Consider the following 123,249-nt stretch of genomic DNA (forward strand, 5'->3'; position numbering starts at 1 on the left):
CTTTTGTTCATTTTAGTCATTATACTTTTAAATATAGGTCATTTTGGTTCTTTCATTTTAATTTTTATCTCATTTATTTCAATTAAACTTTTAACAAGATATTTTCCTCAATAAGTTTTTTGAAATGTAAATATAAATTTGTATTAAAGGATTTCTATTTTGTATACAATTTGTGTTAACATTTTTCAAATAGAGACCAAAATGATCACTATTTTTAGTACCACAATCGAAAGTACACTGACGAAACCATACAATTTTGAATAAATAAATAAAAATCCCTTAGGTTAAGAAATATAATGCTGTTTTTAGTACCACAAGTGTGGGGTAAAATTTTTATCCCGAGAATAGGAGTAGATGCTTTAACCATCGAACTATGTTCGTGTTGGCAAAAATTTTACTTTAGATTCAAATACTATGTTGTCCCTGTAATTTCAATTTTGATATATTTTGTCCATGTTCATTTTAATCCATTTACTTGTAGCGGTTTTAATTATTATATTTTTTGAAATGTTTAATTTGATACTTGTACCTTTAAAAGTGACTATTTCGATCTTTTCATTTTTCTTTTTATCTCATTTTTTTCATTCACAATTCTAACACAACAATATTCAATAAAATTCTTGCAATATAGCTCATAACTTTGAATTAAAGAATTAATGTTTATATGTAATTTATTTTAAAAATTTTCAAACACATATAAAAATTATCACTTTTTAAAAGTATAAATAACCAGACAAACGTTTTAAAAATACAATATAAATAAACGAGAAAGTGTAAGAATCAAAAAGTACACTTTAAAAAAATCCCGATCAATATGAACAAAAAGCATAAAATAAATCAACCAAAATAGTATTTAAACAAAAAAAAAATATAAAAGTCTCCCATAGATTTATGTCATTTTTTAAAAAATGATCCTTATCTATGAAGGTTTGAACTACTATTATATTTCTCTCTATCTTAGTCCAAAAACTATATAATTTCTATTTCTACTAGAGCCTACATATTTTCCATGTATGTCTAAATTGATCATTGTTCTTCAATTATTGTATTTTCACTCAGAAGGTAACATTGGATTATCTCAAAATGCTAAGATGCTACTTTGTTGATAAAGTTTGTGATAAATGTGTTATGATTGAGAGAGCTATTTTGGAAGACTAGTTTTATGCTTTTAGTTTTAAATAATATGAATAGTTTTTGGATGTGATTTGTAAATTTTAATATCTTCAACTTCGAATATCATATTTAGGATCGGAGTAGTAAAGGATAAAGAAAAGTGTTCCTTTTGAATTTGTCTTAGATTAAAAATTATATAAAAAATTTAAGATATTAAAGGTTTTCTCTCTAATTTTCTTCCCTCCAAAATTTAAAAATCGAACAATAAAATTTTTGCTCGTCCAAATATTCTTGATCTTATTTTAATTTAGTCTCCTATCCTAAATTTTGAATTACAGTACTTCTGTTTAATCCACGTGGTCAAAAGCATATGTATCCAACTATTTGCTACGTCCTCACACTCATTTAGATCAAATTTATCTTCCAAGCCGGGCATAGTTCAGCTAATTAAAACATGTATCATCTATCAAAAAGTCGGAGGTTCAAATTCCTACCTTCACATGTTGTTTGACTAAAAAGAAGGCCAAATTTATCCAATGGGCAAACTTATGAATTATATTTCTTTTGATCAAAATTAAACCAACATAAAAATTGGATAGAAGTTTGATTAAAATATAAGTTTAGTTCCACAATTTCTATGGTTGTATTTATTTAGCGTTTCAATTTGGATAGTTGTATCTACTTCGACTTCAACTAAATTTTAAAAGTTTTAATTAGGTCTATCAACTTTCGATTTTCATTCTACATGCTAAAAACATAATTTGTTTTAATCCAATTAAATTGTCAAAATTTCAACAACGATGACTTATTAGAATTAGCCAATATGAGCGTAGCAGTGAAAACATTGTTTACTTATTTAAATGTTAAGATTCAAATCTCCTGACTCTTGAACTCAAAATATATTTTCGTTAGAATTAAAATGGAAAGTTCCAAAGACATAATAGAAACTTTCTAAAATTTAGAAACTAAAACTCTCAAAGTTGATCAACTAAAATTTATAATTCAACATACAAATTTCAGAGCATCTCTATGTTTCAATTTAACCCGAAATTTGTTTATTGTTTTTAAAATTATAAAAACAACCTTTTTTAATATTTGAAATTTAAAATTCAGAATTACACATAAGAGTAAAAAAATCTGACAAAAATACTATTTTAGGTTATAAACTCATTTCTTATCAAGAATATTTATAACATAAAATATGTTAGTAAATAAATTAACAATATTCAAGATTTAACTAAATATTTAATTGAATTCCAAACCAAAATTACATCGAAGCATATTTCAGTAGAAAAATGGTAGTAACCCTATTTTACCCCTCTCACTTGCGTGTGACCTCCAATCACCCAACATATAAAAATATAAAAATAAAAATAAAATGAGAGAGAGAGAGATTAATTAATATTTAAAGGAGAAAAAAAAAAGGGAAAAAAAAAAGAGAGAGAAATAAAAAGGAGTAATCACTAGGAAGAAGGGAAGGGAGTTGAGAGAATTCTGAAATCGTTCCTCTTTGTTTCTTTCAGAATACTTTGCGGAACTCAGAGACACAGATACACCCAAACAACACCAAGAACGAAACTCAGTGGAAACCACACGAAACCCCCAATTTTTTACACAAATTACACTCAATTTCTACACAATCTACTGCTGCAAACTCTGCTTTTTCCCCAATTTTTTTATTGGATTTGATTCCCATTTCTTCTGCCTTGCCTTATGTTCCTCGCTTAATCTCTGTTTGTGCGAGATACGAGAGAGATCTTGTCCTTCTACATTGCCCACTCTGTAGCGGACAAGGTAATCTCGTTCCCCAATTCCCCTTTCACTTTCTTTTCCATCCACCCAAAATCTGCGTTTTCGCGCTGAATCCCCCTTTTCCATCGATACCCTATAATCTCCATAGGTATTCTTTTTCAGTGTTTTGATTCTTTCCCTTTTCGTTTTCCTCCTTTCTTCGGATTCCCGTCTGTTTTTGTTTTGGGAATGGAATTTTAGGGTTTTTCGTACTGCCTATGTGCTCATGTATTCGTGGATTTTCTAGGGTTTTGACGGATCGTAACTGGGTGGCTCTCCATTTTTTCGGGTTTGCACTCATTAGGGTTTGACGTCGACTATGGATTGAAAGTCTGATTGTGACTGGGACGTCGCGCTTTCTCTAGAATGGGCTGGAGCTCCGATCTTTCGTGGGATTCTGGTTTTACTCCGTACTCTGCCGGCCCTGCGTTTCTGAAACTGTAACGTACCACTAGAATGAAGTGAGCAATGAGCTTTGCTGCTCTGATCATGGAAGAGGATTGCACGTTATAGACTTGTTTTGGCAGTGATCACTCTCAACCAATCGATTTCTTGGATTACAAGGGATTTTCGACACTGTATCAGGTGTTTCGTCTCTAATTAGGGAGTTCTGTTGGTTTAAAGAGGAGCTAATAATTTGCCCAAGAGGAAAATCAAAAGACTATTGCGTCCGACCATTGACATTTTTCACAATCCGACCGATCCGGAGAGCTAATATGTGCTAAATTAGGAGTTCTTTCTATCCGTGTTTCAGTTGATTTTGTAATTCCATATTTTGGTTGTCTCTGACATTCGGGAGCTGGGTTAGAATTCCTTTAGTCCAGTGGCTGAGCTTAGTATTTTTATTTTTATTTTTTTGAGAATTTTAGAAGTTTCTCTTGGCCTGTGCTTATTATTCCTGCACTTGTGTTTATAAGTGGGAAGAGGAGGTTTGGGAATTGCATCTGCGGGATTGACTAAGAAGCACATGGAGGAATATTGAAGCTGGAAAGGAATGCGAGGACATGGTGCATGGACAGCAGCTTAGTTTCTTGTTCGTTCCCTTTTCGGAACAGTGCTTCTGGGAAGTAGTTATATCATTTTCGCCTGTGGAAAGAGCTCTTGTATTTTGTGTAGTTACTCTGTGCAATGTCTCGCTGCTTTCCATTTCCGCCACCAGGATATGAAAAGAAGTCTAGAGCAGAGGATGCGGACCTACTAAAAAAGGTTTATAACTTACTTTGCCTTCTAATACATATAATAATACAGACAAATTTGGTGGAGAAGAACCATTTACTGGGCTCTCTTGCTTCTACTTGGAGCACCATACTACTACTCCATCTTGGGAGGTTCATTAGGCATTATTTCACAATCGTAATCAAGGCTTAAATGACTGGACTTGTTTGGCATTTACATGAGTTAGATGATCCTTCTATTTTCTTTAAGCATAATTGGTTTTTTAAACTGTTCGATTCAGTGACCTTTCCAAAAACTTGAATATCATTCATACTGCATGACCATTGAAAGCATCCTCAAGTAATAAGAACATGTTTTATGCATCTACTCTAGGAACTATAAATATGTTAGATAAAAAGCATGGATGCTAATAGATCTTGAAAGAATTGTGTATGCCTTTGCCTGCTTTTGTAGTTCCTAGCTGATTTGATCTTGAAAGAATTCAACTATCTGCTTACTGCAAAGTACAATAGTTCCATTCATACTATTACCTCATGCATTTGAAACTTATTATTATTGATAATTTTATAAGTTCAATGAGAAGTACCAGAGGAGGTATTTTTCTTTAATGGTCAACATTCTGTCAAATTTACAACATTGTTGGCTTCGTTTGTTATTTCTTGATGTGCTCAGTTGTCCCCCTTACATTTTGTTTTGCTTGTTTGACTTCTTTCTTTATTTCTTTCTCTTTGGGGCGTTTGTGTTTTCTTTAGAGCTCTTGCCTCTTGAGGGTCTGAAAAATACTTCAGCAATATTAACGTGTTTCTTTGGATAAATGGTATCTGTAGATGCCAATATATGCTTCTCACTTTGTCTAGTATTACTATGATAGAAGTATTTGCCGATATTGTTGAAAGGTCGAAAATGTTATCTTGTATTTGGTCCACTGTTTGATGTAGCCTTTTTTTTTGGCTTGGTGGATGTTCCTATGATTTTTCAGAAAAATATTTTCGTTAAAAATGCTTTATACTTTGTCATATATTCGTTTGTGTTACCTATCATTTGACATTTTTAGTATTTCAATATGGGGTGTTATCAGATCTTTCATCTTTGTATCTTCATACTGGATGGCTCATGATTATATCATTTATCCAAAAAAATTCCAAGAGTTTTTCTTGCACTTTTTGTTGGGGGCTATTTATATGAGAGAGTTTTCTTTCATTCTCTTCCAGTGCTTTATATTTGACATTTTTAGTGTATTTTTTTTGTGGGGTGTTATCAGATTTTCATCTTTGTATCTTTATACTGGATAGCTCATATGATTATATCATTCGTCCAAAAAAATTCCAAGAGTTTTTCTTGACGCTTTTTGTTGGGGCTATTTATATGGGAGAGTTTTCTTTCTATTCTCTTCCAGTGCTTTCTAGTTTCTACACAAGAATTATTTCGTGTCTTCTATGGGGAAATTTTCCGATGAAGAGCCTGCTATGCTAACACTTCTAATTTCTTGATTCTTCAGAAGGAATCTGAATGATGGCAAATTTTTTGGTTTGATTTCTCGTCAGCCTATTTTTATCGGGTTTCTATCAATTTTATTTTTGATTTGTTGATTTTTGGAATTCATTTGGGATTTGCACTTGTAAATCTCCCTTTCAGATCTTTAAATTACGTTTCCATCTTTTCTTGAGTGCTCCCCTTAACTATATTGTAAGGATAAAGTCCCAGTGGGCTTTTTTGGTGACCTGGAGAAGATCACTTCCATTTTTCAACATGCTCATTCAAATGAGAACCTTAAGGCCCTCATGTGAAGCCAACATAACATAGGCAAAGAGATGCAGCATACCGAAGCACTAGTTTCATATTGTAATCTACTTTGCAAGTTCTCAGCGTTTTCTATTGGAAGTTACAAATGAAACTTATATATAAAGTACGGTATGGAATATAGAATAAGATGCATAACTCCCTAATTGTGAGTCTGGGTATCTAAATCGAGATATATGGCTTGTTATGTGAAGAGAGAAGGATAAATCATAGTGATATGAATCGAGAACTTGAGAGAGATAAGGGCAGGAAAGGAGAAATAAAAAATGAAAGTGTGGTCGAGCATGGGAGGTGAGTGAGATAAAGTTGGACCTTGCTCTTGGAGAAGCTAACAAGATGATGGGGTGGGGTTTATGGCTGAGGTTTCTATATTTTTATCAACCCTTAAAACTGATTTTTGTTTGGAATGTAGGACGTTGCTGCTATTGGGTTGTAATTTTTCTGGCATCTCAAATGAGACCTATATTTGACTAATTTATAGACCCAAAATTTTAATCTTCACATCCACACTAAAATTGTCTTGGCTGTTTTCTTCTTCTTTTTTTTTTTCCCTTGTGTTTGTGCCTGCTTATGTTCACGTTCATGTGTTGGAGTCTTATTTGTGATTCTAATTTCTAAAAAAATTGGAAACCTCATTTTGAGGTGCCAAAATCATGTTAGGACTGTTGATGTTGAAGAAACGTGTGACACCTACATTCTAGCAGAGTATATATTTTAAAAACTGATGGCAGTATAGGCTACATATTGTTTTGCTTTCTTATCACTCATGTTTTATAGGGATGCATAGACAGACTGGGATTGTCTTTAGAGCTTTGGGAGGTAGGAAGGAACTACTGCTTTGAGATATACATATTAGTTAGCCACAATACAGGAGTGGAAGTTATGTGAAGTTTTACTTTCTGATTCACATTTCATATTTGATTTACTACTTTTAGAATACACACTTTTGAGAATTGCGAAATTTATACTGGATTTTGTGGGTTGGCTTATGAGATCTCCTTCAAACTCTTAGTCGTAGGAAATTATGGAGTGGGCACCTTTGTGGTTGCCAGACTGTAGAAACTTGAGATTTTGGGACTTCACGTTCAAATTCTTTTTTTGTTATTCTGTATCTGGGTTGCTTGCAATCACTACTCCTATTTCTTGTACCATTCATAGGAACAGAATCCTGAAGGGGTTGAAAGTTTTCTTTGATGCTTGTCCTGTGTAGCTCAATGAATTGGACAGGGTCCAAAGAAGTTACCCTTCCATTTTCTTTTCCTCTTACTCGTGCAGCCTTTGTTAGAGTGGTGCTGAAAATCAAGACCTGTCCTTAGTTTTCAAACCTAGCATTTGGTGGTCTTACCTGACAATTTTTGTTCAATGGTGCCCATGTTGCATCCAGATCAAGAACGCAGTGAAAAAAGAGATATAGATATGGCTTTGGCAGCATATGTACCTAACCAGCGCCAATTAGGACAGAGGGCTATGTTTGGTGGCTCACCAATCCACCGTATCTAGACTGCTTAGAGAATCGAAATGAAGAACTTAATTTTGTTTGGATCTATAAATGTCACTGTAGTGTGGGAATTATCAAAAGCATCATCTAAGGTTTAAAGATGCTTAAACAGAAGCTTACAAGTAAAGGAACAATACTCCTTCAGAGACCATTTTCTCATGTCAACCTACTGAGGCAGCCAAATTTTATGAATGGTATTGGAAAGAACAGCCCATTCTTAAATCTCTGAGTTTGAAAGGTAGGTCTTTCTAAAATAAGATTGCACCCCTTCTGCTTTCATTATAATGAAGAGATTTGTAGCCTTTCCTTAGACAAGAATACCATTTCAGTATGCTGAAATACATTTGGACACACCATTCGAACGGCTTCTCTGCTACAATGCTTCCATTTTATTGACAAATGTTCAATCTTGTTTAGAAGTAAGAGGTGTATTCCTTTTTCCCAAGCTGCCCAGCCTGAGACCCCATTTCTCATCAAGCGTCGATACCTCACCATAGTTCCATACTTGGAGCCCTCGAAAGCTTACATAATTTTGTTATGCACATCTTGCATAATAAGCGCATATCTGAAACATTCTATAATCCCACGTAAGCTGAGCTCCACTCTTGGTTTAATGTGAATGCTTGAACTGAAGTTGGTATTGGATAAAATATAGGCCTTTGTGAGATTCGATCGATTTATATGGAAGAAACACAGATGCCTTGACGTTTTGGTCACAAACGTCTGGTTTTCTCGTGCAGTAGTTTGTAACTGCTTCTCTGATGATGTGGTGTGTTGAATTTGAACACTTTCTCTTAAATCTGAATTTTGTCAATTCGTTTTGATCATTTCTTGCAGCACCTTTTAATTTAAATTAGAGATGAACAGTAATTTTATGTATCTTGTTTCAAATTTAAACTTCTAATAATGGCAGCAGGTTTTATCATTTCATAGGTTATTAACTCAGCATTTAGAAATTGAGAAAAGACTTGGTTTTCCCCTTATTTTGAAACGATGTTGCTCTAATATTCATGCTTTTATTTCTGATTGGCAGGAGAAGAGCAAAGAGAAAAAGCATAAAAAGGAGAAGAAAGAGAAAGAGAAGAGAGAGGGTAAAGAAAAAAGAGACAAGGATAGAAGTGATGAGAAGCGCCGGGAAAAGAAAGACAAGAAGAAAGACAGGGACAAAAAGAAGGATAGAGATAAGAAGGACAAGGAGAAGGAGAAGGAGAAAGCACATGCCTCTGAGGAGAGTAGACCATTGGGGGAAACTGGGAGTCAAAATGGAGAGGAAGTTGTTAGAGTCAAACATAACAATGTCCAGGAGGAGAAGAATGGTGGGCAATTTGATTCTTATGTCGGAAATAAGATTAGTCAGAATGCTTTTCTTTCTAAGGAGACAAAGAACACGACATTGTTTCCAGAGGTGGGAAGGAGAATTGAGGACATTGGAACTACAAAGCTTGAGAAATTTGCTGTTGCACGGCCTAAAAGGGATGATGGAATGGCCACAGTGGTGGCTAGGAGTTCTGAGACCTTTACTGAAGGCAAGGAACAGAACAAGAACAGGAAAATTGATGAAAGAACATACAATGGTCAAGGAATTAGACATGAGGAAAGATTTAGTGGAAATTCTGCAGTCCCGAGTTCTACTGCAACTGCAACTGTTGAATCTGGAGTTGCAGGAATGTTTAAATCATTGGATAAAGTTGCCGAGAGAAGGAAAGAAACAAATGATAAGATCAGACCGAAGGAAAGTGAAGGAAAGCAAGGGAGCAAACACAAGGATAAAGATAAAGACAAGAAAGGACGATCAAATCATAAAGAGAAGAAAAAAGAAAAGAAAGCGAAGGAGAAGGAGAAGGAGAAGGAGAAGCAGAAGGAGAAGGAGAAGGAGAAGGTGGAAGAGAAGAATGCCATGGTAGATAAAACAAAAGAGATCAATAAGGATAACCTATTAGGTAGATATTCTACAAATACAAATACATCACAACTTCCTGACAGCAATATAGGTGCTGCAGTTGAGGAAAAACTAATTAAGAAACGGAAGGATTTTGAGCCCAATGGAATCTTGCATGGTGAGTGAGTTCATTTGTATAAATGAACCATGTAATTATTTGGCTATGGTTCTATTAATTGAAATTGGCTGTAGTTAATACTGGTAACTTTTTAAGCTCTCAAAATAGTTTTCTTAATTTTCTTTCAGCAATTGACAACAGATCCAGTAAGTTGTTGAGGCCCACTGCTCATCCATTGAAGGAAAATGGTAGGATACTGAAACCGTGCGTGACCTCCATCCTGCCTCCTTCAGAAAGTCAGGCTGTGGCAAATGACCTTATTCCGGGTAGTAAAGAACGCAAGATTAATGGCATTATTGAAGCTCACCACCACCTGCCTGCCTCTTCGAAACATGTGTCTAGCGGACAAGATGATCAACCTCAACCTACTGTAGTACATAAGAAATCACCCCATCCAGATTCCAAGTACTTGAGCCAGGTATATTCAGTACCCAAAATGGAGGAATTGTCAGATTCTGATAGCCAAGAATGGTTATTTAGCAGCAATACTTCCCAAGCGATGAAGCCCAAGTTGGAAGATACAGAGGGCGAGGAAACGCGGCAGGTATGGGCCGACGCGATGCAGATAGAATCAGCTGACGTTTATGCTCTGCCTTATGTTATTCCATACTGATGATGCTTGGGCATGATTTTTACCAACTTGGCTCCACTGGACTGGAGGTAAATCCCACCTTAGAATCGTGTCGGAGTGGCGATCCACAGACAGCCATCTCTCGATATGGAATCCGATTCCGTTCTTCCACTGCATTCTTGCTTGGTTCTGGCAACTGGGGCTGGACATGTGATTTTGATCATCTTGCTGTCAAATTGTTGACTGGAACTGGCATCTGACATGCACTCTGGAATGCTTCTTGATCCATTGAGGAGTGGAGGGCTAGATATGGAGGTGGTTTTTGGCTTAGGACATTAAATAACTAATTCATTGAAATGAGAAAATTCATAAAGGCAAACTCTGAGAGGATTGCCTGCCAGAGAAGAGAGAGAGAGAGAGAGAGGAGGTGTGAGAGCTTGTGGTATTTTATTTAATTTGCTTGGAGCTGAAAAAAGCACTTTCTAATTGGGAATGTGAAAGGAATTAGATGTGGTCTTTACAACTCCACCACAATTTTGATTTGTATCATAGAACTTTTATTTACAGAAATGTAAGATAGAGGGAAAAGGAAAGTAGTGCAATTCATTTATGGGCCTGTGGATTGATTAGCATTCATAATCTTCATTTTTCCACTCCTAGAAGATGGTTATATTCAGTCTGCTGGTTGCTCCTTAAGATTCAGAAAGCTTATTATTATAGGCACAACAAAATTTCTCTTCTCTTCTCTTCTCTGTGTTTGCTTTGCTAGCTTTGTGTTTTGCAGCCAGATTTTGGTGGCCATGGAAGTCATTTGTTAGAAGCTGAGGTCTCTCTCCATAAATGGAGGGACAGATGGAAATATAAGAGAACCAGAATGGAGGCTGTACAGAGTTTTCTATCAGAATCAATGAAACATGAGGGTACGTTCAAGAACCCCTTCCTTTATAAACCCTGCATTTTGAATACTATTTACTTTCGGCTTTGTTTTATTATGGTCCCGGTACGTTAAAAACATATGTATTGATTTCTATACTTTTAAAAAGTAATGTTTTTGGTTTCTCTTTGTCAAAACTTCATACAAATTTTCATACATCATAGAAACATTTTCATACAAATTTATGGTTATATTTAAATAGGGATAAAATTTTAATCAAAATAAATGAGATCAGAATAGAACTTACAAGATAAAAATGATTACTTTTTAGAAGTACAACAACGAAAAGAAAGGTAATGTTTTGAAAGTACATGAAGTAATATGACTAAAAGTTGATGTTTAGGAATTAAAATGGATGAAGGTAATGTTTTGAAAGTACATAAATTAATATGAACAAAAATTGATGTTTAGGAATTAAAATGAACGTTTTTAAATGAATTAAAACTAAAAATAATATTTTTTAAAAAATGATTTTTTTGTGTGCATATTAGTCAAAAATGAGTTTAAAACACAAATTTGGTACTTAAATGTATATAACTTTACCATCAAAGTTATAAACATTCTATTTTAGACCTAAGTTTCAATAACAATTTTATTTAATTTGGGTAAAAAAGGAAAAAAGTTTCTAGCAAGTTTTTCTTCACAATTATTAGTTAAAAATTCCCAACCTTAATCTCATTGAGATCTTTTTTAATACTTATCTTTGCCCCATTTCTTGATTTAGGGATTCATCATGTGGAGATTGGGGGATTTTGCATGGGAAAATTTTCAATTTCATAGTTTTAAAGTTATTTTTTAATAAAAAAATAAATCCGATATACATATTCTAAGTGTATGTAATTGTATGACAAATTTTGTATTTATATTATTTCTTGTTTAGATTATTAAATCTTTTTAAAATATCCAATGTTTTTATTAATAATTTAAGAGGATAAGTCAAAATATACTTGTTTTAGTTCACGCAGAGGAAAAATCTATAATGAAATTGAGTTTTATATTTTTATATATACACATTTCAACCTTTTCATTTATGACTCCAATTCTATAGTTTCTGATTTTCTATTTTGGATGATAATTTTTTTAACTTAGCAAATAGTATTTCTTCAAAGTTTCATCATATGAAGCTTTCTATATCAACTTGAATACAAACATTTCTTATTTTCTTCCCCCATTCCAAATATTCTTTCACTCTTAGACTGAAAAATATAGATGAATACACCGTTATCAAAGTTTTTACTGACTTTTTGATACGGTATATTTTTATTACCGACCTACCAACATTATTCTTAGTAGATGTTCTCCCCTATAAAAGTTTCATCATTTCTTGCACTCAATAATTGGAAACACCCATTTACACACTGCTATATAGAATCTTTTTCTGACTTTTTGATCCGATATTTTATTACTGGTCTACAGAAAGTAGGAGTTTTTACCTATTAAATATTATTCACTCATCGCCAGTGAAAGTCAACCTTCTCCTCGCCATCCTTAAATGTTACAATAACATTCCATTTGCTATCAACTCAGCTTTCAGCCCCACCTCCTCATTCTCCCGCAGAATCACAGTCACAAACCTCCCTCCGCTGCCACCCAGTCCCGGAACCACCACCACAGCTCCGCTGTCTCCGACGCCGTCCACGGCGTAGTACACAAATTTTGGCCTCTCAAAATCCATTCCCATTTCCTCTCCATAGAAGTCAGCTTCATCCCATTTCACAAATGTCAGATTGGCTCCATACACAATGAAATCACCGACTCCATTGTCTCTCTCCACTGCCTCCTCAACCAGGTCTCCTTCTTCCTCCGCCGCGCCGACGACCAGCAGATCCGCCAGCTCCCTCCGGTCAGTGACGGAGACGGCGGCGCCGGATTTGACTGTGCTGATTTTTTGGGCGTTCCCAATTATCTTCCCCTGTTGCTTAATTGGGTCGAGTTTGCAGAGAGTCACCGTCGTGGGTTCGGAGCCTCGCCGGAGATTAGCCACGGACTGCCAGAGCGCGGCGGCGATGGATTCGAAAGGTGGGGTTTGGCGGGGCATTTGGGTTTGCAATTGGGCCAATTGGGTAGCGTTTAAATTGAAGGAAAATGATTCCATTTTGGAGTTGTTGGTGGGGATCCAGTGGTCGCCGACTGGGTCGATTCGTCGGAGGGAGAGTGGGGGTTTCGCGGCGGCGGAGGATGGGGGCTTCGGCGGCGGAGTGGTGGCGATGTTGCCGATTCCGGGCGGCGGCGGCGGCGGCGACAGAGGAGTGACGGCGGCGCCGCCGAAGAGGAGAGCGGCGAGGGAGTTTATAAAAGCGGCGGCGGAGAAGGCGTCGCCGAGAACGTGGGCCCAGCTTAGCCCTATTGAGATTCCTCTGCATTTGAATCTCGTCACCTGCAAATAAAATTGGCTTTTATTTTTGGAATTTATAATTTTTTTTATTTTTAATTTATAATTTATAATTTTTTAGAGAATCAACGTTTAGGAACGACGCTTGTTTTACTGAATTATGTTCGGTTTGACATTTTTTAGTCCAATTCTTGTCCTAGTAGTTAGTATTTTAATTTTTGTGCTTATTTATATTTGTTTTTGTATTTTGAAGTATTTTATTTTGATATTATATTAAGAAATATGTCATAGAAAAAATTAATGACATAGATCAAAACGAGTATTTACGAAAATTAAGTAAAACAAAAATTAGGTAAGCTTGAACGTAGATTAATTGATTAAGGTATTAATAATTCTTTTGTTTGAATTGTAACATCTCAATTAAGGTATTAATAATTCTTTTTGTTTCAATTGTAACATCTTTTTAAGAAAAAGATACTTATAAAGACTAAAATGAAATAAAGTTTTCGCTAAATATAGATTTTGTTTTTAATGTTGGTGTATTTTTTTTAATTTAGTGTAAGCTTAAAATTGTTCGAATTTAATCTATGATATTTTAATATTATTCTATTATATTATTTTTCAGTGGATATAAAAATTGAGTGATGTTAAGTCTACTTGAGATAATATTATTAAGTTGACAAAAAAAAATAGTAAATGAATTAAGCTAGAGTCAAATTTCTAATCATTAGCCGACAATATTAATATTTACCTAGAAAAAAGTATAATGGAAAAAGTTAAAATTTAAGAAACTAAATACAAACTTTTTAAAGACTATTAAAAAAAAAAGAACCTATATTTAGCGTAAACTTTTAGAGGTAAAAATAAATTTAATTTCAAAAACAAAAATTGTGACCCCATATCACAAATGTGAAAGAAAGTTGATCACTTTATATTTACACCACATAAATTTGAAACTATTTTTTATTGTTAGAATAATCATTTAATAAAATATTCTTAAATAACTATTTCAGTTTTTTTTAATGTCCTAATTGTTACTTGTAGTACTTTAAAATAATAGAATTTATTTTCTTTTTTTGATAAAAAAATAATTGAAATTCTCCGTCTTTAAAAGACCATATGTTATAAATAGTAACCTTATTGAGGCTAATACGATCCTACATATATCAATCAATTCATAGAATCTTAGTGATATTATACCACTCTCATTGAATACTCTCGTACCGCAGTTCAAATTTATGACCTAAAGATTTAAATATTATTTTGATCCCTGTACTTTCAAAACGTCAAATTCTAAAATCTAGTATGTTCATTCATTTTTATCTCATTTCTTTCAGTGGTAATTTTAGCACGACAATTCACTCGCTAATTTTTTTAAAATACAATAAAAATTTGAAAGTATATAGATCAAAATACACTAAAGCAAAAAATATGAGCAACAAAATAGTATTTAATGAAAATCGCAAAGTGTTATTAGAAAGCTACCTACCTCCGACTAGAAAGGACTACCATTAATGAAAACAAACCATATTCTATTTAAAAAAGGGGATCGAGACAAAATTAAGTAGACAACGAAGAAGCAAACTCTGTATACAATAGAAAAAGAAATGTGGAAGAAACTATCACATCGTTCTATATTCTCCACGTCAACTTTCTATTCAAAATATTAATAGATGTTTGTTGGAAGAGTATTTTTAAAATGTTTATTAAACATCAAGTATAGTATTAAAACTTTTAAGAATAAATATAATTTTGCAACAAAAAGCAAGTTCAAGACTACTTTTTGTAATTTAATCTAAATATTGTTGAACTTTATATTTAGTCTCTACTCGGAAGAATCTTATATTCTAAATTGTTGAAAATATGATAACAACAAAAATACTACCTATTTATTATACAACAAAAATTTCACTTCTTAGCATCAATTTAACATATATTTGAAAAAATATCACAATTTTTTCATTTTTTTTAAATATTACATAAGTGTGAACTTTTTTTTAACATAGTATGCACTATATATTTGAGTCGATTTGGATTATGCCATACCTTGGAAAATTCCAAATTTTCTATTATATTTAAAAATACATATATTTATTTTGTACAACGTAAATACCTCTTTAAATTATGACTTTTATGACAAAGAAATAAATACACACTTTAAATATTTTAAAAAGATTACTAAAATTAATATTTTAAAAGTCGAAATATACCAAATTGAATTTAGCTCAACGGTAATTGAGCTATATCTCAAATCAAAAGGTTGTGACTTCGAACCCACTTCGATACGTTGTAGTTAAAAAAAAAAAAGAAATATACCCGAAATGAAAGTGAACACAAATTCTAACAGAGATCGTAAAACTAGTCGCGAACACTCACAAATATAAAAAAAAAAATTCTTAACAATAAAAATCAAAATTTTATTATATCCTTATAACAATAGCACGCAGGAGAAAAGAAAATAGTTTTCTATTTTTTCTTTCTTTATATTACTTTTTTGGTCCATCTGAAAAGTCTACTTTAAATAAATTCCTAATAATGGTACAGAGATATTTGAAAAATATTTCGCACAGCTGGAAGCTTGCTTTAAATATCTGAGAAAATAATGTTTTAATTAATACTAGGTACATGCATTAATTTCTACTAATATTTCCAGAAAATAAAAAAATTAAAATTATTTAATACTTAAATTTCTTTCTTATTATTCTTCTTATTTTCTTTTTGAAGAAAATTTTCCTTCTTTTTCTGAATGTGGTGTTGATGCTATAAAGAATATGCAACTTTAATAGAAAAACAATAATTGGATTCACTATGCAAATGCATCAATAAATTAGAGATCTCTACTAGAATAATAATAATAATTAAATATTATATATAGAACATATATGAGATACATCTGAATTTTGATTTTTAAAATTTTTAAATCGTTCCATTTTATTTCAAAATTTTCCAATGTGTTGTTTTAGTCTTTAATCTCAAATAAAATGTCAGTATATATTTCCAGAATATCTATTTTAATTCGTGTATTTTTAACTTTTATTCATTTTAATCCTACTTTTCTAATATTTGTCTTCATCCTCGTACTTTTAACAGACTATTTTAATTACTTTTGTGTATTAAAGAATTTTATTTGATCGATGTACAAACGTCCACTTTGGTCCCTGTACTATCAATTTTTGTTCTTTGGTCCATATAACTATTTTGTGTTCTGTTCATTTTTCTTTTTATCTTATGCTTACTAAATTTCTTGACCGGTGACGCTTTTAAACCTTTAATTTTTAGAATAAAAAATATGAAGTTAGAATTTCAACTTTCGACTTAATGAACTTTTTAAGTTGATAATTATAACGTGTCTTGTCCGCATGATTTGATTCCAATTAAACGTCATGACCATTGTTTCAAAGTAAATCATTTAAAAGAGATACACGAACCTGCATATAAACCGGAGGGGAGAAGTGCAATTCGGGTCCGATAACCTTGTCGGAAACCAGCAATTTCTGCGGCGACGAATCGTCTCCGATCATCTGCAGCCATTCCTCCACCGTCTTCCGGCACTCCGCCTCAATAAACCGCGCCCCGCAGTCATTGCACTTTATGAACGGCCGGCCGGATTCCTCCCGCCGGAACCGCCCGCAGCTCACATAGTAATCGTTGAACAGAACGAACGTCGCCGCCTTGATCTGCGTCACCGTCACCTCCCGGCTAGCGTCGCCGTCGAAATAGTAGATTCCCTTGATGTAATGGAGCTTCATCGCCAAATCGAGGCCGCTCAGATGATATCCGCCGTCCAATCCGATCGAGTTGCCCGGACCGACGGAGGAGATCCGGACGCCGTAGACGAGGCTCTGTTCTTCTTCGCCGGAAACCATGGGGACGGCGGAAAAGGAAGAAGAAGAAGATGGAGAAGGGCGTGCGGCGTCGATTTGGGGGAAATTGGGGTTTTATAAGCGGTCGTTGGGGTTTTGTCGCAGCCGGTAAGGTATATTTAATGGCATTTAATTACATAACTGATATATATATATTTTTTTACTGGCTGTTATTTTAGTTAGTTACTTTTAATGGGTTTGTATGGCGGTTAAATTAATGAAGTTAGTTATAGTGATCTTGTTGTAGTGAAAAAATATACGTAGGTACTTAATTGCGTGAAATTTTATTGAATTAGATTGTGCTATTTTGAACTCTGGTAAGCCTATAACTTTTGAGATGTTTTGATTGCTTTGTTCTTTTTCTTCAGGTACATTTGGTATGGTGCTATAACTTTGTTCCGAGATTTCCGAGATTTCTTTACTAGGATTGACCTATATTTAGATGTTCGAGTAGAATTTGGATCATTCCAAAAAATATGGAGATCCAACTACAAGAATCTTTGATTTCTTTTTGAAGAAGAAGTCATCACTTTTTTTGATGTGCCACAATGCAATTAAAGAATCTACGTCCTACTTAATGATCACTAGATGTAGATTTACAGTTTTTCAATAATTAAGAGGGGCGGAAGATTGAACCATCAACTAGAGATATATAGAAGTACTTTATCCATTTATGTTATGTTCGAACTGGTGCAAAAAAAAAATAAAATAAATAAAAAATCAAGGTACTTTGTTATAGTTTTTCTCTCATGTATTCAACAATGTAGCCTTGGGACAACTTTTTAATAACTAAATGGGGTCGTTATTTTACTAATTTTGCTAAATATTTTTGTCATACTTACCACTACCCTATGTTATTTATTTATTTTTACTTTCACTTTCACTTTCACTTTCACTTCCATACAATGTGATGTATCCTAGATGAATTAAATATTTATATTCAAAGAATATAAGGTGGGAAAATTTAATGCAAAATTTATTGCTTTTATGGGTTATTTTTTGGTTTAATAGAATATATATAAATCTATTGTTATTATTTTGAGTTTAATAACGATGAGATGAGAGATTAAACATTTAATCTAAACAAGATAATTAACATATCTTATACCTCTAATTATGCTCGAATTGATTATGAAGTTATTGCTAAGTTAATTATTGTAAAAAATATATATGTTGTTAAGTTAAATGAATATTTTTGTCACTCATAAATGATGGTTGTTAGGACATTGGTCCAGACCTTCTGGAATCTGGAGGGAGTATTGTTAGGAGATTAATGGAGCTTTCTTTGGAATAAATTGGATGTATACTTTTCACAAAAATATTTTGAAAACTATAATGATTTTTGTCCACGTCATAAACCAAATCTATTCACTAAAAAGTTGAAAAAAAAAAACAAAATCATGTACTTTTCCAAATACTTTATAAAATATATAACTAATATTTCGACAAGTTGAGTTAGGCGTAGGTTAAGTAAGCAGCCAATATTTCGACAAGTTGAGTTAGGTGTAGGTTAAGTAAGCAGCTAACTTATGGTGGGATGCTGTGATATCAATTATTGATCTCTATTTTTTAAGCTTAAATGATTTATTTGAATTCTATTAAAAAGATATATAAAAGAAGAGATTGAATTTTTTTCATAAACTTAAAATTTTTTGATACGTAAACTATCATTTTGGTTGAGCGCTACAATATCATTGGTATGTCATCACTTTTCTTTCAAAAAAAACACATTTAAATTTTAATCCACATTTCCAAAAAAAAATTGATTTTTTTTCTAGTTTTCAAAATTTGAGTTAGATTTAAAAACGTTTCTAAAAAATAGGTAGAAAACAAAGAACCCTATTTAGGGAGTGTGATAGAGAACTTGAGATCCGATGCGAACAATCAATCGACGGAACGACAAGCCTTTCCAAGAGATTCTCTTAGTAAAGCGCATCGTTGTCATTCCTTTTGAGTCATCATTTTCCGCTTTTCTTTCTTACTACTTCTCTTGGTGAATCAACCAGAACCCAATGAATAATGCGGGTCTTCGTTCAACTATTTCACGGGACTTTTAGGCTACAAAGCAAACTCTCCTGAATAGGACAGATTCGGAAGTGACTAAAGAAGTCGAAAAACATAATTAGTTGCATAATATTTAGATTTCTTCAGAAAATTAGAAACGAAAACTTCATCAAACACGAAATAGACTCTGAAAGAACGAAAACTTTGATTACACTCTTAGCAAGAAGTTGACTCGACCTAGCAGACCAACCAACATGGCGACAATAGAAATAAAAATAAACATTCAAGTAGAACATTATTAGAAAAAAATATGTTGGACATTGATGTAGCATCTACCAAATATCGATAACGCAGCAATAATATCAGAAATGAACTGTTTTTTCGGTATCCGTATGCAACTTTAGTAATGAATAATTATTACGTGTCAGCTGTACATTGGGCTGTTATTTTCAATTAGTTAGCAGTACCAGTCAGAATAACATATCCAGAGAAGAGGAGAGATGGGGATAGGACTTTATTGTAATTTTGCTGATTTTTTTTACTGAGATTTTTTCTTTTTTAAAAGAATGAATTATATCTTGTGCAGAGAATAGAAGGTGGGAATATTTAATGCAAATTTATTGCTCTATTATTATTTTTTATTTTTTGGTTGAAAATTGGCAAGCTAATTCATGGTGGATCTAGAATTTTTATGTGAGAGGGGTTAAATTCAATTAAAGTTTAGTTTTTTACAATTATAGTAATTTCTTGAAACTATTTTTTATTTAAGTATCCATTTCTAATATATATATTTAATGTAAAAAAAGTATACCAAATTTGAAGAAGAAAGGGAACATAAATTAATAGATATTATTTACAAATCAAATAATTGAATACGTCATTTTGTTAATATTTTGATAAATACAAATTTATAAAAGGAAATACGATTTGCAATTAAATTTATAAGAGATAAAAGAGTTTAAATAAAAGATTAGTACATGGGCGTGGCCCAATTTAGTTCCTGGTCTAAATCTATTTGATTTTGATTTTGTTTTGTTTTTTTAGTTGGTTTTGTTATTTATTTATTTATTTATTAAGATTTTGTTATTGAGTAGTTTTTTTATAAGTTCGTGTTTTTATATTTAACTCCAAGTGACGTAGTGAATATGTTAGGTCGGTAATGTGATTGCAAACAAAGTCCCACATTGACTATAGTGAATGATCATGCATAGGACAATTATCTCCACTGGTATGAGACCTTTTGGATGAAACAAAAAACAAAGCCGTGAAGGCTATGCCCAAAACGAACAAAAATTTCATATCAAAGTGGTCGATTTTGCAGAATTTCATAGAATGACAAATTAAATCGCATATTTAACATTGTCATATTTGAATTTCTAATCAATAAATTTAGATTAAAAGTCTAAATTAGTAAAATTTTAATTTTTATTTTTCCTGCAAACATCCAAACAAACAAATTTAATATAATTGATTTCAAATCATTATCGTTCCAAACAAGATAAAGAAATTAAAATCATTTTTTGAATTTCAAATTACGAAATTTAAAATAATTTCTTGAACATCACTCTAATTTATCGTTGTTTTATGTCATTCTTAGTTGGATGGTGCATTGGTCCCGACCTTCTATCTCTATTTTCGGCCAATTATTTCGACTTAGAACACCTACGAACAATAGTCATGCAAAATTGTCATTAAAAAAAAATCCGAATGATAGAAAAATATATCTATTGCCATTATGATTGTGCAACTTTAATGTTCAAGTGCAACAACTTTTGTTATCTCAAAGTAGAAGAATAATACTTCTTTTATGTTGGGAACGGCGAATCAAGATGCATAAGTCTTACCATGACACAACGACTATGTTTTTTTTATCTCCTTTGTTTTCAAATCTATTTTCTATTATTACAACCTTTTAAAGGAGTATAAACCAATAATATTTACGATCAAAAGTTCCATTAAAAATTTGACAATTTTTTTTAATAGAAATTTTAAAAAATCTCATTTTCGGTAATTTTCACTTGATATTGAACTAAAGGTGAAATTCTTAATTTTGTTGATTTTGATTCACAGTCCACATATTATCCAAACAAGTGTACTCTCTTGGCCACATCATGTAAGTTATTATTTGTGGTCCAACCAACATTCAACATCAACCTTTAATTAATGATTTTCTTAATAGAAACTTACTAGATCTAAAATTCAAATTAAAAAAAGGCAAAGTTTAAAAATATACAATATAACCGAAACTCAAATGTTCCTTTTTTACATGTTATTTTATTATTTAACATAAATATGTAGTTTTCTTTTATATAAATATATAAAGGAAATAGTAGTTTAATTAAAAAGAAACATCATATAGACATAAATCACTCGGCCATTTGTAGCACCAAACTCCCCAACTTTTTATTTTGCTCTCCATGTGATCTCATGGGTTACCCCATTTTATATTATTGTCGTGTCTAGAGTTAATGATAAGTGTCAAGTGATGATTTTTGCTACTTCTTCCATGAATAGATAAACTTCCGTAAAATCTTTCTCCTCAATGTTCAGGATTCAAATGACTTCAAGACTATTGGTGGTCAAAATCAGACTTGACACGTGTCATCCCCTACTCAGTTTGGAGTTGTCAGGAGGTAGAAAACAGGTCATCCTCATCCACCGACCTGAACCATGCCGAACTGAGATCATGAAAAGTTGTACACGCTAATCTGAGGAATCCGACCACCGACAGTACCAACAGTCTTGTCTCCCCCACCTGTCTATAAAATGGGCACTACACCCAAGTCTCAGGTACTACAGTTCGAGCTTGTAACTAACTTGGACGTCAGAGTGTTTGTTCCCTGTGCAGTTTCACTTGCGAGCACCTCATGTGCTCGTCCTCGTTAACAACCGACCAGTGAACTCGGTGGAAAACAGCATCAACAAAGACAATCGGATTCCACACATCGCCATGACTTGTAGAACTTTAATTTGGCCATTTCTTCTCGTGAATTTTGTTTTTCTTGTTCTTGCAAAACATTCCATCTCTCCACGTGGTTGGTTTGTACCAAGTTAGGAATAGTGTGTTTAGACTTTAGAGAATACTGTGGGAATTGAATAGAGCCCATAGAAACATCCACCACACGATCTCTCATCTTCATCTCACAGTTGGCGCATAGAGGGAGAGTTTGTTGAGAAATCCGGGCGTTGATGACCAGTTTCTGGCCCATAGAGAAGGCCCGGCGCCGCGGCGCTGCCCGTGGCCCCCACCATATCCCTCTCACTCTCTTCTGTTTCACTTCACTCCAAATCAACCCTAAGGTTGGACAACATCCACTTGAATTCTACCTCCTCTTTTCCTTCTAGAACCTTTTCCACTTTTCTCAACCTTTTTTAATATATTACTTTCATCTGTGTATTTTCAGAAGGTTTATTTTCGCTTCTGAACTTTTAGATATTGTTCATTTTAGTCATTGTACATTCAAAACATCGTTCTTAAAAATGACCGTTTTGATCCATTCATTTTATTTTTTGTCTCTTTCTTTTTCTACTGTGCACAATTTTAACATGACATTATACCTTTTTTTTTTTTAATATACCAAAGATTTCATACAAAAGGGTTTCGATTGTTTCAAATTTTGGAAAATAGAGGGACCTTGCTGTCCTCAGCACCTTTGGCGAGTGTGAGAGAGAAATGCAAAAATAGAAATTTATTTTTTTTAAATAATAATGAGTTGTCAATATTTAATGTTGAGAAGTACAAGATCCCTTTTTATTATCCTGAGAAGTAATTTTCTTAAAATTTTGTAAATAGAGATCAAAACCGTTGCTTTTTAAAAGTAAAAAACACTAAAATGAAAGTACAATAACTAAAATGAACCAAAGTTGAAAGTGTGAAACATTTTAAAAGTATAAAAATTAAAATGAAACGAAAGTAGCATTTCATAGTTACAAAATGTTTCTTTAATCACTAAATTCTTTAGATTTGTTTCTAATAAGTCACAAAAATAAAAAAGTATTGTTCTTTTAATTTTGTATCGAATAAATTACTATTTTCTTTTACCATTTCATGGGTGCGTCTAACCAATGATTGGTTTTCTTCTTTGGTTCTTTTTAACAATTTAATGTTTCATTACTATAAATTTTTAGAAGTAGATGTACAGTAACCTTTATTTCCAAAAATGAATTATTATAAAATAGACCTATAACCATCACCAAATTATTTTATATCATTAATCTCCTGTCCTTGCAATGTTTACTGGCCACAAATAATAAACCAATTATTTTCATTATCATGGTGATCTCTGATATTTTTTCTTCTTTTTTTAACATGTTCGGGAGTGGATTCGAACTCGCAACCTCATAGTTTGAGGTATATGTCAATTACCACTAAGCTATGCTAACTTTGACATATACCTCGACACTTTGATGGTAGGGGCGCACAATACAAAATTGTACAACTTCTCTACCTTAAAACAAGTTAATTAATGGTCTTTCTTAAAATAATAATAATAATTAATGTTTTGGTTGGAAGGTTGGATGCTTTATATATAAAACGACAACAACTGTTGTATACCTTTGAAACCACTGTTTACAGAACTATAATAATAAAATTATATTTTTTTTTCTGGAAGCATAAGAAGAGACTAAAAAATCTGTAAAAGAACCGTTGCTAAAACATATTTGATATTTTCATCCATTTAGAGATGGTCAGTTCTTTTGTGGCGAGCGGGTTTCTTAGCTATTTTATGAAATTTTGTAGATCGAGAGATTTTAGAGGAGTTGAGAAATCTTGGGAAGATGTGTTTGCTCGATTGAATATATCGGATCTCACATTGAAAACATAAGAGATGAATAGCCAATTGTTTTTGAAGTAGAACTTCATGATATTGATATCAGATGTCAAAAGATATATTTTTTAATTATTCGTCACTGTTTAACCTTTGTTAGATTAGAGTTTGTTCTCTGCATTTAGTCCCTAAATTTTTAGAGTTGTGACTTAGTGGTGTATTCAATGTTATGCCAATGGATCCGTGAACTTTAAAAAATATCTCGTGTCAACTTTTATTTCTATATGCTAACTTAGATCATTGTCCTGTTAAACAATTATTTAAAATCAAGGAACTTACTCAACACAAAATCGCGAAATTGAAGACCTATTAGATACAAATTTGAGTATTCATCGACTAAACTTACAATTTAATAGTTATATTTTTACATATATTTCATGGAATATACCATAAACAAAAATATCACTTTCCCCTCTTAGATCATCTAGCTGACTCATGAGTAGATAGCGAGGAGTCTGGGGGACCATAAAAGGAAAATTTTCAAGTTACCACACTAGTGTCGTATAACGTTAAAAAGAAACTTATAAAGATAAAATTATAACGTGAATAAAAAGAGTACGATACTTCTATAGTACGGAAATTTTTCCTCGATAGGAGATAACCATCAAGGTACGAAGGATAAGGTCACAAATCAGCCAAAGTTGGATCATCTATCTGAACAGTGGCTGATGGAGAGTTCACAATCAGCATGTTGAGTGGATGGCCTCGTGAAAATGACCTTCAATAATGGCACACATCAAACTTCTACTGCCACCCACTTGCAATTGGCCCCCCTTTTGCCTAACTTATCTTCCATTGCACCATCACTCACACTCAGTGGTTACCTCATCATTGTCTCACTCACAACTATGTTAATGGAGGTCATTTAAAGAGAAATTGCAACATTCTTAGACCTAAAAAGGAGTTCAAATATGGCTTTGGAGGAGAAACCAAGCAAAGTATTGGTTAACAACCTTGTCTAAATTTAAAAGAAACAAAAAACACTTTTCAAAATTTTCCTTAATACTTTCAAGACCTTTCATAAAGGTTTCAAAAATGCCATTTCTAAGCGAACATCTCAAATGAAAAATTCAAAAATGCCATTTCTAAGCAAACATCTCAAATGAAAAATTGACGTAGCATGGCAAAAATTCAGTAGACAATGGAAGAAGAAGACTTACAAAATTTGGTAGACAATCAAAGCTGATGTTTGGAGGGTAGTATTGGATGAGGATATTTTTGAAACAAGTGGCAAAGTACAAGGGTATTTTTGTAATTTAGCCGATAAACAAATAAATAACCAAAAACTGTTATCCATCAGGGTCTTGAACATTTCCATCTCTGCTTAAAATAACATTCAAGTCACTAAAGTATCTGCCCATGTAATTAAGATCAAGTAATCATGGATAGATTGTTCTAAAGGTCAGTATGGTATGGTAAACTCATATATTCAAGAAACTCTATTTGCCATATCTGCCATATATATACATTCAGTACTAATTTGCTAGTGATTTACATTCCCTGTGGAACAACTTCCAATTTGCAGACTGAGAAATTTGGGTTTCACAGAGGAAGTTGAAAGTTCTATAGAGATCAGTAGGCTAAGTGTATAAAAGAGGGCTAAATTATTGAATCTAGCTAGGTATATATAACTATATCAGTGCTATGTGCAGGATGTTTGGAAGTTTTAGAGCAGGGGAAAAACCAAATCATATGTTCTTTTGCCTGCGCATTCGAGCTCCCCATGACATGTTTTCTCTTGAATCCTTGTACATGCTTCTTCTCTTCAATTCTGACAGCTGATCCTCCCAACGGTTCTTCCACCCACTTTTCTCTTCCATGTCCTGAGAAGTTCGAGGAAAGAAACAAGTACAGGATTACAAATAGGAAATTGTGATGCAGAAACTAGAAGGATTAATATCTGTCAGTGTGCAGCAGTCGTGATTTGGTACTATCTGTTTTCGTGCACTTGAGTCATTTGAACCCGGATTGGGTTTCATTTTTAGTAAGGAATGTGTGAAATAAACAAGGTGAAAACCATGAAATGTCATTGAAAATATGATTTTCTTGTATGATTTTGTCATTTTCAAATTATTGTAGAAGAAGGCTACAATTTTTAACAAGGGAGATAGAAGAAAGGATCAGAAATTGGTATCTGTACATGGACAGTATACCTTTGTAATTTGTAAATTTTGGTTCAACAAAGAGTTAAAAAAAAAACACTCATCATTGTGTTCCAAGAATATGTTCTTCATCTAATTGCCGTACATAAAATTGCGGAATCAAAGAAAAGTAGATTGGGTTTCTATAAATGGATGAAAAAATCAAATCAAAGGATTTTTACAGTTCAATCCCAACGCCAATTCATGTAGAAGCATGAAAATAAAGCTAAAGTTCAAAAAGTGGAAATCGCGATCGAGTGCTAGGAGTAGTCCAAATTGGATGAACGAATTGGTCAAACAAATTAGACATAAAATCCATAATTACTAGCAAGGACACAGAATCAGAAGCCCACAGGTCAATAATCAATTCAATAAAACGAAAAAAATTGCAATAAAATAAGGGCGGGAAGAGATCCTAATTAATTCAGCCCCAATTTTCGACCGAAACAGAACGCCTAAAAAACATACCTCACAGTTGTCGTGGCGTCTTCGAGCAGAGAAAGCGAGGTGAAGACCTCTGGCCATGTCTCTATCATACAGCGCTCTCGTTCCAGGATCGGACAACGTCTCGTACGCCTCCTGAACCTTGATGAACTTCCTGGTATATTCCTCGATCCGGTCCGGCGGCGAGACGTCCGGATGATACTTCCGAGCCATCTGCTTATACGCCTGCTTAATCTCCACCAGCGACCCCGACTCCGGCACTCCCAAGAGCTCGTAGAAGCTCAGCTCGACGGCCTCCGACACCAGCACCTCGTTGACGACGGCCTTAGCTCTGACAGACGCCGAGGGATGCCGGACCGATTTGGGAAACGAAACCTGCGAATTTCCCTCCGGCGGAGAGGCTCTTCTCGGAGAGAAGATCGGAGGCATCGCCGGCAGATAGCAACGTGAATCGGTGCCGGATAAAGCCAATCCGTAGCAACGCATCTCTCTCTCTCTGATTTCTCCTTTCGATTTTGAATCGGCCCTACGCCGCGCCGCTCTGTGTTCTTGGTTTCAACGACGGAGAAATTTTTCTCTCTCTCGCTCTCTTGGCGGTGTTCTTGAGTGCAGAGGAAATTTTTATGATTCCCAAAAATTTTTTACGATTTCTTTTCTTCTCGGAATTGGCTTCGGTTTAAATAAGCTCGAAAAGGGAATCTTCTTCGTTAAGTTAAATAAATTTTTTTTTTCCTTTCTTTTTTATATTTTTGAAAAAATAAATTGTAATCTATTTACTTTGGGAGTTGGGTAATTGAATACGAGTACCTATTTCAGATACCAAAGGATATTTCGAGAGAAATTTCGCTTCAATATATATTTTACAAAATTGTCACATATTTTTATTTTATTATTTTTTCTTTTACATTTGATTTTCATTTGAATTAGGATGCTGTCAAAAGAAATATATATATATATATATATATAGGATTAATTTATTTCATAAAATTTTATTTTATGCTATTTAAAACCAATATTACCTCAAAAAAACAAACATAAAAATATCACATTTTTTATTTATTTTATATTATATTATATTTGAGTTTGATTTGAATTGTGATTTTTAAAAATATACCGAATTAATTATTTTATGAAATTTTATTTTAACAAATATATTTATTTTATGCTATTTACATAACTGAACTCTAGATAAATTCAAACTATAAAGGGTCATTTTTTAATAGTATAATATTCTTAAAAGAAAAAAAAACAAGTTTTAGTTCGAATTCAATTGTGAAAGAGAATTTGAAAAAATTGGATCAAAATATCGCCGGGCTTGGAGCCATACCTTTATTTGAATGATAACATTTAAAAAATCATTCATTTACGATGTTCAATAATAAATTATCAATTTAAAATACAAGTTTTTAGATGTTGTAGAATTAGTTGAAATGTGTATAAACCGACTTAGAGAGCCTGTCTTTTAGTTTCAAAATTTTGGATCTTACTTTATTCTAATTTCTTCCAATCTTAAGTGACTTGTATATAAAATAAATTTGCATGAGTTGACATGGTGTGACTACATAATCGAGTCGATTAACATGTAATCTCGTTAACCGTCCATTAATAATATTAGCAATAGGATGTAAATAAACTATAATCCGTAATTATTTTTTATTTGAGTTGAATAATTTAATCAATGGTTTGAACTAATGTTAACTCTGGTCAAGTTTATTAACAATTTACAAAGGACAAACACACTCCTAATTGAAAAAACCATGGAAGAAAAGACCTAGCCTATAAAACAGACGAACACACCGAGAAAGCGAACTTAGCCAAAGTATCAACCTACACGTTCAAACTCCACTTAATATGAGTAAATCGCACACCCTCAAAATTCCTGCTCAACTTCAAAATATCTCTCAGCCAAATGTTCAGTTCATTTCTAATTTCCACTCCTTCTGCCTCCAAACAATCAAACGACACCACCAGAGTTATGACATTCATCTTTGAAGTCAGAAGGAGAGCCACGTTGATTGCACACAGCTACGCTTGAAGGGGAGATAACCCATTATAAAAATTTAATGATTGTTGATCTAAAGTAATAATTGTTTTCTTATTATTTTATTTTTTTTTAAGAGGAATGGTAATAATGTTTTATTAATGAGCTATGCAAAGATTAAAATATATTTTACGTTATCTTTACAGTTGTATTTCATTTTCCCAGTTGAGTTGTCATTAGGGCCACAAGTATAAATAACATACACTAAATCTATTAAATGTTGGATCGTTAATAGTTATAGATATAAATATAGCAATTAATCAATTATTGAATAATATCAGCAAAAATAGCAAAATGACAACAAAGCCCACATTCCATATTTGAGTGAATGTTTAAAAATGAATATCAATTTAAAGATAGATATCAAATATATAAAATAGAACAAAATCCATTACACAAAATATGAAAATTTATTTATTTATTATTATTATTATCATCATTCTAGAAAACTAGTAAAAGTTAGTATAATATGTGTGATTGACATGTGTTTTTTCTTTAATAAATACAATTAATTTTTAAGGGCTTTTTTGATATAATAATAAATAATGTAAGCCAAAAAATGGAATCCACCCCTAGGCTTCACAAGCCACCAGATTTGGAGAGGGAAAAACAATGGTCTCGTTTCACTAGTCCCATGGGTTTCCAAAATATTTTTAAGGAAAAAAAAATACAAATTCAATTCCTATAATTTGGATTTAATTTCAATTCATCGGTAAATTAAAAATTTTTAATTTAATCTTTATAATTTGAGATTAGTTTCGATTTCGTTTTAAAGGTCTAAAAATTTCACTAATTGAACTATGATATGGATGACTACGACACTAAATTAAAAAAAATATAAACTCGATATCATGAAAATAGAAAACATTTATATGTCACATATTCAGTACACTAACAACATAGATAACTTATAATATTTGAAATTATAGTGACCAAATTGAAATCAAGTTCAGATCATGAAAATTTTAAAATTATAAGGATTAAATTGAAAATTAAAACATAATAAAATTTATTAATTAACCGAGAAAAAATGTGAATAATATCCAGTGTCACAGTCACTCTAATTCGAAAATTAGATAATACTGCTATTAAAATCCATGAGTATTTAGGTTTAATGGTAATAATTTCATAAGTTTGAACTTTTAAGGTATAATGACAAGTATTTTATAGTTAGGTAACTAGCATCAGCGATTTATTATTATTGTGGGAGTTTGCCAAATGTCTATAAGCATGCATATTCATGTCATATAATAATAATAATTATTATTATTATAATCTTTATCATTTGGTATAGTTGAGATAACTAAGACATTTATTTTCAATAAAAAGTCGTGAAGTCGATTCAATAAGTTTCACAAATAATTTTTATTCACATATCAATTTTAAGATCTTAAATGTTTTCAAAATATTTTAAAATAATTATTGTGGTAGCTTTTACGTTAGCTACAATAAATGAAAAGATAAAAGTGACATATTTGTGATCAATATTACATTGTCTTTTTATGCCTATGTGATACTAATTAACCAAACATCATAATCTGATGTGATATATGACGTTTTTTTTTTCTCAATAAGATTGACTGTTATTCGAGGAATTATACGACAAATTTTGCTCTTTAAATATGGACAGGTAAGATTGTTTATGAGGTTAGAAGTTACAATAAAATGAAAGTGAAAGATATGAATGGAGAAGATAAGAAACTTCATTCAACATTGTTCACTCGACTTTATACATAAAACAAAAAAAATTGATAGGAATGTAACAAATAAAAATAGTCACAATCAATCAAACCAATGTCGTGTAGATGGACATGTATATACGAAGCCTTCCGCATATAATAATAATACATATCTTACGAGAGTTTAAACGACAGTATAGCCACAAAATTATTACGTTATAAACAATAATTCAAACTCAGTTGAACTAAAAAAACCCACTGTCAAATAACAATGAGGAGAATAATCACAACTTGTGTTTGGTTATAAGATCACTCATGTTTAACCAAGAATATTTAGAAAATGATGAAAAATGTAACTAACTGAATGTATTAATTTTATCATTCACTCAAGTTTTAAAGTTTAATTAAAATTAAAATTGAAACATTGAGCTTAAAAGCAAGTATGAGACAGTTTTTAGATGGCTGAAAAATACTGATGCCGTCTCCGTCCGCTTAGGTGAGGTGAGGCGGGAAATCTTCGTTTAAATTCTTGGCGAGGTGGGATGTAATTTTCCTCCCGTCGACGCCCAGTGTAATGAAATAAAAAAAGAGAGGGGAAAAAATTTCTATCCCGACGAATTCCCCATTCCCAGGAAAGTATGGAAGCATTGTCATGGAAGAAGAAATTTAGTTTTTCTGCATGTTATTGAAAAAGTAGTTGCAGTTTTTGGTAATGCTTCCAAGATATATAGACGTGACTTCATCTTTCTTGCGAGAGTATTTCTGTTTTATTGTGTGTTATGCGTATACTATCCCCTTCTCTACCGGTTCTGGATTAAGAATAATATTCAAATCAAATGTACTTGGTAAGATGAATGTCTGTGATCGATCAGACTCAGACTAGAGATCTGTGCTCATCGATCAATTATTGGGGTTGGCGATGGCCGATGGGATCGGCGTGGGGTCGTTGTTGGGGGGCCGCCGCCGGGGGGATTGGTTGCCATTGCCATTGCCGCCGCCGCCAGGATTGTTGACCAATGGATTCCCGGCAGCACTTTGCAGCCGCTGCGGAAGGCAAAAATAGATCAAGGATTTGTTCGTGATCACCTTCTTTTCTTTATGTTCAAGGAGGGCAAACTTATAATTTTTTAACCTAAAAAATAAAAAATCAAACCTAAGACTTAATTTGGTTTTTGACAAAATATTAGAAAGGCAGAAATCATTTCTTCTTTTGTAAAATTATATTCAATGTTCCTCGTCTTGATTGTTGTTTTTACGATCTAGACACCTTGTCATTCTCTTTCTTTTATCAAACCGTCCTATTCCAACCGCCACACAGCATCCTTCACTAGTGACTACATCATTCCATAATTTGTTCATCGTGGATCATGCATCACTCATTTGTGGGTGTTACACTACAGATCTTGCTGTGGGGTTTTGCGCCGCCATGGGGTGGAGGTAGCTACAGATTTGGTCGGATTTGAGTGTGTGTTTCACCCCATGAGTGTTGTGCCACCGTGGAGGTAGCCACATATTTCGTGAGTTCGTGGGTGTTGTGTCGATGCTCGCTTTCGAAGGAATGTGGCGGCAAGTTTTGGTGGGAGAGAAATAGAGAAACTAGACTTTCATAGAATAAAGGGGAGAAAGGGAGAAGGAGATGTGATTTTTTAGATAGAGATTTAAAATTTAAAATTTATAAATTAAGCATTTTTTCATATTTAAAATTTTTTTAATTGTTTATTAAATATATATTTAAGTGGGTAAATTTGTAAAATTTTGGAGGGAATTCAGTAGTCAAAAGCACCCTATACTCCTCGTACAGGGAGTTTGCAATCACAAACAATATACTGATTCAAATACTTAGCAATATTTGCGATCATCATCCATTTTTAATGATCACAGATATTTTGTCCCTAAACAATTTCATTTTTTTTTTTTATTTTTCGCTACCCTTGACCTATTTTAGGACAAAGGTTTAAAATATTGAATCTTCTAGTAAAATACTTATTCCTTCTAATATAGGATTTATTGGGCCGAAGTCGGAAGCCCGGCCCAAATCCAAGTCCAAACTCCAACCCAGGAAAAATCCTAGAGAGAGCAAAATTTCAAGAACAAATTCTCACCGCCTCTGCTTCTAAAACCTCTCGACGGCCGAGGGGGCGCTGCCGCGCGAAGAAGAACCAGAAGCCGAAGAAACACGTTCCTCTGTTGCACTACTGAATTCAAGTTTTTTCCGATCTGAAGTTCTTCAAGTTTCGATAAGCTCGAAGATTCTGATCTTCTTCCATGGCGACGCCTTCTCACGCCCAAGCTGTCAAGTCCCTCAACAAGTCCGCCGGTCGCCGGCGTTTTGTCGTAAGCATTCTCTCCGCCGCATATTTCCAAGACTCTGTGTTAATAATTTGTTGGTGGTGCTTAGTCTGGCTGTTGCTGCCACTGCCGCCATGGAACCAGTACAATTGAGCTGACTTTGAGCTGGATTGTGCTTGAACTGTTGAATGTTTTTAATGTCTTACGGATGCCTGGCCGAATGTAGATTGTTGAGTGTTTCCTGGGGGTTAATTATGCTGACTAGGCTTTTGTTTTTCTCTTACATTTTACAAATGGGCATGTTTGGGGTGGAGTGAAGAAGGAAGGAGGGGGTAATTGCACCCCTTAATTCGTCTTAGATTAAGATTTTGAAGTTATATAGAAAATTGAAGATTTCGAAGTTATATCTTTAGTTTGTCCCGGAAGATTAAGATACAAAGTTAGAACGTAATCTTTTGGTCCTCCATATGATAGTTCTTGGCTTGCTCTGTGTATGTTTGGCTAACATATGAAGCAGAAGTTACGTGATTATGTCTTCTTTCTGCTTGTATGAGGATCCTGGTTACTAAATATTGCTTCCGAGGTTTAGTTAAACTGTTTCTCTGAGAAAAAGCTAGTTGTTTGTTGTTATTTAACTTTTCTTTTTCCAGTGATTCTCTGTTCCTCTAAAGAGTAGATGATAATTATTTTTGTTGACTTTTTATATATCATGGTTTTTTTTTTCTGCTCTACAGTTCCAGACATTTTCCCAGAGAGTACAAGATATTGACATTGATGTGTACAGAAGCCTCGATAAAGTAAAGTCTGAGCCATCTGAGGGATCCTGCTTTTTTCGGGACTGCCTCATTGAATGGAGGGTATGCCCATGTTAAATTCTGCTCCCTTTTAGTCACTAATTTTTGTGATATATATGTCCAATCTGGTTTAGTGTACTTAGTTTGCTCGGTTGTCATTTCATTACTGCCTGCCACCGTTGTTTGATAAAGTAGCTATGGCCTATGATCAATTTTTTAGTACTGGAATTGAGGTAGTTTGCAAAAGCATCCCATTTTTCTCTCCCAAATAAAGAAATAACGATATCAACTACTTGCATTTAAATGAGCACAAGGTTACCCAGTAGAGTTATTAATGTGAGCAGCAAAGGTAACCTTAAATTGCTATCTTCTCTTTCCTCTGAGCTAGTTTGTTGAAAAGGAATAGGATAAACCTTAAGAAGGTGAGGAGAGATTAGAAAGCAAAAATATCATATGAATGGCCTATGCAGTGTTGTTCATGGTATCCTTCAACAAAAGCACCTGGAGGCTGGATGAATCTGACTTTTGATGTTAATGCTCCGTAATGTTGGTGTTTCATGTTACATTTTTGTCAGGGACTCAATTTATCCAAGGAATTTGTTTTGCATGATCATTTAGCCTTCTCGTCTGCTAGAATTTTTATCATTAATATGTTATCAATATCTTTACTAATTTATTGCATTAATGCAGGAATTAAATACTGCAGAGGATTTTATTTCTTGTTATGAGGAAATCATTCCAGTAGTACAAACATTACCTCTAGTGATACTGCACAAGGAGTCCATATTCTCAAACCTTATTTCCAGAGTACAGATGAAAGCAAGGCTCTCTCTTGAGCCTATATTGAGGTATGCCAAGCTTATTTGGCAATCATCCTTGTGTTGGATATTGTGCCTTAGTTTTCACTTTTCAGTTTATTCTTATTTCTTATTTTACAGTTTCTGCGTGTGTTCTATACCCATGCAGATGATGACTTACATGTTCAGTGTTATTGTTCAATCTCCATACCATATCATTTGTTAATATAACTGTACACGTGATTGTAACTTTTAGTTGGAATGAAGCACCCATCCTCAACATAGTATTTTAAAACCCTTGGAAATTCAAATAATCTTCTAAAAATATTAAAAACTATAAGCAGACTTTTATGTCTTTAATTATAGGCCTTGCAGGTCAAGTGTTTTATGGGGAAGTGACGTGTGTAGGTTCTTCTCATGGCAACATCAATCACCTCCAACGTACTAAAAAACTTGACAAGATCCTATCCAACTTTACCACCATCCAATTCACTTAAAATAAAAGCCACCCATTGCATCTCGTGGTTTAGTCACTCTAAAAACCAAGATTCACTTTCTTACCCTTATCAACTGTGCTACGTGGTTTGTTGGCTTTCCCGTCCCTTTGTTCTTGCTAAGTCACTTTTGTAATGAGAGACAGATTCTAAGAGGTTTTTCTATAGGCTCAAATGCCATAGAAGTAACCCATCTCCAGTATGCTGACGATGTCTTAATCTTCAGCCCCTTATCACAGAAGAATATGGAAAAATGGTGGGGAGTCATCCAAATTTTCCTTCATCCACCATTTTTCCTTCACATGTCGGGCCTTTCGTTAAATATAGCAAAATCGGCAGTGATTGGGGTGAATTGCAGCAAATCAGAAGTTAACCAATGGGCAAACACCCTTGGTTGCAAAACAGAATCGTTTCCCTTTACTTATTTGGGTTTTCCTCTTGGAGGTAATCATAGGCATTACAGCTTCTGGGAATCAGTGGTGGAAAAAATGCACAAAAGATTGGAAAATGGAACTCTATGATCTTGTCAAAAGGGGGACGCCTTACTCTTACACAAGCAGTCCTGAATAGTATCCCCACATATTTTTTTTCGATTCTGATAGCACCAATATCTGTGATTGAAGCTATGGAAAAACTTATGTGGGACTTTATTTGGAATGGAGGTCATTATAGACCGATTGGGAATCTTGTAAAATGGTCTTGGACAGCGTTACCTTCACAAAGGGGAGGTTTGGGAGTCGGTTCTTTAGCTCACAAGAACAAAGCCCTTTTAATGAAATGGTTATGGCGGTTTGCAAACGAAAAAAATAGTTTTTGGAGAAAGGTTATCGCTGCTATTTACGGGGAAGAGCCTCTTGGATGGTGGTCCAAGTCTTCAAATAACTCTTCAATAGGCCGTCCTTGGATTGATGTACAAAAAGTTTCCCCAGATTTTGGCAGATTCATCTCTTTCAAAGTGAATTCGGGGGCGGCGGTAAGATTTTGGGAAGACACTTGGATTGACTCTTGTCCATTGTCTGTCTTTTTCCCTGACTTATATGCTATTTCAAATAAGAAAGAGTTCACTATAGCAAACTGCTGGAATACAGAATCCTTGACTTGGGATTTAGGGTTGAGAAGGAATCTGTTTGAAAGAGAGCTTGACAGATGGGCGGTTTTCATTGGAAAACTTGAAGGCATGGAGGTAGGCCATAGAAATGATTCTTTATGCTGGACTGCAGACAGAAAAGGGGATTTCACGGTGAAGTCGGCTTTTGAGGTCCTTACCACCCCCTCCCCGAAACTAAAGGCAGCCACAACTTCTTTTATCTGGAATTTCAAGATCCCTAAAAAAGTGAAGGTGTTCCTTTGGACTCTTTATTACAGAGGAACGAACACAGCAGAAAAAGTCCAAAGGAAACTTCCTCATTGGAATCTCTCTCCTTCAGTTTGCAGCATGTGCTTTAGAAGTGTGGAAACAGTGGACCATCTTTTTATACACGGTACTTTTGCAACAGCGGCTTGGAATTTTTTGGCTTCTCACCTAAATTTGGCTCTCTGCTTCCCTAAGAAGATAGATGACTTCATTGAGGAAGGTTTTGGTGGTTTGTTGCTCAAAGGAAAATCTTACATTCTATGGAATTGTGGTGCTAGAGCTCTCTTTTGGCTTCTTTGGAAGGAATGAAATTACAGACTGTTTGAAGAGAAATAGGTTTCTCTAGAGGTTTTTTGTGAGAATATTAAACACACTGCTTCTTGGTGGGCTTCGATCCATAAGAAGGTTTTTTGTAACTACGGTTTTCTTCTAACTCTACAGAGTTGGAATACTTTGTTTGTATAGGTTCTTTAGAGGGGGTCTCCTCGACCCTCTGCCTCTAGGTTGTTTGCCTTTTTTTTGGGCTCCACGGTTTGATGAATGAGCTCTCTTTGTTTATTATCAAAAAAAAAAAAAAATTCTTGCTAAGTCACAAGTATTATTCTTAATAGGATACGATCCCAATTCTCAATATTTGGCCTAGATTTGAGTTTGGGGTATATTAATGTGAAAAGAGCGGAAAAATCTCCTTCTATACATCTTTTTTCTTGTACTAGAACCCTCCCATGGCCTAGAACTAGCTTAGAGATGAGGTTCATATTCCTATAAGCATAAACATCCTTTTAAATTTTTAATGCAATTGATGTCCTCCACAAAGTAAAAGTTCTCCAATTTGTTTGTCAATGCCATTCTATCATTCATAAAAACAATATTCATAAGAGCTCCCCTCGAGGAGTAGCCTAGTTGACAGAGGCTTGGTGTCTCTTGGTCATACTGGCTTAGAGGTCTCAAGTTCGAAGCTTCTGGTGAGCTTAAATTCTTGATGTCTCCCGAGTCTGGGCCTTGGGGCGGGCGCGGGTGTCTAGGGGAGCAAAACTCTGACTCCAGTCATAAAAAAAGGAAAAAAAAAGAAAAAACAATATTCATATGAGCAATAGCTCCCAAGTGATTTATGGTACTTGGACCCATCCCTCGCTACAATCTTAAACACCTATCATATTGGCTACCTTCACTTCCTCCCACTTGCTCTACTCAATAAGCTACTCATACTAACAAATGCCTTGTCTAATTATTAATGTGTTAATGTGTCCCCAAGTACTCATACTAACAAATGCCTTATCTAATTATCGAGGAGGTGCGGTTGTCCCTTTCGTTTCGTGACTGGGGTCGTTTTTTGTGGCAGACTTGTTTTTTGGCTACTTTATGAGGTATTTGGCTGGATAGGAATAAGGGACTGTTTAGGGGGTGGAGAAGTCTGTAGACTATGTTTAGGATCTTATTAGATTTAATACTTCTTTGTGGGCTTGGTCTCTAAGGCTTTTTGTAATTATCAACTAGGTGTTATTCTTTTGGATTGGAGCCCTTTTCTTTAGGGCTGTTTTTTTGTAGGCCCTTCTCGTACTTCTTGTTTCTTGTTTCATTATTTTTTTCATTGAAAGCGTAGTTTCTTATTAAAAATTTTAACAAATTCTAACAACTACCCTAATGGCATTTCTCACCGGTAATCCTTCAAGAATCTCTCATTGTTCCACCCTTTTGTCCCCAAATGCCTCAAACATGATTTCATGGAACATAGCCTTTTTATGAATTTAAATGCCTTCAATCAGCCTTCAGTGCCTGTGGGCCACCAAAGATGGAGTGGAATCTAAAGATCTCGAGTATATGATCATAAATCTAGAAGGATAAGAGGCAAGGTTATTGCTAGTGATTAGAGGTGGGTTATGGTAGCAACAATTAAAAATATTGTTTTTGGCCTTGAAGTCACAAACCCACGAAAATAAAAAAAATCTGAAAAGAAGTCTCCCACCATTCTGACACTGACAGTGAAAAATATATGATGAAGATCCTCCACAGCCTTGAAATGTAAAGAACAGTAGCTCGAAGTTGATGCAATTAAAGTATTTTTACTTTTGTCTTAATTCACTGATACTGGCTAGCTCTATCTACCATTTTTCTGAGTTTTTTTTGAAACAAACAAAAACAGACCATTTGTCTGAGTTTTTCTTAAATTTTTCCTCATAATTTCAAATATTGATTCTTATGCTATTTACCTGTAAGGTATATTTTCAGTTATCTTTTATATGGATTTTGGAATGTAATTTTTGTTTTTCATTTCAGGTTGATTGCAGCTCTATCTAGAGATCTGTTGGAGGATTTTTTGCCGTTAGTTTCTTCCCCCTTAAATTGAATTTTATTGTTTCTACATTTATGCTTTATCATTTGTCTTTTTCTTCGGGGTTCCATAAGTTCGAATGGTATTTTTCTTTGTGTAAGAAACAATTTCATTGATGTATGAAATTACAAATCCCATGAAAGAGTATACAAAAGCCCATAGATGGGTTACATAAGGTACTTCCAATTATACAACAGGAAGTGTAGCTATAGTAATAAAAAGTAGGAGAGGTTTTACACCAAGAGATAGCTTTATACACTATAGCATCAAAAAAACGATTGTGTCTTGTCAATGAAGGTTCTTTGATTTCGTACACCCCAAGTAGTCCAAAGAAATGCTCGAATGAAATTTGTCCATAGCTGTTCCTTTTCATTCTTGAAGGGGTGTTCGTTTAGGGTGGCCTCAAGGAGAAGTTGGGGGTCATTAGGCAAAGCTGTGGACCAACCAAAAGTACTGAGAATATCCTTCCAAAAATCAGAAGCAAAGGTGCAGGCGGTAAAGAGATGTTGTTGGGATTCCAAGCTGTTCTTGCAAATGATGCACCACTGTGGAGAAATAGCCATGTAGGGGAGTCTTCTTTGTAACTTATCATTGGTATTAATGGCACGGTGACTAAGCTCCCAAAGAAAGAAGTTCACGTTTTTGGGCACTTGTCCTTCCAGATAGTGTTGTAGAGGCTGTTATGGGGCACTTTGTTGCTGTGTGTGAGGTCCTTTGTGAGGGAGCTGGTGGAAAAAGAATAGATAATAGAGGCAGAGTTCGAATGGTAATAGGGAGCTGGTGTGAGGGAGTTCGAATGGTATTTTTTTATGTCATTATTTTATTTTTCTTTTATGTTCTTCCTGTGCCAATTTCTTTCTCGTTTTTTTTAAAGATATTATAGAATATTTAACTGGATTGTTAATTCACAACCATATTTATTACCATCTTCAACAGTATTTACAATATATGATATTAAGGGTTGTGAATTTTGTAACAATGCTACTTGTTATTTCTTCTACTTATTATTTTCTTTTTGCTACCAATCATTATGTAACAGATTCTTGCCTCGATTAACTGATGCATTAATGTCCCTCCTAGAAGGTGGTGCAGCTAGGGAGCCCGAAATTATTGAGCAGGTTATCTAATAATATATGTCATCAGTTTTTACATATCAAATTATCGATACCATAATTGAGTTCTAAGATAATTTGATACTTACTCTAAGGTGGGATTATATTTTTTGCAGATTTTTACATCTTGGTCGTATATAATGATGCACTTGCAAAAATACCTTACACGAAATCTTGTCCATTTGCTCAAGTAAGTCTACCTCTTTGGCTTCTTATTATCATGTTGCTATGAAGAAAAGAAATGTATCTGTATGCTGATGCATCAATACCAACCATATATTGAAACTAGACATATATAAGAAATACAAGTTTAAGTAAAAGAATTTTTGAAGTCAATCTCTTTTGTAAGCTTTGATATTAGTTTCAATTAGATAAATATTACAAAAAAGGCCTAATATGTTTGGCCATTGGTCTATAAGGTTTTGAAAGCCTTTCAACTAGAAGAGAGCCCATTTCTCAGAAGGGGAGCCTTAATATGCTTCAATAGAGGCAAATTTTACACGAGGAGTATAGAATAGATAATAGAGGCAGAGTTGATAGAAAATCTTGAGCTTGGTAGTATCATTAGCGAAAGAAAGAGTAAGTATAAGGTGAAAAAACAGCCACTAATACTCTTATGTTTATTCGATTTAGTCATTTTACTCCAATGCTCTTTGAGGATTAACTGAGAGCAAAACTCTTTGATATATTCATGTTATTCTCCATCTCCTGATTATTTGTTGTAACCAGTTCAATGTATGTGGGCGCTCATGCATGTTTATTTGCTATTTTAAGGATTACTGTGTCATTAAGACATTACTGCAAAGATTACATTCAAGATTTCATGGCCGAGGCGACATCATTCTTGCTAAGGAATGCACCAGTTGATCAACTAAAAAATGGTAGGACTTTCTAATATCAATACTTTTTAGATGTTCGTATTTTATGGGACTTTCTATTTATTTAGTATTTTATTGGCTAAATCATACGGTCTCTGTGCCTCCCAGAGGTTGCGGTTTGAATCTTCGGGGTGAGCTTATTAAGGAAAACCCTTGACGTCTTCAAAGTTTGGGCCTTGGGGTGGGCGCAGACTTGATAAATTTAAAAGAATCTCAACTTCATTTGTTTTGTATTTATTTAACGACATAATTATGGAATCTAATATTATGGTATGATTTCTTATAATGTTGTCATCTTCCTCAATGTTTGGTACATCTCTTGACTTTAGAGGGTGTAAATTTATAGGCAATTATTGGAACTTGGAAGAGCCCCAACATCTATTGTCTCTTTTGATTGTAACTTCCTTATCAAAATCGTTTACCTTCACCCAATTGATGCAGGACTTAAACAGATAATATTGGAAGTTGTTAAGAAACCTTTAGCTACAAGAAAATATGGTGCTAGTGCTCTGCTATTTTACACTATGAGAGGGACCTTATCTAGGTTTCATTCAAGAGCAGAGCTGGTGTTTCGCTTCCTGATCAGTGGTCCAACGTTTGACATTGGCCTCGAGTCCAGCCAAGGTGAATTTATTTCTATGAAATATTCTTGTTCCATAAATTGCTAATTTTTTGTGAATTATTTAATCTATCTATGTATGTTTTATTTAAACGTCGTTGCGTGGGGTGGCACTCTGACAGCCTCCTTTAAAGTACTGGCTTAATGGCATCCAAATATCTCCTATTGAAATGTCATTTAATCTATGTCTGGATGTCTTCATTTTTTGTTCCTTGTAAACAAAGAAAAATATTATCTCTATATTTTATATTTTAAATGAGGATCATTTCATCGAAGAGAAAAAAATCAACTCCCATCCCTGTTCCATTTTTAAATACTGTTGGGTAATTTAATGTGTCAATGATAATCTGTACTTTGATTACTGAGCCTATCTTTCTCTCTCCCCTGCACTTACTGTATTCTCTTTTCCTCTTGTTGTTTCTGTCTGTATCGCTATGCTAGGTTCAGACGCCATTTTAGAAGTGATCAAGTGTGTGTGTGAGAGATTATGTGAAGAAATGGATCCCAAGGAATTGGATATGATATGGAAATGCTTGTTTGAGGAAATAACAGATGCCGTTTCTAATGATTACGTGCTTCATTTAACTCACCTGTTAATGCTGCTTGCTTCAGCAGTTCAGAATGTTAATTGGAAAAAAAATTCTGGTTAGACATTCCACAAGTACTCCTCTATTCCTATTTTCAAGTGTTGGCTATGTTCATAAAATTCTATTATACTACTAAAGCTGCTGAGTTGTTATGTTTGACAGACTACAAACCGATGCTTGATCTTGTAGACAGACTTCTGATGAAGTTTATCACAACTCCAAGCCTAACAATGGAGGATGATTTATCCAAAATCATTGATACGATTTTGAAATTAATGCTGGTTATTCTGGATGGTCTCCAAAGTTCTGAGGACTCTTTATCCATTTCTGATTGTTCGTTGCATTGGACTCCTATATTTCAATTGAAGAACAGTAGGTATGGGCAACATGGCCTTCATAAGATGTGACACTTGGTGTATGTTGCCATTTATATTTTATAATTTTTAACAACATATTTGATGTCTTTGTTTTTAGTATATTGACTTTTATACGAGAAGTATTGCAGAAGGACACTGGTGTACTATGTGCATTCAGAACTAACATTTTAAGGTATATTTCATTTTTTGTTGATTTTCTACTGCATATTTTGCTGAGGAATCTAATAGGTCTGCTATTGCATTTCCAGAACAATGAATGAGTTGATAGAATCTTCACCTGAAGAAGTTATTTATCTTTTGCTTTCCCTCTGCGAGAGATTACCAACAGACGTGTTATGTGCATCCGAAGTAGAAGTTGCAAGGATTTATAATCTTTTCCTAAAGATACTCGGTCACTGGATAAAAGAGATCTCCGATTTCATGCAAGGCAGTTCGTCATCCACTGATATTAATGAATCTGAGTTGGCTATTTTTTGGGGTGTTATTCATTGTTATCCATATATTAAAAAATTTCAAGCCAATCCATCCTTACTAGTGGACTTGATTGATGAACTTGATCGTCTTTTTACAGTTGAAGGTAAAGTTTAAGCATCTAATCTCGAATTGGATTATTTCATCTTATTTCCTTTATGACATTGATATAGTTTTGATGGGTGTATAAAGTTACCATAATATGTACCTATTTTTCTTATAAAACAATGGGAGATTTGTTTCGTCTGGGGGTTTGCCATCTTAAGCCTGAGTTTGGTTAATATGGGGTTTAAGTGTGGAGGGTTTAGGATACGTAGTTCTGGATAATCGTGTTTGGGGTGCATGTGGGGGGGCTTGAATAGTGGGCTATTTAAGTATGTTGGTTTCTCCAATAGTGTGCTATTGTTCTAGCTTGTTGGTTTCTTCAATTAAACTTGAGTATGGCAACTCCTCCCTCCAATTCTAGGTTGGGTTCGACATGAGCCCAACCGACACCCGAAACACTGCCTATTGGGTTTGATTTTTAGTTTATATTTTTTGCACACGATTGGGGACATGTTCCCTTGAGCCTCCCTGGTGGAGTCTCAATTTGGGATCAAGAGAGATCATACATAAAATAGATATATAAAATATGGGTATACCTATGTTTATTACATCAGTTGAGGCTGCTTCTATTCTTGTTGTCATGTAAATGTGCTTGCTTTTTTTTTTTTCTCTTTTCTTTTCTTTTTCCTTCTTGTTTAGAGGTTCTTAACTACAGTTGGGGACATGATCTTTCAGGCAACATATTTGGTGTTCCAAAAAGAACGTGGGAAAGCTTAATTGGTGCAACTATAGGTTCTTACCTGAAGTTGCTCTCTAGTGAGAAGGATGGGCATGAAGAATCAAGCAGATTTGTATACCTTGCCAAAAGATATAGCTCATGTTCACAAGTGTTGTTAGCTGTAGCTGATTATTTGGATTTTGTTCATGGGTAGGTCGATCAATTTGTATTCTAGACCTTTTTTTTTTCCTTTCTATTTTCTTATCATCATTTCATCTCTAGTTTTGGTTGTTGAAAGCATGTAGCCTTTCTAACCAACTATGTCAACTGTAGGCCAGCACTGGAATTTGACATTAGCAGAAGAATTTATCCCGAAGAGCTTCAAGCAGATAAGCTTGAGGATGCTGTACTAGTGTTAGCAGATAATTTGCGTCACTCAGATAAGGGGATTCGTATATCTACTCTAAGAATATTGTGTCACCATGAGCCTTTGCGGTCTGCTATCATTACAAAGGACCCTTCAAGTGATAATGAGATGGAAATTGAAAACTCAGAATCACCTTCTGGTGATTTGCTGGGTAGTGAGGTAAGTTTTTCCATGTTCCATTATGTTCCTTGACTTTGTGCTTTACAGTTATGGATTCACTCTCTAAACATGTCAGGTTCTTCGGCTACTCCTCTCGATTGAGTCAACTCCTACCTCGATATCTACCAGCAGAAAGATTATATTATTAATTTCTAGAGTGCAAATGGCCCTGTTGGCTGAAAGAATACCTGGGGCTTACTTATCTGTTGTTATAAATGGGATTATTGGCATTTTTCATAATCGATTTAGCCATATTTGGGATCAAGCATCTGAATGTCTTGCCTCTTTAATCAGAAGACACTCGAGAATTGTGTGGGATAAATTAATCTGTTATTTTCAGCAGTGGATATTTCTACTTGATCAACCAGACGGAGAGATTGCTGAATCGTCTGATGAACAAAATGGTGTGCTTGCATGTCTTGTATGGATATTTTGTTAGCTTCATAATTCCATTTTTATAATGCATGGTTAAGTTCCTGTAGAATTTGTTTTTCATTTTATGGTTAGACGGAAAAAGCTGTTATGTAAAATTCTTTCTTGGCAATACTTTTTTGTCTGTGTAATAAAGTCTGGCCTATTCTTTCTTCTTTTATAGGTGGTTGGAATTATTTTTTGAAGTTTGATTTCACATTTTTTGTCTTTCAGATCTAGTCAGATGTTTCCAATCATTTGTTTCTCCTTCATCGAATAGTACACCGCTCTTTACTTTGCTAACCTTGGTGCTCCAATCGTTACAAAAAATTCCAACTATTGTTGAATCTCAGTCTCGACAGATTTTGCCTCTGTTCTTAACATTTCTGGGCTACAACTCCGATCATATGGAGAGGTTGTTTTTCAATGGATTTATACCTCATTTTTTTATTTTTACAGGTCTGATGTTTATACCACTCTTGTTGTTATCTTATGTACAATATTTTTTGCTTGTCCTGTGAAATTACAGTGTGGATTCATTTAAACAATATACGTGTAAAAGCAAGGAGTGGAAATGTGTGCTCAAGGAGTGGTTAAACTTGCTGATAAGAACCCGTAACCTGAAGTCTTTTTATAAGAATGACTTTCTTAAAGAAGTTTTGGAGAGAAGGTTGGTGTTAGATTTTATTAAGCGCTTATTCATGCTTCTATATATTCGTTCAATAGAGGAGACTGCCGGTTCTTTTCTCCAATGGTTCTGCATATTCACGCTTTGGTTGTATTTTACTAGGCTTTTGGATGATAACGATGCTGAAATTCAAAGCAAGGTCCTCGATTGCCTCTTAATCTGGAAAGATGATTTCTTGATCCCATATGATCAACATCTAAAAAGCTTGATCTCCCCCAAGACTTTAAGAGAAGAACTTACAAGGTGGAGCTTGTCCAGAGAAAAAAATCAAATTGATGAACGACACAGACCTTATCTTGTACCATTAGTTACTCGCTTATTGATGCCGAAAGTCAGGAAATTGAAGGTTCTTGGTTCTCGCAAGGTAACTTCTTTATTGGGCACAGTAGGATGGTTTATATTGAAGATTGCTCTGATAATCAGTATTTGTTATTCTTGAACTTTGTCATTATTTGTTAATGTTAGTGGAACATATTTGCCCGTATGGTTTATTTCAGGTTGACTGATTGATAACCTTTATGCCATACTGTTAGAATCCATATAAATGAATTAAATTTATCCAACCCATTAGCTTAAGTTTTTGGGTTGAGTGGTGATTTGTTCATTCTTAAGATGGTATCAGAGCGGGAGGTTCTATGTTCGAACCCCTGCATTGTCGTTTCCTCCCCAATTATTATGATTTCCACTTGTTAGGTCTTGATGTTGTTTTCCAAGGCCACAAGTGAGGGGGAGTGTTAGAATCCATATAAATGAATTAAATTTATCCAACCCATTAGCTTAAGCTTTTGGGTTGAGCGGTGGTTTGTTCATTCTTAAGACGTACCATATTGTATTATACTTGAACAGTGTCATTGTTTGTTGGTGAAGCATCACTTTAATGCATTGGTTTTTTTGGCTATTATTCAGTGTTTTTAGTTTAAAGTATTTGGCTATTCTTGAACATTATCAATGCTTTTAGTTAAGTGACTTGAGTGTTAGGCTATTATTCAGTATGCATGCAGTTGCCATGGAGGATAGCTTATTTTTTCATTTGATAGTATGGGTGGCTCAATCTTATATACCAAAATAATGAAGTCACAAGAAATACTGAGTTTGATGTTTCTTTTATGCCAGCAAGCCAGTGTGAATCTTCGAAAAGCCATCCTTCTGTTCTTTGCGCAACTTGATGCAAAAGAACTCCCACTTTTCTTTGCTCTGTTATTGAAGCCCTTGAATATTATCCCGAGGGAAGATGATGCAACTGCTAACTGGTTTTGTAACTCACATTCGGCTTCTATGATGTTCTCAGCAACTAACGTAATGAAGTACTTCTCAGAAGAAAGTATAGAAGCATTGTCATGGAAGAAGAAATTTGGTTTTCTGCATGTTATTGAAGAAGTTCTTGCAGTTTTTGGTGAAATTCTTGTTAGTCCATTTCTCAATATAATAATGGGTTGTGTTGTTCGAATATTGGGAAGTTGCGCATCGAGTCTTCATGCAGCAAGGAGAAATGAAAATGATAATATGTGTGACAAGGTTTCTCTTGAGGCTACAGCCTCTAGCCTGGTAATGTTTCCATTCAGATTAGGCGTTTCTTTGTTATCAACTTTTTAGATAACTTCTTGATACCCTGTTTCTTTCTCCCTTCACACGAGTGACTGTCTTTCATACAAGTATTTCTGTTCGTGTGTGTCATACTATCCCCCTTCTTTACCGGTTCTGGATTAAGGATAATATTCAAATCAAATGTACTTGGTAACAACTATCTGATGAATGTGTGATCATATTCTGGTCAAAATATTTTGTACTGCACCTACACGTCTTCATCGACGTTGTTTTTTAACCGGAAGACTCAGAGCCATGTAGAGATCTGTACTGTGGAAGTCTTTTCATTTACCTAGTAATCAAGGTTGTCAAGTTTCAGGGTCTACTTATTACTGTTTAGTTTGCGACACGGAAGCAAAATGCTTTTTTTTTTCCCTCCTTGTATGCTAATTATTTTCTTTCCTCCATGCAGTCTAGCACAGCCGTGAAGCAGTACAAAGATTTAAGGTCTTTATGTCTCAGAGTCATTTCTGTTGTTCTTTACAAATATGAGGATTATGATTTTGAAAGTGAATTCTGGGACCTATTTTTTATGTCTGTTAAATCTTCAATCGAAAGTTTCAAGCATGAGGGCTCAAGTAGTGAAAAGCCCAGTTCACTTTTCTCTTGCTTTCTCGCCATGAGTAGAAGCCACAGACTTGTTCCATTGTTGGCTAGGGAAGGGAATCTTGTTCCTGATATTTTCTCAATCCTCACCATCTCAACAGCAACTCAATCGATTATATCATTTGTTCTAAAGTTTATTGAAAACCTGTTGACTTATGATGCTGAGTCAGATGGGCATGAAGGCGCTGTGAGAAGCGTTCTACTTCCAAATCTTGATTCACTTATCCAAAACTTGCATGTTCTTTTCCAAAGTGGAGATGCGAAAAAGAGGTATATTTTTATCTATGTGATTTGCATTATTGTTTTCTCATTTAACGTTTTATCATTTTAATATTTTTTGTGATTAAATTCATTTTTGGATTATAAGATGGTGCGTTGGCTATGTCAAAATGGTAACTGGGAAGTGGAGTGAAATAATTAGGTTTGATTGGTCATGGTAGATGTATAAGATTAAATTGCATCTTCTTCTATATTTTCCAACTGGTTTGTCTACGGCCTATGACTTTCTTTTTTTTTAATAAGAAACTGCACTTTTCATTAAAACAAATGGAAAAAGAGAACGAAAACACGGGCATACAAAAAACAAAAGCCCAACGGGAGGAGCCCTATCTAAATAAGGGCTTCCAATCCAAAAGAATATAACCTAACTGGTAATTACAAAACAACTTCAAAACATATCCCCAAAAAGAAACATTACGGATAAAAGTATAAAGGACATATAAAAGTTGGTGAAGGTATTGCCAATAATTTTATCCTCCGACTTTTTTTCTAGCTGACAAGTTCACATTGGTTAGGAAAGACGGATATATCAGTGAAATTTGTTATCTCAATACCCAAGTAGAAACACTAGACTTGTCGTGGTCATTGTTTTAACAAGCCCTAGAAAGCCTTTGCTTAGTCTTGGTTAGGTATCTTGCCTTGTTGAAAGTGTACTTCACAAAGTGTGGCCTCTTTAAGAAAACTAAACTATGTTGAATTAAGTAAAGAAAGGAACTTAAGCAAAAAGCTTTTGGTCCTATTTTGTCCGACCTTCTCACCAAAGTGTACTTCTCTCTATCTCCAATAGTGTTTAGGAATATGGAAATAAGACCAACTTAAAGGAAAATATGATGAGCTATAAGTCCAAAATGATGGGAAAAATAGAGATGATGACCTATTTAGGGCTGCCGTATTTTAACTTTACAGGTTATTTTCTCCATCTCATATTTGCGTTCTGTCTTTTAATAATTTATGTATACCTATGAATTGCTTATATATTGTCTGCTTTATCTCATCCAAACTCTCAATTTCTTTTGGCTATGCATTTAATCTCTAAGCGCTACCCACACCCAAGTTCCATAGCTTTGGGTCCGCTATCCCGATCGTGATTTTCCTACCCCAGAGGGAAAAGTCCTTCCCTTTTTGGCCGGTTGTGGGCGAGGAGGGATTCGAACCCCCGACACTGTGGTTCGTAGCCACATGCTCTAATCCTCTGAGCTACAGGCTCCACCCCGTCTCCACTGGATCTGTTCCTGGGGGTACCCTACGAAAAGGAACCTCTCCTCTCCCCTGCCATTTGCCGTTTCGGGTTAAGAAGATGTGAAAGCACCCTAAACCCTAAACCCTTAGGATGCTTTACACTTTTAAAATTCTGGTCATGATGTATTTTTGTATGAGTTGTAGCTATTCTTTATGTTTCAGGTACTCGTTATATTTTTCTATCACACGACAGTAAATTTTACGTGACAAGGGAAATGAAATTTTATACCATAACAGACTTTTAATTATTTCCTGTGTCATCGTGTCAGGAAGCTGGTAGAACACCACAATGGACCAATGATAAGAATTTTCAAATTAGTCTCGAAGCTTATAAGGGATCAATTGCATGCTAAGAAGTTCATAGAAATCATACTGCCATACTTAACTCAGACTAGTCTTAGTTCTGGTGAGAACATTCCCCCTTTTTGTTTTGTGTGGGAAAGCACTACAAGAACTGACTCCTCAAATTAAAATTAGAATTTTGTTCATGACTTTTAGCCCGTACTTGTGTTGCAGAATCTCATGCTGATACTCTGCAAGTGATTCAAAATGTGGTCCCCATTCTAGGGAGTGAGAGTACGACAAAAATCTTGAAAGCAGTTTCTCCATTACTGATTTCTGTTGAACAGGATTTACGTTTGCTTATATGCGATCTTATAAAAGCTCTTGCAGAAGTTGATTCTTCAATCATCTGCGTGGTAAAGTTTATTTTTTCTTTTTTGCATTCAAGTTTTTTCTATCCATAATACTATTTTGATTTGTGACTGAAAGGAATGATAATGTTGTAATTTTTCTATCTACTTTTGTAATCTGTAGGCTCAAATCATTCATGGTTTGAATGCAACCTCTGCTATGGAAATTGGTGGCCTGGATTTTGACACGATTGTTAATAGTTATGAAAAAATTAATGTGGATTTCTTCTGTGCTACTCCAGAGGAACATGCATTAATTGTTCTATCACAGTGCGTGCATGATATGTCATCTGAAGAACTAATCCTAAGGCATAGTGCTTATAGATCTTTGCTCTCCTTTGTTGAATTTTCTTCTTCAATTCTTTGTCAAGGAGGGATAGGTCACCATGAATCGGTTGATAATATGACATTATCAGAAAATAGTTGTTGGTCAAAAGTTAGCATCATGCGCATAACAAAAAAATTTATCTTGAAGCATATGGGAGGAGCAATGAACAGAGAGACCTCTGTTAAAAAGGTACAAAGTTGATTTTTTTTTTTTGGGTACTTATTGCCCTTGAGTAATCTGTTGCATAAAAAAATTGTATTTAAATTAATCTGTGATAAATACTCAGCTGATACATTGTGGAACAAAATCTTTATTAAGCTTTGGTTTATGTTCTACTCTATAAAATAAAACGAAAATCATTTATTGTGGATGTGACGAAAAAAGTTTCCAAGTATAGGTTTGAAGTTCCCTTATTAGATCATTAGATTCATTACCATGTATCTGAGGATTTTGAATGGTTCTTTGAGTTTATAATCTATTGGTGCTGAACAATAGAAATTCTAATTTACAAGGTAAAGAAAATGGAAGAAAAAGAATGGATCGCAAACAAATCCATCCTCTTTTCTTCCATATAGTATTTTATTCCTCTCTATGTTAAGCATGTATATATGGTAAGAGAATCTCTACTTCAGAATCTTTAAAATTTTCATCTTTCAGTTTGTTGATTAAATTTATATTATGCAGATGTCTTTGGAGTACAATTCTGCAATTATTGTATACATTTTTCGTCTCTGATTTTTTATGAACTGGTTACAGGAATGGATAAATCTATTGCGAGAAATGGTGTTGAAATTTCCTGATGTAGCAAATTTAAGTTCACTGAAGGCTTTATACAGCAAAGATGCTGAAGTTGATTTTTTCAGTAACATTACCCACTTACAGGTGAATTTCTGGTTCATATGATGGTAAAATATCACATTATAGGGATAAAAATGCCACCACTGCACTTGGGAGTAGCGTTTCTTTGCTTTTTTATAATCCTGCCACGCTAAAATTAGTCACCAATTAACATTTATATATACATGTACATGTTTAGATGGATGAAGCATTTTTTAAGGGGCTAAACAAAAAAGTAAATAGTCTAATTTTTTCTTCAGCCATTTCTCGTTTTATCCATGGTTCAATCAATGAAGGTACATGAACTTGAGGAAAACAAGGAAATGAAAGGGGGGATTAAAGCTGCTGATATCCCCTGCTATAATTTTCAAAGTTCATATTTCTTTTCAATTATGTATAAGCATTCGACTAGATAATAAGGAGATATTTTATATAGACATTTGAATCTTCACAAAAGTAATTCCATATAGCAACTCAAAAGACCATGGATTCAGTAATCTCATCGTCATTGTTTGAATTTATAAATTTGATTTCCTATAAAAAGAATTGATTTCAACTTCTTGTTGAGTTACTATTTCCATTTCACATTGATTTTTCTGATAGTTCAAAAAAAATTATTTGTATGCTGCAGAAACTTAGAAGAGCAAAGGCACTGATTCGCTTCAAAAATACTATTTCGGCTCTCAACATGCCTGAGGTATTTGCTCTATTTTTAATATTGATTTTAATATTTAATGATTGATTTGGAAGTCTGCTTAAGTTATCCTCGCTTGAATTGCTTGAAGGTTATCATGAAGAATGTGTTTGTGCCGCTTTTTTTCAATATGCTGTTTGATTTACCAGAGGGAAAAGCAGAGAATATCAGAGTTGCTTGTATAGAGGCGCTTGCTTCAATTTCTGGCAGAATGGAATGGAAGTCATATTTTTCTCTATTAAGGAGATGCTTTCGAGACCTTACTAAACACCCAGATAAGAAAAAGGTTTTGTTGCGCTTGATATGTTCTATTTTGGACAACTTCCATTTTCACAAGAATATTTCAGAAGTTGGGTCAACACACCTATGTGACAGCATGGCTGTGACCAGCGACATGCAAGAATGCCTTGGTAAAGACGTGTTTCCAAAGATACAAAAACTTATGAACTCTCAGTCAGAAAAAGTAGATATTTATGTTCATCTTGCTGCTCTAAAGGTGTTAAAATTACTTCCAGAAGATATTATGGATTCACAACTTTTGAGCGTCATCCAGCATATTGTGAACTTTTTGAAGAATCGTTTAGAAAGTGTTCGTGATGAAGCTAGATCTGCTCTGGCTGCTAGTTTGAAGGAGCTTGGATCTGAATACTTGCAGGTTATTGTTAGGGTTTTGAGAGGATCACTAAAACGTGGATATGAGCTGCATGTGTTAGGGTATACACTCAATTTTATATTGTCAAAATTTCTTACTGATCCAGCTTTTGGGAAGATAGATTATCTTTTGGAAGATCTCATTTCTGTTGTTGAGAAAGACATCTTTGGAGAAGTTGCGGAGGAAAAAGAGGTTGAAAAGTTGGCCTCGAAAATGAAAGAGACAAGGAAACAGAAGTCCTTCGATACATTGAAATTGATAGCTCAAAGCGCAACATTTAAAAGCCAAGCACTTAAGCTTCTTAGACCTGTTACAGATCATATGAAAAAGCATCTCACACCAAAAGTTAAAGCCAAATTGGAAAATATGCTAACCAGCATAGCTACTGGTTTCGAATGCAACCCATCTGTCAATGAAACTGATCTTTTAATCTTCATATATGGACTCGTTGAAGATGGCATCAAAGGTGAAAATGGACAGGGTGAAGGCTCATCGTTGGTAGATGCAAACAAACATTCTAAAGATGTTTCCAGAGGAAGGAATTTATCATGTCAAACAATAGTTGCAAAGTCCCCCTGTTCACACCTTATTATGGTGTTCGCACTTAAGCTACTGCAGGGGTACATGAAGAAGATGCAACTTGGGAAAGGAAATGATCAGTTGTTATCAATGCTTGACCCTTTTGTTGCCCTGTTCGGAAACTGCTTGACTTCTAAATATGAGGATGTTTTATCATTAACTCTTAGATGTCTCACTCCATTGCTGAGATTGCCTTTGCCATCTGTCAAATCCCAAGCTGACAAAATTAAGGGAGTAGTGTTACATATTGCCCATAGTTCAATGGATCCCTGCAATCCATTAGTAGAATCATGTTTGAGGTTATTAACTGTGCTTCTGCGGAATGAAAAAGTTACACTTTCCACAGATCAGCTACATTTATTAATTCAATTTCCACTGTTTGTCGATATTGACAAGAATCCATCTTTTATTGCCCTCTCACTTCTAAAGGCAATTGTTAGTCGCAAGCTTGTTGTTCCTGAGATATATGATCTTGCTATTCGAGTAGCTGAATTGATGGTGACGAGTCAAGTTGAACCAATTCGGAAGAAATGCAGCAAAATTTTACTACAATTTCTGCTTGATTATCGTCTTTCAGAAAAGCGTTTGCAGCAACATTTTGATTTTTTGCTCTCAAATTTAAGGTGACCTATGATATTAAGCTGATTTCTTTATATAGTAATTTTGTTTTTTATTCTGTCTTAAGATGATTTTCCTATTATTGAAGGTATGAACATTCAACAGGAAGAGAAGCTGTCCTGGAGATGCTTTACACAATTGTGGTTAAATTTCCAAAAAGTGTTGTGGATAGTATTTCTCAGACATTGTTTGTTCATTTGGTGGCATGCTTGGCTAATGATCAGGATAACAATGTTCGGTCTATGACTGGTGCTGTAATTAAGCGGCTAATAGGCTGCATAAGTTCAGGTCCTCTCCATTCTATACTTGATTACAGTTTATCTTGGTACGTGGGAGGAAAGCAACAACTATTGAGTGCTGCAGCACAGGTGAACGTCATAAATATCTGTTATTTTTTTAAAACAATCTTAAACTTCTATATTTTGGTTTGGTTCATTTTTCAATCAACTTATTTATAAGTAAATATAAGGATATGGTTTTAGCTTTGGTGGGTGACGTGCTTACGAAGATGCTACATTTACATGTCTACTCTTTTAAAGTAAACAGTCCCTGTTCTTCAACGGTGAAAAAAGTTTAATCCCTGATTGAGGTCAAATCTTGAGCTTAGGACTTCTTTCGAAGTAGATAACCATTCACAATAAGTTTGGATATTCTAGTGCTTTTGCTTCCAAGATATTTATGTGAGCTTATGTTGATTGTTTTAATTGCTTCTGCACTTATTATTGAAGCAAATTAATTTGTATTTAGAGGATACTGACACATTAAAATTAATAAAAAATTCTGAATCAGCATTCTGATATGCAGTGACTAATGTTGAACATTTAACACCACTACATTGTTAAATTTTAAGGAATATAAAAAAGTAAATAATGAAAAAGAAGATTACTAACTCACATTGTTAAATTTTAAGGAATATACAAAAGTAAATAATGAAAAAATAAGATTACTAACTCACGCTTGTTGCAAAGAAAACAATAACACAATGAGGGGAAAAAATGCTCTGCTTTTCTATTAAAAATGACAAGTAATTAGACTTTTTGTTTGTAATTGCTTCATGTTTTGTGCCAATTGTTTGTGTTTTTTCCCTTTTTATGGTAACCTATTAGTGCAGTGGTGTGTGCTTTGCAAAGGTGCTTTGGAAGATTTTCACCACATTCTTTGGTCTTGTCAGTTTGCTTGGGAAATTTGGGACCCCTTTTTTGTGTTGCTTTGGGGTGTCTTCAATTTGCAACAGGAATTGTCGGGTGATGGTGGAGTAGGTGTTATTGTCCCCCTTTCGGGGTAGGGGAAGGTTTATGTGGCAAGCCTGTTTTTTTACTATCTTGTGGCAAGCTTATTAGATATGGAGATCGGTCTTTTGTAATTATCAGTTAAGCTTTCATCTTTTGGATTGGAGCCCCTTCCTCCAAGAGTATCTTTTGGTTGAGCTGTTTTTTTAATGCCCTTCTATAGTTTTTTCATTCCTCTCATGGCTTCTCATGGAAGAAAAGGATTTTAGGCTTTGAGTTTCAATCGACCAATTAGATTTTTCCATTAACCATCTCTTTCATTTTGAGGGAAAAAAACAAGTGGAAGATAACGATATTATATTTGTTTTAAAAGATATGATTTGTTTATGATCTGTTATTGCTTTGGTGATTAGTCACTCATTTAAATAGAGTTAAATACAGTGGAAGAAAGTAATGGAGATTATTTTTTGTACACAGGTGTTGGGATTATTAGTTGAAGCTTTAAAGATAGGTTTTGAAAGACATATAAAAACTGTGTTGCCAGTTGCCAGAGGCATTTTGCAATCTGTTGTTGATGTTACCAATAATGAGAAGCTAGACATTTCTGCAGAAACTACCATTACCTTTTGGAAAGAGGCTTATTATTCGTTAGTGATGCTAGATAAGATGATGCACCAATTCCCTGAGTTATTCTTTGAGAGGGGTTTTGAGGTATGCTGCTGCCAGTTACTTTTTTTAACTATCGTTTTATTTTATTAAGTTTTTATTGCATTGAGGAGTTATTTCATTTTTATTCTACCGACTCTGAGCTATTACTGAACACTGAACAGAAGATGTTTTCCACTTTTATCGGGGTACATAGGGAAGTCCAGTTAGTTTTTTAGGGAGCTTATCAAATTTTATGGTTGGTCCACCACATCCTTTTGGTTTCAGTACTACAGAACCTAATGAACACTAATACAGGAGAGCCCTGATTTGTAAGGAAAAAGTGCCTTGGACCACCTATTGATGTTTTTATGAGCATTCATAGTCACAGTGAGGAGCTTCATTTTTTAGAGTAAATACTTCTCTTTCGGGTTTGACAAGTGCGAGATGGTGGTAGGTAGTGTAGTTGGTTGCTGATTAGAGAGAAGAGTCTGTGCACAACCTAACACAAACTAAACATGCATCATCAACCGGCCGCTTCATAATTCTTTTCAATTCAAGCCATCTTGTAAAGAGTCCACATGAGAGCATTATTTACCTGAACACTTCAATGGAAATAATATTCGCACTGCTTTTACTGACAACTATGATGTACCGCACCTTGCATTATCAAATTTACACTTTGTTTTGAAAATGATGATGTGTCCTTAGGGGAGGTTCAGGCAGTGCCATTTGTACAATACATTGTTTTGTATGTCCTGAAAATAAGATATAAATACCTTGCATTATCAAATTTATACTTTGAGCTGAAAATATGACATTAAATACCTTGCATTGTTTTTATGTCCCGTGGACAAATGATAAAATCAGTACATATTGTTTTTATGTATATTATAAGTAAACCATACCATTTTAAGTTAATACTTCTTTGGCCAAACCGAACATAACTCAAATGGTTAAGACACCTATTTCTGACCAAGAGTTCATGAGTTCAAACCCCCACCCCACATGTTGTATAAAAAAAAAAGTTAATACTTCTTTGGTTGTGTTGTCTATGCAAATGCATCCATTACATGGTATTTAAGTCTTTGGATTACTGATATTGTGTTGTTGTACATTAATCCTTTGCATTACTCTCAGGATATCTGGGAAATGATTTGTCACCTGCTTTTGCACCCACATATGTGGATCCGTAGTATCTCAAATCGCCTGATAGCCTCATATTTCACTACTGTGATTGAGAATAGCAGAAGAACTTCAGAAGGATCGCTTGGAGCTTATTCTCTTATGAAACCAAGTAGACTCTTCTTAATTGCTACTTCGCTTTGCTGCCAGTTGAAGTCGGAGCTTACAGATAAAGATGCTGATTTGATTGTCCAAACTCTTGTTTTTGCTATCTGTGGTTTGCATTCTGTAATTGGAAAGTTGGAGAATGCTAATTCCTGTTCGTTCTGGTCTACGCTCGAACAACCTGAACAAAAGCTTTTTCTCAAAGCATTCCAGTTGCTGGATTCAGGAAAAGGAAAAAGCATGCTTTTACCTCGTATGACTGGTGTATTTGACCAGAATGATGCCTCTCCTGAGCAGATCCATCACCTTCTTGTCTCAAATTTGCTCAAGCAGATGGGAAAGGTTGCTCTTCAAACAGATACTATCCAGGTTCTCTCCAAGTGTTTCCACACTAATTAAACAATTTAATTCTACCATCCTTCCTCTATTTTTTTTAATTAATCATCCATTTTACTTCATGCAGATGAAAGTAGCTTTCAATGTTTTCTGCAATATATCATCGCAAATTGGTGTAGAAGATTGCGAACGTTATGCTTTTGAAATTTTGTTGCCTTTATATAGAGTCCGTGAAGGATTTTCTGGAAAATTGATCCCAGGTAAACTCTATTTCCAATACAAATCTTCTTGCAGATTATTAGATTCTTGATTGCATCCCAGCGTAAAATATCTGAGGAGGTTTATGTATTTGCATCTGTGAACTATTCTACTTGTAAATTTTTTTATTTTATAAGAAACTTTAAGCTTCATTCAAAAGAGACATCACAATAAAGAAAATCCAGCCCCCATATTCTTGCTCGAGCTTAATTTTCACAATACTGTTCTTTCATCTTTCATTAGTTATTAGTCTTTTTCTTGTTGGATGAAGTTGGGCTGAAACAACATTATGACTTTCGGAAGTAGTAAACACGTTTATGGAGGTGGAGCATTTCTTACGTACTTTCCAAGTTAGAAATTTCAAGGCGACAAATTAGAGATAATCTTAAAATCGTAATTATTAATCTAAGATGAACTAAGTGGGATGGTTTATTTATCTCACCTAATATTACCTAATGTTAGACTTGTTTATGTGTTTGATCCATTAAGAGCGGTTCATTAATCACCAATGGTTTTCCCCCCCTTGTTTTGTAGATTCAATGGTACAATTGGCACAAGAAGTTTGTGATAAAATACAGAACTGTTTGGGAATTCAGAAATTTGTACAGGTGTATAGCCAGATCAAGAAGAATCTCAAGGCCAAAAGGGATAAGAGGAAGCTAGAAGAGAAGCGCATGGCCGTCATAAATCCCATGCGAAATGCGAAAAGGAAAATACGGATTGCTGAAAAACAACGTGCCAGCAAGAGAAGGAAGATAGCGACTATGAGAATGTCGAGACGGATGTTGTAGACTAGATGTAGCAAAAATATCCATTGTCGTCGCTTTATACTAACAGATACATCGGTTAAGATTTCAGGACGTCGGAAATCAAGCTTTTGGAACTCACAGGAGGACACAAATTGAACTTCCTAGAGTACTGACGACATGTGAACTGTCAGTCATGGACGCAGTCCCGAACTGGGAGGAGGATTTGTCTCAATTAATGATCAGATGATCAAACATTGTTGAAGCTATCTGATCAATGGAGGTTTCAAGTTGCAAGAGGCAGAATTTTCAAGATATCCACAGGGGAGTGTGGCTCTGTCGTTCCAATTTTGGTATATTGATTTGCTGTAAGCAATTTTGGTCGTTCAGTGTATAAATTATTTAATTTTATCTAATTATATTAGGAATATGGAGTGCCATTTACTTTATTGTGGACAAGAAAATTAGGTTTAAACTGAAAGATTTTGAAATTTAGAGGGGGAAGTTATACAAATTTTGAAGAAAATCAAGGGTTAGGTAGCAAAGTGAAATTTAAAAACTGTGAATTGTAGGCTTGTAGCTAAAAGATGAGTATTGTATAATAGATTATTTTTGGAATTATTCAATTTTTAAGGTTTGAAGTGTAGAATTTGGCAATGCGAGGGTTAAATGGACATTGAACTTTTTTTTCTTTTCTTTGTTTTTTTTTCAAATTTGGACAAGAGGTAATTGAAAAAAAATTTGTTGTATCTACAGCGGCCATGTACCAAGAAATGGAAATTCTTTTTTTATTTTTATTTAACGAAAGTCCATTGATCATTAAATCCTTTGCCTTCTTGAACATCGTGATAAATTTTAGATTTAAATATTATTTAAGTTATTTTACTTTTGATTTTGGCATATGTATTTTAAAAATGTGGTATTTTTACTTTTGACTTTGGTCATTGTATTTTTAAAAATGACTATTTTAATTCTTTCAATTTTATTTTGGTCATTTCTTTCTATCACAAATTTAACAAACTACTTCACTTATTAAATTTTTTTGTCATAAATTTATGTTAAAGAATTTATATTATTTATAATTTTTATAAATATGGATTAGTATAGAAATATATTTGATTCTTGTATTTTAATTAAAGTAATGGTTTGGTACTTGAACTTTTAAAAGGGAAATTGACATATATAATCTAGAAAGTTTGTCACTTTTCTTGAATGACTTAAGAGTTTAATTTCTTCTCTTTATCTAGTGTGCATGATTATTTAAATTAACAAATAATCGTTACACAATTTCTAAATAAGTTAAAAATAATTAAAATTAATATTTTGTCTATAATTAGTAAAATTTTGTTGATATTTTTATATTTAGTCGAACATGTAATCGAAATATTTAATATCATGATCAGTAATAAACTATAAAAACAAACAAATGAAAAAATACCCAAAAGGGCAAAAGAGGAATAGAGGAATAAAAGAAAAAAAAATAAAAACAAACAAAAAAAATCCAAAAGGGCAAAAGAGGTATAAAAGAAAAAAAACGATTCACTTGAAAAGCGCGGCAACAGCAAAAGCGCTGCAACTCGAAGTTGTATCTTCCAATTTTTTACCTCAAATGCAAAACGTAACGGAACAACTGATCCAACTCCTCCTTCGCTTTCCCCGTTCCACATATTCTCATCTTCTTCTCTTTCTCTCCCATGATTATCACGCCCATCGTCGCCAATGCCGGATTTCGGATCGAGTCCTTTCTGAGAAATGGCGGTGGCGGCTTCGTAATCTGGTGGTAGCTTCTGCGCGAGCCAAGAGGAAGGGTTTGTCTGCTTTCTTTTTCTTCTTTTACGCGTTATTCTGCAATTTCCTTTTAGGGTTTTTGATTTTTTGGTTTTGGGTGTAGAGAACTGGATTGGATGTCTCTTGGCTCTGCGAGGAAGTTGGAATAATCCTCATATTCGTGTTGAGTTATGGGGATTTCGTCTGATAATGTTCGTGGGTTTGTTCTTGCGGTTTCTTCCAGCGTTTTTATTGGATCTAGCACGATTATCAAGAAGAAAGGCCTCATCAAATCGGCGAGTACCGGAACCAGAGCAGGTTTAGTTTAATTGAGCGAACCAAAGATTAGAAGTAATTGAAATATTTTAGAATTTCAAAGAAATCGTATCATTGTAGATGATGTGTTGTTTGGTTTAATTTATTCAGCATCTGGAGGCTTTTCGTACTTGCGTGAACCTTGGTGGTGGGCTGGGATGATAACAAGTAAGTTTTACTACTTCTTCATGTTGTAAAATCATCGAGGGACTGTTTGGTAATGTTATCGTTTCTTGTTTCTTGTTTCCACTTTTTCGATAAAGGAAAATGTGAGCATTTGATAACTATTTCTTGTTATTTGTAAGTCAAGAATGATAAAACAATATTTTTATTTGTGTTTTTGAAAAAAATTTGAAAGAGAAACAAGAAATTTGATTTTATCATTCATTTCTAAAAAGTGGGAAAGAAGTAATATAAATAGTAGGTGAATATAACTAGGAATAAGAAACAAGAAATGGGAACGAGAACGTTACCAAACGAGTCCCAAAGGGTTCTATCTATTGCTTTTCCTACAATACCTCCTTGTTCTGTTATCATGATTTTCTATTTTAGCCTTTTTTTTTTAATTTTTTGTTTTTATCATTGTTGACATTTAGTTGCATGGAATTTGGACCTCATGATAATATTGATACGATAAACCTTGTTTTTTCCTTTGTAGTTTGTACAGGGTGTATGTATGTTGCTTTTATTTTTCATTTGTTAGGATTAGGACCTCACATAAGATACATGTTCATATACTTGTATTTCCTTCTTTTAGAACATTGAACCTTGCATACATCTCTACATTAACATTAGCATGGTATGTCCAATTAAGGATAAACTTTATATTATTCTCATAAAATGTATAATTTCTTACCTCTAATTAATATGAGACTTCAATTGCACTATGAAGGTTTGAACACCGTCTTAATCTTATCCTCATCTTGTAGGCTTGAATATTGGGCCCATTCTTATTCTTTATATTCATTTTCCTAATGAAGTTTTTTTTTTTTTTTAAAAAAAATGACTTTTATAGTGATTTGCGGGGAGATTGCAAATTTTGTTGCTTATGCATATGCTCCTGCAATTCTTGTCACTCCCTTGGGAGCTTTGAGCATTATTTTCAGGTATGTATCACATATCTGGTCTGCAGTCATTATAGGAAAAGGGGAAAGAATAGTTCGCTCTGTGCTTACCTCACGGCTGCGTGTCTGCAGTCGTTATGTAACTTGAACCTTTTATTGGCTTATCACTTTTAGCCAGACGCCTAAATGCTTAGAGATGGATTTTGAAAATTCATTTGCTAGTGAAATTTTAGTGTGATCGATACTGACTTTAGCTTGTGATGCCCCATAATTGTTGAATAAAACAATTTCATACAGTGCAGTCCTAGCTCACTTTATTTTGAAGGAGAACCTGCATATTTTTGGAGTTCTTGGTTGTGTTCTCTGTGTTGTGGGTTCTACAACCATTGTTTTGCATGCTCCACTGGAGAAAGATATTGAATCTGTTAAGGAAGTGTGGCATCTTGCAACAGAGCCAGGTATTATTTATTGGAGTTTTCTAAGGGTCCATTTGGTTGTGTTCTCGTTTCTTGTTTCTTATTTCCAATTTTCTTAAGAAATGTAAGTATTTTACCACGAACTTTGTTTCTTGTTTCTCCTTTTTTGGAAACATTCTCACAATTGTATAGAAATTTTGGAAATAACTAAAACAAGTTTCTCCTTTCTTGTTCCTATTTCCAATTTGTTCCAAAACATAAATAAAAAAAATTGTTTTATCATACTTGAAATTCTTGGAGGTTGGAATCATGTAATCCATTTTTCTTCATTAAAAATAAAGAATCGGAAACAAAAAACAGGAACGTTACCAAACGAGCCTTAAAGTTCTTAGTTTTGAACTTCTTGAGTTGGATGATAATTTATGATCCACTTTCAGGATTCCTGGTCTATTCATCTATAGCAATAGTTGTAGTTGCAGTACTCATTTTTTGGTATGCCCCAAGATATGGCCATTCCCATATGATGATATACGTTGGAATTTGCTCAGTCATGGGCTCTCTTACGGTTCGTTTACTGTCTTTGGAGCTTGATAGCACTTTTTAATTTCACTACATCTTTCAATGACTATGATATTTTTCGGATTTTTCTTTTCAGGTTATGAGTGTCAAGGGAGTAGCTATTTCTATCAAGCTGACATTTTCGGGAATGAATCAATTCAAGTACTTCGAGACGTGGTTCTTCACTGTGCTTGTGATAGTCTTTTGTGTTTTGCAGGTGATCTACTTGAACAAGGTAAGGTAACGTTTTGAAGTATTTGGTAATATCTTTTTTAACATATTGTTATTGTATGTTTAAAATAAATCCTACCTGCAATCCGATCATAGTTTATTGGATAAGACACCTATTACCATCCTAAAAGTTGGTGATTCTATCTCCCACCCCTTTAATTGCTACCCTCTGTACAGAAGAGTTTTTTGTAATTAAAATGATTTCTTGTGCTTCTAAATCCTAAATCTAGTCTAAATATATTATAAAAAAAATAAAGCATTGATTATATATTCAAGTCTATTTGCAAACCTTGTTGGATTATGGATAATTGGTTGGCCCTTTTTTTATTATTTACTTATTTTTAAATGAATTGTATATTCTCTTGCTGCTAAAGTCTAGATATTATATTTGATTTTGTAATATTATATAGGTTAGATTGTTGATATGGCTCTAGTATTTTAAAATGTTTCTAATCGATTCTTGGACTTTCAAGCATATGACTATTTAGTCATTATACTTTAAAAAGATTTTAGGTTAAAAAACACTTTTAGTCCATATACTTTCATTAATGTAACAATTTAGTCCTTAAACTTTAGTTTGTAATGATTTAGTTTCTATACTTTCAAATTTGTAACAATTTAGTCCTTGAATTTTAATATGTAACAATTCAGTTCTTGTAATTTAAAGTTGGTAACGATTTAGTCCTTGTCGTGTATTTTTTTTGTTAAGTTTCTTGTATGTATAGATTAATAAACTAAAGAGGGACCAAATATGTTTATGAATTAGAAAGATTAAATTGTTATACGATAAAATTTGACACTTAATTTTAATGAAAAATTTTACGATAGAGACTAAATTGTTACAAATTTTAAACTATATGGACTAAATCGTTACAAGTTAAAGTCCAGGGACTAAATTGTTACTTTAGGGAAAGTACATGGACTAAATTTACAGACTGAAGTTCAAGGACTAAATTGTTACTTTATTGAAAGTACAAGGGCCAAATGTGTTATTTAATCAAGATTTTAATAGGTCTTTGAACTTTTAATTTTATGCTTAATAGGTCCTTGCCGCTAATTGTATTAGTTTAAGAGAACTCATTAAAGTAGGTTATTTCTATTTGAAACTTTTTTAAAGTATAAGGACTAAATAGATAAAATAGGTCGGTTATGAAATTTATAGTTAAACCCATTATATATTTAAAATATGTCAAATTATGCACACATATACTAGAAAACTACTGTGTCATCAGCATGTTGGGTCCTAATCTTGTAATTTTCGTGTCGCCATGTTCATTCTGTGTCCTATCCTTCTCGTGTGTCTGTCTGTGCTTTTGTACATCATGAATATACTTTGACAATATTTCTTCAAATTAGATGTCGAGGAAGTTTGATTTTTATAGTTTGTTCACCATCTTCTCCAGGCTCTTGACGCTTTCAACTCCGCCGTCGTATCTCCAGTTTACTATGTGACTTTCACAGCTTTTACCATCTTTGCCAGTATGATTATGTTTAAGGTGAGTAAATTATGCTCCATGAGGTCGAGCAAGAGCATGATTCTGGAACTTTTATCTATTTTCTGCTTAGTCCTGAAAATTTTTGTTCCAAATTATTGAAAAGGAGATGTACCACAATCTGTTGAGAACAAAAATTGAGAACCGAAATTGAGGTTTTGGAGATTAAAAGAACGAAAGTGGAAAGTTGTTAAGAGTTTAGGAACTAAAACAAAAATTCTAATAATCTAAGGAGACCAAAATGAAAATGAGATAAAAAAGCTTAAGGACCAAAACCATACTTAAACCAACAAGGAAAGGAAAAGAAAAAGGCCCATGTTTTCATGTTGAAGATTTACTTCATTTTTTTTGGCAAGCAACATAGAATGGCCTATTTAAACCATATCCCAACTTCCCTCTGTAAGTCAGTTGTGGGGCAAGTTTTCTGCCTTCATAGATCAAGTGTTGGCATCCATAGGAAGTTTTCCTGTAAAGTCTTTCACTGTTGCTTGTGAGTCTGTGACTGATGTTTTGTTAGGATCTTGATTACAGAACGTGAGAATATAACTATATTGTAGTATTAGCAGATAAATTACAATGTTAATAGTCTTTCGAGAGGGTTCTCTCTCCCAAGTCCCACAGTAAACTATTTCTTAAAAATACTCCGCGCTCTCCTCTAGCTTCCCTACTATTTATAGCCAACTCACCTCTAATCAATTATCGTAATACCCCCAATTAATATCCTAATAATAATCCCTATATATTCCCTACTAGTAATCTCACATGTTTCCATTCTCTCTCGCTTAATGATGAGATGTTGGCACTTTCAAGAGTAGCTTTTAGGGGGCGTTTGAGACACAGGTTCAGCATTTTAAGTCTAAGAACTTTAAACTTGGGGTTAAGGTGAAGAGTTTAGAAAGCCTAGATTAAGGAAACCCGTCGGAGTTATCTCTTGAAGCTAGTTGTGGAGCGGGCGAACACACCCCTGGAATAGTAGAAATGGACCATAAGCATAATACAAGAAGTGAGGCTCCCCATTCTCTAATCATAAAAAGTAGAAGTTTCAAATGTTTGAAGTTTTCCAGTAATGTACTGTGCCTATGGGTGATATTTCCATTGTTTCTCTCACTTGAACAAAACTTCTCTCTCTCTCTCCTCTCTGTGCAGAACTGGGACTCACAAAGTGCAGCACAAATTGCAACTGAAGTTTGTGGATTCATCACCATTCTTTCTGGCACCTTCCTCCTCCACAAAACCAAGGACATGGGAAAAAGTCCTGCCACAGAACCCCCCGTGTTTCAAAGCCAACAAGACCAACCCCGTGAAAATCAAAGTCTAGGTAGCAGTAGAAGATCATAGTTTTGAACAGCACTATGCCCATTTGGGGACACATCATCCAGCTGAAAAAAGTTTCTCACAGCAAAAAAGACTTTTTGCCTGAAAGCTAATTCATTATTTTGTTGCATATAAATTAACTGATACTGATATGATATGCTGCAGAAGGTTGATAATTTGCTCCCTCATTTATTGGAAATATTCTGTGGACCACCCATCTCCATGTCCTTGGCCATGTAAATGATTTTTTTCTTTCTTCTACTCATGTTTAAGGTTGAATTCCGATCTGGCTCGGTATGAAATGAACTTCTAATTATGAAAATGATGATTAGATTATTGGTTAGAAATTTGTAATCCTAGCTTATTTGACATGGTGGGAAGGATAGTGAAACTAAGAATTTATCTCTCATGCTGCTCAAATTTCTGGGTATAATTTGTAGATTTGAGCTCCTAACATAAAGGCTGCACATATTAAAACCCTTTTAAACATGCAAACATGACTTGTAAATTTTGCTTAAAAGATTATTTTAATCATTGTCAGGAATTATTTTTATGAATATAAAAATTTGAAATGACGTGTCTTGTTCATTAATAAATGTATTTGAATGATGATGAATTCATATTTCTACGAAATAGTCAATGAAATATTAATAACAAATATCAAACTAGTCTTTTTTGTATAAAACTTATGGACTAAGAGGCTCAAAGTTTAAAAACTAAAATGAAAATATTTGAATTATAGAAAATAAAGTATAAAAGTTCCTGAACTAAAATTGATTCAAATCTATAAAAATATTATAATAGAAAATGTTTTTAAAAGAAAAATAGACAACCAAAAATTGGTCATGACAAGGTTGACAACTATTGTCTTATGAACCAACTACCATTCAAAAAACAGAGTTGACTCAATTATTTATCTATTCGTATTAATTGATAACAAGTTTACAACAAAAATTTTAAAGTAATGAGTCGAAAATTGAAATTATGTTGAAACTATCCGGATTAAATTGTTAATTAATGGCCTAAATTATATTTTGGCAATTTTATTATATTTTGGTTCCTATGCTCTATAAAAACAACTATTTTACGCCTATTTTGACCATAGTTAGAATATTTAAAAAAAATTATTCAATACTCTAGGAAATTTGTTATTAATTTGTTAAAATAAAAAATAAAATTGAGGACCAACTTTTTTCCTTTTTTTCTTTTTCTTTTTTTAAATTAGGGGCTAAAATAAACTTTTTTTAGTACAATACGTGGGGTGAGGTATTCGAATTCACGGTCTTCTAGTCGGACATAGGTACTTTAATCTACTGAAATGTTCATGTTGACGGAAAAAAAAAAACATTTAAGAATTTAGGGATTGATCGATCTGACTGGCGTCTCCTGCATCTCCTGCATTTCCATGGGTCGAGAGTACGAGATTACTGACCGAAGACTCATCAATTGAGACGGCGGAATCGAAGCGAAGAAATTCTACGTTCATGCCACGACGATTTATATAGAATGACATTCTTGTTGTCACATATGAGAATAGTAGGCCCATAAAAAGTGACTCTCATATCTTGTTAGAATTGTCTTGATCGTCGGATATCATTGAGAAATAGGAAGAAGTGTTATCAGAATAGATATTTTAAAGGTTAGATTTAAATCTAATTTAATTTAGATTAAAAAGACAAAAACGTTTTTTTTTTCTTTTCCAATCATTTTCCGACCAAGGATAAAATAAATAAATGCTTGTGGATTATGAGTGTGTTATATGTTATGTCCCTTTATTTCCTGAGGCTTCTAGTTCTTTGTCTTTGGCGCTGCCACTTTTAACGAAAAAAGCCCCGATTACTGCGCTCCAAACCAAAATTCTTTTACTTCCTCTCATAAATTCTCAGACGAGAGAGGACCCTTCTTCTCCAACTCCTCCACTTCCTCGGACCTCACTTCTTTTGTTCAAATTTTCTCTTCAAAGTCGCCTTCTTTCGGTGTTTCAACTTCCCAATTCACCAGGTAAGTTCAAATCCCTGCTTCCGCTGTTCAATTTGGTGGTTTCTCGATGTGGGTTTTGTTTGATTTTGAGTTTTTTGGCTTGGGGTTTTGATGGATCGTTCTGCTGGGTCTGAATTTTGATTGAGATTAGCTTTGCGATTGTTTTTATTTTTGTTCTTGTTCTTGCGTTTGAGAGAGGAATTGGGAGTTTGATTGGGTGTGATGATTCCTCCGAAGCGGAAGAAATGGACTGAAGCTGAGGAGAGAACTTTGATTGATAAGTATGGAGAAATGGTCTCTGATGGAACCCTAGGGAAGATGAAAACTCGCGAGAAGAAGTTTAGGCCAATTGCTAGTTATGTGAATTCTGCGCACCATGTTCAAGATCCTGTGGCGTATCCATGGCAGTGGACTTGGAAAGACGTCTCTACTAAAGTCCAGAACATGAGGCACCAGTATTTGCTTGTGAAGCAGAAGATTAAGAAGCCCGAATCGGAGGTTGAAAACTCGGGTGGGGACTCTAAGGCAGAGTATGACTGGATGGAGGGTGTGACATATTGGTCAAACTTCTTGAGATATAAGGATGTTTTTGGGGATGTGGCTGCGGCTGCGGTGAATAGTAACTATAATGATTTAGCGGTTGTTTCGAGTAGTGACCGAGGGAATGTAGACCAGTTTTTGGAGGTGAGTAGAGAGATGGATATGTTGGACTTTTCTCATATGGGGCATTCTGGGGCGGGGAACTTTGCCTCCGGGATTGATGGTGTAGACAATGGGGTGATGGGTTTGGGGTTCGAGTTCGAGGGGGACGAAGCGGGAGAAAACTTTAATGGTAATGATCAGTTAAAGGAGGATGGGGAGAACGGGTTTTTGTGTGAAGAAGTTGATCCCAAGAAGAACAACTTGAAGAAGAAGAGGAAGGTGATGAAGAGATTGGAGAAGAAAGCATGGGGATTTGTTGTGAACCAGCTAGGGCGGTTGAAGGATATGGAGGCTCATTTTGAGAAACATGAGGTGGAAAGAGAGCAGGAGTGTCGGAGGTGGGAGCGTTCGAGATTCGAAATGGAGAAGAAATGGGAACAAAAATGGGAGGAAAGGGAAATGCAAAGGGCGGAGCGGGAGAAAGCCAGGGAGAAGTCGAGGAAGCAAAGAATTCAAGAATGGGAAGCGATGGAGGAGGAGAGACTCGAGTTGGAAAGAAGAAGAGAGGAAAAATTGAATCACGAGAGAGAATGGGAGGAGAGGATGAGCAAGAGAAGAATAGAATGGAAGAATAGGATTGACGATATGTTGAACCAGCACCGAGTTGAAATGAATCAGATCCAGACTCGGTTTCTTCACGACCAGCAAAACCTTACCGCTCAGTTACTTGGCATCATCTCTCAATGGACGGCTACTGCTCACCCTTCTGCACTCTCTGATCACACTACTGCTAGTAACCATTATCTTTCACAGATGATGCAAAGTTTACATCATGTGAACGGAATCGTTCACGATGGCACGAGAGTTGAGGCAGACAACCAAGACGATCAATTTATCGTCGATGGTTGACATCTCGTCTTATGAACTCCATCCGAAAACCATGTGGAATCTGCAAGAATATTTGCAGCAATGGATTAGTCTGTAAAGGTCTGAGATAGATGTATGCATTCAATTTTTACTATCTGGTGCTAATCTGTTTAGCTTGAATTGAGACAATAAGAAATAAAAGTTTCCTCTTTATCTTTTATTCTTACCTTCTCCTTTTATGCTGCAGATTCTATTTTCTTTTCTCTTAGTCAATAAAATTATACAAAATTCACTAAGCTTTATAATGTCACATTGCATTTCCCGATATATTTGCCCCTCTCCCCTGTTATATATAAGAACAAGCAAGCTAACAAGTCGGGTTTTGGTTTAGTTCATGAATTCTCGCATCATTCGGGAGACTCCGAGAGGGACAGGATCACCTTGACAGAGGTAAAGTAAAAACTCTTATTTTTCAAAATTTCCCCTCTTCTTGTTCTAGGACGAGAATGGTTTGTGGTTGCGCACATGGGAATCGTGTTTACATAAGAATAATGATTTATTGCAGTTGATCATTGAGCATAAGTTCAAATTTATAGGTGTGGGACCTGTGGTATTGTTGGTGAATTAGGGCGTTATCAAGCTACTTGTTGATCTAGATTAAGATTATAACAGGGAACACATTTGAAATTGCTTTGTTCTGCCTCAAGAAAAGAAGTTTCAAGTTCTGAAAAAGCATATAATATTAGCTTGAAGTTGATATTTGCAGGCTCCTATAAAAAAGCGCTGAAATATGACCTTATAAATGAGGGGAGAGTTCGATCCTTTAATCCATACTTGTAAGAGATTAATATCTGATCATTTGAACGATGTTCATTTTCACATGTAATCATGTTGGATAGTGACGAAAATGTTGATATTACTAAAGATCGAAGGTAGTCACGAGATGAGGAAAAATTTGAAGTGAAATTATATGTATATATTGAATGCCTAATATTAGAGTGTTGAAATTGTTTGGGTCCCATTCATATCTAGTCATTTGAACAATGTTTTAACTCGACATGTTATATGAAAACTTAAAACATTATTGAATGTAGTAGGTAGTCACGCGACATAAGAGTAAAGTTTAATTTTTTTTTTTTTAATTTTGAGAATTTAGTAATGCATTCTATTTCTACATATTTGTCAATTGACCTATCTAGTTGCATGAATTTATATAATTAAATAAATAGTAGCTTATTATTATTATGTAATTATTAAAATTTTAATGAAGTCAAAAAAAATTATTAAAATGTTAATAGATATAAGATTATAATTTTAATTAGCTACATTGAAGATTTAAACCTTTTCATTTTCATTATACGTTTATATATATTTAAAATGAACCGTTCAAAGAATGAAATATTTACTAAAAGAGAAAGGTTAAATTATAAAGATAGTCTGATAATTTTAGCACTCTCTCTATTTAGTTTATAAATTAAAAAAAATTATTATTATGTTTTCTAATTTCAAAATTTATCTTTACTTAGTACCATCATTAAAAAAAATGTTTACATGACATACTTGATAAATTTTGATTAAATTGAGGGCTAAAGAAGATTTATTCAACTATCTATTTATTTATCATAAACATTTAATTTCGACTTGATATTCATGATATAATATTCTAAAATTTATATTATTATATCTCCTAGTCAAAGTCAATATAATATTGACATTGGTTAATTTGAAAATAGTTCGATAGATGATGCCTCCATTATCTTTTCATAATAATAAAAATAATAATTAATTAATTAAAATCGTAGGTTAGAAGTCCGATTTTATATTTGTGATCCAATATTACAATTTACAAAAGAATTTATAATTCTAGAAAACAAAAGAAATGGCAATTTGTGTTGGGAGGGTGGAGATGCGACGCACATGATTAAGCAGAAGAGCAGCGCCGCCCTCTACCGTCGTCGGCATCTTCATCGCCGGCCGTCGTCGATCGCCAAAACTCGGTTACTTCTTCCATCGACTTTCCTGTTCTCTTACCTTGTAAACTCTGCAGTATAGGGTGAAATTTGGTTTTTGAGGATGAATCAGATTTGCAAGCGCTTGCTTCGTGTTCGAAACCGTCTTCCTTCATCGTTCAGCAGCAGCAATGGCCATTTCCCGTATGTAAGTTCTTCGATTATACCACCTCTGCATTACCCTCCCAAGTTCGCGCTCTCGATTCCCGCCTTTTCGGGTTCGATTACGTTTTTGGTTCATTTTTATTCAGAATTAGGATCTTACTGTACTCTTAGTGAAGCTAAAGTGGAAGATATTTCGGAAAGCAATGCGGATAAGGTACATAGAGCTATCGTGGATAATTCTTACGCGCATCATGACATGGAGAATGCCCTTGACCAAGTGGGCGTCCATTTGAGTACTGATTTAGTTGCTGAGATCCTCCATAGGCTTCGTTTTGATGAGAAATTAGCGTTTAGATTCTTTACATGGGCTGGGCGTCAAGAGAATTATTCCCATGAGCCTTGTGTTTACAATGAAATGATTGATATACTTTCCAGCACTAGGTACAAGGTCAAGCAGTTTCGAATTGTTTGTGACATGCTTGATCATATGAAGAGGAATGGCAAGAATAATGTTCCTATTGATATTCTATTTGGGATTTTGAAGAACTATACAGAGAAGCATTTGACTCACTTGCAAAAGTTTGCGAAGAAGAAGAAGATAAGAGTGAAGACACAGCCGGAAATCAATGCATTCAATTTGTTACTGGATGCTTTGTGTAAATGTAGTCTGGTTAAGGATGCTGAAGCTCTGTTTAAGAAGGTGAAGAAGAAACTGAAGCCGGATGCAAACACTTATAATATATTGTTCTTTGGTTGGTGTAGAGTTAGGAATCCGGGAAGAGGGATGGGTGTATTGGAAGAGATGATCGAGCTCGGCCACGAACCTGATAATTTTACTTATAACACTGCTATCGCTTCCTTCTGCAAAGTGGGAATGCTGACAGAAGCAGGTAAACTCTTTGAGTTCATGAGAACGAATGGTTCTACCTTGTCTTCTCCCACTGCAAAGACTTATGCAATAATGATTGTAGCTCTTGTTAAGAATGGTAGAATGGAAGAATGCTTTAAGTTTCTAGAACACATGATAAATAGCGGTTGTCTTCCCGACGTTTCTACATACAAGGAACTAATTGAAGGGATGTGTTTGTCTGGAAAGGTTCAGGAAGCTTACATATTTCTGGAAGAGATGGGAAAGAAAGGTTATCCTCCCGATATTGTTACTTATAATTGTTTTCTTAAGGTTCTTTGTGATAATAAAATGAGTGATGATGCAGTTAAGCTTTGTGAAAGAATGATTGAAGTCGGTTGTTTGCCCAGTGTACAGACTTATAACATGTTGATTTCTATGTTTTTCGAGATGGGTGATGATGATGGAGCTTTCCAGATTTGGGTTGAAATGGATAAGAACCGTTGCACACGGGATGTTGATACATATTGTATAATGATTGAAGGGCTTTTTGATTGCAACAAAGTTGGAGAAGCATGTTTCCTTTTAGAGGAAGTGGTTAACAAGGAAATGAAGTTGCCTTATCGTAAGTTTGACTCATTTCTGATGCAGCTCTCTGTTAACGGTAATCTCCAAGCAATCCACCGGCTTTCTGAACACATGAGAAAATTTTACAACCCTGCCATGGCCAGACGTTTTTCTCTGAACCAAAAGCGGATGAGCTTGAGTTTGAGAGGAAAGTAACAAGATTGGTTTGGAAGTAGTATCCAAATTGCTTCTCACATTGGAAGTAGCATGCTAGTTTGAGAAGCTTTCAAGTTCCATTGCCTTTTTAAAGTGCTCCTGTGTCACACAACAGCATTTCTGGACAATGTCCTCTAAAGAAAAGATACATATGAAAGTTCTTGCAGTGAATAGGGTATAGGTTGATGTATCTTAAGGAATTTCCAAATTTAGACTCAGAATCTAACTCTCTTAGTATGGTTAGGTGGCTATAACTTCAAGGGAGCTGCCTCAATTAGTGATCAAAATTGAAGGGCAGAATGGAATTAAACAAGTAAGCAACCGAACCTTCCCCAAAAAGGATTGGATGAACGGTATACTTGTGCTGTTGCAAGGGTTTAAATTCATTTCCCTTCAGAGGCTGAGGTCGTCCTTGAATAATTTCGAGATTTTATATATGACATCCTCTTCATGGTTTATTTATTTTATTGGACATTCTTGGTGCCTTTTAATATGTTAAGAACCATCTATCATGCATTGCCAAACAAGACTTGTACAATAGCCACAACATTTTTTTATTCAGAAAGAAGGTAATACAGATACAGTTTCCAACTTGCACATGGCCTAGCAGATTTATGGAATATGACACTTTCCCATATGTACCTTTATATACATGTTACAACTATGCGCATTGTACATTTCTCTTCAGGATCAAGCTGCAGAAACCATTAAGGGCAGCTAATGGTTGCCTTGTAAGTGGGATTTCTTTTCTTCATTTCTCTTAATACGTTAGCTCAAAGGTCTGATCTTCATCACGGTATCCACAATGATGTGCCCTATTTCGGGGTATTTAAACTCTAAAAATTTCTGGACAGTAGCCTGAGAGAGACAATCCTCGTTCACAGCGACCGTTGAGGGAAGAGCAAAAAGCACTTCATTGCCGTCTTCCTCAAGCTGAAGGCCAAAGATTTGGCCAAAGACCTGAACAAAAAACTGTAATTATTTTGCTGAGAATGTAGAACAAACTTCTGGATATAACCAAATTAAAACCTCTGACATCACAGAAATGTCAACAACAGCAGTCTTTCAGCAACAATCTAATTCTATTACCTCGTAGTCTCTAGTTTATCGGAAAGCTTGCAGCTATGGAGGTAGGTGCTAATTGTGTATCTATAATGTGCTTTTTAGTTGTCGAAAATATGTTACAAGTTATCCTTGCTTACCGCTTGCATCTTCGAAATAACTGTGTCATTAATGGCAGGGGACTGTGTGACCAAGTTAACTACAAAGAGACCTTGCTCAGATAGGACATCTTTTGCAGTCTGAAGAAATGATTCTTCCAGAAAATCGGCTGCAGGACAGATCATTCCAGAGCTATACAAGGAGGAAACTTTTTAAGGTACATGAGATATTTTGAACTATAATAATCCCAAGTTCAAAATTGCGTTAAATGATGTCCAAGAAGTCAAATTTCACCTCGTGTCGAAAGAGTCAACGTCGATGATTAGTATGTCGATCCTCTTGGTTTTTAATCCGTTGATAGCAGATGCTGCCTCAGTTGGTGAGCTTTTGACTTCTTTCAGAAACTGGACTCCATCAGCAATATGCACCTGAAATGCCAAGAAGAATCCAAAAAAGGTAATTAGCTTCTTTCCAAGTTGATATTCGCATAGAATGAATGATAATTTCTCTATAACATTACTTACGCCAAGGGATTGTCAGTAAAGTATGACAGCCTTAAAACCTCAAACAATTTTATGTAAGATTATCGAGAACAAGAATTGATGACAATAGACACCCATATTAAGTAATAACCTTCAAATGTTCGTATCTACAAGAATTTATGCAATGACCTTCAAATGTTCATCTTCGGTAAAATCAAAGTGCTCCTTCGCAAGACCAAGGATAACTGGATCCAACTCCACCACCTAAGAAAATTAGTATCCATCAAAAGAAATTTTTGGTTTTCTTTATTCCTTTCTTTTCTCTTTTTATTTATTTTGTTTAGGGGGTAGCAATTTACGTCAATGTCCAAAAAAGGCATGGAGGCATGTAGGAACATCGGTAATAGACCTGCCCCGAGCCCGACAACTACTGCGTTAACCTGGTTGACATAATATGTTAATTTTCTGAATAGAAACCCTGTGAAAATGAAGTAGAACATTTTTTCTTCTCTTTTCCTTTCAGCCAAACAGCGTTAAAACAGGTAGAAAGCTAACTGTATTTCTTGCTGATGTTGCAGTTTCCAGATGTTCAGAGACTAATGTAAACCCTGAAATAATCCCCATATGATAAAAACTTGCCAAATAGCCATGATCCACCTTCAGCTGCTCGCTAACTTCTATTTCATTTTCCAACAGGATGAAGAAGGGCCAAGAAAACAGAGCATGTCAGCAAACCTGAAAAATTGGAACGCGGAAAGCTAACACTCATCAGAAATAAGGTTTCGATTCCCGATTATCTCACTCACTGGCAACTTTCTCAGGCGACCCTTGTTCCTTGATCAGCAGAGCTTCTGACTGCACTAGACTTTCGGTTCTCTGAAAGATCAGGCGGCGGAAAATCGGAGCTTCAGTTGGTAAGAAGCAACTGGCATCTCCTCTTATTTTTTCATACATCACATCTTCCACCTTTACTTGTCCTGTTATTGAAGAAGTGACCTGCAAAATTGCATCTAAGGTGAAAAATGAAAGTATTTGATGCAGTTCTAACCTTTTTTTTTAATATATATATATATATATATATATATATATATATATATATATATATATAAAGTTTAGTACTACTTAGGACTCGTTATTTAGATTATAAAAAGTGTGTTGAACCTGGTTTAGAATAGTGCGCTGCCTGATCCCATCGCTTGCCATCATGAAGCTGTAGAATGCTAATCAATAAATTGAGGAAAGTTTTTACATTGAAATATCAATCTTTTACGTATGTTTATTAATTATTGATGTAACGGTATATCAAATAAGGGACCGAGATATAGCGAGATTATTAATGTTTTGACTAATAAATTTTAGGGATGCTTCATTTCTCATCTCATAAAGTTCTAACTTCTAAGATATTTCCCTTCTTGTTATGGTTGAAGTTGAAGGGAAAGCCAGCTAGCTTTCTCCTTCTCTCTCTTGTTTTTTACTCTCCTAGAAGAAGATTTGCAACTCTTTAATGCCAAAATAAAAGGTGGAAGAATTACCAGACCTATTATTGATCCTATGAGATCAGGTCATCTGAAGTAGAGGAAGCTAAAGAATCAGTTGTGTCTCATTTTATAATCATCGGAATAATTTTAAGCACGGGCTATTTTGGTCTCTATACTTTCGATTTTTGTTATTTTAGTCCTTGTAATTTTAAAATGTCTATTTTGATCTATGTATTCTCAAATTTTTGCTCATTTAGTTCTTCTATTTTCTTAACATCTATTTTGCTCCGTGTACTTGTAAAAAGTGACAATTTTGGTCCCTTAATTTTCATTCGATCGTAGTTGTAACATGACATTTACTCGTAATTTTTTTGGGAAATGTAGTCATAAAATTGTATTAAATGATTTTCATTATGTATAAAATTTATATTAAAATTTTGTAGATAAGGATCAAGATAGTCACTTTTTAAAATACATTGTTCCTAAACTGACGTTTTGGAAGTATGGAAATTAAAATGAATAAAATCGCTAAAAAAGAAAGGCATTGTATTGTTTGAAGTAGCATACGAAATTTGAATTTGTTCATCGTGGTTTTCAGCCTCGGGTGCCAATTGCTTCACTAAGGGACTCAAATCTTTCTGCAACCCATAAAGCCGATGAAATTAGTAACATTTTCCATTAGGGCAGTATAATAAATAAGTAAAAAAAAATTTAAATAATAGTGTCGCTGTTTAGGCTATGATATCGTTCATATTTATGGTTGTGAGAATAAGTCTCGGGTGCATAATTTAATTGGTTATGTCATCTATCTCAACCTAAAAGATCATGAGGTGAACTGATAAAACTCATAGAGGAGAAATATAGACAACTTTAAATTTATAACCTACATATGTTTCAATTAGAAGACATTTTACTTTATCGATATTAATATCAACCGAATCAAATTTAAGTTATAGTTAGTACAATTATTGAAGATTCAAGATATCAATCATATAATTATATCGAAATTGTTATAAAAGGTTTTGTTTTTGTATTTTTAAAACGTACGTTTTGGTCCATGTATTTTTTTAAAAATGACTATTTTGGTTTTTATTTATAAAATTTTAACACAAAATTTATATACAATGGAAACCTTTTAATACAAGTTTATGACTACTGTCAATAAACTTAATGAGTGAATATCATACTAAAATTTTGATACAAATAATAAGATAAAAATGAAAATAAATAAACCAAAATCGTCACTTTAAAAAAATATAGAGATTGATTAAAACAAATGTTACAAAAGTACATGGACTAAAATAAAAAAAAAAATTGAAAAGTCTAAGGAGATTAAAATGAATATTTTCAAAATACGGAAATTAAAATAAACCGACAAGTATAGGACAAAAGAGTATTTAAACAAAAAATATTTCAATAAATAATCTTCATTTCAGGAAAGAAATTAACTCACAAAAAAATATAATAATTGTTCAATGTATAGCATGGGATCAGTAGTCACCTGAATAGTGTCCATGCTGACGTCAGTGTGGCTCTTGTCTAATAAAATCTAAATTTTACAACAGAAACAATTATTCAGTTATTTTTGTACCATTAACTCACACTTAATATTTCGATAAACAAAAAAAAAACCTTACACTTAATATTGTTAATTTTTGTAATTACAAACTCTATTGGGTACTTTTTAGGTTAAAGAATATTTTAGTTGATGTACTCTCGTTTGAGTAACGATTTAATTCTTGAATTTTAGTTTGTAACCATTTAATTCATGAATTTTAATATGTAACAATTTAGTTATTGTAGTTTAAAATTTGTAACGATTTAATCTCTATCGTGAAAAATGATTTAATAGTGTGTTTTATATATATAAATCGATCAACTAATGAAGAACCAAATCTGCTTATAAATTATAAAAACTAAATTGTTATATATAATAAAAATCGACACTTAATTTTGATGAGATTTTTCACGTTAGGGACTAAACTATTACAACTTTTAAACTATAGTGACTAAGTCGTTACATATTAAAGTTTATAGACTAAATTATTACCAATTTAAAAGTATATGAACTATATTGTTTTTTTTTTTTTTTACTTCTGGACACAGGAAGACTTGAATCTGGATCTTGCGTATAAACACCCAGATCCCTTGGCACTGCAACAACACCTCAAGGTACTTATATGAACTGTATTATTACTTCAATAAAAAATGTTTTTTTTTAACTTATAGTAATTATTTTCATAATTTCTCTGGAAAATAGTATATTATATTTCAATATCCACCTTATTTCTAATTTAATATTTACTTTAAATAATAAATATCAAATAGAGAGAAAACATACCATCACTAGGCGAGCTACTTTTGAGCTTTTAACAATCATCCATTGTCCTTCTTCAGAAGAAAACGCCCATTCATGACTTCGATTCTAATTATAAAAAAAAAAAAAAAAAAAAAAAACCAGACATGCATTTAAATTCATATGTTAAAATTTGTATTAAAGATTTCAATTATGTATAAAATTTATGTTAAAATTTTACTAATATTAATCAAATGGGTCACTTTTTAAAAATTCATAGACTAAAACGAATGTTTTGAAAGTATAATGAAACAAAATGAACAGTTTATGAAAGAATAGAGACTAAAATGAACAAATGTAAGAATCAAAATAGTATATAAAATTAATTTGATCAAAAAACACTTTTGGCCCCTATACTTTTGGTAAAGTAACGATTTAGTCCTTAAACTTTAGTTTGTAGCGATTTTGTCCATGTACTTTCAAATTTATAACATTTTAATCCTTGAACTTTAATATATAATAATTTAGTCATTGTAATTTAAAGTTTGTAACGATTTAGTCATTATCGTAATTTTTTGTTTGTTTGCTAATTTTTATATAAATTGATAAACCAAGGAGGGACTAAACATGTTTACAAATTATAAATATTAAATTGTTATAGGACAAAACTTTACACTTAATTTTAATAAGATTTTTGAACTACATAGACTAAATTGTTCCAAACTAAATTAAGTTTATGGACTAAACCGTCACTTCAATGAATATACAAAGACCAAATGTGTTTTTTAACCCACTAATTTCTAATATAAATATTTAAATTTAACATAGAATACTAATATCAATAGCAGATAAATGATATCGAAAAAGTTCAAACTCAAGCCTTTATGAATCAAATAAATTATCTCTAAACTCAAAATTAAAGAGTTAAAGCCGATAAAATAGGGCATGTCTACTTTCTTTATATATATATAAAATAATTATCAAACAAAAGTTAATAAATAATAATTTTAAAAAGGGAATCAAATTAAAAAGAGTGACCTTGGAAACTATAAAAACTCGAAATTTGTGAATGAATGGCCCAAATTGGTCCTTAGCATCAAGAACCACAGCTTTGTAGCTGAATTTTGAGATCCCTTTTTCACCCAAAATGACACTAATCCGCCGCCCTTCATCAAGTTTCTTCGAATCTCCCATCTCTTTTTTTTCTGCAATTCGCGAAAAAAAATCAAAATAAAAATCAATTGAAAAGGAAAAAAAATAAAGTTTAAATATTATTTTGATATTTGTATTTGTACTTTTTTTTTTTAATTTGGATTCTCATACTTTCAAACCATGTATTTTAATCTGTGTAATTTCAACTTTTGTTTATTTTAATCGATGTATTATCAAAACATCAATTTTGGGTCTTTTTATTTTTTAAAAGTTACCATTTTGGTTCTTTTCAATCTTTTTTTATATGTGAGAGTTAGAGCCAACTTGTGTATATCTCGATTAATTTCACGGAATAACTATTTATCCCTACTACGTTTGGTCTATTTTATTTTTATTTTTTGAATATTTCTTTTGATTATAATCTTAATATGACACTTCACGTACCTATTAGGGTCCTTCAAATATAGCCATAAATTTGTATTAAAGATTTAAGTAGTGATTAAAATGACCCTTATTAAACCAGATGACCAAAACAAACGTCTTGAAAATGCGACCCAAGCAAATATAAGAGGGAGAAAAGTAGTATTAAAAAAAAAAAAAGAATAACAACACTGCGTGAAATTGAAATAACAAAAATTAAGTATAATACAAGGAACGTTACATGATTGAAATATCAACTTCAACAAAGTCGATGTAGGTGGTCGGAGAGTCGGAAACTGCCGCATCCTGGCCGGAGAGAGGTTGAGGGAGGAGGAGCTCCGCCGTCAAGGCCTTCGGCCGGCGAAGAACTTGTCCCTCAGGCCATGAAGGAACTCTCTATTATTCACCATTTCTCTCTCTCTCTCTCTTTTCTTTGTAAAGTTTTGTTCTCTCAAAGTTTCTTTGTTCCTTCTTTGGTATCATTCAATTTGGAAAAAAGCCCTTATTCTTCAATTATTTTCCATGGGATATTTTATTACCACTTTTTAAATCCAATTGATTAAATTATAAATTTAGTCTTCAAAGTTTGAGCGTGTGTCCTTAGATAGATATTAAATTGCTATCGATATGTCAAACACTTCCATCGACATTTCTATACGTTGATGGTTTCAACATTGACATTAATGGATTACCCAAAATGGTAAAATATTTATTATGAATATTTTATTTTTATACTTTTCTAGAAACATCTATCGACATTGACATTTTATTGATATTTTCATCGACATATAAAACCTTGATTTAATCATTAGATTTAAAATATATATATATATAATAACGTTTCTAAATTTTAGATTATGTTTTTATTTAGTCGTCCTTAAATAACGGTAAGATGTAGTTGACTATAGCTAATGATATGATATATTAACATTAGATAAATTTTGGTTTTGTTCTATGTTAGTTAAACTTGACATTAAACATGTAGGCTAAATGCACTAAGACATTAGGACAATAAGACCATTAGAACTCTTTGGTAGATGTGTAAGCAATTTGGTTTAATTAATTTGGATTTCAATTTAATTATAAGAAAAATTGAAAACCAAAATCAGATACTAAAATTGTTTTGAAACGTGAAGTGAACTAAATTAGGTCAACTATACGAAAATTATCCCAACCAAACCGACCGATTATTTTCAATTTCTTTTTTAAATTATCGCCTTCAACTTGAATTTGATCTCTTTTTATCTCTCTCTTCTTCTTCTAAGGAGGGCATTATGGTAGTTTTGCAAAAAAAATTAGGGCTACTATATATATATATATATATATATATAAATTTAGGTGGTCCAAAATGAAACTTGTTAAAAAAAATCTAAAGGCTACTTTATTAATTATTTATAATATGATTTCAGCTTGATGGAGAGAGTGCATCACATAAATTTATATTAAAAATTGAATCACACTGATTTTTTTGTTTTTTTTTTCATTTTTGAGTTACCTCGTAGGTGTTATTTGCACCGTTGAACTATATAATTAATTTTAAATTTATTAATTAAATTTACTATTGGTTGAATTAAATTTTTTAAATAAATATTTAATGAATTTCTATAATATGTGATATGCATTTAAAGAGAGAGAAATTGTCATTGTATTTTTCTTATTTAGGAGAGACCATATCTTTGAAGGCATGAAAGATTTCATTAGATAAAATAAATAAATGAATAAAAGGTTCACGATTTTATGTGATGGTTGCATTTGGAAAAGAGAGGTCCAAAATTCAATTATTTAGAAGATATTTTCTTTTTAGTACAATAATTTAGAAGATTCGATACAATTATTAAAAGACGATAAAACATAACTTATTATATATCTTCAATCTTTTTTAGGGCATTATTATTTATTTGGGTGGGAAAGGGATGGGATGCCAATTTCGACAGTAACATATTTTTTTTTTCTTATTTTTCGTTTTTTTTCTTTTCAAATAAAAATAGAATTGTGTTAGTAATTATTTGTTGTTCTTTTTTTTTTAATAGATTTGGTAATAAAATATTGTTTCTCATCCTCTAACATTTTAAATTAAAAGGATAAATTTTTATATTAAATTTAATTTTTTAAATCAAACATTCAAAATTTATATTTATATTTATATTTTTAATATTTATGATGTATTTTATAAGTTAAGAACGATAAAATAATGCTTTTATTTATATTTAAAAAATATTGGAAATGAAAATTAGAAACAAAAAAATAAGTAAAAAATAATTTATTATTTCTAAAATTTCTGCCCACTTAAAAAAAATTTCCTTAATAATGAAAAAGGAGGAACATGAACAATTACTAAACATTTTTAAGAAATTAGAAATAAAAAATAAAGAAATTAAAAAATGACAACCAAGAGCCCCGTGTCACAATCACACTTTAACGAGACTCAGGAAGCGATTGTGTGGCACTTGCTTTCACCCTCTAGCAAGTCAGCCAATGCAGAAACGAATAGCCGGTGGCACAAAGGCTATATGTCGCAACCTCTACCCCGTTCTCGAGAAAACGATTTTGGAAAACGGGGTTAGAGAAAAAGGTTTTGGAAAACGTTTGTAAGCATTTTGGAAGTTGTTGTAAGCTTGAATGCAAGAGAATAGATTAGCGGCAAGACAAGAATACAACGCAATGTAGGGAGGAGACTAGCCTCCCCCTGGGCCCTGTTGCCTAAGTGAGCTACTCCATGGCACATGCGTGTGTCATGGCGTGGGCGAGCGTTGCAAGACCAAGGTCTTGGGCGTCTTCCTTCGAGAATGGGAATCTCAAGGACAGTGTCGGACGGCACGAGTGTGCCGGCATTGCTCCTCGTCCCATGGGCTGGAGGTTGCACATAGGGGCCGTTATGCAGTACGGTATGCTCGAACGACAAGGCACGGTCGCGGGAGTCGACGTGCCATGTTCATGTCCGGATGGATGGATGTTCGAAAGGTCCCGATCATAAATACAAGTCCATGGGTCGGTTCTCGGTAGGCGTGCCCAAGAGTTCAGCGAAGCCCGATGACATCCCGATGCTCGGGGTGGCATCCTACAGTACCGGTGGGCACCCGGTAAGTGAGAAAAAGCTAGTCTTGGCCCGGTAAGCGGCAAGACTCATCCCGGTAAGGTCCTGGCTCATCGTAGGAGCGGGACAGTCGAGTGATCGAGAGCCAAGATGGTTGGAAAAGCGAAATGAAGCTGAGTCGAGGGAGAAAGAACCTCGTCCAAGGTCCGACGAAGCCACAAAGGGCGTGAAAAGTAGATTGGGGCTAGAGTTCCTCGTAAAGGCTGGCCATGGTCGAGTTTAGATCATGGCGCCGCGCGGTTGAAAAATGTACGACCGTGACACCCCACAACCACAAAATTGTCCAGTTTAGTCAGCCAGCACTTATTCCTATTCAAAATTCCCAAAAAAATAAGAAAAAGAAAAATCAAGCTTATTGATTTGACTATATACTCAAGTTTAATTTAGGGGTTTAAATTTAATGAAATTAAAATTTCAAAGTTAAATCTAACTCATCAATTTAAGTACCAGATTTAATCAATATTAGCCAATCGGAACATAATCCGTAGTTAAAGTATTTCTATCTCTTTTAAGATGTCGTAAGTTCAAATACAATTTTCTACCATTTTAACATAGAAATCATTCATTCCCATGTTTAAATAATAATAATACTTCATAAGATGTCTAATAATTTAATAAATAGCGCAAGCGTGACCGATTGAACTATATGAATTGATAGATTACCTCTTTAATTATTCTCCACCATACTTAAATTTCATTTCAATTTAGTGAAATAAATTGAAATAAGAGAGAAATATATAGACGGTTTTTGCCCTTAAAAAAATGGATAAGAAGTTTTTTGTCATGTTCTATGTTAAGTCACATTAAATTAGTTTGATTTAATTTTTTTTCTTTTTAAAAATTTGGGATTGATCCCACCATGTGAAGAAATTATTGCTCTTAGATATTTCAATTGGAAAATGACATCTATAGCACAAATAGTTTTAAGGTAAGATATACTTTTCGTTTTGAGAGTTGTGATTGATGTGTATTTAATCTCTAAATCTCCGAAAAGAATACGTAATTCTAAAATTTAGAAAATAATTATAAACCATTGACTATATTTTTTTGACCGTTAGTCGCGTAACAATTTTTTATTCCAAACATTCACTTTATAGATCTGGAACGACGTTTTAGATGTAGACGATATCGATTTGGAAAGGCGAGGAATATATATCCTTTATTGATTAGAGACGTGCCTTCCTCGCCTTTCCAAATCTAGATGAGAAATGTTTGTTTCTTGTTGAGGAGAAACGGTCATTTTTTCCCTCATTTATATAAGCAAGTAAATTGCATCCATAATATATATACTCATTCAAATTTTCATTGGTTTAATGGAACAATATCAAAATAAATCATCATCTCTAGGGACTAATTTTTCTTTTTTTTATAAAGAAAAAATATATATATTCATGAATGATGGAGTTTGTATTTATTTGCTTGGAAATTAAAAGCTAATTATGGTTGTGAAGAAAAGTAAGGCAATGACTATTTTTGCCTTTTTTGTTTCCTTTCTGACTACAATATTGAGGGTGGACATCGAATTCTAATAACCTTTCAGTTGGAGATATATGTCTGTCCGCTTTGATAGTAATGACTATTTTTGTTGACCCAAGAAAAAAGTCATAATTTATCTCCTCAATTTCTATAAGCAAATTAATTATGTTTATATTGCAAATGTAACTAGTTAAGATACTTATTTCCAACCACAAGGTAGTGAGTTCGAATTTCTACCGTCCACTTGGTGTAAAAAAAATAATAAATAAAAATTACATCCATATTAAATAAACTCATTCAAATTTTCATGGATATAATGAAACAAGAATTTAGGGATATCCATTTGAATAATTCATAAAATCAAATCTTTAATGTCACTATGTGAAACTCATTAAAATAAATTAATATGGACATTTTTCGGCAGGAAATAGCATTTATTTCGATATTTAATGTTACTATTTGAATCTCATTAAAATAAATTAATAAGAGTATATTTCAGCAATAAATAACAACTATTATTTCTTCTATTGGGGTTGATATTTAAATTTTCATACTCCATATTTATTTTATTAAAAAAATTATCAAAATAAATTATGTCTCAAATTTAAATTATCAAAATAAATTATGTCTCAAATTTTAGGGACTAATAGTTTTTTTATATAAATAAAAAAACATAATCTTTACTTATTAATAATGGAGTTTTTGGCTTTTTGCATTTAGTTGCCGGGAAAAGTTATGGTTGTGGAGAAAAGTAAAACAATGATATTTTTGTTTAATATATATATATATCTCCCTATCTAATCATTTTGGTTCACCCAAATTATTATTATTATTGGTTCGACTATCAAATAATTTGCTCTTTTTTTTTCATATAAAAATATTCATCTGTATAATGAAGGAAATATTGAATACTAACTATAACTTGTCAAAATTACCATACCACCCTCATTTTGTGTTGAATTAGTCTCTAAACTTTAAAAGTACACTATCATCCTAACATGTCCGCACTTTTAATTACGTGTTTATTAAATTCCCGAACTTTAAAAAATGTAAATTAGTACCCATTTTTCAGCAAGTGTGTTTGGGCCCATGATATGTATCAAAATGAAGTAGGATTAATTTTCTCTATAATATGTAGGGTTTTTTTTCTTTCTTTTTTTTTTTGGTAAAATTACAAAAAATTCAGAAATTGCATAGACTTGTACCCATCTTGACAATGTTTCGCGGGTCCACTATTTCTTATCTCTATAGTTTCTAAATGAGATTGTTCGACTCCACTAATAAGTTGAGACCTACAAAATTCAAAATTTAAGTACTTGATTTAAAGATATTTTTCCCTTTATGATATCTATAAGAAGTGTCCGGACCAGTTTATGCGCACATCTCGATTAATTTCGGGAGAGAACTACCTAATCCTACTATATTTTATTACCAATAAAACATATAAGAAATTAATTTCTAAGTAGGCGACACTGTAAATAGTGTTATGTATGAATCGTTCGAAGACATTTTTAAAGTACAATAACATAATATCAGATACAAATCTTAAAAGTTTACGGATCAAACTTATAATTTAACCTAATAAGTTAACATATTTACGTTAATGCCCCCATATGAAGATCAATTCTCTATATAAGGGGATGAAACACAAATCAAAACATGCATGAGCTAAATCAAGATAGTATAAGCTTTGAGAGATAGAAAATTAAAAAGAATATGGGGAAGAGAGACATCTTGGAGAGCCTAGGAGACTTCTCCAACAAAGAAGGTTGGGACAAGTTCTTCGCCGGCCGGCAACTCGACAACCCTTACGAGTGGTATGTCGAGTGGCCGGAGCTCTGCGACCTCCTTCTCTCTCATCTCTCTGCCTCCTCGGCTTCCCAAATTCTGATTCCAGGATGCGGTGTTTCCCGCCTTTCCGAACACCTCTACGATGTTGGCTTTCAAAGCATCACCAACATCGACTTTGCTAAAGTTGCTATTTCTAATATGTCCCGTCGTAACACTCGTCAACGTCCTTATATGCGGTGGCGCGTCATGGACATGACTAGCATGCAGGTGACTAGTTTTGATAACTTTTATTTTATAAATCAAAGATTCTATATTAACTATTGAGCTACGATCGGGTTGGCTAGTAATTTTAATAAAATAATTTTGTGGGAAAATATTTTGCAGTTTTTGGATGAAAGCTTTGATGCAATTATTGACAAAGGAGGATTGGATGCACTTGTCGAAGCTGAGGATGGAGCCATGCTGGCAAATCAATATTTGTCCGAGGTTTTCGGCTTTTAATTTTTTTATTTGATGGTTACAAAAAAAAATTCTAATATCATATTATAGTTTTGTATTTATAAATAATTTTTTAGTGTTAGTAGATCGTAAAAATTTACTAATCATCATTAAAATACTACTTTTTTTTAAGTATCACAAATATTATATTAAATTTAAATACGTACTATTTTCTTCTCTCAATTTGTGTACTAATTTTATTTTGATTTTTTAAATTTTAAAATGATATTTTTAGTCTCTCAATTTTAAATTGGTCTCTTAAATATTGGTATAAAAAAATTATTTTATCTTTATCATTAATATTTATTAATTATCTAACATGAATTTTAATCGTTGCACATATACATTTACACATCAGGTAAATAAATAAAAATATGAGAACGGTAAAGATTAAAACGATTTCTTTTCTTTGAGTTGAACAGTTATAGGGTGGAGTTCGAACCATCAACATTAGGAATAACAACGAACATATTTCTATTTGTCTATACTCGAGTTTTGGATTGATTCTCTTTTTATGACGTGTTCAGATGAAAAGGGTCACCAAATCTGGAGGGAAATTCATTTGCTTTACCTTTGCAGAACCTCATGTTTTAGGTACTCCTCAATCTTTTCTCTTATATTATTTTCCACCTCATTTTTTATATACAAGATTGAAAAAAATAATAACAATAAATAAATAAACACCTGTATGTCTCAGGTTTTTGAGCTGTTTGAAAAATTATACTCAACTTGGATTGTATTTGATATTCTTTAGTTTGAGTATTTTTATTGACTAAATAATACTAAGATCTGTATGCTAGAGAATTCAAATATTATCTCTTGTTTTTCAGATCCACTCAATCAGATGGATTCAATGAATATTTGTTTGGCAGGACGTTGTTTCCAAAAATTATTTTCGGATTCTATAATTGAAAATTCTGATTTTTATGTTTTGCATATTTTAAATCTAAGACTTCAAAATGCATAATTATATTTAAAAAGATAAAAACTTTAATAAATATTGATGTTATAAACTTATTTAATTTTGGTTAAAATTAGAATATTTAAAATATAATATATTATAAATTATATAATATTGTGAAATATTAATTCCATCAAGATTTATAACATTAATATTTTACATTAAACTAAATATTTAGTAGGATAATCAATGACTTTGATTTTTTTTTTCTTCCGTTTAGATTCAATTTTCATATCTGCTACCAAATACATTATCTTAACCAAGCTTACCGTTAATTATTTCATTCATTTTACACTTTAATAAAGTCATTTCTTCGAACCCGCCCTTCGTCGGTTTTCAGGTTTGCTGTTCTCCGAGCTCCGACGAGGATGGAAAACAAGTATTGAGGCAGTAGCTGAAAATTCAGCAAAAAAAGCAATATATCCTTCATTCATGGTGGTTGCTGAAAAGTCTGATGACTCTACTTCTTGCCACCCCTTGATGGCTTCCCTCGCTCTTTCTTCTTTCCATTTCAATGCCACCCAGGTAAATACAATCATTTACATCATTTTATTTTTCATTTTATTGATTCAAATAAAACAATTTATAAATTTCACTCGATAATTTTAATACGTATTTAGAAAGATGTCACAAACAGTGTGATTTTTATTGTCAATCTAAACTTAAGTGGTTAGGATATTATAACCTCAATCTTAAGGTTGGAGAATCGAGTTGACTTTATACCATAAACTAATTCTTCTATTAATTAGTCCGTATAAAGGGGCGAGAATTCAAACTTCTTTTTTTTTAGTAGAACATGTCGGGGAGGGAATTCGAACTCACAACCTATTGGTCAGAAGTATATGTCAATTATCGCTGAGCTACGCTCGTTTTGTCTATATTAAAATGGATTTATTATTCGAAGTTTACTGATCATTGGATGACTAAACATTCACCCATATATAATAAAAGTTTGTTTGAGAATAATTTCAAACCAATTAGTTTTATTTTTGTTCGTTTGGAACAAATTTTTAGTGAAAATATTAATAATTTATTTAAAATTTTATTATTATTATTTTCATTATAACGGTTAGAAACATTATTTTAAATGTCGATGTCGATGAAATATCGAGATCTCAATTTTATATAAATGTTGGTAAAATGTCGATATCAATAGATATTTCTGAAAAATTTATAAAAATATAAGAATTCTAAACAAATATTTAAATTAACAAATAATTAGTTTTTCACCAATTTTTTTAATAAGTTAAAAATTGGTAATATTACGATTAGGTTCATATTAGTGATATTTTGTTGATAATTTTTTATATTTTGTCGATTTTTTTGTGATGCTATATTGAAAATGTTGATTCACCCTTCTTGTCAATGTCAAATCAACATGTGAAAATGTCGATGGAAATATCGATGTACCGATGAAAATTTAATACCTTTGCTTATAAATAACAAAAATTTGAAGATGAAGATTATTCGAAATGATATGTAATAAATAAAATAAAAAATTCCATGTACGTGTGTTTTAGGCTACTGAGTTCCACGAAGCGGTAGAGAAGGAGAACAAAATCCGAGAGGAGTATTCAAAGGGCAATTACGCCATTTCACACTCGCTCGAAGGTGTGCAATTTGGAGACAAGAGAGAACCAAAGAACCTTCACAAACATGCTTGGATCAAACACATTTTGGGTGCAAGAATGCTCGAGGAAGCCATTGCCTAAGAAAAACACAATATTTCTAGTTGGAGAAAAAAAAGAGTGGGTATATGAAATGAAATTATGTGTCATAATCTTATGTAATGGTTTCGAGTGTCGTAGAGATAGTTCAACTAGCAAAAATACGACTCGTCTTGGGTTCAAATCCTTCTACCTTCAATTATCTTTGTCGGGAGAAATAAATGTACGTATTAGTTATGTGTGGGAGAAGTTATATGCAGGTGTGGAATGTTACCGTGTTTATAAATAAATGAATATGGTGTGGTTATTGTGTATACTTATATCGTTTGACTATATAGGGATAATTAATGTTCTTCATCACCATTTCATCTATCTTTATTCAACAAGAATCAGTGAATATACCATATTGGAATGAGAGGGATCCTGAGACTATGTAAACATGGTTAAAAAAAATTTAAAAGAATTGTTAGTTACTATCTATACTAACAAAGTGCACATTCTTTTTCAGTAACTCAATCGTAAGAACTCCAAAGTTAAGCATGCTTGACTTGTAACAATCTTCGACTAGATGACCTCCTAATAATACATGCTCATGAAATAGCAATGATCATCTGCTCGTCTAGTTTATTGGAGATTTGGAGACTTAAGATCTGTTTGGTAATGTTTTTGTTCCTATTTTTTGTTTTTTCGTTTCTGTTCTTATTTCTATTTCTCATTTCTTGTAAACTATTTTTTAAATAAATAAATAAATAACGGTGTTTTCTATTTCTTATTTCTTCTTTTATCGAAAATATACATATATTTGCTAACCATTCGTGAGTGGACATAATTTGGCTATCTTCTTTAATCGCCGCAAATATACTTGTTTCTTAATTTTAATACATCTTATTTCTTAAAATAATAATAATAATAATGAAAGAAGGGAAAAAAAAGAAGTGTTAAGAAGTTTTGTTGGGCTAGGGGCATTATAGACCATATTTTGGGCCTGATAGCCACCAAAATGGTAGCAGAATTTTTGAGAAATTTATTGGGTTGGATCATTTTTCTTGTTTATGGATGTACATTTTTATAGAAATAATTTCAAAGAAAATTTAAATAAAATCGTAATTGCAAATGTAACCTTTCCTAAAAATTCATTAACTTGATTTGAAAAAAATAATCAATTTTTTCGTCAACTATAGCTGTCAAAACGAACGTAATTCAGCGATAATTGATATATATCTCCAACAAAGAGGTTATGAGTTCGATCCTCCACCTCAATATATTGTACTAAAAAAAACTTAGATTTCACGATGAATAGAGATATATCATAATAATTAAAATACATATTAATCGATAATTCAATACATATGTCCTATTTTTGTTGCTATGTTTTCAAGTAAATTGAACAAAATGAGAAGTTACAGGCCATTTTGGTAACATTCTTATTTATTATTTCATATTCTTTGTTTCTAAAATTTGTATAAAATTTTGGAAATATTTCATAAAAATAATTACCTAACACTTATATTTCTATAAAACTGAAAATAAAAAATAGAAATTCAAAAATAGAAACATTTCCCAACAGCCCCTGCATACCCCTACATGTTTTTATCTCTAGCCGATCTATTGCTTATTCATGGTTGAAAATTACTAAATGGACCTGTGTCTTTAATATGACCTAAGAGGCTAAGACCAAAAGAAAGAAAAAAATATTTTTTTTTTTGTTAAGAATTACATTTCAAGGGACATAGTTCAATTTAGAAAAAAAAAAAAAAAAAAAGGTCCGTTGGTAAAAGATGAACATGCAATATATCATAATTAGGGGTGTTAAAAAAATCCAATGACCGGATCAATCCAACTCACCTGTACGATTTAGGTTCAGTTGGATTATAAACTTGCCTAGATTGAGTTGGATTTAAACAAATGAAAACTCTAGAAATTAGATTGGTTAAATGGTTCACCTAAAATAAATTTGGATTTGAACTTAACCAACCCGAACTTATAATTAATTTTTAAACAATTTATTCTTTTACTTATCCTAAAATTATATATAGATATATTTATTTTAATTTTATTTCATTCAATAATTTGATTATTTATTCTCCAACAACTTTATAAAAATAACTTTTTTAGGTTTTGGGTGTAATTTTTCGCTGTATAAGCTCTTGAATCAATATTAGAAAATATATAAATAAATGTTTGAGACTATTTATTTATTTTTATTATACAATATTTTGAATGAGTGACTTGAATAATGCGAACTAACTCAATCCAAATATTTTGTGATTGAGTTGGGTTGGGCTGATTCATTATTTAATAAGAGTTATTTGGGTATAATAAAATTAATTACAACTTGAAGAATAATTGGTTTGGGTCTAAAAAGTTCTTCAACCCAATCCAACATCCAACCCACGAACACCCCTACCCCCAAAACGATACTAATTTTTCGGGGGAGAAAATAAGTACTAAATGACGAAAATACCCTTATATGAGGCCAAAAAGACAAGGAGGGAGGATGTAAACTTGTGTGGGATAGGGAATTTGTTTTGGAGGTTTGAGAGGGCATTCATGTGATGGTGTGGTGCCTTAAAACTACCCCTAGGGATTGGAAAGCAACTTGATGAGAGAGTTGAAAGGATTTCTCCCCACAAACATAAAACCCAATTGGGGAGGGGCTATGGAGATAGAGTTTGGTTGATGTTTCTTAACTCTCTTGTTGGATTGGCTACCATTAACAACATATTCTTAGAGAGAGAGGGAGGAGAGAGAGAGTACACGTTTGATTGAATCGGCTACCATATCAGTGTTCGTATAAAGACATTCTCGAGATCATCTTGGATACATTCTTTCTTTTTTGTTTTTTGTTTCATTATACAAGAAAATGAGATTTGAACCTTCGATCTCAACAAAGACCATTAGTGTCTTATCGACTGAGCTATATATGTTTGGAAGAACACATTTTTGCTTCTTGTAAAATAAAAATGTGTATAAATATAGGCCTGTTAATTTCTTGTTTATTGTTTTCTAAATGTATAAATAAAAATGGAAAAAAAAAATTATTGATCAATCCTATTCTTGTCTCTCTCAACTTTTACCAAAATTTACATTTTTGTCCGTGGACCTTGAAATATTGTATTTTGATTCCTAAACTATGATCAAAATTTAATTCATTTATCACTCATAACATTTTTTATTATTTTTTACATAAATTTTAGATCACCTATTTCAATTAATCTTAGACTCGAGGTATATTGTACTTTCCACTTTAGTTTTATTTTTGTCCTTGTACTTTCAAATTATTCATTTTGATCTTTATATTTTTAAATTTATTTATTTTAGTCAACGTACTTTTAAAATATTTATTTTTATCCTTGTAGTTTTAAAAAATAACTATTTTAATTTTAATTTTTAAAAATTTAATACAAATTTCATATAAAATGAAATCTTTTAATATAAATCTATATTTACATTTTAAGAGATTTTGTGAGGATAGTGTCACATATCAGGCCAATGAACACAAGTTAAAAAATACAGATACAAAATAAATAATTTAAAAATACATGGACCAAATTTAAAAATATAAAAACCAAAATAGTATTTAAACTTAAAAATTAATACAAATTTTATTGATGAGATAAAATATTTAAAAATGAAAAAAACCAAAACATAATAATTATAAAACTTTCACATCCCAAAATTCCATTCTAGTATCTATCAATGTTGGCAAAATGACTAGCTCCAATTCCACCTTGTGGCCAAAAGTGTACAACAAATAAAGAAAATTCATAGTGGGATTGGAATGGTGGGTTAAAAGATCAAACCGACGCAATGTTATGATATTGTCCGTTTTGACATAACTCTCACGACTGCTTTTTAAATGTCTTCCATTGAGATAATTGTCTCTGTCTATATAAAATATAAATCACTTTTGTGAGACTTTGTTTGCACATGATAAACCAATCCTTTCTTCTCCTTTTTAAATTAAACTAATGATAAATATAATTTAAAATTTTGAGGCATAAATAAAAAAAAATTTATTTAGAGACTAAATAATCCAAGTACATTCCATCATTAAATATGTAATTTAACAATAAAATAATTGATAAAGAATCCATTGCACGATTAAGACAGTGAACTGAAAGAATCTTTTCTAATTTAAGATAACTTTTTAGAAAAAAGGAACAATTAATTCCAACCAATTAAAAATATTTTTCAAAACCAACCAAGTGTTTGGTTAGATAATAAAAGGATTTTTGAAAATTTTAAAATGCTTTAAAAAATCACTTAAAGTGTGATGAAACACTTTTATTAAAGGTGAATTTGACCTATATTTTAATCATTTAACCATTTTTTTAATATGTTTTGATTAATCATCTCTTCTTTAAATGGGTTTTTAAAATCATTCAATTTTTTAAAATATTTTTTTTATTTATTATCCAACGCTGTAAATTTCATGAAAAACACTATTTGTTATCTAAAATCACTTAGAAAAGTATATATAAAACACCCTTGAAATTAACAATTTTTTCAAAAAGTAGGGATAGAAAAAATAGTTTTATCTAAAAAGCTTCTTTTTTTTTTTTCAAAACTCATCCCAAACATACTATAAGTTTGTATTTTATCAACGAGTATCAAAAGATATAAACTAAAAATAAACATAATTCCAAGCTTTTACACACTATCTAAAGTTTAGAGGCGAAGACAAAACTCGTAACCTAACGAGGAAAAGATCCAACAGCGGATGGAAAGAGAGATTTTTTTCTTTCTTTCTTTTTCATGAAGAAAGCTTAATTTTACTCTCAAGGAAAGTGTGCAATTTCCTTTTAAACTCAATGCCACCACCTGTGACATCTTGCAATAAAGAAGAATCAAAAAGGGAATAGAAGTAGAAGGCCGTGTGGAAAGGAGAATGAGTTAATTTTTGTCAAGTTTTCTTTTTTTCCATTTTTAATGTATTTTGCAAAAGAAAGCGCTTTTGGCCTAAGCGCTGCTTCTAAATGCAACACGCGTAAAGGCCAAAGGAGAGAAAGAAGAAGACGAGAAAAATGTTGCTTTCTTTGTGAGAAGGTTTCAACTTGGTGGTGTTAGGCTTGTGTGACTCTGGAATTGAAAGTCGAGTCAGTGTTTGATAGGTTGAAATATTATATTTTAATGTCCGTACTTTTTAGTTTTTATTCATATATTTTCAAAAGGTTTGTTTTGGTCCTTATATTTTTTAAAAAATGACTATTTTAGTCATTGTTGGTAAAATATTAACACAAATTTTATGCACAATGAAAATTCTTTGATGGAAAGTACTTGAGGCTACATTCTAATAAATATATTGAGTGTAGTGTCCTTGAAATTGTGATTGGAAAAAATGGGATGAAAAAATTAAATGAATGGACCACAACGATTAGTTTAAATATAAAGATCAAAATGAACGTTTTGAAAGTACATAAACCAAAATTAACTTAAGCTGAAAGTATATGAACAAAAATAGAATATTAGTTCTATTTCATAGGCATAACGAGAGTAGAGATTCGAATTTACCACCTTTTAGTTGAGAGATAGGTGCAATAGATTGACACAAATATATAAGATAATATATTTTTATATATTATCTATATTTGATAATTTAACTAGTTATAGTTGTCTTAACTAATTAAACTATGTCAAACCGAGCATAGCTCAAATGGTTAAAACACCTATATACTTTATGGACTAAGTTATTACTTCAAAGAACTTACCTGGACCGAAAAATAAATTTTAACCTAATTTTTATAAATGGACTATTAGGCCTCCCAACCTAAGCTTAGCTAATAAAGACTTATTAAAACTCTGGGAAAAAAAACTTTCTAAAAAGCTGAGAGTTGAAAGATAGTTTTATCTGTCAAATCGAGTGCAGTTAATTGGTTAAGCACTTATCTCCAACTTATAGGATGTGAGTTTAAATTCTCAGGTCAGTAGCAAGAAAAAAGAAATATAGTTTTATGCTTTCTAGGATAAAAGTTTAATGAAAATATGTTTCAGTTATTATATTTTAAATTTTATTTTTATTCCCTTGTTTTTTTTAAAATGTTTAAATAATTCAGTTTTAGTTTATTTTTATTAATGTGTCTTTAAAATGTCTATTTAATCCTTGTACTTTCAATTTTCGTTTATTTTAAAATTTGTATTTGGAAACATTAGCTTGATCTCTATACTTTAAAAAAGTGATCATTTTGCTCCCTTTATTTTTTATTATCTCATTTATTTTGATAAAAAATTTAACATGACATTTTACTGACTAAATTTCTTGAAACGTAACCATAAATTTGTATTAAATGGTTTCCCCACTATGTATAAAATTTGTATTAAACTTTTACAAATAGAGAGCAAAATGATTGCTTTTTAAAAATATATAGACTAAAATAAATAAAAATTAAAAATACAGGAACAAAATAAATATTTTTAATGTATAAAACCAAAATGAACCAAAATCAAAATACATAGACCAAAGTAGTATTTAACCTTATTTTAAAATTCTTTCAAACTTTCATAATAACAATTAAAATGATTTGCATATAAGACTAAAAATAAAGTGACCTAATAAGGAAACTAGTTATGTATTCATTGTAGACATTTGGATGATATAAGACACTTCAAATTAGTATATCTCAGTTTTAATGGCATAAAAGCTAAAAAAAATATCTCAAAAATTTTTACAAAGATGTTATGTATATACATGTTTTAAGAATAAATTCATTATTCTTTTTTCTTTCCTCACATTACTAATGTTTAAATATTTTGGGAAAATATTTTAGTGGACAAAAATATATATATATATATATTAATATTGTTTACATAGCTAACTTACTTTTAAAATATTATTTTGAATAAAGTGTTTACACAAATTTCAAAAATGGTACTGAGTTATTCACCGTTTCTTAAGAATTGTTCGATTGTTATTTTAAATTAAGCTTCTAAACACTACTTTTATTCATTGAATCATATTTTAAGAAACAAACTGATCTAAGTCAAATTTTGAAATTTTAAAAAGTATATATTCTCAAAAAGATTTTCCTTTTTTTAGTTTGGTTAAATATTTAAATGTATTTTGTAAAAAGTTAAAATATATTAAAGAAATTAATGAAAGGTAAGAATAGTTTCAAACAATTGAAAATTGAAAACGAAAGGATTATTAAATAAGTTTAAATTAGTTAACTGTATATTAAAATAAATAGTTTTAAATTCTATCATGATATTTATAATTTTCGACTGATCTGATTTATTTTGGTTAATATATTTTTAAATATTTATTTTGGTCTATATACTTTCAAATTTTTCTTTATTTTAGTTCATATAATTTTAAAACTTTTATTTTAATTCATATACTTCTAAAAAGTGACTATATTAATCTCTTTATTTTTATTTTTTATCTTATTTCTTTTACTTATAATTTTTGCATGACAATATATTAACTAAAATTTTTTAAATATAAATTTGTATTAAATATACATTAGGCATAAAATTTGTGTAAGAATTTAGTTTTCATAGATGTGGTAATCTTCAAAACACGACTTTTCGGGCATAAATTACATTTACGTTGAGACAAGAAAAGGTGCTCCAACGACAATTTGCTACTACAATTTTATGAATATTTCGAAATTATCATTATATAAATAATGAGCTAAATTATAAAATTTGATGCTTAAAATTTGAAGTGTATTTGATTTTAAAAGTTTCATATTAGTTCGTAGTTTTAAAATTTTCAATAGTTAAACTTCACAATAAAAAGCCTATAAAAATTAAAAATTATAACAAACATTTAAAATAGTAAATAAATATTTATCTTTAAAATTTATTGATATTAATATGGTGTGTATATTAATGATATATTTCTTTTTCTTTTCTTTTCTTTTTTTGTTAAAAATGCATACTTTGGTTGAAGTAATAATTTAGTTCTTTAAATTTTAGTTTACAACTATCACCTTAAAGTCTCAAATTGGTAACCATTTAGTCATTACTATCAATTTCAAAGTATGTGTACTGAACCGTTATAAACCAAAATTCAAGAACTAGATAGTCCTTTTTTAGTACAATATATGGGGTGTGGGATCGAACTCACAACCTCTTAGTCGGAGATATATATCGATTACCGCTGAACTATGTTTTCTTTAATCTACTATTTTTTAATAAGGAGAAGAGTGATGGGGCAAGTTAGATCGTCATTTTAATAAAAGTATAGAAATCAAATATATTTTATAATTTATTGTTACTAAAAATGTCTCACTTCTCGCTGTCGAAATATTGATAGAAATGTATACGTGTCGACGGAAATTTAATACGGACGGTTGCTGCACCCTTTTCTAAAAGTACAATATTTTAAAATTACTTTCCTAGTTTCCAGGCAAGAATATAAACAAAAACTGATTCAGTTAGAGGGGGAGAGGGAGAAGTATAATAAGAGAGCGAAAGCGGCAACTGCGCATAGGGATACGCACAACCTTGGAAATAGTGAAAAACTCTCACAGTCACCCGCGCTCCCATCTCCGCCGTAACCACCGCCGCAACCTCCGCCACAACCTTCCGCCACGTGTACTTTCTCTCTCTCATCTCCACTCCACTCTGTAATTACCGAGAACTTCTATTTCCCTCCGTTTCCTGTTTTCGAGATCGATACACGATCCTCTGAATCGAATCGAGATTTGAAAAAATGGCGGGGAACGAGTGGATAAACGGCTATTTGGAGGCGATTCTGGACACCGGTGCGTCCGCCATTGAAGAGCAGAAGCCGGCGGCGGCGAATCTGGACAGAGGCCATTTTAATCCGACGAAGTACTTCGTGGAGGAAGTGGTGAGCGGCGTCGATGAATCGGACCTTCATCGGACATGGCTCAAGGTCGTCGCGACGAGGAACACGCGCGAGCGGAGCTCCAGGCTCGAGAATATGTGCTGGAGGATTTGGCATCTCACGCGCAAGAAGAAGCAGGTTCTTCTTCTTCTTCTTCTTTCTTGCGCTCTCTTTTTCGTGATGAACAGAAACAGCGATGATTTTCGTGACAAACTTCTCTGTTCTCTGTTTTCTGTTTGGCTTTCTTTCTCGTGATTGGTTTTCATTTTAGGTTAAATTACGAATTTGACCCCTCTCCCGTTTCTTACTTAGTATCTTAATTTGAATTTCTCAATTTGGTTAATTATGATTTTAAATCGGTTTCGCTGAAGCAATGACATTTAGCATCAAAGACTCGGATTATTTGGTTTAAACTTCACAAATGGTCCATAAACCATTCTCGACTTGCCCCTATAATTTGGATTTTGGTTTTAATAGGGTCTCGAGAAATACTTACTCCTTCAAAGTGGAGGGATCTTATCCTTAGATCTGTCACATTTTTTAATGGTAGGAGAAACAATATTTAGCGAGCTCGTTACTGTTGGAATTTTTAAACTAAACTTGAAAATATAATTCAACAAGCAAATAAATAAATGACTAACATGTTTATATTTTACTTGGTAATGTCTCGTAACGGTGATAAATTAAATTCAAATCATAGTGCAATTGTGCTCAAATTATAGGGAATTTAGCTTTTTGTTTTATCTCTGTTGGAAAAATATGTGGCTTTGTTTCTTTTGCTTTTCCGCCGTTGATGTGATTGGAGAGATTTTGGTTCGTTTGATTGGATGATGGCCGTATCGCATCGTTTGTTTCTACTCATTTATTGGTTAGAAATTAGAATCTTTGAAATATGACGGAGAGCTTACCCACAAGCCGTTTGAGGAGTGGCTGAGTTTTTTGTCGTATTCTATATATTTTTAAAATAAATATTCAATTATAATTTTAAGGCCTCCATTTAATTTGGTTATAATAATATTTTGGCTGAGCTTTCATTCATTTTGGTAATGTAATTTCAACTTTGATTCACTCTATACATCCAAAATGCTTTTAAAAAGTGATCGTTTTTGCCTCTATTTGAACAAAATTTTAAAAAAAATTATACATAACAAAAACACTTTTTTTTTTAAGTACAACATTGTGGGGGTGGGATTCGAACTCATAACCTTCTGGTTAGAGATAGGTGCCTTAACCATTTGAGCTATGCTCAGTTTGGCTAACAAAATCACTTTAATACAAAATCATTGTTACATTTCAATAAATATAGTGAGTATAGTGTCATGTTGAAACTAAGGTAGAAAAAAATATATTAAAAACAAAATTAAGGGACCAATATGGTTATTTTTTTAAAATATAGAGACAAACAAATATTTTTAAAGTACTGGGATCAAAATGAACCAAAGCTCAAAATATAGGAACAAAAATGAATATTTTAAAAATACAAGGATCAAAATGAATCAAAACTCAAGATATCTGAACCAAAATAGTATTTTAACCTTTAATTTGATGTTATATAGTCCAATATAATTTCATTTCGATTCTCTCCGAAAAAATAAAAAAAAAAATCATTTAGATGTCTTGATAAAGGTGGGGTAAGGAAGGAAGGTAGTAATTGTCGGATTTGTCTTAAACATTCAAAAGGTTATTTTGAAAAGTTGATTTTAAAGTTTTTTCCTTCAGCTTTGCTCCGTTTTAGAAGTAAAATACTATATACAATGTATATAAAAAAAATTAAATGTCAAAATTGGCCCCTTATGAAAATTTCTAGCTCTGTACTAAAAAAACAAATTCTTTCTAGGTCTACCTTCGTTATTAGTAAGATAACTAATCAATTTGAAACTTTTAAAAGCACGAAATCAAATTTAAATAAATCAATAAATCAATAAGACTATTTTTCTTTTTAGGACACATGTGGGCGGAAATTCAAATCCACGGGATAAAATTCAAATCCACGGGATATAGTTTAGGTGGACATTAAGAGATTTAACCCAAATCATAAAGAAAATTTTGGGACTGGGAGCCAAATTTAAACCAATATAAAAGTTTTGCCACTAGAATGGCGATTTAACTATTTGGTCTTTATTTTGTTGGAAAACAACTTAGGCATGAAATATGGGCAAGTTAAGGAACCTCCTAGGATCCAAAATTAAAAGTGATTCAATTTTCTGCCCCAACCTTATGACTCAATTGCAATGGCTGATTATTACATTTTTCAAAGAAGGCTAAATTGTTACAAAAGCCTAACAACTATATATTATGATATTGCATTATCACAATGAGTTTGCAAAGTTTGCAATGTGCTTCTGTACTTTATGTTCTTTTGCCTGCAATGGCTAAATACTTTTTGCATTTAGAGAAACTATAGGACGTCTATGAAAGCTCTTAAAAATCTGTTCTACATTTTTGTTTTTGATGTCTATGAAAGCTTTAAAAATCTGTTCTACATTTTTGTTTCTGATGTCTATGCAAACTTACAAGAAAGAGAGTGAGTAGTTTCTATGGATGCAAGCTTCATCTTGAACTAGCATTATTATAAACACAACATTTTCTGTTGTTGATTGCTACTTGGTGCAATCAAAATTTGTTGTGTACAGTTGGAATGGGAGGAGCTTCAACGGTTCACAAATCGAAAAATGGAGCGGGAACAAGGACGGATGGATGTAACGGAAGATATGTCGGAGGACTTATCAGAAGGAGAAAAGGGGGATGCTGTGAGTGAACTCGTGCATGGCGAGACCCCGAAAGTAGCGTTCCAGAGGACCATTTCCAACTTTGAAGGTTGGTCGGAAGATAAAAAGGAAAGTAAACTTTATATTATTCTCATCAGGTACTCATTTATCTAATTCAACAAGGCACCTACATGACTTAACTATATGTTTATCCTCCAACATTCTTGTGTGATCTTCGTTGCCAGCTTGCACGGTTTGGTTCGGGGCGATAACATGGAGCTCGGTCGTGATTCCGACACTGGTGGACAGGTGCAGACTGATGTCACTAGGAGAAAAGTTTTAAATGATGCTTAGATTAGATTTGTATGACCTGATATTGTTCAAATGGTGTCTCATTGTTCTAAAAGCAAACATTTTTCAGGTCAAGTATGTTGTAGAGCTTTCTCGTGCTCTAGCACAAATGCCGGGGGTATATAGGGTGGACCTTTTTACTCGGCAGATCTTGTCACTAGAAGTTGATTGGAGCTATGGCGAGCCAACTGAGATGTTAACTATGGGTATTGACAATGGAGATGGCGATGTCGGAGAAAGCAGCGGAGCATATATCATCAGGATTCCGTTTGGTCCACGGGATAAATATCTCCGCAAAGAATTACTTTGGCCCCATATTCAAGAGTTTGTAGATGGAGCTTTAGCTCATGTTCTTAATATGTCAAAAGCTTTAGGTGAACAAATTGGTGGTGGTCAGCCTGTGTGGCCATATGTCATCCATGGACATTATGCTGATGCTGGAGATAGCGTTGCTCTTCTTTCGGGTGCTTTGAATGTCCCGATGGTGCTGACCGGACACTCACTAGGACGAAACAAACTCGAACAGCTTCTTAAGCAGGGACGCCAATCGAAAGAAGATATCAACTCAAACTATAAGATAATGAGGAGGATAGAAGCAGAAGAGCTTTCTCTTGATGCTGCAGAACTTGTGATCACAAGCACCAAACAGGAGATTGAGGAGCAATGGGGACTTTACGATGGATTCGATGTCAAACTCGAGAAAGTGTTGCGTGCACGTGCTCGACGTGGGGTCAATTGTCATGGTCGATACATGCCGAGGATGGTGGTAAGATTTGCAGTTTCTTCATATTTTGTTACCAAGTTTACCGGAAGTAGTAAAACATGTAAAATGGCAGATTCTTGCAATATGTTACTTTTTAGGACATTCTAATGAAGAACTCAAGATTAAAGTTCTTGGCAGGTCATTCCTCCTGGCATGGATTTCAGCAATGTCGTGGTTCCTGAAGATGCGCCCGAGGCTGATGGCGAATTGACACAACTTACAAGTGACGGGTCCTCTCCAAAAGCAATTCCAACGATATGGTCTGAAGTGAGTATCAAATTTTGATCTACTTTCCTTTTCAAACTTACTAAAACTCTCTTACATTAGATTATTACTTCTCCCTTCAAGTTATATATTGTGTATGATAGGTGATGCGTTTTCTTACAAATCCTCACAAACCTATGATATTGGCATTGTCGAGGCCGGACCCGAAGAAGAATATAACCACTCTCTTGAAAGCCTTTGGCGAGTGTCGTCCATTGAGAGAACTTGCTAATCTAGTAAGCAGAATTGTGCAATAACATAGTTTGGTTATCAGTGAACAATATGGTAAGGTGTCTTGTGATAAATCACACGTTTTTATTTCTTCTGTAGACACTGATCATGGGGAATAGGGATGATATCGACGAGATGTCGGCCGGTAACGCTAGCGTTCTCACGACAGTAATAAAATTTATCGACAAATACGATCTCTACGGTCAAGTGGCGTATCCAAAGCATCATAAGCAGTCTGATGTTCCAGACATATATCGCCTTGCAGCAAAAACAAAGGTTTGTTTGAGATCATGAGTCTACATTAGCTTCCTTTTAACCATTACAATCACCGATGAAACATAAACTCGTCATTTGAAATTATGCCAGGGAGTTTTCATAAATCCAGCATTGGTCGAACCGTTCGGGCTTACCTTGATTGAGGTTGATTTTCTTTTTCTTTTTCCTTTTTTTTCCAGTTATCATATGATGTGTTCTGTGATTTACTGATCTCTCTTGAACGAGTGAAAACCTGATTGGATTTATGCCTTTGACTTATTGTAGGCTGCTGCACACGGGCTCCCAATGGTGGCGACTAAAAACGGCGGACCAGTCGACATTCATCGAGTAAGGAAAACCTGATCTCAAATTCTTATCATGAACTTATATTGTTACTTATACACCATGTTTTAATGATCATCACTGAACTGAAAAGCTCAAGGTAAATACTTTAATACTCCTGACTTGAAAATGCTGTTTAGATTGCGATGAATTTAATCTTTTATGATACTTTAATAAATGTGAGTAAGCATATGAACTTTGTTTTTGTGATATTAGGCCCTGAACAATGGTCTGCTTGTTGACCCTCATGATCAGCAAGCAATTGCTGATGCTCTGCTGAAATTGCTATCAGAGAAGAACTTGTGGAATGACTGTAGGAAAAATGGTTTGAGAAACATACACCTCTTCTCGTGGCCCGCACATTGTCGCACGTACTTGACTCGAGTGGCAGCCTGCCGTATGAGGCACCCGCAATGGCAAACCGACACCCCAGGGGACGAAATATCCACAGAGGAATCCTTCAATGATTCGCTTAAGGACGTGCAAGATATGTCGCTTAGACTTTCGATCGATGGAGAAAAGTCGTCGCTGAATGCATCAATCGATATAGCTGCATCCAGTGACAACCCTGATGTGCAGGACCAAGTGAAGCGAGTTTTGAGCAAGATAAAGAGGTCGGGGACTGAACCAACAGAGACTGAAAAAGGGAACAAAATGCTGGAGAATATCCCTGGAAAGTTTCCGATTTTGAGACGGCGGCGGAGGTTGATTGTCGTAGCACTTGACTGCTATGACACCAATGGGGCTCCAGAAAAGAAGATGATCCAGATGTTGCAGGAAATTATTAAAGCTGGTCGACTCGACACTCAAGTTGCACGGTTTACAGGCTTTGCTCTATCAACAGCCATGCCATTGGCAGAGACTGCAGAGTTCTTAAGGTCTGGAAAAATACAACTCAACGAGTTTGATGCTATAATCTGCAGCAGTGGAAGTCAGGTTTACTATCCAGCTTCTTACACAGAAGAAGATGGCAAACTGTACCCGGATCCAGATTATGCATCGCATATCGACTACCGTTGGGGATGCGACGGTTTGAAGAAAACGATTCGGAAGTTGTTGAATGCTTCTGATGAGGATTCTGGAAAGTCTCATAGTCCAATTCAGGAGGATGGAAAATCAAGTAATGCACATTGCATCTCCTACATAATAAAGGATCCTAGCAGGGTAATGTAGCTTTACTTGAGAGTATCTTTAAGCTTTTGGATTCAGTTTAACAAAGAATTTTCTTCTTTTCTTCTTTTTAGGCTATGAAAGTTGACGATTTGAGGCAGAAGCTTCGAATGCGTGGGCTCCGGTGCCATCCCATGTATTGTAGAACCTCGACGCGAATGCAAGTCGTTCCTTTACTCGCATCTAGAGCACAAGCACTCAGGTTTGACAACATACAAATTCAATATAGTCCATAAAAAGGTTTTAAGAGCCGGTTGGTTACGTTTTTATTTCTTGTTTTTGTTTCTTGCTTTTAATAAAGAAAAGTAGAATTGTATATAGTCCCAAGAACAAACAATATTTATATTTATGTTTTGTAGCCGATTAGAAACGAGAAACAAGAAATTTGTTTGGATTGTTTCTAAAAAATAGATACAAGAAACATAAATAGTTGTAAAATGCTTAGGTTTTTTTAATAAAATTTGGGAAAGAGAAAGAAGACATTACCAAACGAGCTCTAACTTCTGATCTTTTTCGTTTTTGCTCTTGTCGCTTGCCCGAAATCTACACTCCACTCTTTCATCAGATCATTTTGGCTAGTTAGCCTAGTACATATAAAATGATATGATGATCTCAACTGCATTCTTTTCATGTCGACCGTAGGTATCTTTTCGTGCGATGGAGACTGAATGTTTCGAACATGTACGTATTCCTCGGGGAGGTCGGGGACACCGACTACGAAGAGATGATATCGGGGACTCACAAGACGATAATCATGAAAGGGATGACGAACAAGGGGTCGGAAGAGCTGCTGAGGACGTCGGGAAGCTATGCAAGGGATGACATTGTTCCTGGTGAGAGCCCTCTGGTGAAATTTGTTAACGGGGATGCAAATTCTGAAGAGATTGCCAGTGCTTTGAAGCAAGTTTCATTGTCTGCTTCCAAAATCTGAGCTCTTCCAGTTGCCATTGAAACTGGTTTCGTCTGTTTTTCTTTTCTTCTCCTTGTTCTGTATAGTTTTTTAGTTGTTCAATCTAAGAACTTGCGATTGTTGGAGATTCTGTGTTTATTAGTTAATCCGTTGAGGACACAGGTGGAAACTCGTGTCCTCTATAGCTTAGGATTGAATTCCTTTTGGATTTTCAAACATCAATTCTCTCTCTCTCTCTCTCTTCACTTGTTAATTTTTTTTAATTATTATTACTATTTGGAAATTCAAATCTCCATTCATATATATTTTATATATATATACGATGGATTGATTGAGTTATATTGTAGTTGCTATTGTTCGTGTAAAAATAAATTTCTGTGAAATAAAAATATTCCATTTCCACCATCCATTTTAAATAAAAATCATAGTCTAATAAATAGTGGTTAAATTAATTTATTTCAAGAAATGTCAGATGGAAATAGAGAGGTTACTCAACAACTTTAAATTAAAACAATTTTTTTTAGAACTATTTAGTGACAAAAGGGAAGAATCAAACATATAATGACATTATAGTGTTAAAATATTAGTTACTAAATTTAGGTAACAAAGGAATTTATATATTTAATCTATTTATTAATTTAAATTTGTTTAGTTTATTTATAATTAATCAACGAACCATTAAGTTAGGTGACAGGTGGATTTCATATATTATTCTTTAAAATGAGGAACAATAATAAAAAAAATACATAAACATTATTATAAATGCTATGAGAATAAGATACTAAAAAAATGTAGATTTAGTTCACTGGATTCTCTTTTTTATATATATATATATATATATATATATATATATATATATATATTTTGACGCTTTTATGTCTCAATGAACTAAGGATGAACACAATCCAAAATATGAACGCTAAAATAAAATACCGATTAAACCTATCACAAGAATAACAATTAGAGTACCTATTGGTTGGATGTAAAAAATATTCACCCGTTGCAAAGGTTCTCTACTTTAATAATGATAGGTGTATGTACTATATTGACCAAAAAAAAACATGAGCCAAACAACTAAGATTAAATCAAATATTCAATCAAAATAGTATTTTCTCAATCTTGTTCATCAAAAATATTGGAATAATTTTTTTTAGTACAAAATATAGAGGTGTAGATTCAAATTCACGATCTTATAGCCGTAAATTGATGTCTTGATCAATTGAATCGTGTTCAGGTTATCGTAACTTAATTTGATTTATTGGATTATTATTTTTTACTTGTTTCTGTTAAAGAAATTAGAATTTATAAGTTATGACATATATAAATTATCTCCTAAATATTTGCAACTAATTAAAGATGCATTATTTGATGTATTGATATATGGAATGTATTCTTAGCATCTCAACATGCAAGAACAAAATGGAGGATATTTTGAGAAAGTGGGTTTATATTTTTAGGAATCCTCTAATGGGGAGGGTATCTCAATATGGTGAAAGAACATTGAGGGTATTTTATTCTCAATCTTTTTTTTTAGATCTAGTTTTCGAAAAAATAAAATTATTATAAAGTCAAAATATATGCTTTTTATATCAATATTTTAGATTTCATATTTAGTAGGAAAGAATTTAATTTTTTTATTCAACAATTGCGAAATGGGGACAAAACTTGTCTATCTTGAAAATGGGTAATATGTGTCTTAACTATTAAATTATGTTCGAATTGTTTATAATGATTTAGCTATTATACTTTAAAAGTATAAAGACGGAACAATATTCTTATGAAATATAGACAAGTGAATAAAGGTGATGATAGTTGATAGGGGAGGATCTAAAATTAGCAATAACATTTAAAAAAAACAATTTAAAGACTTCCACGATAAAAAAAATCTAGTAGAAATTGAAAATTTGACAACTTATAACTGAATAAATACAATTGTCCCCATTTATGACAAAATTTGAAATTTTTTAGAGAGAATTTATAGTTTCATTTAAAATTTTAGGTTTAAATATTATTTTAATTTTGTATTTATAAAAGGTTTATTGTTATTCTTTTGAATTAAATACAGTTACAATCCCTGAGTTTTGAATATAGGTTTCTATTTAGTCACGACTGCCTTATTTATTTATTATTTTTTTACGAAAAACAAAACTTGCAATAAAAATGTTTTTAATCTAAGATTTTCCAGGTGAAGAAAAATCAAACCATTATAGGAAAATAAGATGCATTCTTGCCGAAAAAGTAAGTAAATAACCAATCAGAAAATTCTTTCGAGAAAAAAAAAGCAATAGAAAAAGAAAAAACATGGCAAAAGGAGGGCGCAACTTCTTCTTCTAGCGCCCACTCACCCCTGTTTCCAAGTCGAAGCGCAGCCCTCCGAAATTCTCCATTTCTGCTCTTCATCCTCTCGATTCCGGCCGGCGAAGGTATCTAAACGAGGAGTAACTTCGTTTTTCCGACGGATTGATAGTGATGGGAGACGTCTCAGGCGACGCCGGCGGCGGCCGAACGAAGGTCACAAAGCTTCCGGTTGCCGGAAAGAGGAATATTCTCATCACCAGCGCTCTTCCATACGTCAATAACGTTCCTCACCTCGGCAACATCATTGGCTGTAATGTTCTTTCACTTGTGTATATGTCTTTCCTCCGTGTGTTTCAGTTTGATTAATTACGAATTGTGTTGTTTCTTCGAGTTTATGAATGTTGGAGTTTTAATTGTCTGCTGTTTGGTTCTTGAATGGAGATTTTTGAAGAATTCTGTCGCCTTTTGAGTTGATTGTTGAAGGTTGAATGATATGTTTTGTTTGCATTTGATTCCAATATCCTGTTATACTTACTGGATTGATTTTATATGTAACATGTGTGTGTATAGAATTTTGGTTTGATTCTGTTTTTATTTGTGTAGGTGTGTTGAGTGCTGATGTTTTTGCTCGGTACTGTCGTATTAGAGGTTACAATGCGATTTATATATGTGGAACGGATGAGTATGGAACGGCGACGGAGACGAAAGCCATGGAAGAGAAATGTACTCCTAAAGAAATCTGTGACAAGTAAGATTTTTTCTCAGGTTTCTACTCGTCAAGTATCTCTTCAGTTTTGGCGGTAACTGCCTTCGTCTGTGATTCAGGAAAATAGTTCGCTCGGCTTTCTATAGCTCATTTAGTAGATAGTGTATACTTCCGTAAATATTACAATTTTAAAATTCTCTTCTCTTCTTAAAACAGATAGAAATCTAGATGTCTTCTGGACTCAGATAGTTGGTTCAAATTTGCTTCATGGATTTTTTTCATATTCACATGATGTTGTATGGTTCTGGGTTTTGTATGCATGTAATTTCGAGGAGCATTTTTCAAGTCTATCTCTTCTGTACTCCATAATGGTTTAATTTGGCTGAATCATATGTACTTGTACCCTTAAACGACTTTTCAGAATGAACTTTTATTTTTGGGGCCTTGCAATCTCTCTCTTCCTTTCTTGAATGCCACTACCTGCTTAGACTTGAATTATATTATCTTGGTAAAGATTTGGACCTTGTTTAACTATTTCTGCACTGTTAGGTACTACGCAATTCACAAAGAAGTTTATAATTGGTTTGGTATTAGTTTTGATGAATTTGGGCGGACATCATCTCCACAGCAGACTGAAGTTTGCCAAGAAATATTTGGCAAACTGTTGGAGAACAATTGGCTTTCTGAGAACACAATGCAACAGGTACATAGTTATTTATTACTTGGCTGTTATATTGATCTTCTGGTTACTTATGGTTGCATGTACTTGTGCTGCTGTACTTCTGTTCACTGATTTCATGCTGGGTATTTATTTACCATAATTCAGCTTTACTGCGATACTTGTAAGAGATTTTTAGCGGATCGGCTCGTTGAAGGAATCTGTCCCACTCCAGGTTGTGACTATGACTCTGCACGTGGTGACCAGTGTGAAAAGTGTGGCAAACTTCTAAATCCAACTGAATTGAAAGACCCCAGATGCAAGGTACTTGATGGATTTGCTTGGCTTGTCTATAAAGCCATGTTTATAGCTAAAGAAAACAAAAGTTAAAATGAGTAGTGTAATTCAATAACATCTGTAATAGTTTTTTAGGTATTTGATTTTACCAGTTAGTTCATTATTTCCCCTAAGATTGCGACTTAGTGTTAATATTTGGCAAATAGGTCTGTCAAACAACTCCACGTATCCGTGATACAGACCACATGTTTCTTGAACTTCCTTTGCTAAGAGCTAAACTGGAAGAATATATCAACAAGACGTCTGTAGCTGGCTCTTGGAGCCAAAATGCTATTCAAGCAACAAATGCTTGGCTTAAGGAAGGGTTGAAACCCCGGTGTATTACTAGAGATCTTAAGTGGGGGGTCCCCGTTCCACTTGAAAAGTTCAAGGACAAGGTTAGTTGTCATTTCAATCTTATAATTGTAATAGTTAGACGAGTATCCAAATATTTGTTAATTTCCATTTCAATTTTGTTAGGTTTTCTATGTCTGGTTTGATGCACCTATAGGGTACGTCTCCATTACATCATGCTACACAAATGAATGGGAGAAATGGTGGAAGAATCCAGAAAATGTGGAGCTTTTTCAATTTATGGGCAAGGATAATGTGCCTTTCCACACTGTAGGTGTCTTCCCTGTTAAACTTCCTTATTGACTAAAGAAAAGATCTATACTATTTATTTATTTACTTTTTGAATGATTTAAAAACGGCATTTTCATCTTAACTCGTGGGAATTAAGGACCAATGTGGCATTTTATCTGAAAATATTTCTCTATTCCTTAAAATGAAAATTAAAAAAAAAAGCAAATTTATATGCATTTGGCAGCAGTTAACCTAGAAGTCGTGAATTTTGGGCACACTTCCTAAAATTAAAAGATCTTGGAAAACACTAAAAAGTTATTTACTATTTTTTCAAATTTCATTTTTTTTTCAAAAGATAACTTTTTCATTTTAATGATAAACAAATATTTTATTGACAAAATCTTTGACTTTTCGTATAGCCAACCTCATGAGATTCTAAAGATCTAAGAGGTTTCGAAAAACCTTATTAGGTTATTTTTCTTTAAGCACATTGGGTTGCCATCTACTTTTCCTCTAATCAAATAGTGTTATGAATCGGTCAATCTCTTCAAAGGGTATATTGTTGTTCATTGTAAAATACCTCTTTCCCGATCAGTGGAAATCAGAAATTTGAAGTTCCAGTTTATCTTATGAACTGCTGTTGAATTCCTTCAAACTGAATTACAGTTCTAATAAATCCCTCTCTCTCTATCTCACATAAATTGGAACTTATGTTTGTTAACTTCTTTGGAATATGTTCTGATTCAGGTTATGTTTCCTTCTACTCTTCTTGGAACTGGAGAAAGCTGGACCTTGATGAAAACTATTAGTGTTACTGAATATTTGAACTATGAAGCAGGTAACAGTTAATGATTTAGTTAGTTTTTTAGCCTATAATTCATCTGTAGGGATGCGTAATTTGTATATACTATTTGGAAACTTCTTACTGAAGACATTTATTCTTGGATTGCTTATACAGGAAAGTTTTCTAAAAGTAAGGGCATAGGAGTTTTTGGTAATGATGCAAAAGACACAAATATTCCTGTAGAAGTATGGAGATATTACTTATTAGCCAATAGGCCTGAGGTAAATTTGCAACTATGTTGACTCTGGTATTCTCTGCTCTATTCATAGCTTTAAAAAATTCTGTAATATTAGGTTTCAGATACATTATTTACTTGGGCCGACTTACAAGCAAAACTAAATGGCGAGTTGCTGAACAATTTGGGCAACTTCATTCATCGAGTTTTGAGCTTCATTGCCAAACCTTTAGGTTGGTTTTGTTTCTTTTTTTCTTTATCTTCCTATTTCTTTGTAATTACTTCCGCTTTATAAATGAGATTATCTTTGGGTGTAAATTGTAAACATTTATTTAGCTATATGGCGGAAATGAGTTTTGTAAATCTTTAAAGATGTCTAATAACAATAAGGTTAGATACTGATGGCCGATTGAGTATTTGTGCTTCTTATTCTAAAGAATCGACCATTTTCAAGTGGGAACCATTTTTTACTTCTATGAATGATTTACTTTTATCATGATATATTTCCCATCACTACATTGATTCCTATAAAAAAAGGCGAGAAAAGTTCTCAGAACTTCATTATGTTACTGTATCAAGAGTTGCTGCAGTTTCCTACAGCTAAACATATTTGAGTTCTCTATTACAGGTCAGGGTTATGGTTCCATTATTCCTGACGCTCCTGATGCAGAATCTCATGGACTAACAATGGGTTTGGCTGAAAAAGTTGGTAAATACGTGGACCAATACGTCGAATCAATGGAGAAGGTGATTTTTTTCTCTTAAAAAATTGAATTTTTGTATTTTTGTTATAGTAGCAGGATATCTTGTGACATTAAAAGATTCAGTTACTTTTTTCATTCCGCTCAATTGTTGAAATGAGATTATTCTATGGAGAATACTGACAGGTTAAACTAAAACAAGGACTGAAAGCTGCAATGGCTATTTCAAGTGAGGGAAATACATATTTGCAAGTAAGAATAGTCATTTATCATTTGGATCATGTTTTTTCTCATATTCATTACTGATTCAATGTTCATATTTCTTTGCAATCTTTGGCACTCTCAAAATTTATCATGTTTTCCATGCCAGACAGCACAGTTCTGGAATCTTTACAAGGAGGACAGACCTTCCTGCAATGTTGTTATGAGAACTTCAGCTGGACTAGTACATCTTCTGGCATGTTTATTAGAACCTTTCATGCCTTCCTTCTCACTTGAGGTAATTTTTTGACTACAAATTTTCCACACTTCTATTAGCAGTAGAATGTTAAAATGTGGGCTGTATGTGATTTAGACCGTTTAAACAGTTGATACTTGATAGATTATCATATTCATCATATTGATAGAAATGGCCTTATGGGGTAATTATAATTATTAATAGAATAGGAAAGGTACATTAGTCACTAGATACTAGATAGGAAAATTGTTAAGGAGAGTTGTTATAAATAGATTGAAGGAGAAATGAAGAAGGTAGGCCATTGTTTAGTGTGGTTTAGGCTTGAATGATCCCAAGAGGGGAGGGTGCAAGTAGCTTGAATGCCTTGAGGATTATTGTAACCCATGTATGAATCTTGCAATCTATTTTAGCTATTTGGTTTCTCTAATGTAAACATTCACTATCTATGTGAAGGTGTTTAAGAAACTAAATTTACCTGTGGAACGACATATTTCGCTTTGTGAAGAAAAAGGAGACATCGAGAGAGCAAAACAACCTTGGAAGATCCTGCCTTCTGGTCTTAAGATTGGCATACCAGAGCCATTGTTCAAAGAATTGGTATGCCTTATTCGTACTCTTCGTATTTATAATTTATTTTTGATGATATCAATTGGATCCTGCAATTTTGATTGTGGGTTGATGTTGAAATATGAATTTGCTGAACGTGAAACGACCGTGATGGCAACTGACCCCCTTTTCTCCAGAAAGATGAAGAAGTAGAACTATACAGAGATAAGTTTGCTGGAAGTCAGGCTCAACGCATTGTGAGGGCCGAAGCTGAAGCAGAGAAGCTAGCTGCGCAACTAAAAAAGACTAACGTTGCAGGTTAGTTAATTTCACCATTTCTTGTATACTTCCAGCTGTATATTTGATGAACAAGGTTTTAATTCTTGAAATTCTACGAAAGCATTGATCTATTATATATATATATATATATAAACATTGCGCTGGTTTTACCTATAATATAGTAATCCTTTTAAACCTTATTGTAAGTTTAGCACTTCAATTGCCTGGACATGAATTGTCTCCACGATTCCTTGGTGACGCCGGCCGAGTCCTGATCCGGGGACGAGCCGCATTCCCGGCACACTAGCTATATCCACTAATATATATATATAAACATTGCGCTGGTTTTACCTATAATATAGTAACCCTTTTAAACCTTAGTCAGTTTAGCACTTCAAACTTGAAGTATTCTATTTTGGTCCCTAAATTATGAAAGGGTCTATTTTAGTTATTGAACTTTACAACAATAACCACCATTTTGTATGAGTATACATTGGAGGTGACATAATAATAGGAAGGACCAAAGTAGTAATTTTCTAGAAAGTTTAGGACCGAAAAATGACATAAATTATAAAGTTTAAGGTAGAAATCTGTGATGAATGCTTTTCTGGATGATTTCTCTCGTTGTTTCTATGAAGGTGGTGGAAAAAAGCAACAGACAAAATCCACAGGCAGCAAACCGAAAGCGGCTGTCGAACCAGAAATTACAATTACTAGACTCGATATCCGAGTTGGCCTAATCACTAAGGCTCAGAAGCATCCTGATGCTGATTCCCTATATGTAGAAGAAATCGATGTGGGAGAACAACAACCTCGAACCGTCGTCAGTGGACTGGTCAAGTACATACCTCTTGAAGAGATGCAGGTTCTTGTTAAAAGCCTTCCTTGTTTACATATATTGAGTCTTTAGATATTAGTTCTCAAACTAAATCATGAAATTTATCTTACAGAATCGAAAGGTTTGTGTTCTTTGCAACTTGAAGCCGGCGTCCATGCGGGGCATCAAATCGCAAGCCATGGTCCTTGCTGCTTCCAATAGCGATCACACCAAGGTTAGCAATTTTAACAATTATTTCAATATCCGGGTCCTGTTCTTTGCTATTTGTTTGTGCTTTTAATTAAACAAGTACATGAACCAGTAAAATTAAATCATTTCTATGCAAAAATTAGCTTTCATTCAAAAGTTAGGCAATATGAGTGAAAAAGACCCTACCCAAGATGTAATGGTAAAAGACCCATTCGATAAACATTTTGTTCTTTTTGTTTTTTGTTTTCTGTTTCTACTAGTACACCGGTGTGTTTTTGTTTGTTTTATTATCTGATTTTCTAAAACATTTTTAGAACAAATTTTGAAAACTATTTAGTTCTTTTTTTTAATTTTAATTTGGCTAAAAATTCTGTGTTTTTATGAATGATGGTGTGACACTTGCATAATTTTAAAAAACAAAATGGTAATCAAACAAAACTTACTAAATCATTTTTCCCTAGATGATTAGGAAAGTGAATTTGGGTAAAAGCCTGGTGGAGGATGGCGCTAGAGACTTCCATAAGGAGAAAATTTCTGATATTCTAACCTTTTAGATATATAATCATTTCTTCTTCCTCACTCCCCTGGTTAGGATAAAAAATATATGTAATTTCTTGACATTTCTTGATATTCTCTGTTACTTTCCTTTTTCTTTTGTTTCCTTTCGAGTTAAGATTCCTTATTGAGCAAGGAACACGTTTCCAAATATTATTAGAGCCAGTACAAGTTTTGAGATTTAGAAAAGATATTCCAATTTAAACTCCAACTAAATTCTTCGATCGATTAACACTTGACATATAGGAGGGTGAAAAAGAAAAATTCAAATGATCTCTGTTTATTATGGTGGAATGTTTTTAGGTCGAACTAGTCGAGCCGCCACAGGACGCTATCGTCGGAGAAAGAGTAAAATTCCCAGGATTCGAAGGGGAGCCTGACGACGTATTGAACCCGAAGAAGAAGGTATGGGAGACTCTGCAGGTGGATTTGGGTACCAATGCAGAGCTGGTGGCATGTTTCAAAGATATTCCATTTACCACATCAGCTGGTATTTGCAAAGTTTCTTCCATTTCCAGTGGCTCTATCAGGTAGAGGACTTAATTTCCCAGGTTTTGAATTTACTTAAAACTTTTTACTTTTTTTTTTTGTTTTGTTTTTGGTAGTGTTTTATTTTTACACCTTTTCTATGTTATTTTTATTATATGCCTCTATTTATGGGATGATTGGCGAATCAAATTGTCCCCCATTGATAAATTCAGGTTCTCAAAATTTTATATTATTTTGGTTGGAAAATAAAAATGTTTGAAAAGGAATTATGGATTGCAATTCTTTTCATACATGATTCCTGATTCTGAATTCCTTAACCTAAGGAGTTCTTTGGTGCATTTGGTTAGTGATGGAAAACTGAAATCTAAAAATTCTTTTCAATGAAAAACATAGTTGTTTTCAGTTCAATATATTTTGAAATTGAATTCCAATTTAAAAATTATTCAAAGTGTAGTTGTAATTTTATTTTTAATCTCGTTTTTTCATTAAATGTGTAGAATGTGTTAAAATTTTGGACTAAAATAGTCAGTTTTAAAAAGTAAAGGGACAAAAATTATTTAACTTTTAATTATTTTTGCTGTACTAAAACTAACCGATAACAAGAGGAGGAAGGCACGAAATGTTTGTAATAAATCTGCGAAATTTATTGTCATTTTATGGTGAAGCGCAAAACTTATTTCCGTTTAATTGAGCAGTAATTGATATCTGTTTTTGACTAAATGATATTATATAAAAAAAACCTATATAATATTATATAATAAACAAATAGTCCATCATTAATAAAATTATAGATGGTTGTTGACCTACAGACATGACGACCTATGAATAGTTAGAAAAAAGTTGTCCCTTCCATTGAAATGATCTCTTTTTCTTATTTAAATTGACTTAATATATAATTTCATTTTCTTCTTTAAAACTAAAATTGACGAATTTTTTCTTTTATAAAACTCATGAAAAAAAGGGACTAAAATACATCCATCCTTGATTAATTAAATAAAATATCAATTGGACAAATATAATGTAGGCATCAAAATAATTATTTCAAGTTAAGATAGGTGTTTTGAAAGTTGAAAAACTAAAATATAATATATTATAGAGTTAAAATAGAGATTTCAAAAGTTTAATGATAAAAATAAAATAAACTTAAAAATTTGAGGACTATAATAGAAATTAAAACTTTTTTTTTTTAAGAAATATTAGATTACAAAATGTGGGGTAGAATTTAACTTTCACTCACTATATAGTCATAATGTGGACAATTTGTTAATGTTATATCGATAATTAATTTTAATATTTATATTTTATGTGGCGGTTGTATGTTCATTAAATTCACAGCTCACTTCATTGTCGGAAATTTTTAGTGCGAGAACTTATAAATTTATGGTAGGACTTACACCTAATTACATGAATATCAGCTGTCTATATTTCGTATGTTTTTAGCAAATAAAAAAATTTCTAAATCTTGAATCCTAAACATTAAACCTCTTAAATTTCGGTTACCCGAGAATAGTTCAATGATAATTAACATATATTTCAAACAAAGAGGTTGTGAGTTCGAATCTCCTCCCCAATATGTTGTACTCAATCCTAAATTTTAGTAAATATTTTTAAAAATAAACATTTGATATATATATATATATATATATGCAAAGTTGGTTCACTTCGGGTTGAAATCGAAATTTCTCTCTCAACGGGAGAACAAACTATTGATTCTCAAAAAAACTTAACCCGCCCCAAATCAAATTAAGTATTTACCTAATAACCTAACCTCTTATGGATTTTGGATAAAGTTGCTTTGAGTTCTTCAAGTTATCGAATTCGTTGCTGCAAAATGCTATTCGAACAACACATACTTTACCTAAACTCTAGTGTTATTACGAGAAATATTTTTATTTTAATTTTTTTGAGTAAGATAGGAATTCAAACTCTCGACATTTTAATTGAAAATAGGACAAAGTAAGTTGTCATTTCTTTCGTGTTTTGCTTCCAATTTATCTTATTTCAGGTCAAAATTAAGCAAACATAGTTTTGGTATAGAGATTTTGAGGGTTGGAAATCAAAATGTCTAAACCAGTAACCTTAATCTGCCAACTCAGTAATCTCATTGTTCCAACCATACCAAATCATTCAAGGTAATTTTTTTCTTCTTTTTTGCAAACTTTGCAATAAAAGTAGCTCCTAAGGCTCCTAAGAGATTTTTTATAAAACGCTATAAAAAAGGTCGGACTTTTTATAGCGTGGGCTGTCATACTTGTTGTAAAATACTGTAAAAGGTCTACGATAGCGTTTTTTCGAAGCTATCGTAGAACTCTTTTACCTGTAGTGCATAGCTAGCTAAGATAGTTTTCTCTTTTTTCTTTTACAGCATATCTTACTTGCCATCATCTTAAGTCTATACACAAAGCATGATGTCGTTTGAAATAATCTCAATTTCTTTCTTTTTCTGTTTTTCCCTAGATTTTGAATTGTTGGGTTGTTCCACAATCGAAGAAATTGGGTTTCTTGCTTTCAAATTTTCATTGAGGATAAAGAAAGTAATTAGCAATTGGAATATTTCACAGCTACTCTATTATTCAAAGTTTTGTACAAGTCATTTGTCAATTTCATCTTAGTTCTTCTAGGTTCTTCTTAGTTGGGTGGGCTGGTTTGCTACACTTACACACAAGACTATCCCTCTTCCCGAAAGTTTTGTGGGGACTAGTTTACGACGACGGATGACCTGTCGTACGGGGTTTAAAATCCAAATTGAATCAAAGAAGGGGTTAAAACTTCCCATTTCTCAAGAAAGAATTACAAAAGCTAAAACCTAAAACAATTGGTAGTAATATGGTCAGAATAATTCACCACCCACAGGGCTGCATTTAGGGAAATAAATAGGAGATCAATAAATCATGTGTTACGTTAAAGGATTTGCATATATATAAAATAATATTTATATTATAGAATTTATATATATACACTTGAAATCCTAATTAAAATTTTATTTTCAAAAGAAAGTTAATTTTTTTTCCTAAATATAGAATTAGAAGTTGAGATTTTTTAGGCAATAAAATCAGTTAACAAAATTTAAGTAAATCAAAATCTCTAAAATTTCAAAATTTTACAACCCTAAACCACCCGTTTGCAAAAACCAACTATTCATTGATTCCTCTCTTCTCTTTTGCGTCATTGATTTTTTTTTTTCTTTTTGAAATATTTTGATTCATTGATTCTTGTTTTAATTGAATTGCTGCTATTTGTTTTATCCTACCGGTTATGACTATCAATGCTTAATTAAGAACTAGGAAGGAATATAATCATCACACCAATGCAAATCAGAAGCGAAAAATGCTTCATTCTCCTTTTAAACAATCAAAATTTCACCGATTAGCCAAAAATTCTCAACCACGAAGGACCCGTTTGATAACATTCTTTGTTTCTTGTCTTCATTTTTTTATGAAAATGAATTGCATAGCTCCAACATCCATGAATTCAAGTATGATAAAATAACTTTTCATTTAATTGGAAATGGAAACAAAAAACTTATTTTGGTTGGTTCCAAAATTTCTATACAATATTATGAGACATGCTTCTATCTATCGACAATAGGTTGTGAGTTATCAACCCACTCTTAGTCTCGAAATAGATTCCTTACAAGAAAAAATTACTTCTACCAAGGAAGGGTATGGTCCATAACCTCTATTCAAGCAGTTTATGCACCTCTCAAGATGAAAATAAAATAAAATAAGAGAGCACGGAAAAATGACACCGACCGATTCATCCTTTAAATCGACTGACCGACGTCGGTTTGATCATTTTAGTCGATTGGATCGATTTTTCGACTTTGTTTGATCACCCCTCTACGCAATGAAATCAATGAACAATGCTCTCTGGAGTTTGTAATGCACTTATTTACTAAAAAAATACAAAAGTAAAATAATAAAATAAGAAGAGCAGGAAAAAGAATGAAAAATGAAAAATAAAAAATAAAGGAAAAAAAGTCCGACCTGCCGGATTCGAACCAGCGACCTAAGGATTTAGCTGCAAACGACTACAGTCCTCCGCTCTACCAACTGAGCTAAGGTCGGATCATTGAACGTTAAGTGAATTTAATTTATAAAATAATAAAATTTTAAAATATAATACTGTTTTACTTCTTCTAATTTTCACTTTTATCTATTTTAGTCAATTAAGTTCAATCGTTTTCTATCACCTTCATTCTATCTTTTATCTCATTTTTTGAATCACAATTTTAATTAAACACTCTGAAACGTAGCTGATTTGGTATATATTTTGTTTACAATTTTACATGTGTACGATAATTATAACCGTTGTTCAATCACATAGCATGTTTCCATAAACTCCAACGTTAAATCCGCTAGTACGTTTGTACAACGATTACACGAAACTAAAATGAACCAAAGCGGAAAGTACAATAATAAAAATAATATTTTAACCTAAAATGTAAGGTTTCCTTTCTAAATTTATCTGAAAATTTTAGATTTTATTTTAATAAGAGTTTGTTTTTTACACGTAGATTTAATTATTCAAGTTAATTTCACCCATTTTAATTTTAATAATATGCATTTCAATTCATTTAGTAGCACTTGGTGCATAACCACTTGTGAGGTTTTGTTCAATTCTTAGCAAGAATTTTCCTTTCTACCCATGTATTTTATTAAATGAGACAATATCACTCGTTTGAAATATAATAATATAAATTTTAATTCGTTTTGAAAATATATATCAATTATCGTTCGAAGACTACAAATATCATGATATAAATCTACTAAAAATAAGGTTTCATAATAATTTTTTAAAAAAATTCAACAACTTTCCGATGTCATTTAAAAATCCTCTCTCTAATAAAAAAAAAAACTTAATTTTCAAAAATAAAATCGAGGCGAAAGCTTCTACACAAATTTATTTATTTAAAAAAATAAGGTTATTTATATAACTACAGTTCCAACAATAACTGTGTTTTTGGACCCAAAATTACATGAAAAAAATCAGTCACCCACCGAATAAATTGGGTTTGTTTCCTGCTTCAACACTAAAACCCTTCAGATTCCAACTTCAACACTCATCCCCTCATTTTTTATGTTTGATAAACGTTTGTTGATATCACCGTCCAATCTAAATTACTGCTATATCCTTCCACTAACATACTTATAATTTTTATTTCACCATCTTTTTTTCATTTGAATCTCATATTCTCCCTCATTATCCCTCTCCTCATTCTTCATCTTCCTCTCTCTGTTCTTCTCTCTTTTTAATTTTTTTAGATTTTTACAGATTTCAAACTTTTCCTTTTTTTTCTTCAAAATTTTTAGAATTTTATGGATTTCAAACTTTCTTTTTCTTCAAATTTTTTCAAAACTAAAATGAACAAATTTTTTTCGATCTCTACCTCTCTCCTCTGTTTCGTTTTTTTTTTTTCGGTTTTGCATGAATTAACGAAAAATCTCTCTACTATGTTTCTGTTTTTTCTTTTTTTTTTCAGTTTTTTAATATCAATACATTTATATGGAGCATTTAGGTTGATTTACGTAGATTTTTTTTCCTTTTTTCATAAGATTTGCCTGAATTCTGTTATTGGAATATTTAGATATGGGAGAATTTTTGTTGATTTGGTAATTGAGTTTTCAAAGTTTTCAAAAACTGAAATCTTTTTAATTTGACAATCAAATTACCAATTCAACAAATTAACAAAAATCTTCCTATATATAACTTAATCTTCAATTACCGAAATCTTTTCAAAAAAAGAAAAACAAATCCAAGTAAATCAACTTAAATGTTACCGCATAGATATTTAAAAAAAATGAAACTATTTAGAAATATTTTGTAAAATTAAAAAAAGTTTGGAAATATAATTTTGCAAATACTTTTAAATTAGCAAAAAAAAAAGAAAAAAAAACTGCAATCCCTGAGCCCGGACTACGAGAGAGAGAGGAGAAAACGAGGGAGGAGAGAGAGAGCGAGAGAAGAATACTCATTTTTTCTTTCTCTTCTCTCTCATTTTTTTTCTTTAATCTCGTTTGATTTGGAGATAATCGAGGTATTTTCCAGTTAGAAAAAAATGAAGTTTCTTATATTGTATAGAACCAAAATAGCTTACTTTGTTGGTCAAAGAATACTCAAGTTTTTATGAAAAAAAAAATAAACAAAGGAGAGAGAGATTTTTCGTTGATTCATGCGGAAAAAAAACGAAGAGAAAGTTTGAAATCCATAAATTCTAAAAATTTTGAAGAGAAAAAAATGGAGAAGTTTCGTAAAAATCTAAAAAATTTGAAAAGAGAGAAGAAGAGAGATGAGGGGGAAGGAGAGAGAAAATATGAGATTCAAATTAAAAAAGAAGGGAAAGTAACAAATTTGAAATTTTGACCCCTCTCATAGAATTTATAATCTCATTCGGAAGAAAACTAATCTATGCCTCCATTGTTCATTATTTATTAATAATTTCATAATTTTTAAATGTGAAATTACTAATACCCTCATGATTCAAAATCAACCATCTCTCCCCCACAAATTTCTTTCCAATCTTTATTCCCTCCACAAATCTCTCACAATAATTAATTACAACCCTAAAAAATCTAATTTTGAAAAAATAAAAAACGTACATAATTACATAAGATTTGTACGAATTTAATTACAGAAAAGTCAAGATTACAAAAATCTCGGATCAATATTGCATTAAATGCACGAGATTTAATTGATAACAATAAGGCTAGGAGGAGAGAGAATGCCAAAAAAAACTGAAATTTGGGGATCCCGGTCAATTAAATTTTGGGCATTTAATGCAATTTTCACCCGACATTTATGAAATCTTAATTTTTTTTAATTAAATCCCGACAAATCTTATGCATTTATTCCTGGATCATGCAAATCTTTTTTTCACCCTAATTTAATTATTGGAGGATTTAATCTACATTTTTTTTTTTGTGTGGATTCGTTTGGTTAAGTAATTGATTCCTAAATTAATCCATATTAGATTCAAATTAAAAAAAAATGATGAGGGTTGAGAGAAGAGATTGGTGGATAATTTTACTTAAAATAAACAAGGATATTTTGGTAATTTTACAAAGACAAAAAGTAGAAATGGGTCACAAATTAGAACAAATTAGGGTTAAAAATCCAAATGAGCTATATAATGGGATTAGAAACCTTAATTTTCTCAATTTTAAGTATGTTAATGGATGGGTAGGACAGTAATTTGGAATGGAAGGTGACGTCAGCAAATATTTTAACACAAGAGCTAGATTTCATAATAATGAGAACGCAGCTTAAATTTGCCATACTACCCGAGCTGGGAATTAAGGAGACGATCACACTCAAATTCTTTCCGTAATTACACCCTGTTGGGATTTTCGTGGATAGGATACTAACCTCTTGTAGCATCTTGTAACGTAGATCAATCACGAAGGGAAAGTCTAAAATCTTCAAGGGGTGAAGAATTTTTTGAGACAATCCAACGCCCTCTTCCTTCTAAAAACTACATCTTTTGTTTTCCAAGGAAATACACAAACAAAATGAATTTGAATTTCTGAATTTTAATTAAATCCTACACACCTCATATGTAAGTAATCGTACTTTCCAAACAAACATTCTCTCATTTGTTTTGCCTGAACAAATTAGCAAACATTTTATCCTAAGCAATTTAGAATTAAAAGAGTAAATACCTATCTGAACAACAACCTTGTGGTGGTTCAGTAGGACACCGACCTTGTTACGGAACAACAACCTCAAGAAGAAGAATCTGAAGAACCACAACCATCCGAAGAAGAAGAAGATTAACAACAACCTGAAGAAGAAGAATTTGAAGAACAACAACCTCAAGAAATAGAATCTGAAGAAGAACAACTTCAAGAAGAAGGCACAAGAAGGAACAGAAAGAAGAAACCACAAGAAGGTAGAGGAGAGTAATGTGATCTCGTAGAGGAGAACAGCTTCCTCGTAGAGAACAATCTCCGGAAGAATCTGAAGAACAACAACACCTCGAGAAGAAAAATCTGAAGAACGAAACAACCATCCAAAGAAGAAGAAGAATCTGAAAGAACAACAACCTTAGGAAGAAGAATCTGAAGAAGAACAACTTCAAGAAGAAGACACAAGAAGGAAGAAGGAAGAAACGGAAAGAAGAAGGCACAAGAAGGTAGAGGAGAGCAATGGGACCTCGTAGAGAACAATATCCGGAAGAATCTGAAGAAGAACAACAACCTCAAGAAGAATAATCTGAAGAACAACAACCATCCGAAGAAGAAGAATAATCTGAAGAACTATGTTCCATTTATCTATTATTGTGTATAGTTACGTCATCAATGGAGATTTGCATAGACCAGAAACTTAATTCTTAGATAACTTCATTACGAAAGTCATCGTGAAGGTGCGTCAAGGATCGTGTAATTGACCAATTTAGTTTCTTTACATGTAGATCGAGGAGTTCAATGATGTTAACAGCAACTACATGATTTTTTTTTGGTGAGATGGGAAGATGATATTTGGAAAGGTTGTCTTCTGAATCTGATATTGTAATCCTCATAGCACAGTTTCTATGGCGCTTGGCCACAGAAACTTTGACGATCTTTGAATCTTTTGGGACTTGAATTTGAAATATCGATTCCCTTTTTAGGCCATTTTGTTGCAGTTCAGAGAAAATCAAGAACAATTGTGGGATTTTAATACTTTTCTTTGTTAAGAATTATGGGTTCGTCATTTCTATCTAAAATGAAAAATATTTAGAACAGCTGAAAATTTGAGAACATTTATGTTTAAATCACGTGCAATTATTATTATTAGGTTTAAATATTGTTTTGTTATCATGAGTGGCTCATTTGGTCCACATTGACGGAAATAAATTCAAATCCTATGATGGCCACCTACGTAGAATTACGCTTACTTCTCAAGGTGGTAGAGCCTTTAAAGGAGCTAGAAATTTATGTATGGAGAGGTAAAATTTTATATCTGTACCACCTTTCAATTTTCAATAAAAATGACATACAATGAAAAAAAAAAAACTATTCTCCTGGGACGCTGTAGTTTATCATATAATAACTTTTTTAAACTTCACATGTAAGTGATACTGTAGCTTATTATTTTTTATTTTTTTATTTTATAAAAAACTAAAGTAATATATGAATTTCTATTAAATTACTTTTTGTCAAAGTCCCCTCCATAGAATCGACCATTACATGGACAAAAACAATAACCAAAATAATGGTAATAAATGGTGGTAGAAATAAAGTAGAAATAAAGAATGAAAAAAAATGATGAACGTGCAGAGAGAAGAGAGAGAGCGTTGAGTGAATACATATTTCAAATCAAATCATTAATAAAAAAAAACGAAACCAAACCTAACAGTGACAGTGACAGAAAGAGAACTAAGTTATTTCCCGAACAAGTTTAATTGATTGCAAATATAGTAAAAGAAAAAAGAAACGTCAAACCCCAACCTACTTTGAAAAAAATTAAAATAACTTTGAAATGTCTATCGATCACCGTATGAATGATACATTTTAAGTT

General features: G+C 32.9%; 11 protein-coding genes and 1 non-coding gene across 16 annotated transcripts; 8 read left to right on the forward strand and 4 right to left on the reverse strand.

The window, feature by feature from the left end:
- Positions 1-2,568: 2,568 nt before the first annotated feature.
- Positions 2,569-10,616, forward strand: LOC111009661 (myb-like protein X). Of its 3 annotated transcripts, none has more exons than XM_022282816.2 (4): positions 2,569-3,013; positions 3,152-4,110; positions 8,412-9,435; positions 9,564-10,616. In XM_022282816.2, exons 2-4 carry the CDS (start codon positions 4,033-4,035, stop codon positions 10,046-10,048), a joined length of 1,587 nt encoding a protein of 528 aa, XP_022138508.1. In that variant the 5' UTR covers positions 2,569-3,013; positions 3,152-4,032; the 3' UTR covers positions 10,049-10,616. The 3 variants fall into 3 exon arrangements, with proteins under 3 accessions (XP_022138508.1, XP_022138509.1, XP_087982680.1); XM_022282817.2 differs by having other exon boundaries at positions 2,569-2,907; XM_088126554.1 differs by having other exon boundaries at positions 2,569-4,110.
- A 1,422-nt stretch (positions 10,617-12,038) lies between these two features.
- LOC111009560 (HXXXD-type acyl-transferase family protein) lies at positions 12,039-17,219 on the reverse strand. Its single transcript, XM_022282676.2, has 2 exons — positions 16,701-17,219; positions 12,039-13,317 (listed from the first exon to the last, which is right to left on the reverse strand). The coding sequence occupies exons 1-2, from the start codon at positions 17,136-17,138 to the stop codon at positions 12,436-12,438; spliced, it is 1,320 nt and encodes a 439-aa protein (XP_022138368.1). The 5' UTR covers positions 17,139-17,219; the 3' UTR covers positions 12,039-12,435.
- Positions 17,220-25,379: 8,160 nt separating this feature from the next.
- Positions 25,380-27,215, reverse strand: LOC111009883 (chaperone protein dnaJ 20, chloroplastic). Its single transcript, XM_022283116.2, has 2 exons — positions 26,578-27,215; positions 25,380-25,791 (listed from the first exon to the last, which is right to left on the reverse strand). The coding sequence occupies exons 1-2, from the start codon at positions 27,037-27,039 to the stop codon at positions 25,657-25,659; spliced, it is 597 nt and encodes a 198-aa protein (XP_022138808.2). The 5' UTR covers positions 27,040-27,215; the 3' UTR covers positions 25,380-25,656.
- Positions 27,216-32,359: 5,144 nt separating this feature from the next.
- Positions 32,360-58,058, forward strand: LOC111009838 (ARM repeat superfamily protein). Of its 2 annotated transcripts, XM_022283055.2 has the most exons (31): positions 32,364-32,607; positions 33,297-33,419; positions 34,047-34,204; positions 38,279-38,323; positions 39,373-39,451; positions 39,562-39,635; positions 40,220-40,326; positions 40,765-40,947; positions 41,384-41,587; positions 41,692-41,905; positions 42,004-42,078; positions 42,155-42,483; positions 43,158-43,350; positions 43,474-43,726; positions 43,803-44,130; positions 44,372-44,552; positions 44,667-44,807; positions 44,928-45,189; positions 45,939-46,370; positions 46,822-47,285; positions 48,803-48,939; positions 49,050-49,231; positions 49,350-49,742; positions 50,310-50,435; positions 51,022-51,087; positions 51,176-52,938; positions 53,022-53,301; positions 54,640-54,873; positions 55,948-56,466; positions 56,561-56,693; positions 57,226-58,058. In XM_022283055.2, exons 1-31 carry the CDS (start codon positions 32,539-32,541, stop codon positions 57,480-57,482), a joined length of 8,004 nt encoding a protein of 2,667 aa, XP_022138747.2. In that variant the 5' UTR covers positions 32,364-32,538; the 3' UTR covers positions 57,483-58,058. The 2 variants fall into 2 exon arrangements, with proteins under 2 accessions (XP_022138748.2, XP_022138747.2); XM_022283056.2 differs by lacking the exons at positions 54,640-54,873; positions 55,948-56,466; positions 56,561-56,693; positions 57,226-58,058 and having other exon boundaries at positions 32,360-32,607; positions 53,039-53,221.
- Positions 58,059-59,009: 951 nt separating this feature from the next.
- LOC111009915 (putative magnesium transporter NIPA2) lies at positions 59,010-64,822 on the forward strand. The gene is made up of 9 exons (XM_022283152.2): positions 59,010-59,245; positions 59,329-59,522; positions 59,631-59,687; positions 60,535-60,625; positions 60,881-61,041; positions 61,437-61,564; positions 61,655-61,792; positions 63,192-63,284; positions 64,428-64,822. Exons 2-9 carry the CDS (start codon positions 59,396-59,398, stop codon positions 64,617-64,619), a joined length of 987 nt encoding a protein of 328 aa, XP_022138844.1. The 5' UTR covers positions 59,010-59,245; positions 59,329-59,395; the 3' UTR covers positions 64,620-64,822.
- Positions 64,823-66,353: 1,531 nt separating this feature from the next.
- On the forward strand, positions 66,354-75,223 carry LOC111009885 (Pentatricopeptide repeat (PPR) superfamily protein). Its single transcript, XM_088126410.1, has 5 exons — positions 66,354-66,596; positions 68,476-68,534; positions 69,952-72,958; positions 73,069-73,445; positions 74,168-75,223. Exon 3 carries the CDS (start codon positions 70,158-70,160, stop codon positions 71,826-71,828), a length of 1,671 nt encoding a protein of 556 aa, XP_087982536.1. The 5' UTR covers positions 66,354-66,596; positions 68,476-68,534; positions 69,952-70,157; the 3' UTR covers positions 71,829-72,958; positions 73,069-73,445; positions 74,168-75,223.
- On the forward strand, positions 66,590-68,304 carry LOC148210476 (uncharacterized). Its single transcript, XM_088126413.1, has one exon. It carries the CDS (start codon positions 66,798-66,800, stop codon positions 68,124-68,126), a length of 1,329 nt encoding a protein of 442 aa, XP_087982539.1. The 5' UTR covers positions 66,590-66,797; the 3' UTR covers positions 68,127-68,304.
- On the reverse strand, positions 72,359-79,329 carry LOC111009692 (uncharacterized). 2 transcript variants are annotated; one of them, XM_088126412.1, is made up of 13 exons: positions 79,059-79,329; positions 78,284-78,450; positions 77,291-77,374; positions 76,451-76,498; positions 75,517-75,587; positions 74,633-74,681; positions 74,278-74,467; positions 74,027-74,145; positions 73,831-73,911; positions 73,661-73,735; positions 73,284-73,417; positions 73,031-73,181; positions 72,359-72,788 (listed from the first exon to the last, which is right to left on the reverse strand). In XM_088126412.1, the coding sequence occupies exons 2-13, from the start codon at positions 78,437-78,439 to the stop codon at positions 72,597-72,599; spliced, it is 1,350 nt and encodes a 449-aa protein (XP_087982538.1). In that variant the 5' UTR covers positions 78,440-78,450; positions 79,059-79,329; the 3' UTR covers positions 72,359-72,596. The 2 variants fall into 2 exon arrangements, with proteins under 2 accessions (XP_087982538.1, XP_087982537.1); XM_088126411.1 differs by having other exon boundaries at positions 74,027-74,148.
- Positions 79,330-85,035: 5,706 nt separating this feature from the next.
- On the forward strand, positions 85,036-88,618 carry LOC111009556 (uncharacterized). Its single transcript, XM_022282671.2, has 5 exons — positions 85,036-85,445; positions 85,563-85,664; positions 86,204-86,270; positions 86,978-87,162; positions 88,158-88,618. The coding sequence occupies exons 1-5, from the start codon at positions 85,104-85,106 to the stop codon at positions 88,347-88,349; spliced, it is 888 nt and encodes a 295-aa protein (XP_022138363.1). The 5' UTR covers positions 85,036-85,103; the 3' UTR covers positions 88,350-88,618.
- An 8,043-nt stretch (positions 88,619-96,661) lies between these two features.
- SPS3F (sucrose phosphate synthase 3F) lies at positions 96,662-104,434 on the forward strand. Its single transcript, XM_022282976.2, has 12 exons — positions 96,662-97,239; positions 99,735-99,967; positions 100,055-100,118; positions 100,231-100,926; positions 101,062-101,190; positions 101,292-101,423; positions 101,518-101,694; positions 101,785-101,838; positions 101,959-102,021; positions 102,232-103,179; positions 103,260-103,387; positions 103,828-104,434. The coding sequence occupies exons 1-12, from the start codon at positions 96,964-96,966 to the stop codon at positions 104,114-104,116; spliced, it is 3,189 nt and encodes a 1,062-aa protein (XP_022138668.1). The 5' UTR covers positions 96,662-96,963; the 3' UTR covers positions 104,117-104,434.
- Positions 104,435-106,389: 1,955 nt separating this feature from the next.
- On the forward strand, positions 106,390-114,030 carry LOC111009713 (putative methionine--tRNA ligase). Its single transcript, XM_022282900.2, has 17 exons — positions 106,390-106,703; positions 106,997-107,141; positions 107,649-107,802; positions 107,926-108,081; positions 108,261-108,491; positions 108,574-108,717; positions 109,426-109,516; positions 109,637-109,743; positions 109,816-109,930; positions 110,326-110,444; positions 110,585-110,650; positions 110,769-110,897; positions 111,309-111,452; positions 111,599-111,719; positions 112,319-112,545; positions 112,631-112,732; positions 113,566-114,030. The coding sequence occupies exons 1-17, from the start codon at positions 106,565-106,567 to the stop codon at positions 113,794-113,796; spliced, it is 2,421 nt and encodes an 806-aa protein (XP_022138592.1). The 5' UTR covers positions 106,390-106,564; the 3' UTR covers positions 113,797-114,030.
- Positions 114,031-117,731: 3,701 nt separating this feature from the next.
- Positions 117,732-117,818, reverse strand: TRNAY-GUA (transfer RNA tyrosine (anticodon GUA)). Its single transcript is given in 2 exon segments — positions 117,732-117,767; positions 117,782-117,818. It is a non-coding gene; the product is annotated as a tRNA-Tyr (tRNA).
- Positions 117,819-123,249: the final 5,431 nt, after the last annotated feature.

The sequence above is a fragment of the Momordica charantia genome (assembly GCF_013281855.1).
Source record: "Momordica charantia cultivar OHB3-1 chromosome 7 unlocalized genomic scaffold, Mcharantia_2.0 BLBB01000007.1, whole genome shotgun sequence".
NCBI classification, from domain to species: domain Eukaryota; kingdom Viridiplantae; phylum Streptophyta; class Magnoliopsida; order Cucurbitales; family Cucurbitaceae; genus Momordica; species Momordica charantia.

Excerpts from the sequence above, each read along its gene's own strand:
- LOC148210476 (XM_088126413.1), top strand. The coding sequence starts at position 66,798 with ATGATTCCTCCGAAGCGGAAGAAATGGACTGAAGCTGAGGAGAGAACT.
- LOC111009560 (XM_022282676.2), bottom strand. The coding sequence starts at position 17,138 with ATGGTTTCCGGCGAAGAAGAACAGAGCCTCGTCTACGGCGTCCGGATC. Across the intron at positions 13,318-16,700 it reads CCCCTCCGGTTTATATGCAG|GTGACGAGATTCAAATGCAG; the intron begins GTTCGTGTATCT and ends TTTTATTTGCAG.
- SPS3F (XM_022282976.2), top strand. The coding sequence starts at position 96,964 with ATGGCGGGGAACGAGTGGATAAACGGCTATTTGGAGGCGATTCTGGAC. Across the intron at positions 101,695-101,784 it reads GCCTTGCAGCAAAAACAAAG|GGAGTTTTCATAAATCCAGC; the intron begins GTTTGTTTGAGA and ends AAATTATGCCAG. Across the intron at positions 103,388-103,827 it reads TCTAGAGCACAAGCACTCAG|GTATCTTTTCGTGCGATGGA; the intron begins GTTTGACAACAT and ends TGTCGACCGTAG.
- LOC111009915 (XM_022283152.2), top strand. The coding sequence starts at position 59,396 with ATGGGGATTTCGTCTGATAATGTTCGTGGGTTTGTTCTTGCGGTTTCT. Across the intron at positions 60,626-60,880 it reads GCTTTGAGCATTATTTTCAG|TGCAGTCCTAGCTCACTTTA; the intron begins GTATGTATCACA and ends AATTTCATACAG. Across the intron at positions 61,793-63,191 it reads AGGTGATCTACTTGAACAAG|GCTCTTGACGCTTTCAACTC; the intron begins GTAAGGTAACGT and ends CATCTTCTCCAG.
- LOC111009883 (XM_022283116.2), bottom strand. The coding sequence starts at position 27,039 with ATGCGTTGCTACGGATTGGCTTTATCCGGCACCGATTCACGTTGCTAT. Across the intron at positions 25,792-26,577 it reads GACGCCACGACAACTGTGAG|GACATGGAAGAGAAAAGTGG; the intron begins GTATGTTTTTTA and ends CGAACTTCTCAG.
- LOC111009713 (XM_022282900.2), top strand. The coding sequence starts at position 106,565 with ATGGGAGACGTCTCAGGCGACGCCGGCGGCGGCCGAACGAAGGTCACA. Across the intron at positions 109,517-109,636 it reads ATATTTGAACTATGAAGCAG|GAAAGTTTTCTAAAAGTAAG; the intron begins GTAACAGTTAAT and ends TTGCTTATACAG. Across the intron at positions 109,744-109,815 it reads TATTAGCCAATAGGCCTGAG|GTTTCAGATACATTATTTAC; the intron begins GTAAATTTGCAA and ends CTGTAATATTAG.
- LOC111009661 (XM_088126554.1), top strand. The coding sequence starts at position 4,033 with ATGTCTCGCTGCTTTCCATTTCCGCCACCAGGATATGAAAAGAAGTCT. Across the intron at positions 4,111-8,411 it reads ATGCGGACCTACTAAAAAAG|GAGAAGAGCAAAGAGAAAAA; the intron begins GTTTATAACTTA and ends TCTGATTGGCAG. Across the intron at positions 9,436-9,563 it reads GCCCAATGGAATCTTGCATG|CAATTGACAACAGATCCAGT; the intron begins GTGAGTGAGTTC and ends ATTTTCTTTCAG.
- LOC111009556 (XM_022282671.2), top strand. The coding sequence starts at position 85,104 with ATGGGGAAGAGAGACATCTTGGAGAGCCTAGGAGACTTCTCCAACAAA. Across the intron at positions 85,446-85,562 it reads TGGACATGACTAGCATGCAG|TTTTTGGATGAAAGCTTTGA; the intron begins GTGACTAGTTTT and ends AATATTTTGCAG. Across the intron at positions 86,271-86,977 it reads TGCAGAACCTCATGTTTTAG|GTTTGCTGTTCTCCGAGCTC; the intron begins GTACTCCTCAAT and ends GTCGGTTTTCAG.
- LOC111009885 (XM_088126410.1), top strand. The coding sequence starts at position 70,158 with ATGAATCAGATTTGCAAGCGCTTGCTTCGTGTTCGAAACCGTCTTCCT.
- LOC111009692 (XM_088126411.1), bottom strand. The coding sequence starts at position 78,439 with ATGGGAGATTCGAAGAAACTTGATGAAGGGCGGCGGATTAGTGTCATT. Across the intron at positions 75,588-76,450 it reads TCAGCATGGACACTATTCAG|AAAGATTTGAGTCCCTTAGT; the intron begins GTGACTACTGAT and ends TATGGGTTGCAG. Across the intron at positions 72,789-73,030 it reads TTATTTCGAAGATGCAAGCG|GTCTTTGGCCAAATCTTTGG; the intron begins GTAAGCAAGGAT and ends TTTTTTGTTCAG.
- LOC111009838 (XM_022283055.2), top strand. The coding sequence starts at position 32,539 with ATGGCGACGCCTTCTCACGCCCAAGCTGTCAAGTCCCTCAACAAGTCC. Across the intron at positions 40,948-41,383 it reads TGGCCTCGAGTCCAGCCAAG|GTTCAGACGCCATTTTAGAA; the intron begins GTGAATTTATTT and ends TCGCTATGCTAG. Across the intron at positions 56,467-56,560 it reads TTCAAACAGATACTATCCAG|ATGAAAGTAGCTTTCAATGT; the intron begins GTTCTCTCCAAG and ends TACTTCATGCAG.